This window comes from Lacerta agilis, chromosome 8 (genome assembly GCF_009819535.1).
Source record: "Lacerta agilis isolate rLacAgi1 chromosome 8, rLacAgi1.pri, whole genome shotgun sequence".
Classification (NCBI taxonomy): Eukaryota; Metazoa; Chordata; class Lepidosauria; order Squamata; family Lacertidae; genus Lacerta; species Lacerta agilis.
The window spans coordinates 51722268-51855971 of NC_046319.1; the positions used below are offsets into that span (position 1 = coordinate 51722268).

The 133704-nt window shown below is 46.5% G+C and overlaps 5 protein-coding genes across 5 annotated transcripts; 3 read left to right on the forward strand and 2 right to left on the reverse strand.

Annotated features, from left to right (window-relative positions):
- Positions 1–3893: 3893 nt before the first annotated feature.
- Positions 3894–40738, reverse strand: CCDC102A (coiled-coil domain containing 102A). Its single transcript, XM_033157445.1, has 9 exons — positions 40614–40738; positions 23219–24146; positions 19154–19380; positions 18951–19059; positions 17170–17286; positions 15464–15673; positions 13836–14006; positions 12386–12489; positions 3894–4360 (listed from the first exon to the last, which is right to left on the reverse strand). The coding sequence occupies exons 2-9, from the start codon at positions 23819–23821 to the stop codon at positions 4234–4236; spliced, it is 1668 nt and encodes a 555-aa protein (XP_033013336.1). The 5' UTR covers positions 23822–24146; positions 40614–40738; the 3' UTR covers positions 3894–4233.
- An 11897-nt stretch (positions 40739–52635) lies between these two features.
- Positions 52636–69819, forward strand: ADGRG5 (adhesion G protein-coupled receptor G5). Its single transcript, XM_033157446.1, has 12 exons — positions 52636–52751; positions 53592–53724; positions 54704–54851; positions 58133–58267; positions 59906–60022; positions 61859–61901; positions 62589–62698; positions 62941–63062; positions 64691–64959; positions 66981–67080; positions 68689–68963; positions 69068–69819. The coding sequence occupies exons 1-12, from the start codon at positions 52691–52693 to the stop codon at positions 69160–69162; spliced, it is 1608 nt and encodes a 535-aa protein (XP_033013337.1). The 5' UTR covers positions 52636–52690; the 3' UTR covers positions 69163–69819.
- A 10608-nt stretch (positions 69820–80427) lies between these two features.
- LOC117051948 (muscle M-line assembly protein unc-89-like) lies at positions 80428–92231 on the forward strand (the record flags this gene model as incomplete). The annotated part of the gene is made up of 5 exons (XM_033158676.1): positions 80428–80473; positions 82317–82637; positions 84842–85201; positions 88345–88391; positions 90912–92231. Coding segments are annotated over 5 exons (918 nt in total), but the record flags the coding sequence as incomplete, so codon positions are not given.
- A 2476-nt stretch (positions 92232–94707) lies between these two features.
- Positions 94708–113998, reverse strand: DRC7 (dynein regulatory complex subunit 7). The gene is made up of 17 exons (XM_033157447.1): positions 113820–113998; positions 112512–112686; positions 111448–111573; positions 110248–110442; positions 107316–107474; positions 105262–105480; positions 104585–104713; positions 103508–103580; positions 102632–102760; positions 102050–102178; positions 100215–100441; positions 99605–99820; positions 97064–97174; positions 96458–96568; positions 95714–95908; positions 95252–95391; positions 94708–94910 (listed from the first exon to the last, which is right to left on the reverse strand). The coding sequence occupies exons 1-17, from the start codon at positions 113957–113959 to the stop codon at positions 94817–94819; spliced, it is 2568 nt and encodes an 855-aa protein (XP_033013338.1). The 5' UTR covers positions 113960–113998; the 3' UTR covers positions 94708–94816.
- An 11672-nt stretch (positions 113999–125670) lies between these two features.
- On the forward strand, positions 125671–132706 carry LOC117051949 (uromodulin-like). The gene is given in 8 exon segments (XM_033158677.1): positions 125671–125755; positions 125871–125950; positions 125952–126008; positions 126324–126487; positions 127493–127575; positions 127578–127737; positions 128718–128877; positions 132576–132706. Coding segments are annotated over 8 exon segments (906 nt in total). The 3' UTR covers positions 132693–132706.
- Positions 132707–133704: the final 998 nt, after the last annotated feature.

Consider the following 133704-nt stretch of genomic DNA (forward strand, 5'->3'; position numbering starts at 1 on the left):
AAATAAACAAAATTAAGCAATGGTTCCTTCCCAGCAGTGTCAAAAATTGAAATCGCAGAATGCACAATGCACAACACACACACACACACACACACACACACACATTTCCTACTAAAGAAACACAAAACTTTTGATTGCTGAGCATGCTAAAGCTATCCAATATTGGAAGCGCAGAGGAAAGCAGCAGTATTTTTCAGAAGGGATCCCAAGGGTCATCTAGTCCAACCCCCTGCAATGCAAGATCTGATCAGACAGAATCAACTCCCGCCCTGCCACTATACTATGTGAACCAAACCTTGGATCCTCTTAAGGGGAAAGTAAATATTTCCCTCAGGGCCCATCTGTGCTTTTACAAGGGCCCGATCACCATTAAATCAGGATTTTGGACGGGAGATGCAGGGGCCAGTGTAGATGTCAGCATCCCCTGTTCCACTCCTTTAAAGTGCCCCTTCTTGGCAAGGCACTATGTTGGGACGGAGCACACTCCCATGGAGGAGCAGCCTTTGAAAGCTTCTGCCGTAATAAATTTGTTCGTCTTTTAAGGTGCCGCAAGACTCTGCTATTTTTCCACCCTGTTAGGTTTCCTGCATGATTGGTGGGAGCCTCTGAGCGACTGTGTGTCTCTGTGTGTGGAGGAAGTGAGCTCACGCCAATTACATCACTCGGCAATGATGGAAATATAAACCTCACATTTGCTATAAAACTGTTATCACGGGCCATTATTGCTTAATTTTTAACCATTGTTTTAGGCTCATCTCCAAGAACCATATTAGCCGTAAAGCCAAACGAGCTTCGGTGAGCCTGGTAATTGCAAGCAATGATGTTTTATTCATGGAGCAACTCATGGAAAAGATCCTTTGTGCACACACAGAAAAAGGGGGGGGGAGAAAGGGGATTTGATTTTGTCAGAACATTAATCGAAAGGCTGTCAAATGGAGACCCCTGTTCCTCCCCTGCAAAAAAGCAGATCTCAGAAGGGTGCTGCTAGATGATGGCAGAGGGCACCCAAATGCTCTTTCTTCACCAGAGACCTCTCTGTCCAAAGGGTGCATGAGATGATGTTCGACTGGGAAGAAGGTACTTGCCACATGAAGCAAAACGGGGTGAACTGCTCATTCTACAGCTTCTACTGCCCCAGATGCTTAACTAAATGCCACACCTAGAGAGGGATCATAGAACCATAGAATTGTAGAGCTGGAAGGGACCCCAGGGGTCATCTGGACCAACCCCCTGCAATGCAGGAATCACAGCTAAAGCATCCCTGACAGATGTCCATACAAGCTCTGCTTAAAAACCTCCAGTGAAGGAGAGTCCACCATCTCCCAATGGAGTCTGTTCCACTGTCAAACAGCTCTTATTGTCAGAAAGTTCTTCCTAATGTGTCAAGATGAGAAAGGGCAAGGATTAGGTTGCATGTGCCAATGACCTGAAGTGGTCCCCTCCATTAGGGCAAATTGCTCAGAGTTGCAGAGCAAACTCTGAGGCTGGGGTTTTATGAGGTCTGGTGGTGCCTTGTAATTGGTCCTCAAGGTCGGCTGACTGAACATTGAGTCAGGCAGAGAGGCTTGTTTGGCAGCCTACAGCAGCCAAATGACGCCATTGAGGGACACAGTCCGGCCTTCCTTGTGACAAAAACATGGTCCTGGGGCTCCAGGGAAGTCCTGGGGTCTAGTTGCTGCTTCGAGAGATGACAACACACACACCCTTTTATTCTCCAATATCCAACTCTCCCACTGAACTACACCTCGTGCAGGCATTCAGTATAAACTCTGTTTTATTATTACAAAAGGTTGACTGAACGTTTGCCATACTGCTTGTAAATGATACCTGTCAGAGGCAGCTGTGGCCCCCTGAGCCTCACCCAGCCTCCTCTCATCACATCAGGAGCAGTGGGAGCACCAGCTCAGTTAAATAAAGGGCCACTCACACTCTGCACCAAACAAATCCAAATTCTGCATTAAGGATGTCCGATTTAGAAACCCAAATCCACCAGCCTGAATTCCTAATGCAAACCACGTGCATATCCATGCACTCGATCATTGGATTCCAAGAGTCAGCGTTGCAACCACAAAGTATTTGGAATTCTTGAGCATGGGATGAGGGAACATAGGGAGGGTCCAGAGATTTACAGGCTGGGAAGGAGGGAGCCAAGAAATGGGACCCATACAGGAAAAGCCCAGTCCCACAAGTCCCCCTCTGTCCTTTTCTGCCCGGAGTTTGCCAAATGCAGCCCCAAGAGTTTGTTTAAAGGGTGGGTGGGGGAACAGATGGAGTTGCATGGGAAATTTGACACCAGGTGTCAAATTCCACGAATGCATTACTGGTACTATCCAGCAGGTCTCTGGGTCTAGAAGCTGAGATGGTCCACGCCCTTTTAAGAATTGCAGAGAAGGCAAAATTTCAGCAGATGGGGGTGAGCAGGCTCCCCCATTATTGCAGTCCACAATGCTATGGCAATGGGCCTACAGAACCTGTGAGTTAGCAGGTTGAGCGCATCCCGTCAGCCCATGTATGGCCACCCACCAGGGGCTCCATGTACTCCTGGTTCTGATACACAAACGGGCAGGTTGTCAAGCATCTCACTGACCATCACACATGGCTGATGGACGGTCTTCGGTTTGGTTGTGCTACCTTTTATAAGCAATGATGCAAACTCATAAAAACATAAGAAGTGCCTGCTTTATTGGGTCAAAGAGGGCCCATCTAGTCTTGTTCTCACAGTGGCCAACCAGATGCCTGAGTGGTAAACTCAAAAGCGGGACCTGAGCACAGGAGTCCTCTCCCCTCCTGTGGTTCCCAGAAACTGGCATTCAGAAGTATTGCTGCATCCGGCCGTGGGGGCAGAGTATAGACATGGTGGCTAATAGCCATTGATAGCCCCCTCCTCCACCAATTTGTCTAATCTTTTAAAGCCAACCAAGTTGGTGGCCATCACTGCATCTCCTGTGGGAGCAAGTTGCATAGTTTCACACCACATACCTAGGAGCAGAATGCACATGAACTGGCAGAGGGCATTAGGCAGGAACTACTCAGAAATAGGGTGAGGGGCTGTTACTGCAATACTAATATTAATTAGCCTCATATAGAGCTTTCAAGTCCTAAAAAGCGCTTTACATATATTATCTTGCAATCCTTGCAACCTCAAAAGGCATGCGAGTGTGATCATCTCCATATTGTAGTTGTTGCACAGAATAAGAGAATTGGAAGCCTGCAGGTTTGTGGTAGAGGGTGTTGTAAATTTGGACTGGGGACTTTCTAGCTTCTTGCTGTTTCTTTTTGTGACACCAGGAAGGCAGTGCTGGCTGGGATTCCATGGCTATCTCAAGTTTTATAATACAAATCATATACAAATACATAAACACACACACACACGGCACTCTCAGAGGATCAGATTCATCTTCAAGGGTGTCTCTCCCTATACCATTGGTCTCTTCCATCACTAGATCTTTTATTCAATCATCAGTTCAACTCCTGAGACATGGAAGAACCACTTTGGCGGTTGGACCCCAGGGATTTCAACAATGAGATTCCCCCCTCCAATGTGTTGATCCCCCCCCCCCTCTGAATCACTCATCATCTCCATTTATCTGGGTTGAGGTCAGAGGTATTGTGGTTAACTTCCAGAGGAGTGCTGTGTTTGCGGAAACCGTGTCAGTCAGCTGTGTAGAGGCATTAGCTGGACAGGAATTAAGGTCAGAGCAGTGGAGAGGTTTGAACAAAAATCTAGTCCAATCCTCTGCAGTGAAGGATTCTTTTGCCCAATGTGGGGCTTGAACCAACAACCCTGACATTAAGAGTCTCATGCTCTACTGACGGAGCTATCCCTCAGGTCTAGATGATTCTTGTTGTTCTGGACTATGTGAACTTCTTCCTCTTTTTTTTTTTAAATAAAAAAAAGTATCAGCGATGTTTTATGGACTGGAGCTGTAGAGAAAGGGCGCCTTCCATAAAGTTTAGCAACTCCCTCCATGAAATCTCCCCAGGGCCTCTATTTAGCCCCCACCCTAGTCACCAAACCTTCTTGCTGTGGAGACCAGAACATGGAGTCCTGGCTTGCTCTTTCCCAAAGTCTTCCTCACAGCTTCACATTCGTTCTCCCTGGGGTTGGCAAAAGAAAACGCCAAACACTGTTCTGCAGCTCAAGTCACTTGTCCTAAGCCCACAGGCCTTGCCCAGCTCTGCCAGCATCTGGTGTCCCTGTCGCAGCCTGGAGTGTCTCTCCAGTGGCAGCTGCTAAGGAACTTGGATCTGCAAGTCTTCGTCTTCATCCAGGTCGCTGTTGCCATCGCCAGGGTTGTCAGGGCCAAAGCGTGAACCGCGAATCTTCCCAAAAAGGGGGATGTTCTGCTGACGGCGAAGCCTGTCCCAGGAGAAACGATATTTTTTGCTATTATTATTAAACAAACAACAACAACAATAATAATTACAACAACAACACATTGAAGGCCACTGGGTGATGGGAATGAAGGGCTCAAATGCAACACCACTTATTATTATTATTATTATTATTATTATTATTATTATTATTATTATTAGTGGTGTTGCATTTGTGTCCTTCATTCCCATCACCCAGTGGCCTTCAATGTGTTACAGTCAATAAAACAGAACAGTGACAGCATATTTCAGCTAGCAAATGCCTGGGTAAACAGGAATGTTTGAAGATAGCCCTATATGGGCTATTGGGCCATGCACCCCTTGCACTGGTGCTTTGCTGCAACCATGTTCATGGTATGTGCTCCCAGGGGGAGCCCTCTGTGCATGCTTCTCTGTTCCACAGCATATACACAAGTGCAGGACGACTCCTGCCTAGACACATAATATCATCTTTGTTCTGAATTTAATGTACATTCCCAAAGAGGAATTCTGTGTAACTCAAAAGCTTGATTCGAGGAGGTTTGAACTGCAACTGGTCCAACAAGTAGCTTTTTTTTTTTAAGCTCCCAGGGAATAAACCTTGGTCTGCCCTATACAATGAATGAAGTGGCAGAGCATTTTGAAATATAGTACAACAGATTGCATCGCTTTGAGCTACAAGTAGGGGAATCACATTTTTAACGCTCCCCTGTTAAAAATCCTCTGCAAGTAGCAAAACAGTATAGCTGGCAAAAGGCCGGGATAGAATCATTCCTGTTGTGCTCATTTTTGATTTGCGGGGCATTTTTCAATATAAAAGAACACTGTGCGTAGTATAAAAATATGTGAGCCCTGCCCCCCCCCCCGCAACCTGAAGTGGTAGAGCACGTTTGACTTCTTTTTCCTGCATGTGCAGATCAGCTCCCATGCCGGCAGATAGAAGCCACAGTCCAAAATATCTGGAGGGCACCAGGTTAAGAACACAAGTCGAGCCTGCTGGATCAGGCCAACCTAGCCCAGGATCCTGTTTGCACAGTGGCCAACCAGATGCCCCCGTGGGACACCTGCAAGCAGGACCCAAGCCCGGGAGCAACTCTCTCCTCCTGCGATTCCCAGCAAACTGTGGTCAGAGGCATTCAGAGGTTGGGGAAGGCTGTGGAGGAGACTGAATAATTCATAGATTTCCAACCCCTCCTTTTGTTTTTAGCTTAGATATTCAGCAAGAAACTAACCTTTCCCATTAAGGTCTATGAGATATAAATAAATCTATTCCCCCCACCCCCAGCTACTGCTTCATGTTTAAACTTCATCCAACTAAGTGGGTGTTACATGCTGATAAAGGCAGATCTGGACAGACCATCCCTCAGTGGTTCCAAGCAGCACTTAATAGACTTTTGATTAAAGCAAGCAAAGTTCACTTGAAACCCTTTTCAGATTCAGGGTGCTTAACCAACAGCACATTATTGTCTGGAAGCTTTTATCAAGGAGTGGGAAGGCAGACACAGGGGCCTGCGGGCTGAACTTAGACACCTAACACCCCCCCCCCCCATATTCAGTAGTCCAATAATATGCTAATAATATAAACACCACCAGCAATTAGCTGTCTCACGTAATTAAGGGCTTTATGTGAGAATTGTTTATATTTGTACAATTCTTATTCTTGTGTCTGCGCAGAAGAGAACTGTGACCCTTCCCGTTTTACAGCACGATAGGGAAAGAAAACCTCTGTTAGAACTGTTGCTAATCCTGCCCCCCCCAAAAAAAACACCCTTCTGCTATAAATCATGGCTGTTTAATACTGGTGGTGTGGTTGGTTGTAAACCAAAGAGAGAAGCAATTGCCCAGATGTCCTTTTGTAGACAGATGAGACAGTGGTGGAGGAAAAGACTGGTGTTCACAAGTGGGTATTGAGGACACATTAGGTGGCAGCACCTGTGTATATACAGTGAATCTGGGGAGGTTCACGAAAGGCTTGGTTTTCTGGTGTAGTGCGGTGAGTTATGAATCAGGGGGCCCCTTGTTCGAATCCTGCCGCTGCCACGAACTCACTGGGTAACTCTGGGCAAGTTACCTTCCCTCTGTCTTTGGCCGTAATCCAAAACCTCTTTGTGCTGGTCTGGTGTTGGATTAGGTAGATGTGCCCCTCTAGCCAGTCCTGCCACCCTCTGCCAATGTGGAATTTCCTATTCCAGACATGGAATGTGCAGAATCCTGCCTGGCAGCAGCCTGTGGAAATCCCCAAACCTGGCTGTTGTAGACGAGGGTAGAGGCTTGTGCCTTTGCAGCTGTGGATTCACCTGCCCTACACACGAAATCGGATGAGTGACAGGTGGCCACGGCTGTGGGGCTGGGAAACAGCCTTGTGGGCCATATTAGAAGCTTGGCGAGGCCTAATTTGCCCGCAGGCCAGAGGGTCCCCGTGCCTGCTGTATAACCTAGGTCAAATTGCATGAGAGAAGAGTTTTAAAAGTAGGAATCAAGAGTCTTGAAGGAAACATAGAGGTCTTTAAGATGCATTTAAAACTCATGGATGCCTCTGCCCCTCGAACCACCCAGGGGAGGGCATTCCTAAGGGGCCAGTGGTGGTCCTACCACTGAGAAGGCCCACTTCCGTTGCCACAGAACAACCAGCGGATTTTAAACCTCGGTCTGGTCTGCACTTGGGGAGACACTCCCTGTATTGGGTACCCCGGTCCCAAACTGCTTAGGGCTTTTCATGTCAACAGAAAGGCCTAGAGCCTGGCTTGGGGGCTAAGAGGTAGGCAGACTCACGACACTGCAGAGGGGTCCCAAGGCTCTGTTTTGGTGGAAATGTGGAAAATGTTTGCTGCTATGAGCAACTGCTGGGACTGGTTTTGGAGGAGCCCACAGCTCCCGGAGACTGTAGCCGGTTCCTAGACAGCAGAGCAGCGTCTCAATCCCTCTGCTCCCTTTGCAGGGGGCCTTGTTACCCTTCAGCCTCGCCAGTGAGGCATTCTCAGCACTGTCAGCTCCCTGATCATCCCAGCATTAAATTCCACCCATGGAAATTTATGTGCTGGATTTCCCATCTGAAGCCACGCAGGAGCTCACAAGGAGGACGCCGCTCCGATAATTCTCTAGGTGTGGCAGCCTCTGACTCCAGTTGCTTTTTACTGGAAAAAAGGAATGAATTATTTAAGGAAAGAGGGTGGTGGGCTTGGTGAGGGAGGAGGAGGGAAGGCTCCATTATTCTCGTATGATTTAATGCCAACCTCCCCAATAAAAAGGAGCAGATAAAAATCGCTTTCCTTTAGAGCTCAGCTGCCTCCTCAAAAGCTCTTTGGATCGAGCAGAATCGATTTGTCTGGCAGGCAACCCAGTGTTTTATTGCTAGAGAAACATGCATGCATTTTTATTTTTATTTTTTTAAAAAAAACTTTTTGAAGGCAATAAAATGAAGTATCTCTTAAAGGTGCTTCGCTTAGCATCCCATGGGCCCTCTGACCCTCATCCTTCCATGTTTCTAGATCTCCTTGAGGAAGGGGGTGGCGCCCTTGAGACCCGTTTCTCTCCCTCTTGCTTTTCATCATTCCCACGCAAGGCCCTCCTCTCCCTCTAGTGGAAGAGGAGAGCATGTGCAAGGGGCCTCTGCCACTCACCTTCCTACTCCTGCTGGTCCAGTGTTTCCAGTTCCTTGGCAACATTCCAGTCTTGTAAATGCCTATCAAGTCTCCTTTATTGCCTAACCTCTTGAGGGAAGGAGCTCCAACGCTTCGATCATTTACTGTATCTCCCCTCGCTCTACCTAACCCATTTATTTTTTTTAAAAAAAGAACTTGTTGAGAACCCCACAGATTCCATACCATCCAACTTTTTCTAATGCAAAACCGAGGACGTGGATCTTCCAGGATGTGCTCCTGGGTGAGTCACTTGACCTGGATCTCACTCTCGTCTTTCCCACCCCCAAAGCACTTTTTTTGGGGGGGGGGGCAAGATCTCTCACAGCCCTGGGAAAGGCATTTTTTCGGGGCAAGAGCACAGTGTGAGATCACAGCACCCGAAACAGTTTCCTCCCCCCCCCAGGGCGCTTGTAAGGTATGTTGTTGTTGTTCAGTCGTTCAGTCGTGTCCGACTCTTCGTGACCCCATGGACCAGAGCACGCCAGGCACGCCTATCCTTCACTGCCTCCCGCAGTTTGGCCAAACTCATGTTAGTAGCTTCGAGAATACTGTCCAACCATCTCATCCTCTGTCGTCCCCTTCTCCTTGTGCCCTCAATCTTTCCCAACATCAGGGTCTTTTCTAAGGAGTCTTCTCTTCTCATGAGGTGGCCAAAGTACTGGAGCCTCAACTTCAGGATCTGTCCTTCTAGTGAGCACTCAGGGCCGATTTCCTTGAGAATGGATAGGTTTGATCTTCTTGCAGTCCATGGGACTCTCAAGAGTCTCCTCCAGCACCATAATTCAAAAGCATCAATTCTTCGGCGATCAGCCTTCTTGATGGTCCAGCTCTCACTTCCGTACATTACTACTGGAAAAACCATAGCTTTAACTATACGGACCTTTGTCGGCAAGGTGATGTCTTTGCTTTTTAAGATGCTGTCTAGGTTTGTCATTGCTTTTCTCCCAAGAAGCAGGCGTCTTCTAATTTCGTGACTGCTGTCACCATCTGCAGTGATCATGGAACCCAAGAAAGTGAAATCTCTCACTGCCTCCATTTCTTCCCCTTCTATTTGCCAGGAGGTGATGGGACCAGTGGCCATGATCTTAGTTTTTTTGATGTTGAGCTTCAGACCATATTTTGCGCTTTCCTCTTTCACCCTCATTAAAAGGTTCTTCAATTCCTCCTCACTTTCTGCCATCAAGGTTGTATCATCAGCATATCTGAGGTTGTTGATATTTTTTCCGGCAATCTTAATTCCGGTTTGGGATTCATCCAGCCCAGCCTTTCGCATGATGAATTCTGCATATAAGTTAAATAAGCAGGGGGACAATATACAGCCTTGTCGTACTCCTTTCCCAATTTTGAACCAATCAGTTATTCCACATCCAGTTCTAACTGTAGCTTCTTGTCCCACATACAGATTTCTCAGGAGATGGATGAGGTGATCAGGCACTCCCATTTCTTTAAGAACTTGCCATAGTTTGCTGTGGTCGACACAGTCAAATGCTTTTGCGTAGTCAATGAAGCAGAAGTAGATGTTTTTCTGGAACTCTCTAGCTTTCTCCATAATCCAGCGCATGTTTGCAATTTGGTCTCTGGTTCCTCTGCCCCTTCGAAATCCAGCTTGCACTTCTGGGAGTTCTCGGTCCACGTACTGCTTAAGCCTGCCTTGTAGAATTTTAAGCATAACCTGTAAGGTATGAGATCCCCGCAATTCAGAAGACAGGAGCTCCATGTGGCCTTTGTAAGAAAACCTGCTGGATCAAGCCAAAGGATCTAGCCCAGCTTCCTGTTCTTATAGTGGATCTGAGCACAAGAGTCCTCTCCCCTCCTGTGGTTTCCAACAACGGGTATTCAGAAGTACTGCTGCCTCCAACCATGGAGGCAAAGTATAGCCATCATTGCTAGTAGCTGTTGATAGCCTTCTCCTCCATGAATTTGTCCAATCCTCTCTTAGAATCATAGAATTGTAGAGTTGGAAGGGTCCCCGAGCGCCATCTTGTCCAACTCAGTCTGCTCCCTCCTCTCCCTCTGACCACTCGTCATTGTCCCACCCTGGGCTCTGAACCTTCTTCCCTTGGAGTTTCCTCAGCTGGTTCTTCCCGCTGCATCCAACCAGTCTAGGATTTCTTCTATGCAAAGTAAAATTGATGAGCAATGCTGAGTCTGTGAGCCCTGTACCAGTCTCAGGGGCACAGGAAAATGCCCAAGCCTGCCAGCCTCTGGAGCCAGCCCTAGACTTCCAGGCTGGCACCTGCAAACAAGCCCTGCTCACATTTGTTCCCCCTTTTAAGTGGGACAAAATACGAACACCTAAAAAATCAAGCGGCTTTCCCCTGCCTTTAGTCACGTATGTTTCGTTTCACAACCACTGGCAGGGCCAAGCTGATTGCAGAAGCAGCTGCAGATGTCATTGAGGGTGGTGCTGCCGGGGGAATGTTTTTAAGGGCACCGGGGAATCGGCATACCCTAGTATCCACAGGGAGATTGCAAGGGCCCCCGGGGTTGGAACTGATTCAGTGCATTTGAGTGTGGCTGGTTAGGTGGGCCCAGTTCTGACAAGGCCCTAACTGCATGGGTTAAAGGATTGAGTTCCCCCCACATTTAACCTCCCAACCTGCCTCCAGCGAACATGACAGAGAGAAATGGGGCGAGGGTGACCGAAAGCCAGCCTCCAGGCTCTGTAGCATCCATCACTGTTCTCTGCTGATCAGGCACGACATTCCTTCTTCCCCTCCCACCCTCTCATCCGCAGCCCGCGGCTGACAGGTAAGCTGCTGAGAAACGGATGACTGCAATTTGAAGAGTTCCCCTTGATGCTCTCCTCCAATTTATCAATGAGATCATTCTCCCACCTGGCTCCCCACCCCACCCCCCTTTTCAACCCTTTGATGCAACCTTCCTTTCCTGGAAAGGACTCCCGCTTCTGCAAGGCCTCCAGGGAGACAACAGCTTGTCCAATTAGTCTTCGAACAGCGCTTAAGCGCTAACACCCCAGCACTCGCTCTCGTTTGCAGTCTAAATTAACCCACAGCTGATTTGCATGTTCTCTTGTGATCACAAACTACCAGGAGTTGGTTCAGGAGGATGCTTTTTTTTTTAAAGGCAAAGATTTCAACTTCAGCGTCTGTGGAGAAGGAAAATTAGGAACTGGAGGATGCGTGGAACAAATCCAGGAAGGGAGTTAAAAGGCGAAGGATGCTAGTGTGGTTGTTAAAAGTTTTGGATTAGGATCTGGGTTCAAATCCCCACTCGGCCATGAAATTCACTGGGTTGCCTTGGGCCAGTCATGCGCTCTCAGCCTAACCTACACCTCACAGGGTTGTTGTGAGGTTGAAATGCGGAGGAGGCGAACTGTGAGCTCTTTGGAGGAAAGAAGGTGGGATACAAATGTAAGTAATAATAATGCAGCCGTCTGCAACAGACTGTCCTTCAGATGTTTTGGACTGCAGCTCCCATCAACCCCATCCAGCTGATGTAGTCCAAAACATCTGGAGGGCACCTGGTTAGAGAAAGCTGTGTAAAGCCATCAGAGGCAAGGAAAGAGCAGAGCTGAGACAGCCACGGATCCACTGGATCCTAAACAGGTTCAGTGAGCAAGAGGTTGTATTGGGGTGTGCTCGGTGTGCCTGACTGAGGTTAGGATTGTACTTGCAGCCACCTAAAGCGGTTTGCTAATCCAGGAAGTCTGTGTTTCTGTTGTCCATAAATTCTGCCTTTATGGATCACCATGTTACCAGCCCTGGATTATGCAATCTGGACCGCAGCATGCTACGAACAGAGAGCAAGTGCATCAGAGAGCGGAGAGAAAAGTGCAGGGAGAACAAATAGTCAAAGACCACTTAAGTAAGTGAGCCAAGCTAGATGCTGCAGAAGAAAGCCACCCCTGCCTCCAGGCACACAGGAGGAAGGCGCCACTCGATTTCTCTACCCTGGGCATACCCAAATGAAGAAGATGTGATGCGTGTCCAGCAATAAATTATTTTGAATTGTCTCTGCAGCACCTTCCTAAAGAGGCAAGCCTTTCTAAAAGACTTAACAGTGGCTTGCCTCTTCAAGAGCTGCTGCAGAGAAAACCTCAAAAGAAAAACTGGCTGCATATGCAGCACCTTTACTCATGCACAGATGAATACTTTGGGTTTTGCAACTGGTTGTGCCACCTGATGTCACAGTCATCAAACAACGAATGTGTATGTGTAAAATAAACAGCCCACCGTGCAAAAGCGGAAGACAACTTTGCAGGGATGGATTTTCATTCCCCTGGCCCAAATATTCTGCCTCTAAATACACCAGTCCCCAAGTAGATCCACCGCTTGCTTTATCATGCCCGTCACATCGTTCCAGTCCCTTTTCCTCCACCCCTGAGCTCATCTCTCACCTTCCCTAGCCTGACCTTTGCTTCCCCCTACCTGGACTGCAGGTGCTCCAGCTGAACTTGGAGGTTCTCACTTTGCTCTGTTTGCTCATCGAGCGACCTCTGCAATTTCCGTGCCTGGTTGTGGGCCTCGTCAAGCTGCAGAGCAGACAGAAACACAAGACAAGTGAGGGCAGCCACCCAGCCGGGGAAGGTGGAGTTGAACCCTCACTACCAACATGCTTTTTGCCTCATTGTCAGCCAGACACCAGCAGCCAAGTCTTAAGTGGGATGCTAGAGGCAGCAGCACACAAGCCATAGTGGTAATTTACACACACCTTGTGTGCAGTTTGATCTTGCTCTGGCACAGCTCTCACTCCCAAAGAGGCAATCAGATGTTTGGTTTTGAAATATTGCTTGCCTCTTCAGAAGCGGCAGCTCATGCACAGGTAATTCAAATGAATTTTGGGTACACACAGTGCCCTCTCACATAAGTACATTGTTTTTTGGGGGACTGGGGTCCCGGGAAAGGTCCAATCCATCTCCACTTATCTCCATAGCTTGCAACAAGGACAGCACCAAGCAGAATGCAGAACCCTGCAGCCATGTCTGCCAGCCTGCCAGTTCCTTGACATCCTCCCCTCCCATCATCCTTGCAGTTCCAGGCAGCCAGCAAAAAGCAGAAGGGATTACCAAACTGTGAGGCTGTGTTTGGATTAGCTGTGGGTCACAAAGCTGTGCAAGCCCAGCTTGCGATAAAACAGCCATGCAGACAAATGGGCAATAGGAAAAGCCAAGATTTTTTTTTTTTTACTCTCATATGACTTTTCACAATTGGGCATATACTGACTCCAATCGCTGGTATATTTTTGCTCTGGCTGGTAGCCCTAACCCTGAGTTCTCAGACAGAGGATCCTTCCCCTGGCATAGCTGGAGACGTCAGGGATTGAACCTGGGACCTTTCACATGCAAAAGCATGCACTCCACCACTGAGCCAAGCCCTTCTCCACACAGATAATGCAAAACGTGGCATACAAAGGCACATAACTGCATCACTTCAAGAGCTGTAATCCAGAACGTCTGGAGGGGACACCCAGGCTGGGCAAGGATGATTTCTACCAATCCAGCTACCCAAATTGAGGGTAACCCTAAGCAAATCACTTCCCCGGGCTTGTGAGGTAATAATAGACATTATCTTAAATATGCCAGGCTCCATAGGAATTTAGAGTTTCAAAAGCCATGCCCTGAATGGTAGCCAGATTTGAGCAAGGAGGAACTGATGCTGCTGTGTTAGTGTTGAAATTTGCAGGCCTGTCCAGAGGAAACAGCCTGTGCTGTCATCATATAGGGACAACAACAGGAGGAGGGGGTTGGGTGGGGAGTTGAGTGGAAGCACAGAAGCAGGTCCCAAACCATCTTGGAATGGTGAGCACCTGTTCCCCAGAGTAGAAGAAGCTGCAGGGTCAGGAAAAGGGGACACATGCGTGGAAGCTGCAAAGGGTTACCTCGTCCTCTGCTTGGGCCAGCTCCTTCTTGAGCTCCTCGACTCGCAGGCGCAGCTTCTTCACCTCGCCCTCGTGCTGCTCCACCCGGCGGTTTGCGTGGGCCAGCTCGGCCATCTTCTCCTGGCACTGCTTCTTCAGCTTACCATGGACATGCTTCAGGTCGGCCAGTTCCTGTGGGAGGGAACGGCGGTGAGGGAGTACTCAACCTTCTCCGAGAAAGGAAGCCTGCTGCTTTAGGGTGTGTTTTACAAAAAATAGTGCCACTTTGCTTAGTCCCCCCCCCATATTTTAAAGGGAAAAGTGGTGGTTTCTGCTCTTGCGCCACCTTCAAAGAGGAGGTGCAATTTGTGTGTTTTATACTTAAGGATCCCTGAGCATCACCCCCCCAAACTATCAGTATTTTGCAAGAGAAATTTAATTGCATACTGGAAATATGAGTTTGTTTGTTTTTTTGCAGTTAGGGAAGTGATGAGGAAATACATTAAAAAGCATGGGAAAACCATCGATTGATTGGAAGAGGTGTAACCTTTCTGCAAACAAATTCAACCAAAAGCACCAATATTGTATAAACCTCCGTGCAAGCTTTGTGAAATTTTAAATCTGGACAAATGGTCAATAAACGGGTCTTCTGGAGGAGTCCTGAGTGTCTCTTACTGAGCTCCTATTTTGCACAGAAAAAAACACCAAAGAGTCTGTGGCAACTTAAAAGATGAACAGATTTAATGAGGCAGCTGTTTATGCCACAAGACTCTTGTGTCAGCTTTTCTCCAGAGATGTTTAGGGTTGCAACTCCCATCGGTCTCAACCAGTGCTACGGATGGGAATTTTAGTGCAAAGCATCTCCGGAGGGCAGCAGCCTGGGGAAGGCTGCTCTATATTGTTTTTGCTGCAACAGCGTAAGGCAGCAGCCCAGTGGAAATTACTTTGAACTGGTCTTGTCTCTGTCTCTGCCAATGGAAAGGGTTGGCTGCCCCCTGGTGTTGACTGTCAGAAAGCAACCTTTGATGCACCTCTTAAAATAAACCCATCAGCCTTCATAGAATCACAGAATTGTAGAGTTGGAAGGGACTACAAGGGTCATCTAGTCCAACCCCCTGCAATGCAGGAATCTTTTTGCCCAGTGTGGGACTTGAATCCATGACTCTGAGATTAAGACTCTCATGCTCCACTTGGCTTGGCTCCTCTTTGAGTGTTTCTGCCTGGCTGAAATATGTCTCCAAACTCCGATAATATTCTTCCTTGTCTGGTTGGAGAACAGAAATATGTGTGTGTGTACAGAAGTACAAAAATCTTTAGAAAAAATACCTGGCATGGAGAAGGAAATAAAAACAGCCCAGTGAGCTGTTCAGCAGAATACTGACTTGTGTGTGAAATGGAACTGACTGGAGTATCCTGGAAGAACGCATAGCTGACGGGCTGGAACACAAGAACCGGAGATCTCCATGCTGCAGTGCTTTGCTGTGGGTCCCAGTTATTTATTTAGGAACGTCACAGCTGAGTAAAGCAGCAGTGAGATCAGCTTCTTGCAGCGTCCAAAGGTCAGGTTTGACAAGTGAGGTTCCCTGAGGTCTGAAATACTACCTTCTGCCTGCCCCCAGGGTGATCTCCCTCCCTTAAGCTTATGTCACCTTGTTCTTCTCAAACAGCTCTGCTTGGATGGTCTTGAAATCGGTGTCGAGGGCGCTGACCGTCTGCCTCCTCTTCCGGGCCAGAACCTCCTCCACATCCTCAATCTGCGCCCGCAGCTTCTTGTTCTCTCGCTCTAGGTTAAGCTTCTCTGTCTCCAGGCGCTCGCGCTTGCCCCATTCCGCCGCGTTCTCGGCTTGGAGTCGCTCCATCTTTGGGGAAAGGAGAGTGTAAGAGGATCAGTCTTGCTGCTGGAAAGATGTCTGCGGGAACCAGCTTCCCCATTATTAAATTTGTTAGTCACTCTTTTTCTTTTTTCCCGCCATGGAGACTCAACGAGACGTACAAAACGAACCAAACATATGTAACATTAAAACCAAGGAGAAAAACATATTAGAAAGATCCCACCCATTCTAAGAGGACATAGATAATTAAAAGCCAAAGGCCTGGTTAAAAAGGAATGTTTTCTCATGGTGCCTGGAGATATGTAACAATGGGGCCAAGAGAGACTTCCCAGAGAAAACATTCCACAAGCGGGAAGTCACCACTCAAAAGGCCCGTTCCTCATGTTGCCACCTTCCGGCCTTCTGTGGAGGGGGCACATGAAGAAGGACTTCTTCAGATGACCACTGCAAGGTCCAGGTCAGTTCATTGGACTACCCATGGGGCATTAGCAGCCAGTTCAAAAGAAGCAAGCTGAACAGGCTGCCTGATGTCTCCAGATGCCTGGGAGAACAGGAATGTCTTTGACTGCCACCTAAAAGTGGACCATGCTGGCATTAGGCGGGCCTCCTTGGCAAGAATATTCCACAGCCAAGGGGCCACCAGTGAAAAGGTCTGTACTTTCACTGTCTGAACAGAACACATACCAAGGAGGCTATAATTCTAGGGGAACCAATAAAGCCATGTGTGATGTGCAAATCTGTGATGCTGCAAGGGTCACTGGGATGGACACTCGGCGTATGAACATAGGAAGCTTTCCAAGGGTGGAGACTTTGGTTCTACCTAGGCCAATGCTGGCTACTCTGCTTGGAGAGCTGCTGCCAAGATCTTTTCCAGCTGAGCAATCAGAAATCTTCTGAAGCGGAGGTGCCAGGAAGTTAACCTGAGACCTTCTGTCTACAAAGGATGCTCCTCCAACACCCTTTCTGCAACTTCACCATTTGGGGCAGCCCAATGTCTCAGTGACATCTCTTCCAAGCTGTGTGTGGATTGACAAGGCAATGTAATACTGGCCCCCTGCAACCAAGTCTGAAGTCAAACACTACGGCAAACAAACAATCACCACGTCTGCCTCAGAATTTGAACTCCTATCTCCAAATGTCAAAAGGAACAAGTCTGAAAGCTTTTGTACTAGCAGAGCCACAAAAGAAATGTTTGGAGCTCAGTTTTATTTATTTATTACATTTATATGATGCCTTTCCCTCAAAAGAGTTCAAGGTGGCGTACATGGTCCTCTCCCCTCCCCATTTTCTCTTCACAGCAACCCTGTGAGGTAGGTTAGGCCGAGAGGCACTGACTGGCCCAAGGTCATACCCAGTGAGCTTCATGGCTGAGTAGGGATCTGAACCCTGGTGCTCCCACATTCTAGCCCAACACTCTAAGCACTACACCACACTTTAGTGGGGCAACTAAGTGAGCAATGGGGAAACACAGAGGACACCGCCGTTCTTGCAGGTTTCCAGGTCATCTTTCCCCTAATTCTCACCTCTGACCGCAACTCAGCTAATTTCTTGTCCATACTTGATCGAGCCCCCAGTTCATCTTCCAGATCCTCAGAGATGCGCCCCAACTCGTCTTGGTGGATCTCCTTGAGAATGTTCAGCTGTAGAGAGATTGAAAAGAGAAGCTGGAAATTGCCTCTGGTGTCTGTGGGCAAAATCAACAGCAGCACTTTAAAGGCCAGAGAACAGACTTCTGCCACATTAACAGCAGGGGCATGCAGAGAGCTGCTGTGTTGATAAGAAAATCTCCTGCAGTTCTCCGATGTTTCAGAACCCCCCTGTGCTCATATTTATACATTTCCCCCCACACACACACTTAAAAAACATTTTTTTTAAAAAAAAATTGCTTTAAAATGTAGATTTGCAGGAGTAGCTCATGAGGGCGCTTTCTCAAGAATGCTGACTCAGGAGAGGGTGATAGTAGAAAATCACCACTGACTGACTTGAAAGATGTTTGGGATTGCAATTCCCACCAGCCCAAAGTAGTCCAAAGCGCTTGGAAAGTGAAAGGCTGGGGTGGTGGTAGTGGGGGGTGGCGGCTGTTCTAGCCATTGCAGCAGGAATGGGGAACCTGTGGCTCTCCAGATGTTCAACTCCAACCCCCGCCCAGCACCCCTCACCACTGCCTGGGGTTGGGTGGGACTGACGAGAACCAGAGTCCAACAACACAGTCCAACAAGAGGGGCTTGGGGGAAATCTCTGCAAGCTTGGAGACATATCTGTCTAACACCCCAAACCCAGGGCTCAGATAGGGGCTTGAGACATCTTGCCACCCTCACTGCCCTGCTGAAAAGCTGTGCCCCAAGAATCCCTGGGCTGCAACTTGCTTCATCATCATCAATGAAAGCACCCCACTCCAAGAAGCCAGATGGGATTGTGCAGTCAGAAGTACAGAACACAGAAAGCTACTCTATCTTGAACTACACCCGGAGTGGCAGTCAATTGGGTGGCATCATATTAATTATTATTACTACTACTACTACTACTACTACTACTACTACTGTCATCATCATTCTCCACTCCTGTGCTTTCCAGAAACTAGTATTCAGACACATGGAGGCAGAGCACAGTCATATCAATAGACTTCTTCTCTGTGAATTTGTTTGATCCTCTTTTATAGCCATCCAAGTGGGTGCTTGGTGACCATCACTGCCTCCTGTAGTAGTAGTAGTAGTAGTAGTAATAATAATAATAATAATAATAATAATAATAATAATAATAATAATAATAATAATATTTTAAATACCCTGCTCATCTGGCTGGGCTTCCCCAGCCACTCTGGGCAGCTCCCAACAGAATATTAAAAACACTTCTGAAAGTCAGATAGTTGTTTATTTCCTTGACATCTGATGGGAGGGCATTCTGCAGGATGGGCGCCACGACCAAGAAGGCCTTCTGCCTGGTTCCCTGTAACTTCACTTCTCACATGAAGGGAACCACCAGAAGGCCCTCGGAGCTGGCAGAACGATGGTGGGTGGAGACGCTTCTTCAGAGATACTGGGCCGAGGCTGTTTAGGGCTTTAAAGGTCAGCACCAACACTATGAATTGTGCTTGGAAATGTACTGGGAGTCAATGTAGGTCTTTCAGGACCGGTGTTTTTGTGGCCTCAGCGGTCACTCCCAGTCACCGGTGCAGCTTCAGCTAGCTGCTGTAGCAATGCAATTCTAGTTTAGCTATGAGTTTCCTGCAGGGGACAGTGCCAGCTCTACCTAGAGATGCCACTGAGGTCTGAACCTGGGGCCTTCTGCTACGGATCTTGCCCACCTGCTTCAACACCTCCTGCTTGTTCTTGTTCAGCTCCTCATACTTGACCTTCCACTGGCTCAGCTCCCCTTCCAGCTTCTCGATGTTCTTGCTGAGGGACAGCTTGTCCCTGAAAGAGACAACAACAACACAAAGGGCAAGGCTGAGGGCCGCACTCTGGGCGCACCTCAGCAAGCGAGGGGGGTGGCACGGGCAGCACTCACTCCCGCTCCTTGAGCAGCACTTTCTGGGATTCGTCCAGCCTCAGCTTCAGGGCCGTGATCTTGGTGGCATCCTCCTCGATGACGGAGACGTCCTCCCAGAGCAGCCGGCTCCTCTCCTGCCGGGCGAAAGATGAGCGGACACTGACCGTGCTCCGCTGGTCCCAGCACTCCTGCCCTTCTTGCTTGCTCTTCAGGAGGTTCTCCATCAGCTCAAACTCCTGCAGCGACTGTGGATAAGAAGAGGTCACAAATGCCAAAGTCAGGCCTGTCTACAGACTCATGGTATGTTCAGGTGTGGTCTGTTGTTCTGGCTGAGAAATTGACTTGCCAGGTCAGGGCGGCCAGAGGCGAGGCGAGTCCTTTATCCTTCTATAGCACATGCATCCCCAGGGTGGATAAAAATCAATGGTTTTTTTAAAAACAACAACAACAAAATTGCTTTTTTAAAATTTAAATTGGTTTTTTAAAAATTTACATTGGATTTTAAAAATAAAATGCTTTTGGAGGAAAAATCTTTCTAAATATAGTTGTCTATTTAAGTTACCTTATAGTCCAAAGGCTATTCATCAGTAAATAAGGATTTGTTTTAAGTTTTTCATGTGTGCTAAAACTCATTCTAAGTTGTTTTTTTAAAAATAACGTTTAACCACATCAGTAAACAAACATGGGTACACATATGCTATAATGTTATTGTTTTAGTTAAATAAATTGTTTAAATTGTTATTACGGAAATGATTATATTTCCTTCCAGTAAGGTGTAAAAAAAAAAAAAATGATTTAAATCAAGTCTTACTAACTAGTGATTTAAATAGTGATTTAAATCGATTTGATTTAAATCAAATCCATCCTGTTCATTCCTCATATGAGACGTGATGGTCAATCAAGACAACCTCCTCAGACCTAGAGAGACCTACTGGGTCAGAGACTGTTGACATGTATTATAAACAGGCTCTAAGCTGTTGTTGCGCATTTTTCCCAATAAATGAGAGACTAGCTGCGATTGTTTTTTGCTCACTGTATTTTAAATTATGTTTATTATATGTGAAAAAGCAATAAAATGCTTTTTTGAAATGACCAAGTCACACAGGGCTCGACAGCTGATTACCAGAGAGCAGGTTTCGACTCCCACTCTCGCCTTACCCTGAGGACAACCCTGGATTACGGCTAAGCCTATGGGTGGCTTAGCGGCAACCCTGACCAGGAATTGCACCGCTAACACCAGGGCTGGAACACCAGAGCTCGCTCTCCTCAGGGAAAAGCTGCTTCCACCTCTCTGAGAAGTGTCTATGAGTGAGCGGAACTTGTTTTAGCCCTCCAAATCAATGCGTTCTGGAAAAGCGAGGCTTGCATGGCCTGTGTTCTGCTCTAGAAATGCACGGCAAGGTGAAACACAAAAGTAAAACAGGATATGGGCAGATATTAATGATTGCTTCATGATCTTATAATGGTTTTTACTTAGTTGGCGGTTTATAAACAAAGCAAAACAATGTGCATGGGAGAAAGTGGAGGGGGCTATTATGCTTTTTCTAGTGAATGTTGCCAGTTGGCAGGAAATTCACTAACTAATGTTATGCTAGTGCGGCCTTTGCCAACCTGGTGCCCGCCAGATGTTTTGGACTGCAGTTACCATCAGCCCAAGTCAGCTCTGCCAAAAGAACTATAAGACACCAGGTTGGCAAAGCCTATTCTAGCATGTTCTACATGCTGCAGTGTATTCTTCAGGTATATTTTTATTGTTGCAAAGAGACATACAAACAAACAAACAAACAACAAACTGACAATGCCAATCAGATCAGGGGCCATTAATTATCTATAATTTCTCGTGTCAAAAACACAAAAAGCAGTTGCTTGCAAGCAGCTGCTCCTGTGCTATTGGCTGAACTGCTGTGATGTTACAGAATATTCATGAACATTCTATCTGAAAAGAAGGAAAGTGTTGACATTCTGTAAAGGAATAAAAGTTTGCTAGGAGGGAAAACTTAACACAGAACCAATGTGCTGCATAGGGGACTGAGAGAAGGAGGGGAAAGGGAGAAGCTCTATTCAAGACTCGCAGTCACGTGTCGGGATGGGATGGCAACTCCAAATCGTGGTTTCAAGGACAGGAAATGAGCCACGGTCTCCCTTGCGCCTTTTCCCTCTCTCTCCGCCACACCTTCATTTTCAATTTATCATAAAACATAATTTGCCATGGAGAAATTGGAGAATGTCTGAAGCTCAGTAGCAGAGCATCTGCTTTGCATGCAGAAGGTTCCAGGTTCAATCCTTGGTTATCTACAGGGAAGGCTGGGAGAGACCCCTGCCTTAAACTGTAGAGAGCTCCTGCCAATCTGTGTAGTCAATACTGAGCTAGACAGATCAATCATTTTGACTATATAAGGCAAAATAAGCTTCCTATATAAGCTTCCTATGTTCCTGCATCTGAATCAACCACGGTTTCCAATGTCCTCCAAACTGGAATTGAAATCCCACCTCAAACCATGGTTTGCATTCGGGTTTGCAAGTGCAACTGATAGTTACAGATTTGGACATCGGAACAAAACAATGGCGAGCGAAGCTGTGTGTGTGTGTGTGTGAGAGAGAGAGAGAGAGAGAGAGAGAGAGAGAGAGAACCTAAGGATCATTTCTGATATTTCACACAATGGCTGGAGGATTGCCTGAACCAGGCAATTTAACCTAATCAATGAAACCTGCCAAATCGTCAACTAAGAGTGTTTAGTATAAATATAACGAAATGCGAAGGTGAATGAGTTGCCCATTAGCCCTGATTGCAACTCTCTGCCCAAAGAGTTGTTCTTGGCTTGGATCCGGCTATCCCAAGCCAGTAAAGCCAAGACACCATAGAGCGATTCCATCGTCCGAGAGCACAGGCCACAGGGAGAAGTTTAGCAAATTGTAACTACTCTGAAGACGATGAATTGCTCTACCCTCTATATTCTGCATATGTGAAATTATCTTCCCAGCCATCAGTTCCCACCGGCCTCTGCCTTTGAGTCCAAGCAATTTCCTTTTGATGTGCACCAGCTGGCTCTTTATGGGAGCCAAAATTCCCATCCCTGCACTTTCTCACAGCAAAACGCCTCATTATTTTGCATTTCAGTTGCTTTGTAAAAGCCCCCTCATCCCCCCCCCCAAAATATTCAGTTTTTGGAAGAAGAAAAAAAGGGCCAGAGAAACATCCAAGGCAAGCAATTCAAGGCACGGCACCCAGAGGATTGATAAAAGCAAAAAACCAATGAGGGTCTGCAAAGACCTTTCGCTGGCGTTCTGTGAAGATGCTGGGTTTTTAGAACCCCCCCAAAGAAATTTGTACACACACAAAAATGTCTTCTCTACTTGCTTGTATTTCAGTAAATCAAGATATAAAACACGAAAAGTATTTGGATACCAGAAGTTGGTGTGGCTTGTTGTGCTAAACAAGAGGAAGTAAACTGACAGGTTAAATGATTGCTGACAATTATCCCGGCTGGCCCCACTTTCCATGTGACCTCCTCAAGGCCTCCCTGTCATGCATGGAGAAGCTTGCCACCTTTTAAAGCAGCCCTTGCACCTTAAATATGCAGAAAGGAGTTAACTGAAACTGTTCCTGGCACTGAAATAACTGGTGCGAAAAGCTCCACCTGTTCAAGTTCTGAATTCCAGGCTGCTCTTATTTATTGAGAATTGCACACAAGGAACTTTGGCAAGGCTGTGCAGTTGAAACTTTGCACATTACTGGGGCACAAGATATACACACGGGCCTTTTCCCTAGCCCTACAACGGCCGTTCTCCCCTATAAGTAAATAAGCCATCTCTTTCTTCAGAACCATGAGGTCTGGAACCTTGATTTGTTTTCAGTGGAAGGGCTGAGGTTCAGGAACAGAGCATCTTGCACTATGTGCAAAAGGTCCCAGGTTCAACACCCAGCATTGCTAGTCAGGGCTGGGAGACACTCCCACTTGAAATCCCAGAGTGTGGATAATATTGTACGAGATGGACCAAATGGATCAGTATGAGGCAGCTTCCTCTATCCGTATGAGTCCTCCGTATGAAGCAGGCCACTCAGGCCCCGCTCCCCCTCCTTACCTTGTTTTTTGGCAGCCTCTCAGAGCCCACATCCCGCACAGGCTCATGCTCCGGGGAGGCCTCGCTCTCCTTCTCGGACACGACTCGGTTGTCGAGCTCCTTCTCCTTCTCCCCTTTGCCCTCTCCCTTCATCCGAGCCACCTCTTTGCCCAGCTGCTCGTTCTCATTCAGCACCTCCTGCCTCTCCCTCCTCAGGCCGGTCAGCTCCTTGGTCAGGGTCTCCAGTTTCTGGCGCAGCTGGCGCACTTCCTCTCGGGCCTTGTTGCGCTCGGCACGCACCTTGCTCCACTTCTCCCGCCAGTTGGCGGTGCAGTCTGACCACCAACGCATCGTCTTCTCCATTTGGGCGGCTCTGGCCCGTGCCTCCTCCAGCTCCCGCAAGCGCAGCTCCTCCCGGCTCTCCCAGTCACCGTCCAGGCAGCCGGCGCTCAGCAAGGGGAGCTGTGGTGGGGGGCCGGGCGAAGGGGTGCCACTCTTTGGGGTGGCGGGCAGGGAATCGGGGAGGCTCATCCTTTCGGGCTGAGGGCTGCCCAGGATATTGAGCAGGCTGCTCTTGGAGAGCTGGGGTGAATCGGCCAAGTGGGAACTGGTGTTCTGGCTCATTTCGTGTCCGGGACGTGGTCTCAGGTTAATGGCAGTCACTCGGCCTGTTCAAGAGGCGTATGGCAAGGGAGCAGAAGCCGCCATTTTGCTCCCCAGCAAGAGTTGTTTTCTTCTCTGCCCCAAGGAATTCTTCAACTGTACACACTCAGGCCAGCATGACCGAGGCCTCACCACCTCCCCTCTCCAAAAATTACCTCATAGAAAGCCAAGCATGTTGGAGCCAGACGTCTAAAGAGAATGTTATTGGTGCTTCTGGGCCGAAAGACAACTCTGGCTCCCTCTCAGTGAGTCCAGTGTCGCTGTGGAAACCAGCAGATAGAGAGACCTAAATAAATAAGAAAAAGGAATTGAAACCGAATATACTATTGCGGCCTAAAACACAAGCAATTCTCAGTTGCAGCCTTTCACCATTTGTTATTTCTTCTGCTTTTGGAAAAGATGTTACAAATCTGCAGGAACGTACGAAAATGCCTTATACTGAGTCAGACCATTGGGTCTGTGGAACTTGCGCATGGAGGCATGTGACATCCTTAGCTCTGGTTTTCATTACTGTCTTCCATCAAAATGGATGAGGGAATGAGGTGCGTGCACGGGAAAGAATAGAAACTTATGATTTGCATAACGCTTTTCAGGTGCTCAAAGCCCTTTGTGTGCGTGGTCTGGTTCAAATCCCTGCTCAGCCATGACGCTCACTGGGTGACCTTGGGTGCCAGTCACTGCCTCTCAGCCTAACCAACCTCACAGGGTTGTTGTGAGGTTAAAATGGGAAGGAAGAGGGAAGCATGTCCACTACCTTGAGCTCATTGGAATAACGGCCTTTCATGTTGCCAGCTTGGGATGTAACAGGCAAATTCCTTTACATGATGATGCTTGCTCTTCACTGAGCACAATTTAGCCCCCTTGTTCCTGGCAGCCCCCAACGACAAAGGAAATAAACCTAATTGTGCTGATTGCCTAATGCCTGGTTAAGAGCACATATTATCTTTTGTAAACAGCTTTGAGATTTCTATTTATTTATTTTACCATCGAGTGGTGTAGAAATTTTATGAAATAAATGAAAACTATCTCAAGATCTGCACAGAGAAATGGGTGGAGATTTTAATCACAGTATGCATCTCAGGTTTTTAAAAATAGCAATCATATGGAGGTCTTAAGCAAGAGAGCTTTATAACCCTCAGTATTACCCCCACCCCCAAAATGGCAACTGATATTGCCCCTCCACACCCAAAAGCACAAGCCTCTATTCTGTCTTTTGTGAAATGTAAATTACAAGATTAGGTTGGTAATATTTGCAGTCATAAGTTATTGTAAAATTTCTGGGATTTTGCTTTTTAAAATAAAAATGTGTGTACACATTGATATAGAAACGGGCAGAATGGGGGGGGGAGTAGTGGAACGGGAGAGGAGTGACTAAGGAGAGAGACAGAAAGCACATCCAAGATACATTCCCCTCAAGTTCCTCCCGCTGACGTAGATGACAAGCAGCAGAATAGCAATTGAAGTCCATGGCCAAAAAAACGGGCATGTGTGCATGATAATGTCCCAAATGCACAAACAGAAAAATAAGATCCAACGGAACTGTGTGCAATAGTCCCTGTCTGGAAGCCAGAACTACAAAATCTCACTTGATCAAATCAACATCCCATTGCCTCCCCACACATGCTAAAATGGTTTGAAAGGGTGGTCTCCAAGAGCAGCTTGAAAATGTATATCCCAAACTGCAAAAGCACACGAGCATTCCTTGTTTAAATTAACGCAAAGGGGTTCAGTTTGTGCTTTGGCAACAGAGCCTGGAAAGGGATCTACCCCTTCCTCAGAGGAACGTAATGCCGGCGGCAGCAGCAGCAGCAGGGCACAAGGTGACGTCATGCCATTTTCAACTCCCTTCTGGAACCTGGCCTGGAAACTGTAGGAAGGAGACGGACAAAATTGGAAGAAGCGGGCGGGCGGGGGGGGGGGTGCGCGCGCGGAGGAACAAATTTTTAGCCTGGAAGAAAGGGAACAAACAAAAGCAAGGAGGATAATTGCATTCAGACTGATACAAACACACAGAGAGAAACATACATGCAACGGAAATTGGAAACCACAAAGGCACAGACTGAGGCCAGCAGGCCTGCCAAGAGGCTGTCATTAAGCAATACCCACACAGTTTCTCCACTGGCCAAAGATAAAATGGATCACTTGCCCTTGGCCTGTGCTTAAAAATGAGGCAGGAGGCATTAGGCAGAGAAGTGAACCGGCTCTTGAGAGAACCATTTTTCCTACCTGGGATGCAAAAATGTTCACTCCCGGTCACATACAGTATGGCAAAACAGGAGTCTAGTAAAGGGTCACATTTTACATAGGCTAAAAAAATCTTTCTGCATATGAGGCACCAACCCAGCCATTGACTTGAGTTCCTGTGGTGCTATGGGATGTTCATGGACATTCCAGCTGCTGAGGGGAAATGTGTCAACAATGCTGATGAACAGAGCAGCTTGTGAGAAGGAAGTGAATATTCAGCTTGCCTAGGTGCATTTGGGGGGTGAAGGATACTGTTCCTGGCAACCCTGAGATTACTGGATGGAAGAATGCTTTTAACTAACTGTTTTGGACTGTTTTTGATCGCAATTGTTTTTTAAAACACTATAAACCAGGACATGTCCAAAATCCGGCCTGGGGGCCACTTGCGGTCCCCGGGCTGGTTTCAAATGCCCCCCCGGCAATTTTGAAAAGCAATATTTTGCGGCCCCCAAGCGCCTGCCCACCAAAGCTATTTCCTTTTTGTGGGTTTGCCATGAGCTCTCCCCTCTGCACGGGGCCCCCCACACCATTAGGGAGTCCCGGGCTGCGTGACTCCTTGGGTCAACCAATCTGGTTGGCCGGGGGTGGGGCATGGCTAAATAAATAAATAAATACTACAGTACACATTCAGGACATTGATGCTGCAGCGATGGTGGTGGCAGAGGGGCGGCCGCTGCCTTGACCCAATGCTGGATTTATGTATAGGCTAAGTAGGCTGAAGCCTAGGCCCTCTAAATCTAGGGGGCCTCGCCAGCCTGCCTGCTCCCCAGTGCCGCAGTCTCCCCTCTCCCAAAATTGTAAACTCAATACTTCATTGAAGGGCAGGGCAACTCAGGCCCAGCAACTATGAGACTCAGGGCTAGCCAGTGGGGCCCAATTTGAAGCAGTGGGGTACAACTTGGTTTTTTTTTTTTGTAGGGCCCCAGTTCACAGCCAAAGTCTGCAAAATCTTATAGATATAAATAAAATCCATCTAGATTGCCCTGGTGTGTGGGGGGGGGGGGGCTTAGGAGCGGCACGCGGGACCCAATTTGGACAAATTGCTCCAATTGCCTTAAGGTCAGCCCTGATGAGACTGTGCAGGGGTTGGACTGACAAGCCCTGCACCTTCTAGGTCCCCGGTGTCACTATTCAGAGTACAGAATCAAGGACTTGTTATGGAAATAAAGGGGGGCACTTATTGGAAATCAGTTTTGTCACCTCTCCCCCCCAAACCCCGAGACAATGAGCCCAGCCACCTTTTATTCACAGCCGCATAAGCACTACACTACAGCATGGCCGTAAACCTGTATGTTCAACCGCTGAAATATACACCAAATATGTAGCAATGGAGATTTATGTTACTGCTTTATGAATGAACACTGTGTTTTATGAATGGACTCTGTATTTTGTGAATTACCTAAGAGCCACCAATAGGGAGCTCTAGAATCTGACAGCTAACCAATTGGGTACTACCAAACAGCGACCCCTATTGCTGAAAGCAGGTAACCAGCAGGGAATGCTTCAGCTCAGCCTTTGCACTGTTGACTGAACACCCCCTGCTGTGCAGATAATGGAGAAAGCTTGTAAATTGTATCCCTTCTGGCATCCTGGCCTTCTCTATTACGCTGGTGTAAACCCTGGTGCACCAGAAGCCCAGAATAGCAGCAAATAAAATCCACTCATACGTCAGTGACTGATAAGACTTGTCAACCAGTTCTTCCAAAGGCTTTCTAAATTATAAAGCTCCAAAATACAGGCCAAAAGAGAGGTCTGGGAAAAGTGAGGCATACAATGGGCACCACCAGTGAAAAGGCCCTGCTCCGTGTAGCTCCTGCCCTGTCATTTGATAGGGTGCCCACTTGCCCTCCTTCTTGACATGGAATGCTCTCTATTGGAGTCTTCAGGTCCAGTACAAAGATCATAAGAAGGGAGAGCAGGGACCTTGAAGTTCCCAACAGTTGTTAATCAAGCAAGCAAGCAAGCACACAGGTCACCTTTGTCGCAGTCAGGACGCCTATGTCCTGGTCAGGCCTGCACCAAATCTTGTTTTTGTACAATTCTTGTTTGTCCTCAGTAACCAAAATTATATTATTAATATATACAAGCAGAAAAGTTGTTTTCCTTCATTTGCAAGGAATCGTACAAAACAAAGTGGCACTAATAAAGAAAAGTTCCAGGATGGCAACAGAAAGCAAACTAAAAATGCTTTTGCAGTTCATCAAAACTATCCAGCAATATCAAGTTACAGGTAGGCAGCCGTGTTGGTCTGCCGTAGTTGAAACAAAATAAAAAGTTAAAAAATTCCTTCCAGTAGCACCTTAGAGACCAACTAAGCTTGTTATTGGTATGAGCTTAGTTGGTCTCTAAGGTGCTACTGGAAGGAATTTTTTATTTTTTATTTTGTTTCAACAATATAAAGTTATGGGAAAACTGGTGCTATTAACAGTAATCCTTCTAGTTGGTTAATTGGTTCGGCAACTTCCATGCACATGACGTGTGTTGCTAATTATTTCCCCCAAGAGTTAAATGATAACTAATCAGAGGCAGCTACAGTTGCAAATGGCAACAAAATATCTGGGAAAGGAAGAGGAGCAGGTTTGCTCAAGTGTATTGCAGGTAGAAATACTGTTTGTAATGAACAAATAATAAAGTTTAGAGAATTTAAATTCTAGATTAAAATTGATTACTCGAGAAGGGGATTGTAATAAAAACACTGGGGTCTAATTTGAATAGTAGAGTGCCTGGTATCTGGCGAGCAGACCAAAGCACTCGTCAGGTGAGCTATGAGATTCAGGTGAGAGTCAGATGCCTTGTCAATCCCAGCAAGTATATAACAGGAAGACCTGGCTGTGGCCTGGCCAGCTTTCTGGATTTATTTTTCATCTGGCCTTCAGATATAAAAGGCAGTGACGAAATGAAAAGTATGCCATTTGCAATGTCAGGCAAAATGGTTGGGCCTCGCACATGTTCACTTCATCAAATTATGCCTCAGCTCTCATGCTATCTTTTGCTGCTGCTGCATGCTGTAATCTCCATCATCTGGGGCAACAGGTTGACAAAGGCTGCTGCAGAGTCTCAGGAGTTGAAGCAGCCCAGGAAAGGAGATGCCAATAATAATTGGGAGCTTGTTTCTTTGAAGTTTGACCACAGTCACTGATCTCTTCTGTCTCCTCAACACCTAAGTGTAAATGTAAGTTAGACCCAACAATTTCTGTGGGGAGCAATCCTTAAAAAAAGCTCAACTTTGGTCGGCCCTCACACATGTCCACTTCATCTTTGAAAAAAGTTTGGACACCATTGCGATAAACTTTTTTGAAGGTGTTTGCTTTTGTTTTTGAGTTGTGTGTTTGCTTGCTACTCTGGGGTCCTTGGGGAGGAAGGGTGGGTATGAATTCAATACAAAAGAAATTGGTCCCTGGGATGATGGAAACAAGTGATGTCTTCCTGCCAGCATTAACCAGGGGTGATGCCTTGGGGTGGGGCAATTTAGGCAGGGAGTGTTGTGTGATATTGCTGTCACTTTTAAAGGTTTTAAAGGTTTTTTGTTGGAAATCTATTATTACGTTACACAAATCTCCCAGTTAGGCAGCACTGTGTGTTTAAATCATTCATACATGCATGCAGTAGTGAAGCTTGTCTCAGAGATGGCGGCATCTTGCCCTGCTCCCACCCTCAGCATTCACCACATTTGCCCCAAACCTATCCCAGCTCTACCACATTCTCACTGCTTCGACTGCTCCACTCTCTTGGCTGCCTAAAGATGATCCAGAGAAATCCCGGGCCCCTTTCCTCCCTCCCACAGGAAGTCTGGCTTGCGTTTACATCCACCCACAAGAAACCAAAAAACAAAACAAGGAAAGATGCAGCCTCTTCCAGACACATCTTTCCAACCCAAATTCCTTGGCTGCCTTTCTCCTTCCCCCAGCCCCAGTCCAGAAGTCTGCTGCTCTCTAGTTACTTAACAGACAAGCAGCTGGAGGCAGAAGCCCCCTAAATGATGACAGGCAACCCTTCCCAGTCTCAAGAGGCTGGCAAACAGGCAGATCTGTGAGATCTTCCAAACCCATGCCCTGTTCCTCCTGCTTTGCCCCCCACCGCCCCAGATGGTTTCCAGCAATTCACAGCATTTTCTGGGCCCAGCTCTAAAACCATGTGAGAAAAGGCCAATTTGGAGGTTCCACGGGTACTTGGACTGAGATCTGCGAGCTTTTCAATCCTGGCTCACGAGGTGCTCATGGTGGAATGGATGTAAGGGCAGCCACAGGGAAACAGCAAGCCTTGCATTTGCCAGCAAAGGTGCATCAAACTGCGAACCCAGCTGATTTCCTGCATATATGTTCCAAGACTGTGCGGAAAAAGCAATTGGCTTTTACACAAGCCGTGGTCCTCCACATCAACAAGCAGATGTGGCCCTCCAGATGTTTCTTGACTACACCTCCAGTTGTTCCTGGCAATGTTAGGCAGGGCTGATGGGATTCCCACAGCATTTGGAAGGCCACAGATTTCTCTACCCCAATTTGTACTTGATATACATTAAAAGTGAATGTCCGAAATAGAACAGCTGTCGGTGTTGGTATGAAACGGCTGGTAATCTAATGTTGTGAACGTCTAAAAAGTCGGAGACTGACCTGTGAGCATCAGCTACATGCGATTGCTAGCATTATTAGTTGTGTTATGAGAATTTTAAGGTCTAAGATATAAAATAAATGTACCAAGCAAACACATACATAAATATGTAAACCGCATGTCTGAAACAGTACAGGAAAAAGTCCTGAAACCATTTTGTCCCTCCCAAATTGACCTCATATGTTTCTCTGCAATGAGGGAAGAAATGAGAAAAACCTCCCCATTGTCTGCTTGCTCACAAATCCTGCCTTAAGGGCACATTTAAGATATGAATAGGGTGAGCCTGTGACCTGGACTCAGGAATTAAGTATTTATCATCACAAAAAAATAACCAGGCTGTCCAGGTAAATCCATTAACAGCCAGGTAAACCCACCAACAGGCTTCATACCAGACAGGATTCTGTTGTAGACGGCCCCTTCTCTGATGGATGTATGATGTATGGGGTGTGTGTGGTCTTGGGCTCCAGGGTGGACAATTTCAAAAATCTATATAAGGGCTTGCACGCCACTGTTCAGGGTCCCTCCTGCATCCAGCGTATGGTTGTGAGCACCCTGTTGCAACAGCTTTAATAAAGCAGCTTACTAGCTGCTTTGCTTCTCAATATTCTCTGGTTGGCCTCTGTTATTTTCTCCTACCAATAGAGAACCTACAAAAGGACTCTATATGGGCTCTTGGGTACCCCATAAGGGAAAAGGAGCATATATATTTTTTCTTATAACAGTTGCATAAGGAGAAGGGGGGAAATATAGGGAAAAATGTTGGGGTGTTCACAAAATTCATCCAGGATGTTCAGCATCCCCCACCCGTTGCTACCTAGTATGCTCCTCCCTATTCTCTCACTTCTTTATACTGTACCCTTAAAAAAATAGGAAAGGGCTGCTAAGAAAGAGGATGCCTGTTAAAAGGACAGAGAGGTGTGTAAATCACTGGAGGAGACACGGCCAAGAAGGGGGAGCAGTCGGGGGAATGGAAGCCATTCAGGACATGGCAGATGGCCACAGAGAGACACACTGGCAGACCAGGAAGGCTTGAAGATGTTGCCAAGAGGGTCTGCTTCAAGGCTGGTTTGACCCAAGACCATTGGCTCATCGGTGCAATGGGGGAGTTTTGCCCAAGTGAAACACTTGCCAGGGTGCAAAGGATTCTGGGATGTACATCATCGTCAATAAGCCACCCCCTCCCCCCTGTGACCATGTTCAGAAACAGGATAGAGTGACTCTCCGATGAGGAAAGGTTGCAGCGTTTTCAGTTTACTGAAAAGGCAAGGAAGAGGCGACATGATAGAAGCTTTTAAAATTATGCATGACCTGGGGAATGTGGGTAGAGAAAAGTTTTCAGCACTTTCTCATAATGCTAGAACTTGTAGAAATCCAATAAAGCTGAATGTTTGGTGTTTCAGGGCAGAGGAAAAGAAAGTACTTCTTCACGCAGTTAACCTGTGGAACTCAACTTAGATGGCTTTAAAATTGTTGTTGTTGTTGTTTAGTCGTTTAGTCGTGTCTGTCTCTTCATGACCCCATGGACCAGAGCATGCCAGGCACTCTAGTCTTCCACTGCCTCCCGCAGTTTGGTCAGACTCATGTTGGTAGCTTCGAGAACACTGTCCAACCATCTCATCCTCTGTTGTCCCCTTCTCCTTGTGCTCTCCATCTTTCCCAACATCAGGGTCTTTTCCAGGGAGTCTTCTCTTCTCATGAGGTGGCCAAAATATTGGAGCCTCAGCTTCAGGATCTGTCCTTCCAGTGAGCACTCAGTGCTGATTTCCTTCAGAATGGATAGGTTTGACCTTCTTGCAGTCCATGGGACTCTCAAGGGTCTCCTCCAGCACCATACAATATTTAAAATAGAATTAGTCAAATAATTCATGGAGGAGAGGGCTATCAATGGTGCCTATGTTCTGCCTCCACAGTAATGCTCCTGAATACCAGTTGCTGGAAACCACAGAAGCAGAGGGCTCTCGTGCATAGAAGACAACAGTACTTCTGCACAGTCCCCATGTGTTTCAATGGGGCCTACACAGGACCCTTGCCAGATTTATCATATTTGGTAGGTTATGAACAATGGAATTGGGGGCTCGTCTGTGCAAAATTACAGAACGTGGGCTCCTGGGGCATATACTATGACTGCCAACAGAGTGATCTTTTCCCAGTCCCAGCAGTTCTGATAAATGACTACAGTAATCTGTTCCTTCTAATCTTCAAACACCCGAAATCTTCCTTCTCCATGTTGGAGAACAGCTGCCGGGGCTCCCTGCCTTTGTCCCCTGAGCAAGCCTAGATAAACATGCCTGACCTTTGCCCTCCCACCGAGGGCTCCTGCAGCTAAGAGGGGCCACCACAGCCCAAAGATCTTGCAAACATCTCCCTCCCTGCCCAAACACACAAGCTCTGCATTTCACATTAAGCATGCCACTGTTAGCCATTCCTGAAGCGTTTTTCAGTACGCAAAGTGCTCTGGAACTCTCATATTATTTACGTCAGGTAGGTAAGGCTGAGAAGAGTACGGCGTTCCCAAGGCTGTCAAGGTTTCCCATGCACAAAGCAAACACACTCCATGAGGCTGAGCTGTGGTGGAGCTGCCACATGTGCAGATGTGTGCCAGAAGTGAGAGTGGGGGAGATGAGAGCCTGCCATTGCTTGTTTGCATCTGTTAATCAAAGCAAAGAGATGCAGTTTTTAAGTGCTGAAAGGGAGCCACAAGTAGGCATCTCCCCAAACATCTCAAGATCCTGCAGGAATTTCCTGAGTAAACTTAATGCCAGCTGGATGGCAAAATCACCCTACCAAGCATGGTATTTTCTTTACAGACCGTGATCTCCTTTCCACAGAAATACAGGACCTTTCCATTTAATAAATGCACAAGTGTCACTCATTTTTGGAATAGGACCAAGTCCTTTTCTCCCAAGGTAGCATTTTTGTAGCACTTAAAACTGCTGTTATTTTCCCCTCCCCCCACAAACACAGAAGGCAATGTAAATGTTAGCATGGGCGCAACCAGGAATTTTGCGGGAGGAGGCAGAACCCAATAGAGAGAACTTGAAGGCTTCTACTGGGGGGGGGGCAGAACCTTGAGTTAAATGCTTTTCAATAATATTTCTGGACCTAGGGATCGTGGTTCCAAGAGCTATGTGCCAATGGTGGGCAGGGAAGTGGGCAGAGCTATAAATGTAACCCCCCACCACCACCAAACAGTTGTCTAGTTTTTACACACACACACACACACACACACACACACACACCTCACTACCCTCCATCCAGTCAAGCAAGAGGGATTATGAGAGTTCACAGACACATTTTAGCCAGGATAGAACCCCCTTATCCCAAGGGTTCAGAGAGCAGGCATTCCTTCCCCCTTCTGCCCTTTTAAAGAGAGGGGAAGCTCAGGGCACGGAGAGGTGAGCTGAGGATGTCTCAAGAGGGGCTTTGCAAATCCAGGCACACCCATCTTGTGCCGGTTGCCTTCCTTGTTAAGCACCAACTCACCGCCTGCCTAAAGGCATGGTAGTTTAAGCTGCTTAAATAAATCAAACAGGGCGGGAGATGCTGACATATTGGTAAGTCTGCTCTGGAAATGCATCACCTGGGAAGGGCTGAGCAGCTTAATCCTTTTAGGACTTTCTAGGAGGAGAAGGAAGCAGCAGAAGGGAGGAAGTATTTGGTTCTGAGTGGCAGGGATGGCAGTTGCTCTTGTTTACATAAAAGGAACAAGACGTTGAAGAAACTGAGCCAGGATCAGGGGGGTAATGTTTACCATGGAAATGTTAGTGCAATATACCCAGAGGCTGCATCCCCACTGCCTAGGATGGTCAGATGCAGAAGAAGGCAAGGCTCCTGTGCTGTTATTTGCTGTCTGGAAGCTGGAATTCCAGCAGGTGTGCCTTGCATTTCAGTTATTTTTAACTCCACAATATTTGGGACTTTTTAATTTAGAAAAAAGGTGAAGTTCAAAAGAGAAGGCAAAGCTGTTTCGTGCCCCAGTTGCATTGATGGAGTGGCCCTGCATCCCTTCTCTCACCAGTAGCCCAGCCCACTCTGATAATAATAATAATAATAATAATTTATTTACACCCTGCCCATCTGGCTGGGTTTGCCCAGCCACTCTGGGCGGCTTACAACAAAATATTAAAATACAGTGGTCTGTTAAACATTAAAAGCTTCCCTAAACAGGGCTGCTTACAGATGTCTTCTAAAAGTCGGGTAGTTGTTTTTCTCTTTGATTTCTGGTGGGAGGGCGTTCCACAGGGCAGGTGCCACTACCGAGAAGGCCCTCTGCCTGATTCCCTGTAACTTGGCTTCTCGCAGCGAGAGAACCACCAGAAGGCCCCCGTCGCAGGACCACTGGCTTCGATGATGCCCACTGGCATGTGACCCCAGACTGCCCACCTATCACCGCACGTGGCCCTGATGGGCAAAACGTCCCCCTGTCCTGCACCACTCAGTTTCTGCCTAACGTAAGTGGGTTGTAACAGCATCTTTGCTGTACAATCATAGAACTGCAGAGTTGGAAGGGACCCAAAGGAGCATCTACTCCAACCCCTTGCAAGGCAGGAATTACTATCAGAAAAAACAAACGGCAAAAAGATATATATTAAGATGTAGATACTGAAAGGCATGTTTGGGAAACAGGTGGATCATGGGTCTGAAAAGGATAAGGACTACTATTAACCTAGCGATATCCTCTGCATTCTAGGGGATACAATCCAGAGCCTCTTGATCGTTACCAGGAAGGAAGAGGTAGAAAAATCAGATCCTTGACCACTCTTGATCACTCAGCATGCCACAAGGAAAGGTTTTTATATGTTCTGTAAGCTGCCCAGAGTGGCTGGGGAAACTCAGCCAGATTGGCAGGGAATAATAATAATAATAATGATGATGATGATGATGATGATGATGATGTTAAGGGGGGTATTTTGCCTGAGGCAGCAAAAAATATGTCCTAAATCTCCGCACCTCTACACATTAGTGTTTCTGCTCCATTTGGGGGAGGGTGTGTGTGTGTGTCTTTTTGCCTTTTGGAAAGGATCCACCAGAGCCACAGAAATTGCGCCGCCCACAGCTCGTCCTAATTGTTTGCAGGCATGCCCATCTGCAAAGAGCTTTGCCCACATGAAAGGACCCCAGTGCTAGCAGCCAGACACCAAGCAGACATTGCAGGAGGGAGGAGGAGGACGGCAGGGGTCTACTCATTTTCAGGGGCGGGGTGTCTGCTCGTTTTCCACTGAGCCCTTCAGAGGCCCCCAGACTGCCTCCACCAAACTCCACAATGCCAGCTGCTCCCGTCCAAAGAGGGAAGAGGTTTTGGGTTTCTATGTATTTCTGCAGCGCTGCAAGATTCCAGACATGCAAGGCCCACTGTTGTGTTCCTAGCTGATGTGTTGGGCCATCGCTCAGTAGCAGAGCATCTGCTTGGGCTGCAGAAGTTGTAGGTTCAATTCCAGGCATCTTCAGGTAGGGCTGGGAAAGATCCATTGGTGCTGCCAGTCAGTGTATACAATACAGAGTGGGATGGACCAGTAGTCTGGCTTGGTATAAGGCAACTTCCATGGCTCCTATTTAAATCAGCCTATTGTTTAGAACCATAAGGACGGTGCTGATAACACCAAGGTTGCAGGTTCAATCCCCCTATGGGACAGCATTGCAGGAGGTTGTACTAGATTATCCTCGGGAACCCAAGTTCCAAATCCACAATTTTACAATTCTATGACTGGAATCTTACTTTATTTTTAAGGCAAGGACTGTAGCTTAGTGGTGGAGCATCTGCCTTGCATGCAGAAACTCCCAATTTCAATTTCTGCCATAATGAAGGAGAGTTGAGAAAGGCTCCCTGAAGAGCTGCTGCTGGTCAGTGTAGACAATACTGAACTAGATGGTCAAATGATCTGACCCAGTATAAGGCAGCTTTATATGTCACTCTCCGGTTGCTGTGCACACAGCCAAAGATGTGGGTCTGCTATTGAATGAGCAATACTGATAGATAACAGCACTCGGTTCTGCATTCTAATGCACACGTGGTTTTCGGATAGATGGGACTTTGCACATCTACCGGTAGCTGCTGATTATTTTCCCGCCCAGCAAAAAGTAAATGGGCCGAAAGGAAGGCTCAGTATCACTGCCGACAATAGCGGAAGAACAAGATCCATACCGGAAATAAAACCTAGCAGATGACCTCAATGCCACTACCTTTCCCCAGGAGATACCGGGGGGGGGGGGGAGGAGATGCTTCTCTGCCATGGGATCAAGAGACAAATGCAAGAAGGAAAGAAGGGAGGACCATGTAGCAGATGACTGCAGCGCAAGAGAGACCCTGGTTTGGCTGGTGCCCAAGCAACAGTGCCTTCGGCATAATGGCTAAACCAGCTGTGCGAACAAAGCATCTTTTCCTACTAGGAAGGAGTCCTTTTCCACAGCTACCCCCCTCCCCCTCAACCACCCCAGGCTCGGCAGCCCCTTTTGCTTATTCCTTTCTCCAAGATGCAAGCAAGATAGTGGGGTAGAGACGGTGGAAACTCCTGAAGATTCTCTAGCCTTTGCAATATCGCAACAGGCAGACAAGAGACTAACACACAAAGGCTGAAACTGGTGTGTTTAACACACAAGGATTGGGGTGGCGGCGGCGTTAGAATTGGCTACTAACCATGATGGCTATGCTCTGGCTTCACGATCAGAGGCAGTTACGCTTCTGAATGTCAGTTGCTGGAAACTGCAGGAGGGGAGACTGCTTTAGCATTTAGGTCTGCTTGCAGGTTTCCCACTGGGGCACCTGGTTGGCCCAGATGGGATTCCTCTGGCTGCTTGGCTTTTCCTAGGCATTGACCACAAATTTTCAGGCAGCCGTAAGGACTAGAAGCTTTCCTTGAAAACAAAACAGAATCTGCTTAGGAAAATGAATTCTATAGTTAATGTCTTTTTTAAATACAGTAGCTATTCTGTGCTTCACCAACCTTCCCTACAGACCCTCTTGGGTGTTAAGATCAACAGAGAGACACTCTTGGTATTTCTGCTGCCTCTGACTTTTGGCAGATGAAGACCAGGAAAGGGTATTATCTGGCTGCCTCTAAGCTGTGAAATTCCATCCCCACAGAGGTATGGCTGGTACCTTATGGTTTCCGTCACATGCTGAAGAAGTACCTCTTTACTCTGACCTTTGGCATCTGAAATATATATAAATATTAGGACCCAACCTATTATTCTTATTGTACATTGTTTAAATTAACTGATTTTAATATTGTTGTAACCTATCCTGGGACTATATGGAGAAAGAGAAGTAAGATATCAACTAAAATGCTTTTGCAGAGCTCTTTCTCATCCCCTGACTAGCAACAATGCAGGTGGGAGAAATCAGAAAACAAATCTGCATAATTTACAAAGGTCACAAAATGCAGCTTTTTGTGGCACAGAACACTAGTTACTAGCTGAGAAACTGAGGCAGGATTTGTGGGTCTCCCTGTTCCCACTGCCAGTAGAAGAACCCAAGCCATGCTCAGCAGCCATAACCAGCTAAGGCTTGAACAAAAAAAAGTGCATCTGTGGCAGAATGTGACTGACCCCTGATGGGTTCTTCAAATACTTCTGCAGGGGCTTCTGTACATTTCATGGGCTCTCTCCTCTGCAGAGTGCCCCTTGCTTCCAAGAGCTGAAATTAACTCAAGCTCCTGAAGGATTTGCAACCAGAGTAGAGCAGCCAACAGCTCTGCCAAGCTGGAAAAGTCCTCCAGGAAACCTTAATGGGAGGGTGCTGGAGAGTCTTAATTGGATAAGTACAAGGCATGGAGGATGGTCAGCCCACCACTGTCAAGGCAGCCTAATTGCCTAAACCCAATGTATGTACCACAACGAACAGAAATAAAGGAGGCAGGAACCTGCTGCTGGACATGGCTGCCGTGATGATGCTCTTGAGTCCTGCTATATCAGAGGTCTGCGAGGGATGCTAGATGCTGCTGTTTTTCTCAGGTCCTGGTTGTGGGTGTCCCCCTGGGGCACCTGATTGGCCACTGTGAGAACAGGATGCTGGACTAGATGGGCCACTGGCAACAGGCTGGTGCAATAGGCTCTTTTTATGTTCTTGCTGTTTTTTATATTTTATTGTGTTTTTTATGGACCAACTGTTATTGCAGCATTTTATGTAGACCATTTTGGGAGCCCTTGGGCCACAGAACTGCATACACGTATTCCCAAATAAATACAGCACAATGTTCCAGAAGGAATTCTGAGAGGCACAGCTTGTAGCACAGAGGAACAAAGACCAGCACCTCCTGAAATTTCTTCTCTGGCACAGCTATAAATAGCATTTACAGGAGTCCTCATCCAGAGGCTGATCTAGTGGCAGGTGCCCCAAAGGATTCTTTTTTAAATGTATGCCTTATCTATTGTATAGGTCAGGTTTTTTTGTCCTTATATATAATTTATGCTCATGTGTTTTTGTTTTGCTACAGCCTGCATTTGAATTGCCTTATTAATAAATTTGAATGTGATTGTCTGAGGTGCTGGGCTTAGGAAGTGCCTGTCACGACCTACCTGCACACAAATGGGCAGCCGCGCTGCGCTGGTAAGAGCAGGCGGCGGGGGTTGTTGGGGGCTGGATAATTGGCTCGCGGGGGCCGTATCCGGCCCATGGGCCTTAGTTTGGGGACCCCTGGCTTAAACCCTTATATCCCAGCTTGACCACTGCGATCACCTGCAGGAGCATTTCTGGTCCTTCTCAGAGTTGGTGAGGCAACAACAAGAAACCAAACCCTGTTCTGTGGAACTCTCTGCCAAGGGAGATTCAGCAAGCATCTTCTGTGCCAACTTTTAAATGCTTGCTGAAAACTTTTCTATTCTGCCAGGTCTATGTAGGCAATTAAGAGTACAGTACATCCCGCACAATGGCCTGCTGATCTTTGCTTCTAGCTTTGTTGTTTTCAACTTTTCATGCTTTTATTATATGGTTTTATCTTACTTTTACTGTTGTAAACCACTTTGATACATTTTGGTGATATAGCGGTATATATAAATATAAGCAAGCAAGCAAGCAAACAAACAAACAAACTGGCAGCAGCTCCCAACACTGAAGTCTCTCGCAGTGAACCTTCAGGCATACAAAACATCAGCTCCCAAGTCTGTCTAAACACTCTCAAGCATTTGGAACCATAGTTGCAAAAATACCGGGACTTCAGCATCTGCTTCAGCCTCCCCACCAAAGCCACACATGAGTCACCCCTTTCCCTCCGAATTGAACTTTCCAAAAAGAAAAGTCCTTCTCAAGGGCTGTGGGCCGATTACACAACAAACCCCACGAGCCCCTATCTTCGGCTCAGCTGCAGGGACAATGCTGCAAGCGCCGCTGCCACTCACCCATTCACGCTCCCCCGGCCTTGCCCGTCTGTTCTCCCATTGGCCGAGAGCGGCTTCTTTGGCTACATTCGTTCCTAGGCGCCGACCTCTCATTGGCCGGTGCAGTCCTCCCGCCCGACCATTGGCCGAGGAGAGCGACCACCTAGGGCGCTTCTCCCCATTGAGAAGCGCCGCCAGCCCTCCCGGCATTCCAAACGCCCCCCTCCCCGCATAGTTGGGCCGGCCCGAACAAGCGACGCCGCTTCCTCGCCCTCCCCAAGCGCTACGCCTTGGAAACCTCTCCAAGCGCGCGGGCGGCTCTTCCCGGACTCCCTCCCCCACCGCCCCGCTGCAGGCACCGGGCAGGGAAAGTCCGGGGGCTACTTTTTCTGGAGGGGACGGAGAGAAGCGATCCCTCTGCAAGAGCCCATCCGCGAGCGCAGCGTCGAGACTTGTCGGGGATGCATATGGAGGATGACCGCGCCTTCCCTCCCCACCTCCCTTCCCGCCAGGACGAGGAAAGTGGGGGTGCCTGTCCTCCCCGCCCCGCTTTCAGGCGCCCCATTCCGATCCCCGACTTGTCCCTCACCTCGGCGGGGCCCCCGATGGTGCCTCGTCTCGGGCGCGCGCTTTCCGTCCGCCTTGCTGCCGTGGCTCGGATTGCCGCTGCCGTCGCGGCTCGAGGAGAGAGAGAACTTTTTAGTCTCCTCCCCTTCGGAGTTGAAGGAAACACGGGGGGAGACGGAGGGGGGGCTTGGCGTTGTCTGGGAAGGCTGAGCCAGGAGCAGGTAGAAGGCGAGGGAAGGGGCGTCTTCACACATGACGCTGCGGCAGGGTCGAGTCATAGCTGTCAAGTTTCGGATTTGAAAATAAGGGATCAGCACCCTCACCTGTCCCGGGGACAGTCTACGGTTCTCAGGGACAGTCCACACAGTGGTAATCCCCCCAGGCTACAAATTAATTTACACCAGGAAGGAAGGAAGTTGACTATGGAAGTTAACCAAACAATTGTGGACCTGTTATATGTTAAACTGGTTTTTTTTTAAAAAAAAAGTTTGGTGGGAAATTAAATAAACTTCAAAGTATATTTGCATAGCGTTTGTTTCATTCTGTTTCTTCCTTTACACATCTTCTTGTCCAAATGCTGTCCAAATTAAAGACTTCTTACATGTATGACCATGGGCGTGGGGGGGGGCAGCTGCCTCCCCAATCAAGTAAAACAATATAAGTACTTAACTAACTGACCAATCACATCGGTTCTGCCCCCTCCTGCAACAAAAATCTTTACTATGCCCATAGTGATAATCTCACTATGTGAGGAGGACCAAAGATACTTAGATAACAAAATCACTTCAGAGGAGGTAAAAAGAGTGATCTGAAGCTTGTGCACCTTGGAATGCTATTCCCAAGCACTTGTGAATGGAATCTGGTTGCATGGCTCCTACTTCTGCCACCATCACTTATGAGGAAGCCCTGATGGTGTGGAAGGAGAGTCACTTCTGTGTAACCTGCTGTGTGTGGGACCAAGCTGCAGGGACTTCTGGCACACCAGACGTTTAAGTCAAACTGAAAGCAATCCCAGGCATGCCTACTCAGGAGTAAGCACCATTGACTTCAAATGGGGATGACTTCTGGTAAATGTATATCATTGCAACAACAGCTGTGTGCGCCTCATACAGTTAAAGCACATGGCTTCCCCCCAAATAATCCTGGGAACTTTGCTAAGGGTGCTGTCTCTTGTGATAGCACTATCTCTGTGAGGGTAAACTACAGGTCCCAGGATATAAATGTAAAAACAAATATTTATTTGGGTAATGTCCAGCCACTACTGATACTGGTGGGACATGGTTTAACCATCTGCACAGCTATGTTTTCAGATTCTGCTTCAGGTTTTGGAGGGTCTTTGGGCAAGACGGGTCGCAATGGGGGCAGAGAACGTAAGAGAAACCTGGTAGGTCAGGCCAGTGGCTCCTCTAGTTCGTTCAGCATCCAACCAGCATCACAGTGAGCGACCAGGTGCCTGTGGGGAACCTGCAAGCAGGAGCCAAGCACAAGAGGATTCTCACCTCCTGGGCTTTGCAGCAACTGGGATTCAGAAGCATTGTTGCCTCCAAATGTGAAGGCAGATCAAAGGCATCATGGTTACAAGAAGGGGCAAGTCCAGGGGGCTCTTGTCCATGGGAGCCCAGGTGTGGTTTGCACCCTCACAGCTAGGCTGCCCCAGTTTTGCTGGATCATGCTAATAATACACAATGTAGCGCTCTCTATTTCTCGTTCATATAATATACGTGTGTGTGTGTGTGTGTGTGTGTGTGTGTGTGTAACACACACACAAATGTCTAGCAGCTGCTTGGCCAGGCAACATCATTCCAAGAGAGCGATGCTTTTGTCATTAACGAGAAGATTTATGAACTGTATTTGGCAGCATTCTAGGGATTGTGTATGCAGTTATAGCATTTTTCTGGAATGCTATTATGGAAACAAAACTGCTATATGGAACGGTTGAAAGAGCCGAGTATGTTTAGCCTGGAGGAGAGGGGATTAAGAGGGAGACATGGTAGCAGCCTTTAAATATCTGGAGGGCTTTTCTCACGCAAACAATGGAGCGGGCTGGTTCTCTGGAGAGCTGGGCTAGAACCAATGGGTGAAAATGGCCAGGGAAGCAGGTTGTAGTTAAACTTGAGGAGAGACGTCCCAACAGTGAGGGTTGGTTGAAAGTGGAACAGTCCTATGCCTGTGCATTTTGGGAAGTGATGGGCTGTCCTTCAAAGTTCAATGGAAGCATTTAAGCAGAAGTTGGATGGCCACTTGCCCTGGTGCTGTAATTGTAAGGTTCCTGCGCTGAGCGGTGGGTTGGACTAAGAGAAAACCCATATGACTTTCCAGAGAAAAACTACCTGCCCAGCTGTCTACTTCTAAGCAGTGATGGCTGGCGCCCATTAGGACCAGTGGGGTGGAAAGCAGGGAGACCAATATATGAGGGAGCCAGGGTCAGTGACAGGCAGAGCCAACTAATTTTGCTTTGTCCCCATCCTTTCTCCCTGCTGAGTTTTACAAGGGCAACACTGAGACTAAGGAGGAAGCTGAAAGCCAAGGCCTGAAAACCCCTGGACTGGTTGTTAAGTACAAAGGCAGGCAGGTGAGGGCTGGCTGCCCCCCCATTTCCAGCTGCCCCCCCCATTTTAATAGTGTCACCCATAGTTTGCAAGACGACAGTGCTCTGTTTTGCTGTAGTAAAAGGTAAAGGGACCCCTGACCATTAGGTCCAGTCGCAGACGACTTTGGGGTTGCGGCGCTCATCTCGCTTTACTGGTCGGAGTTGGCATACATTCTGGGTCATATGGCCAGCATGACTAAGCCACTTCTGGCGAACCAGAGCAGTGCACGGAAACGGCATTTACCTTCCCGCTGGAGCGGTACCTATTTATCTATTTGCACTGTGTGCTTACAAACTGCTAGGTTGGCAGGAGCTGGGACCGAGCAACGGGAGCTCACCCGGTCACAGGGATTTGAACCGCTGACCTTCTGATTGGCAAGCGCTAGGCTCAGTGGTTTAACCCACAGCGCCACCCGCATCCCGCTACTACTACCTGCTGTAGTAGTTGTGAGCAAAAGAAGGAAAGCCTCAATTTTGGGGTTGAGCACATGAACATTGAATATGAAGTCCCAAACTTTGAAATTCAGTTCATAGGAAGCATCGCTGATTCTCTTGGCAAGTTTCAGTAATGTTGGTCCAGTATGCAGAACGGAGAGGCAATTGTATCAACAGATAACTATTTTGGGTGTCTCGCCCAGTCCCTGCTGACTGTTCCTCTGGCTGCTCTCACTGCTTCACAATCTGCAAGAGAATACTCAAATTAGTTGTGTCATTTCTGCATTTCTACTATAGGGACCTAGGAAACCAAGTCAGAACTACCGGTCTACCTAGTTCACATTGTCCACTCTAGCCTTTCCCAATTCCATTTGTTTTGGACTGCAATGCCAATCAGCCCTGGCCAGCACAGGGGTTGTAGTTCAAACCACCTGGAGGACACCAAGTTGTGGAAGGCTGGTCTACACTTATGGGCCTTTTGTCCCATCCCCTGACTAGCAAAATCAGACTTGCGCAGAATAGAAGTAAACAAACTTGTTCAGTTGCACTATTTTATATTCCAGTGGCAGATGCTTCCCCCCCTTACTATAAAATTTATTCCAGTGGGACATAGTTTTGTATTTTCTGATTGTACCTTATATATACACGTATTTCATTACTAATCTGTTATTCGTTGGTTTGTGGCTTATTTTGCATGTTTTATTGAGGGATCTCCTTTGGTTTCAGAGTTGGCAAACATGAGCTCAACTGAGCATAAGAGACGAGCAGCTGCATGTACTTGCTAAACTTTGGACCACTTTACACATGTGGCTTTGTGGAGGTTGCATTTCATTCCTCCTTCATAGACAAGTGTGACTTCACCCTATCAATAATTCACTGCAGGCCAGTAGGCAAGTTTTCTTTTTCTTATAAAGGCTGGCTCCTCTTTTCCTGTGATACACAGACCTCAACAGAACTGTGCAAAAACTGCTGGCAAAACTACTCCATGTCTTGCTCTTTTTTGAGGGGTGATATTCATCTCTTAGGTTTCTCCTACTTTTGGCAGCGGCATTCGGTCACTTATTGAACATTTGTCCTAGTTGCATAAGGCTTGTGGCCAGTTAGACAACAACAGCTACTTCGGGAGCACAGATTCTGATTGGTTTGCGGGGAGGCTCGGCGTTGGTGGGGATGTATTTACCTTATATAAAGCTTTCAAACCTTGGCTAGAGATCAGTTAGGAACTGCTTAAAGACTCCAGTGTGTGTATTGATCTGTAGTATTTTATAACAAAGTACAGCTACAAATGCATCTTGAATACCATTATGTGAACGCAGATTGCAAAATAGCACTGGAAATGCAGTGTGTGCATAGGAACGGGTGTTTGAATACCACTTTAGTTAGCTCTGTCAGGCATTGGTTCTAGTTCCACCCAGGGACTCAGCTATACAGTTGCAAATAAAATGTTTTCAGTGTGCTTTAAGTGCAATATACAATGTGACACTAGATGGTGATGGTGAGCCTTATGGAAAATTCAATGCATTTTAAAAATGCTTTTTTAAAAAAAGCATTTTCAGCATGGCTTTTATATGTATGTAGATTCCACCTTAGTGTTAGTCTCCCTGCCTTCCACGCAATGGGCCTCCACTAGTTGTAAACCAGGATAACTCTCCAGCAACTTAGCAGGTAGGGCTGCTGAACAGTATGAAGCCAGCACAGGAGCAGCCTTCCTCAGCCTGGTTGTCCACTGCAAAACCCACAGAGCTCAGGTCCCAGAGCAGCATTCCAGAGAGCCCAATGATCTGGAACAACCCCAGAGCAGCTTTGGCCTCTGCACCAAGTGCCAGGCATGTGTGTGCAGGAATGCCTCCTTTCCTCACTTTTTCTTCTTCCACAGGAACGGTGTTTTGTGGTGGCAAGGTATGGCAGGCTTGGCTGATCAGGGGTTGATGTGTGCAGAAGAAGGTGACTAGTATTCTTCATTAATCCAATCTTGTCTTCTGTGATCTGCAGCAGCAACCCTCCAGGGTAAGGTCTTTTCCATCACCTGCCTGCCAACTTCTCCTCCTTATGGGAGATGCTTCCAGTGACTAAATTTGAGACCATCTTGTTCTGCCTCAAAGCCCTGCTCTCTCCCATGGCCTGGCAGGGCAGCAGGAGCTGAGGTCAGTGTTACAACTCAAAATTCAGAAGTGAACAATACCTCCTGGTTGCCTTGTGTGATATTCCTGCTATTCTCTTCAAGGGAAGGCTCAGAGAGGTAAAGATATGTCTGTGGGCCGAGTTGGGAGGAGCTCTCCAGCTGCTGGCAGATGTTCCTTTATGCCTCTGCCTCCAAGTCGTGTTTATTGGACGTGCAGTAACTCTTTGCACAATGGAGGAGGCATCCTTTGCTTCCCTGGATGCAGGCAATATTTCACAACGTGTGACTTGGGTTTCTCAGATGATAGTGGTTTTCAAAAGAACCAAAAAAGAGCCACAATAGGCCATTTTCGCTTTCCTCGCCCCCCCACTCTTCTGTGTCATCTCCGTTCCCAGGCAGGTTCTCTGATTTATCATTTATGAAAACTAAGGAAATAAATAAATAAGCCAACCCTTCATTGTTTTAATCCTGCAGTGGGTTACAATAACACAATGTGGATCTGAGCTACCTAAAATACATTTAAAACACTTTAAAACATTCACAACAATTCTAAAAAACAACTTATGGTCATCTCATCCCCTCCTCACAGGCCAAGTGTGACGTATGGGCAGAATTAATGATCTGTCAACAATCACGTGGCATCATAATAACCATGGAGGCGTTTTTTGGCTTTAGGGGCCTTCAAAAGCCCTGTTCAAAGCACTATTTTGACTGGCACTTTGAACAGCGTTTTTGAAGATCCGACAATCAGCTGATGTTGGGGGGGGGGCATGGCATGGCCAAAACGACCCTATGGACCAAATAGGGAGTTCTGGGTCCAGAGGCTCCCCACCCCTGATTTATACTCCTCCATCTCCATCTCCTCAGTCATTCAATTTGGATTGCTCATGTGTCACACTTGGATCTGTAATACTGAATGCCGGATCTCTATGGAGTGCTTTGCTGGCTCATAATCTTGCTTTCCTGGAAATGGGAGAGGGATCCATCCTGCACATGTAGGAAGAAGTGTGCTCTCCACGCATTCAGTAACATTGTCTGATTGGGCTCTATTGACTTCATAAAAAGGTAAAGGTAAGGGACCCCTGAGCATTAGGTCCAGTCACTGACGACTCTGGGGTTGCGGCGCTCACCTCACTCTTTGGCTGAGGTAGCCAGCGTTTGTTCGCAGACAGCTTCCGGGTCATGTGGGCAGCATGACTAAGCCACTTCTGGCAAACCAGAGCAGTGCACAGAAAGACCATTTACCCTCCCGCTGGAGTGGTACCTATTTATCTACTTGCACTTTGATGTGCTTTCAAAATGCTAGGTTGGCAGGAGCAGGGACTGAGCAACGGGAGCTCACCCCGTCGCGGGGATTTGAACTGCCAACCTTCTGATCGGCAAGCCCTAGGCTCTGTGGTTTAACCCACAGCACCACCTGCATCCCTATTGACTTCATACCTCTATGCAAAGCTTTTTTTTCATTTATATATATATTTGAAATAATTTTTATTCATTTTGTAAGATAACAAACATACAACATAATAAAATGAAGATTTAGAAAAAAAGAACATTATAACCTTCTTACAATCACATAACTTATTATTGACATCAGTAGGTGACTTCCCTCAGTCCCCCCATCTGAATTTCATTTCCCTAATCTACTTTGACAGTTTCTACAATTTTTTCCCTTACATTTATATCCAAGTTCTGTTACTTCATGGAACCTAGCATCCCATCCAGGCACTGAGCAGAGCTAGACACGCTTAAGTTCAGCAAGGCCTCTGGGACCTAGTAGCACCATCTCTTCCAATAGCAAACTTGGGTAGTGAATACTGACAGGGATTGTAGCCAAAATGGGGCCACTGAGAAACATGGAGCTGTCAACATACTTTGGGAGATCCTAGGTTTGGCAGAAGTACAAAAAATTAAAAACCTAGGAAGCAACACTTTCCCCACACCTCCAGAAAGCTGCCCAGAGAAGCCCAAACATGTTCAGTAGCCATGGAATGCTGGTTGCCGGCTGGCAAAGTAAAATGGGGAGATCATTCTTGCCAGACCTCAGAAATGAGATTTTAAGAGGGGATCCAATATATGACTATTGTTGTTGCACATCACCCCAATCTCTGAGTTGTGTGAAATTCCAGGGTTCCCAGGTGCTTACCCAGGGTTTCGTTTCCTCAGAATTAGGAACAGTGAAACCTGTGGTGTCTTTATGATATATGGTTTATTTAGAATTGCCTCTTAATATATATATTACATATTTTATTGATTGTTTAAAAAGAAAAATGCAAACATAACAAAAAGAAAGAAAACAAAGAACCAGAAACTGCAAACCATAGAGTGTCGTAGTCTGCAAGAACGAAAGCACAGTGGCTTTTTCAAAAGCGGCAAAAATAGCTTAGCCAGCCCCCTGGAGCTACCACCAGTGCTTTTTTACCTTTCCCCATGTTTCCTCCTCAGACAATTCTTGCTGAGAGTGACAGAACATAATCAGCTCCTGTCATTCCCAAGGGGACTTGCTCCATTGTACAGTAATTCCAAGTGTAATTCCTAGCTGCTTTAGGCTGTGGGCACCTCACAGAGGTGGGCTCTGGATCCAATTCAGAGTCATGTTTTGCCCAGACTGAATCAGGCAAATCTGAGTTTGGCAGATTCTCCCCGCCCTCATCTCTAGTTGCAACAATGTACACATGCAATATTAAAACCAGTTAATCTGTTCCCTAATATCAGAAACATCCCATTACATTCCTCTTGAGAGATGATATAGCCTTTACAGGTCAGGGAGAGAGAAAAAGCCTATTTAGTTTCTGTTTGACAAAGATCTCCCTGTGCAGGTGCTGCTTACAGATGTGTTCTTGACTCTGCCTGTTTGCTGCATTTCCTCAACTTCCTCAACTGAACTTCTTAACTCTGCAGCCCTTTCACTGACATCTCAGTCATCTCCACCCTCTTTCTTCCCCCTTTGCTTGTCTGTGGTTTGCATTCTGGGAACGGACCTCAGCTCACATCTCTCTGCAAGGTGCCGGAGCTGGTGAAGTTATGGCCCGAGGGGAGCAGCTTGTCCAAAATTTGCTGCTGCTAAATCGCATCCGAGGCTTCCCGCCTTCCCTTGCTTACAAGCTAGCAGAGGAAACAAGCCACGTGCATTTTCCAGTGGTCTGAACATCTGAAAGCAACAGCACACTCCACAGAGTGAGGGTGAGTTGTCAACATTTGCCCTCCACACCCATTTCCAGCTCTGATAGATTTGAGTCTTTTTGCAGTGTGATGTGTCTTTTGATCAAGCATTTGATGTAGAATTTCCTTTTCCTGCTTCAGGAAGCCATCTGTATAGGCCAGGAAATGGTTTTTTTTTTTTTTAAATATTACATGCTAATGAACTTTACAATGAGGCTGACATGGGAGAAGGACGCCACACAAAAGAAACAAATTAAAATGATCGTGGTGGGACCCAACTCTCCTTGAGATGACTCCTTGAGATGACTCTGTTGGACGTAAGTAATCAGGCCATCATATTCTCCGGGTGTCTTTCTACACCCAGGCACTGCGCTTTCTTTCTTTTTTAAGCAAGTCTCTGGCCCCCTTAGAAAGTTATGAAACAAAATGTGCAGGTACCCTTTTAAATCATTTCTGTGAAATGAACAGGCCTGCCTACTTCCACCTACCACCTCAAACAAGTGAAGTCAGAGCTGTGATTGATAAATTACGGTAGTTGTTTGGTTCTGCTGTTTCGCCATCCCCTTTTAATGCACTTTTCCTGCTTTTGTCTTATTTTCTAGGCAGAATTATTGTGTGAAAATACAATCATGGGGAAAGCTTCACCATGACTGTATTCTCTCTGATTTTGCATTAAGCCATCCTCCCATGGCAGTCATTTTGTGACTGGCGTGCCACCCCCGAACTCTCTCAAAATTTAAGAAGTGCCCCCTTTTCCAAAATAGTTGGCAATCCCTACTGTACTGATACTGGTCTCTAGTAAATCCATTTTCCTATTTTTGCTTTAGGGGAATATGTTCAGGTGCACTTTTAGAAGTTGTGTTTGAGTGTCCTGGCATATACCAGAATATTTCAGGTTTCAGCCTTGTTTCCAGTCTGGAGTTAACCCCCTGAGGTTGAGTGTGTGTGCATGCATCTTTGATTCACAGAGTTGAAAGGGATTCCAAATGGCTATCCAGCTTTAAAAATCCATAACATTTGGAAGCAGTATTTCCCACTCTTGAACATCTTATACCATCAGGAAATTCTTCCTAATGTTTAGCCTAAATACTCTTTCTTGTAATTTGTTCCATAGAATCATAGAATTGTAGAGTTGGGATGGATCCTCAGGGTCATCTAGTCTAACCCCTGCAATGCAGTAATCCATTTTAAGCATCCCTGACAGACGGCCATCCAACCTCTACTTAGAAACCTCCAATGAAGCAGTGGCGGAGCTTCATTCTCCGGCACCGGAGGGTGGGGAGCAGGTGGGGCAGGGCTGGCACGCATCCCGGGGGTGTGGCACGCCACCCAAAGGGGTGGGGCATGCATACTGGGGGCGTGGCATGTGTTCTGGGGGCATGGTGCGCCGCCTGCAGGGGCATGGTGTGCGTTCTGGGGGCAGAGCGCGCCGCCCATGGGGGCGGGACATGTGTTCTGGGGGTGGGGCGCCCGGTGTGGGCGGAGGGCAGCCGCAATGGAACCCCACCGGGATCGCGCCAATAGGGGCGGTGCACTCCCATTGCTCCCCTTCCTCCGCCCCTGCACCTTCTGAGGTAATCCATTCCACTATTGAATGGCTCTTACTATCAGAAAACTCTTCCTGATGTTTAGTTAGAATCTCCTTTCTTGTCATTTGAATCCATTGGTTCAGGCCCTCCCCTCTGGAGCAGGAGAAAAGAAGTTTGCTCTACATCTTCCATGTCACATCCCTTCAGATACAGGTGGGTAGCCGTGTTGGTCTGCCATAGTCAAAACAAAATCGAAAATTCTTTCTAGTAGCACCTTAGAGACCAACTGAGTTTGTTCCTGGTATGAGCTTTCGTGTGCATGCACACTTCTTCAGATAGTTGAAGATGGCAATCATATCACCTCTCAATCTCCTCTTTTCTAGTTGGTTCTGGTCTTATTATTCTTTGGAGCAACAAATTTGCTTCATCATGTTGGCAAGAACCCTTCAGATGTGTGAATATGGCTCTCATTTTGCCTGTTAATTGCCTCTTCACCAGGCTAAGCATAACCAACTCCTCCAACCTTCCCACATAGGCCTCCACAATTCTACTTTCTTTGCACCCCAGGTTTTTGGAGGTCTGGACCACTTCTGGCTTTTGAGGCCCCTAGCCATAATAAATGCAGCCACAGAAAATTGAAGGCACATTAAGGTGGAATAAGGCACACACAAAAAAAGAAATAAAGGAAAAAGTGAGTTATAATTATTTTCTTTTTTTAACAATCGGATTTCAAGTCTTTTTTCTGTGAAATGCAATAATTAATGAGGTAAGATCACTTTTTTACAGCGTCACAGTTGAGGTTAAGCATATGGCAAAATCTGTATCAGTTAACCAAAAAAATATGTTGGTTTTTTTTTTAACGAGATTGCATCTCTTATTTGCTTAGATTTGCAGTTCTGAGCTGAGGATGTGTGTCACAATTTGATCTACTGTGGATAAAAGCAAGTTCTGGAACTTATCAAATGCCACAATGTCCCTTTTGAGCCCGAGTCCCTGCACCACGCTACTGTTGCCTTCCTTGTGTCATGTTTGTGGGCACCTTGATGCTAGAACATAGGCACGCCACTGCCCACACAGGGACACAAAAATGCCATTGTGTAGATGGCTTCCCTCCCACCCGCTTAGCATAACTGCATGCCCAGGCACAATATGTGCTTGATTGTTTATGTATTAGGCTTATAGGCTGCTCTGTCCCAAGGCCCCAATTTGGTTTTCACACATTTATAAGCTTTCTTCTTTCATTTTCTTTATCCTGCCCAAACTGGCATCAAACGCCTTTTTTCAGGTCCCTTGCAATTTGGGTTTCCTCTGAATGGTTTAATTTGATGGACAGTGACTCTTCCAAGATCCTTTTCACCCAGGGTCTACAGTTTCTGGCTGGCTTTGTTGGCCAAGCCAAAAAACAAAGTCACCAACATCCAGGTTGCCAAGTCACCCAGCTTTTCCTGAGAGGCTAGCAGTGAGCGATGTTGGGCACAATTTCCCTAAGGTGCACAGGATGCTCTCAGACAGGAAGTATCCAGCACTCTGAAGCAGGCAAGACCAGTAGAGAGGAGGGTTGCCACTAGTTTAGCCATGCGTGGCTAGGGCTTTCCATATTTGCCATGCAGCTGCCAAACAGCCTCCATCCTTCCTTCCAGCTTCAGAGCTGGAGGCAGGGAAGGGATTTGCCAAACAGCTGCTTGAATGATCTTGCTCTCCTCTGTGGCTTCAGGGTCAGGAGGAAGGTTGGCCACTTCCCCCTCTCACTAGGTGATGGCACCATCCTCGCCATGGCAAGCGTATTTGTTGAAGGCCGCTTTTTAACTACAGCAGCAGCCTTTAAACTTTTCAGATGTGGGACCCACTGGTAGCCCAAGCATGCATTTGCAGACCCAGTTTTTAATTTTTCACCGTATATTTGTAGGGTGGTATTTCTGCTCCCCCATGAGGTTCCTTGGATCAGTTGTGGGAGCAAAGAACGCTACTGGTTCATGGCTGAGAGCAAATTCAGACATATCAGGTAGCTCCAGCAGCAGTAGTCAAAGCTGTTTTTAGCTGGGTGCATCCACAAAATGTTATTTGTCATATTTTATCCTGTTACAAATGCAGCCCAGATGAGTCTGGAAAGAGGGTTTCTTCTTCTTTTTGTCTTGCAGCTTCCAAATACACAAATGTGCCTGTAACTTTACTCTACCCCATTTCAGTTTGTTCTTCATATTGTAAACAGATCCCAGCCATTTGTGGTGTTTGGGGACCTGCACTACATTTCCGGCAATACAGAGATGGGCACGGGATTTTGCCTTTTTCTCTTTGCATGTGCAGCTTTTACAGACCAGATACCAGGTAGGAAAGATGTCTTATTAGGGGCTAGGAGGTGGGCAATCCTGATTTCCTAAGAGGGACTTGTGCGTCAGGGAGACCCAGGGGTGCCACACTTCATTTTTTCCATATAACATAGCCATCAAATTAACATCCTTCTGTATTTTCCTCATGGTTCTCCCATGAGGAAAGATTATATATAGCTTTGGGGACTTTTAAGTTCAGAGAAAGGGTGAGTAAGTGTATAAGATGATGCATAGAGAGAGGGGAGAGTAGGAAGTTTTTCCTCCCTCTCATCACGCTTCAACCTGTGGATATCCAATGAAGCTGATTGTTGAAAGAGTCAAGACACGGAAAAGGAAGTCCTTCGCATAGTGCACAGTTAAACTCACTCCCAGAGGAGGCAGTGATGGCCACAAATTTGGCTGGCTTTAAAAGAGGATGAGACAAATTAATGGAGAAGCCTATCAATGGCTACTAGCCATGATGGCTATGCTCTGCCTCCATGGTTGGAGGCAGTAATGCCTCTGAATAGCAGTTGCTGGAAACCACAGGAGGAGAGAGGGCTCTTGTGCTCAAATCCTGCTTACAGGTTTTCCACAGGCATCTGGTTGGCCACTGTGAGGACAGGATGCTGGACTGAGTGGGGCATTGGCCTGATCCAGCAGGTTCTTCCTTTGTCCTTTTGGAATCCTAATTTTCCAAGGTCCACATTTATGTGTCCCTTCTCTCTGTGCATGTTGTGGGACTCATTGGTCTGTGTTGTTGCTGGAGGTGATGTGGGCACTCTTTGGTTCATTCATGGTGAGAGTATGTGCCGTTTCCTCTACACTGATGGCCTGTCTTCCCCTCGCTGTTGCTAAGGGGCAGCACCCAGTGGGGAAGCAACCAGGCTACCTTTGGATCTTGGTGTGCAGAGTGATGTGGAGAAAGCCATGAGAATATTTGAGAGGCACCTGAAAGAAGGATGTGTCTCTGAAAGGAAGGAGCTGATGAGGTAAGTTCTGATCTCAGATACAGATGTTTCTTTCCCTCAGCAAATGTTGTACCTGAACATTAGATTCCTCAGTGGGAAAGTCCTAACTCCACCCAGACACAACTAAGGCCCCATCTGCATGATACATTAGAAGCAGTATTGTACCACAGTCATGACTTCCCCCAGAGAATCATGGGTATTGTAGTTTGTTAAGAATGCTGAGAATGTTAGGCCATCTCTATTCCTCTCAGACAGCTACAATTTCCAAAGTGCCCTGAGAAGCAGGGCCGTCTCATCATAGGGGCTGGGTGGCGCAGCGCACCAGGGCGCCAGGCCCCCCAGGGGCGCCCCTGCCAGCCCGCCGGCATACCGGGCACCCCCTCCCCAACCTGCGCCCGCCCGGCGGATGAGCTGCAAGCCGGCCGCCCTCTAGAGCCCCAGCTGGAGCGCTGGGAAAGGCGCGCAAAGCCCCGCGCTGCTCCAGCGCCATGCCCCTCACCCCCCGCTTGCCCACCTCCCTCCCGCGCTGGCCGCCCCTCGGGGGATGAGGGGCGTGGTGCTGGAGCGGTGCGAGGCTTTGCGCGCCCTTCCCAGCACTCCAGCTGCGGCTCTGGAGGGCGGCCGGCTTGCAGCGCCACACCCCTCATCCCCCGCTCTCCCACCCCCCCTCCCGAGGTGTGGCCAGCGCGGGAGGGAGGTGGGCGGAGAGGCGGCCCACCGGGGGCGCCGAGGGATCGTCGTGCCATGGCGGCCGATCCCTTTAAGACGGCCCTGCTGAGAAGAAATGGCATTGGGGGTTAAACCACTCTGGGGAGGAGGGAAAACATGACCAGCACCTTAAGCTCTTTTGAGGAAAGGTGTGGAGGAATGTAATGAGATAAGTATGTAAATAATCCTCACAATCTGTGCCAGCATCCATTGAGGCCCTTGGCAGCTCTTTGTTTCCAAGTGCAACTCTTAAGCATTTACATGCTTTCTCTCAACAATTCTCCACTTTCAGAGCCAAAGAAAATTTGGAGAAGACCCTGCTGCAAACCAGTCTCCAGACAGAGAATCTCACTGTTCTGCATGACAATATTCAAACATTAATATTCAGGATAAAACTTAGTGATTTCAGAGGACTGAATATCAGCAGCGACAGCTTAATGGTTAGTGTTTCCCCCCATCTTCACACCCTGCTGCCGACACTTGCTATCTAGAATGAATGCCCAGCAGAGACACACAGAGTGGTGAACATGCTTTGAAAATGCACCAAGTTTTGACTGGGGCTGTGTACACACTAACCCACCTGTAGCGTAAAGATGCAGTTTTTCCTCAATCCAGACTCAAGCATGCTCACCCTCAGTGTGCAATCCTGCTGCCCACAGTGCTAGGTGTGGTTATGTCATACATGCTTGAAAATGCTCCCCTTGGTTAGGTTGCCCCTGTCTTTCCCTCCCTGCAAATCTCCCAGGAGGAGAAGGAAGAAGGAAGTGGTGATTGCGATCTTGGTATATGTCTACAATGTCTCTGGGCAGGTGTGGATGGACTCCCATTGCTGGAACCACCTATATTTGTGTTCAAATGACTGATTTTAAGGAAAGGGGTGGTGTCAGGACTAGCCCAGGACATTTTGCTGCTAGAGGCAAAAGTCCCTGCAAAGTCCCCCCACCTCCTGCTCCTTGCTACCACCTGGCACCCAACACTTGCCACTGCTGGGCGCTCAACACTTCCTGCTCCCTGCGTAACACTTCCTGCTCCCTGACTCTGGCAGCACACTCATGGACGGCAGTGGCCTCCTCCTCTACTCACTCCCAGTGGCGTAGCGTGGGTTGCCAGCACCCAAGGTCGTGCGGAGGTGGGGACAGTAGGTGGGAGAAAAACATGGGGTGTAAATGCATTATTATTATTTTAAAAAAAATGCATTGGAAGGTGGTGTACTCATGTGCATTCAACTGCCTAATGGTGTCTGCATGACCCAAGAGATCACAGCCACATAGATAAGAAGAGACATTCTGTTGTCTGGAAAGGTCACTTCCTGGTTTGCATGGAGAAGTTGTTTTCAACAGAGCCTAGTGATGGAAGCGCACAGCTGTATTGAGGCAGTTCATGGGGGCTGAATTTTTGCACCCCTTAATAATTTTGTGCCTGGAGCAACCACTCCTGTGCCCCCTTTGCTACACCACTGCTCCTTCCTTCCTTCCTTCCTTCCTTCCAACTCTACATTTCTACGATTCTGCTATGATTAATATTCTACATTATTTTCCATTGTCCTGCCTGGCTTCCTTTCTGCATCGCCCTTGGTATGCCAGGAATGCAAATATGTTCACAAAACCATGCAGAGAAGACCTTCAGTGAAAGGTCAAAGGTGGCCCCGTTTGCTTTCAGTTGGATGCCATTCCCAACTGCAGAGAACATTGTCTGGCTTTGACAGCCTCCAAACAGATTGCTTTTAGGAATATTTGAGCAAGTGATTTGCTCTGGTCTTTTCTTTAAATGCTCCTTTTGGAAGTGAAATGAGACTCCGGTGATGTGTTGCTATTATTTCACAGCTTCCCTTCATGTATGTTCCTTGCTCATTGGATGATGACCCTCCAGTATGACTTCTCCTGTCACTTTTTCATTAACCTGGCCCCCAGAATGCAGTCCTGGGTATTTGTGTCCTGCAGATCAGGTTCAAGAATGTGGACAAGTAGCCTCAGTTTGCAATTAATTAATTAATGGAAAGGACTGGCTGCACTATCATCAGGTATATGAAACATTTAAGATGGACAAAAAAGTTGGTTTTCAAGTAGAAAAATCAAAACTGGAAACAGAACTGATAGAATCGAACTTTAAGAACCTTTCCAAAATGTATAATCTTTTGCTAGAGTGGCATACGAAAGATGAACTGGTTAAATCGTCAATGATAGATTGGGCGAAAGATGTAGGACATAATATTATGATGGATGACTGGGAGAGATTGTGGCAGAAAGGTATCAAATTTACTGCTTGTCATAGTCTAAGAGAAAACATAATGAAAATGGTTTACAGATGGTATTTGACACCAGTTAAGATAGCTAAGATGAATACCAAAATGTCAGATGTATGTTGGAAATGTAAACATGCGAAAGGTACCTTTTATCATATGTGGTGGCTGTGCCCAGCGGTAAATGCTTTCTGGGATAAGATTTATAATGAGCTCAAGAAGGTAATGAAAGTTACCTTTTGTAAGAAACCAGAGGCATTTCTTCTGAGCATGACCAATGAAGAGATACCCAGTCAGGACAGAGTGTTTTTTATGTATGCCACAACAGCAGCTAGAATATTATTGGCAAGAACATGGAAAGGAGAAGAGATACCAACGGTGGAAGAATGGCAGATGAAGATGATGGAATACATGGAACTCGCAGAACTGACCGGCAGAATCCGGGACCAGAGGGAGGAGACGGTGTCACGAGAGTGGAAAAATTTTAAAGACTATTTAGTTAAATCAGCAAAATTGAATATTTGAGCAGAGATAAATTAGAGGCTTTAATAGGGTTATATTAGATAAAACTGGCAAAAGAAAATTTTTGTATGAATGATTTATTTGTTAAATAGGAGTTAAGATTTGACATTAAGATAAGATTTATAGTTGATTAAGTTTTTGACTGTGTAAAGTTAAACATATTGAAAATTTGAGCAAATGTTAAATGAACAAGATATAAAGCTACCTTTAAGATGTTTTTGACTTTGAAGACAGTGGAGGGAATGGGGGAAGTCCCCAAATTGAGAAGTTAGTAACAAGGAAAGTATAAAGATAGGTAATGGTTAAGGTATGTATATGTTCTTTTTTCTCTTTATGTTTATTGTTATTGTTATTGTTATTGTTTTTATTGTTGTTTTTATGCCTTGTGTTGTTGTTGTTGTATTTTGTTTTTAGGTGTTTTATTGGAAAATAATAAAATCTTTTTTTAAAAAAATAATAATTAATTAATGGAAAGGGGCCTCATTACATGATCCTCACAGCAACATGCAACAAGAAAAACAGTTGGCTGCTTTTAAAATTTTATTTTATCCATAGATATACCTTGGGAGGCAGTGGACTCTCCTTCATTGGAAGTTTTTAAACAGAGGTTGGATGGCCACATATCAGGAATTCTTTAGCTGTGATTCCTGCATTGCAGGGGTTAGATGATCCTAGATGACCCTCAGGGCCCATTCCAACTCTGCAATTTTATGATTCTATCAGTTGTGATGGGTTTCTACCAGTTATTGAGCACTTATTTGCCCAGGCATTCCTTGGTCTTCTGTGCTAGTTCTAACAAGCCCCAGTTCCTGTAGTTACAAATTTCTGTTTTTATTGTTCTTACTGTTTATTGCAAACTGTTTTGACATTATTATTTTTTTAACGGAGGGTGGCATATAAATGCTTTTGAATGAAAAATAACACCGTCTAATGTGCATATGTCTGTTTTGCTCTGAGCAGCGCAATACTTCGGCGAAGAACCCAACCCGACATGCCATGCATTTCCCTGCTGAGCTAGCGAAGAGAGCCCAGGGCACAGCTGCGAAGGAGATGCGGCTCACCTGCATTTACCTGAAAACCTCTTGCTTCTTCCAGGTAGGCACTCCCTGGAACTTGAGGTTTGGTTAATGGCGTGACGGAGTTGGAGACTGGGCACAAACAGTGCCCATGGACACACCAAAAAGAGTCATGAGAAAGCCAGCCTAAGTTGGGCTACACTATAGACTTATCCACACTTATCTTTTGCCCTGCTCTTTCCAGGCACAAGTTTGTGCTTAAAAACTCTGTGTGTGAGCGGGGTTTTCTTGTTTCGCCCCGAGCTTTCCCCTTAAAAACCCGCTCTTTAAAGCTCAAATCAGAGCTGATTGAGCTTTAAAGAGTGGATTTTCATGGGGAAAATTCCAGGGCAAAAAAACTCTACCGAGACATGGAACTTTTCAGCTCAGATGGTGCCTACAAAGAGTGGAGGAAAGGTAAGCCAATTCACGTGACTCTTTCTGACTCAGTTTAATGACTCATTTATCTTACCTATCCTTGCCTTTGACCTCTCCTTGTCTACCCTCAGCATCTGAAGGTCTCCTGCTCTGTCTCTGTGTTCTCTGGCGCCCTACAAATCCCATCAGCCCTCGTCAACACAGCTGCAGTCCCGAGTGTGTTGGGGAGGGCTTCCCTGTTGACTCCACCCATTCTCCCTTGCTGGTTCTTACACAATGTCAGCTCTCTCTCTTTTTAAATCCTTTACTTCTCAAAAGTCCCCTTCCCACAGAGACTTGGGTGCAACTACTGTCACCATGCCTTGCCCATACATTGTACCTTCACAGCATATTCAGAGCACATTCTTTTCCCTCAGAGAATTCTGGGCACTGTAATTAACACTTTGCAGTTACAATTCCCAGCAGCTCTGTCAAACTGCAGTGCCCAGAATTCTTCTGAGGGAAAAGAATGTGCTTTAAAGGTTTACAGACAGTGACTATTTTGTGCACCTTCAAATGACACCCAACCACCAACATGTGGGTAGGACCAGAGGAAGGGGGTTGCGGTGGGTTGACAAAAGGGTGTGTGTGTGACAAAATGCCGGATGGCACTCACTGTGGGGCCTGCAGCGCACCACAGCCACACGTCTCTCCCGGGAGAGATGCGGTGGCTTGGGCGCACGTAGGCTCCCCACTGCCTAAATGGTCCACCAGCTGCCTCCCACCCCCCAGCTGTAGGGCAGCTGAATGGGAGGAGGCAGGCAGACTCCAGAGGCCCTGCGGTGAGCTCCGCCCCTATAGGCGGCTCACCCCCCCCCCCGCGCGCGCCACCCCAGGTGCCTGAGCGGCTTCCTCTGCCGCTGCATGTGGGTCCTTTTGGACCCAGAACAGGACAGAATGGGTGTCCTCACGGCCGTATGTACAAAGCCTAGGTTTCATTGAATATCATGGCAGCCATCACAAATGAGTCCCCTTGTTCACCACTGCATCGGTTTCCTCACACTTCCTTTGTTGTCTCCCTGCCACAGATCCCCAGCGGCTTCTCTCCCTTTTCGCCTTTTCCATTTGTAAAGGGTGGGGAAAGCTGGGTCTGTTGGCAGCAACCACCTTGAGGGGCCCTGGAGTGCCTTAAAGCAGCTGTTCCCAATGGAGTGGACTGCTTTGCTCTACTGGCTGAACAGGGGAGGAATTGTGAGGAGAGGTGTTTAAAGACTCCCTCCAGCGATCCCATGCCACATCTTTTTTGCTTTTTATCTTATAGGACAGAAAGAACCACTCCCTGCTGAATGATGACATCTTAGGGGCCACCCTTGGGAATATCAGCATTACTCAACTCAGTGAACCGGTGGAGATCAGGTTTTGGCACAACCGCACACTGGTGAGTTGTGCTGCAGCCACAGTTGTCACCCAGTAAGCATTTGTCCTGTGCCGGACTAACCAGTGTGGTGCCCTCCAGGTTTTGGAATCACATTCTAGCTAGTGCTATGCTGTGTCTATTGTATGTGTATGTTTTTAATAGAACACATATGGTGTTTTTAATTCTATTAATGTTTAATTGTTTTTAAATGATAAGAAGGGGTTTTTTTTTTTTTTTGCTATTCTTATTTATCTGTGAGCTGCCTTGAATCCCTGTCAGGGGAAAAGGTGGATTATAAATAAATTAACAACAACTCCCTGCAATGCAGGAATCACGTTTGTCAGACTCCGCCTCCCATCTGTTCCAATAGCCAATCAGCAGGTATGATGAGAACTGCAGGCCAACAGTGCATGGGAGACACCCCCATTAGCTACCCCTGCTTTCCTCTTACCAGTTCCTGAGAGAATGAAGCAAAGCTTTTCTGCAAAAAGCAGCTGAGGGCAGTGAGGCTGCAGCTCAAACACTGCAGCAAAGCAGAGGGGAACCTTCAGCCAGGCTTCCCCACTTGGCCTGTGAGGTTGTTTTGACCCTGCCATGCCTACTTGCCTTGTAAGGTAAATGTAAAGGGACCCCTGACCATTAGGTCCAGTTGTGTCCGACTCTGGGGTTGCAGCGCTCATCTCACGTTACTGGCCGAGGGAGCCGCCATACAGCTTCCGGGTCATGTGGCCAGCATGACAAAGCCACTTCTTGTGAACCAGAGCAGCGCACAGAAACGCTGTTTACCTTCCCGCCGGAGCAGTACCTATTTATCTACTTGCACTTTGATGTGCTTTCGAACTGCTAGGTGGTCAGGAGCTGGGGCCAAGCAACGGGAGCTCACCCCGTCGCGGGGATTCGAACCTACAAGGTTCTGATCAGCAAGCCCTAGGCTCTGTGGTTTAACCCACAGCGCTACCCGTGTCTCACTTGCCTTGTACCTGACATCAAATGTGGGGCAGCTAAAGATGTGGCTGGGCCAAAAGGGGGCCAACAACTGGGGTTGCCCGCAAAGCCCTGTGCACAGCATAACATGCCTGACCCCCAAAGCTAATTTGTTCCACCGTACAAGACAGGCTAATTCAGGAAGATGCTATATTCTGCACCCACAGTTGGAGGCAGCAATGCTTCTGGATTCCAGAGGCTGGAAACTGCTCTTATGCTTACGTCCTGCTTGTGGATTTCTTATAGGCACCTAGTTCATCACTATAAGAACAGGATGCTGGACATAGCTGTCAACTTTCCCCTCTTCTTGCGAGGAATCCTATTCGGAATAAGGGAATTTCCCTTAAAAAGGGGGAAAGTTGACAGCTATGGTGCTGGATTAGATGGGCTACTGGCCTGATCCAGCAGGCTCCTTATGTTCCAGTGTTCATTTACCTGGATGATCAAGTCATGATCTCCAGTTGTGCTTTGCCAATAGTGTCGTATTTCTGTAAATCCTCTAGTCCTTAATAATTTTTGAGGAGGGGCAGTTTTGCAGAGGAAGCCCTTCTGCAGAGGGAGACACATGCTTCTGGTTTCCCCCTTTTTACATTCCAATGCAGGACATGAGGAACACAGGAGGAAGCTTAAGGGAATGTTGCTGTGCAAAGCACAGGCCATGGTTGAGCATCCCTATATTTTAGCTGTAAGGAGGGGGCAAAGAATATTATTATTATTATCATCATTATTATTAGCACTGTCTGAATGAGGAGGGCAGGAATTGTGTTGCTGGGCATCACAGTCTGACTGACAAGCACTCTTCAGTTGCACTGAAGGAATTCTGCCCTACAGGTAGGAAAGCATTTTCATCAACCTGTCTCTGTTCCGTTCTAGGCCAATGCCAGTGTGGCCTGTGTTTTTTGGCTGGAAGGAACAGGTAAGGCCAGAATTTGCCTCTTATCCATCCTCTTCCCTTCCTATTTCCACGCCAGTGGTTTACAAACTAACAAAAGCAGCATATAAGCAAGGGAAAGGAACAAATGCAAGTATATATATATATATATATATTTAATACAGCTGTTATATTGTTGCTGTGATAATCCTGAATGTAACAGTTCACAGGATTGGAGGCATCAGCCTTAATTAGGACCAAATGAGATGAGACTCCGTTCACACAATTAGCCAATGTGTGAATGGTTTATTTTTTTAAAACAACAACAACAACAACAACAACAACAACATGGGGAGATGAAGGTGGGGGGGGCACTTTAATCCTTTGCCCCTTGTACTGACCCTGATCTGGATTAAACCCCCCCCCCCCCGGTTCTTTTGGAAGGAAACCTATCATTTATTCCAATGGAAACACCCTCTTTCCCCAATGCAAATAGCAGGCATAGGGTGCCTGACCTCTGAATTAGGACCACAGTAGGGGACAAAGCCCTCCTCTCCTTTCTGCTAGGGTCCTTCTATGAATCCTACACACATGTGCCCCTCCTTCACTGCCTGCTACCTGCTTTTTAAAAAAGTATGCATGCAATTGCTTGTTGCGTCAGTGGCCCCTTGTCTAGTTTGGCCCTTGTTCCTGCTGCTTTCTGAGTGTGGTTGGGTTTCTCCCCTTTGGCAGAAGAGGGCAGCATGGGGAGCTGGAGCCAGGAAGGCTGCACAACTAACATCAGCTGGGACGGCATGGTTCTGTGCCAGTGCAACCACCTCACCTACTTTGCTGTCCTTGTGGTAAGTGCAGGGCTCTCTTGTGGGCCAGGTCCTCTCTCTGGGTCCATGTCTTCTCTCTGGGCTGCAACACTTCAGGCAGCTGATGGGGGAGCAGGGGCAGGATCCTAGGACTGAACTTTCCTCCATGAAAAAATGTCTCTTGCACCTAGAAAACTAGCCTGTTGGGGGAAGAATGCATGTCCGTTTCATCTGAATTCCTTCTGTTTTTTTCTTTGCATGCTCTTCCTTCTCTGCTCATTCAGCAAATCTCCCCAAACAATCTGGATGAATCTCTGCTGGCTCCTCTGACCTATATCACCAACGTAGGCTGCAGTATCTCTGCTTTTGCATGCCTGCTCACTATCTTTTTCTACATTCTGTCCCGGTAAGTACAGTGCTCCTTCAGTCAATACCTAAGAAAGTTGCTTCCTGGATGAAAGACAGGCAATTTTTTATTTTTTATTTTTTTAAATAAGATCTGATAGTGGTTTAGGAGTGCATTTTGGTTTCTGTGGTATAAACACTCCTGTCAAATATGTAGTGCAGGTTTTTGAAACATTGCAAATACCTGCAGCCCCTGTCTGATCTGACGCAAGAGGGGATGACTGTGCGGACCATGAGAAATAGTCGCTCCTTCAAGCCTCTTAAAAACTATTGCCTGCTTCCAGCCCCAGACTATGAAGAACAAAATTATAGTTGTTTGGGGTTCTTCCATACCAGTTTTGGTAGTGTGGGATTTCATAGCTGTTTTGAAAACTTCAGCATCTCTTCATAAAATGATTCTGTAAACCAGGCATGTCCAACAGGTGGATAGTGATCTACCGGTAGATCACTGGACGTCTGCGGTAGATCACTGGTAGATCATTGCCTCCCCCCAAAGAAGGTTAACAATTGTGGCTCCCCTAAAAAAAAACCTCAACATTTTACCTCCTCCCTGGAAAAACTCAACAACTTTGACCCGAACCCCCCAAAAGGGGGTAGATTACTGCCAGTTTTTAAGTCTGTGAGTAGATCGCAGTCTCTTGGGAGTTGGCCACCCCTGCGTAAACAAATTTATGGATGCGTTATTGATAAAAACATTCCTCTTTGAAAATATTCCCCCAGCCTTTGCATGCCACTAGGGGTAGCTGTTGCTCCATTGAAAGCATTTGCATAACATTGTACTGTACACATAGTCAAAACAAAATAAAATAAAAAAATTCCTTCCAGTAGCACCTTAGAGACCAACTAAGTTTGTTCTTGGTATGAGCTTCTGTGTGCATGCACACTTCCTCAGATACACATAATCTCTTGTTGGCATCCGTCTGTCTCCAGAATCAGTGGAGTGAGCCCCTGGAGGTGAAGTCAAACTGCTGAGTTAGCAGCACTGAAGTGACGTCCCTGGGGCACAAGCCTAGGCAATGTGTATGGAGGTCCTGGGCTGCCCAGATGACAAGACCCGCCTGTTGGCCTCGCTGATGCAGTCCAAAGGAAAGCAGAGCAATATATTTGGCACCAGCTTGGTTGCAGGAGTTGCTGGAAGGAGACATACAAGGCGCCATCCAACTGTCTTAGGGACTCCACTCTGGATTTTTGTAGATGGTTCCCCTCATATACATGCAAACTCTTAAAAAAAAAAATGTTTATTACATTTGTACCCCACCCTTCCTCCCAAAGGAATGAGACCTTGATCAAGACCTGGTCTGCAGATTCCGCCTTCTGTATTTAACTCACCCCATGAGATCTAGTAACTTGACCTTTTTTAAAAATTCGAAATCCTTATGATTTTAAGACTGCAACCATATGCACACGTACCCGAGAGTAGGTCTTGTTGAACTCAATGGGATTTGCTTCTCAGGAGGTACACATTGCATTCTGCTGTAAAGGATGCAAAGATCTCATGCCTAAAGCCACTTCCACAGCCTTGAGATCCCATTAAGTACTAGAAAGGGTATACCAGCACAGTGTCTGCCCTGTCTTTTACTGAGTCAGCAAAACTCTCCAGTTTATATTCCATTTTAATACCCTTTGCAGGAAAATCCAGCATGATTCCACAACCAAGATCCACATGAACCTTCTGGGAGCCCTCTTCCTTCTCAACGTGTCCTTCCTGGGCAGCAGCTTACCAGCATCAGCCAGCCTTTCGTGGCCGTGCACAGCCACAGCCGCTTTCCTCCATTACTCTCTGCTCTGCTGCCTCACCTGGATGGCCATCGAAGGCTTCCACCTCTACCTGCTCGTGATCCGAGTCTACAACTCATACATTATGCGTTACCTCCTTAAACTGTGTTCAGTTGGCTGGGGTGAGGATCAATATGATTTTTCCCCCCTGTTATATCTTTTAAATAACCATCTCTGGTCTGCTTACAATAGCAAACAAAACATTAAAACAGCAATGTGTGCAGACTTCCCCCGTAATATACACCAGGCTTCCTCAACCTCGGCCCTCCAGATGTTTTGAGACTACAATTCCCATCATCCCTGACCACTGGTCCTGCTAGCTAGGGATCATGGGAGTGGTAGGCCAAAAACATCTGCAGGGCTGCGGTTGAGGAAGCCTGATATACACAATTGTACAGTATTGCCTATTTCGGTTGGAGAACTGGATCACAAAATTCAAAGAAGTGCAGATTTTGAAGTGTTGCTGTGTTCCAGCTTGTGCATTGTGAATTAGATAGGTTTGCAGAAAAATGAGAACCTATGAATTTCTACCCTGTGCTTCCCTGAAGGTAAAATCTGGGCATGACCTTCTGCTTTGCATTTGACTGAAGCATCTAGGCCTGCACTAGGCGGCCCCTTTCTTGTTTAAGGTGGCAGCTTGAGGACGGAAATCTATGCCACACCTACAAGGAAGATTCAGCATTTTAACCTAGAATACACTTTTTGAATGCCTTTTGTCCTAAAACAAACTTAAAAAGCGAGGGAAAAACAATATCTTCACCTCAAGTATGCATTTTGGTGTATTGTTTGAGCCAAGAACTGCCTCATAAAATTCAGAGAAGTGTGAAAACTGAGGGATTACTGATCCATGTATTAGTCTGGAAAGTGTGGATCAGGTTGGCTGAGTTAACTCCTTCATCCTTGGTTTACCCAGAGATACTCTGGCATATACAGTAACTCCTCCATCCTGATTTAGCTGGCACCCAGCTGGCTGAGCTGAGCCTAGCAGATCTTAAACTGGCACAATTACCAACCCTGCTACAAAATACAATGTTGCCAGATTCTGCACAGCAGTGTTCAGAATTCGTCGGATGATGACCTGAGCCACAAACTAGATTTAGTGAGCACTCACATCAGAGTGCTCTCTAAATTGATAGCTGTAGTCTTTTATATACTAACCTTTCATGTTCTTCCACATCTGTTTAGTGCTTCTTTTAGATTCTAACCCTTCTTTTAGATTCTTATAGTCTTTTAAATATGCCTCCTGTTTTAATACATTTGACAGGTTCTAAATGACTGTACCCCACCCTACTTATGCTGGTCTATGACTGATTTGATTGACTGAGCCGGCACAAGCCTTCTTTGGGTGTAGCAGGGGCGTGACCAGAGGGGTGGGAGACTTAGGCTGGATCCTAAGCCCATTCATCTCGGCCACATGACCTGGCAACCACATGTAAGTTAAACCAGCAGAAAGGGTAAGGTAAAGGGTAAAGGGACCCCCAACCATTAGATCCAGTCGTGTCCGACTCTGGGGTTGCGGTGTTCATCTCGCATTGCTGGCCGAGGGAGCCGGCGTACAGCTTCCGGGTCATGTGGCCAGCATGACAAGGCCGCTTCTGGCAAACCAGAGCAGCGCACGGAAACGCCGTTTACCTTCCCGCCAGAGCGGTACCTATTTATCTACTTGCACTTTGACGTGCTTTCGAACTGCTAGGTGGGCAGGAGCTGGGACCGAGCAACGGGAGCTTACCCCGTCGCGGGGATTCGAACCGCTGACCTTCTGATCAGCAAGCCCTAGGCTCTGTGGTTTAACCCACAGCGCCACCTGCATCCCTAGCAGAAAGGGTGGTGTAACCCAAACACTATTTTCAAGGCTTGTTTCCCCCATCCAGCATTAGCCCTGCTGCTGAACAGAGTTTGGATCTGGTGTAACTTTGGGCTGGTTTAACTTACATTGGCCTTGAGCATCTCTTGTGGCTTCAGACACTGAAATGACATTATTTATTCGGGGCATAGGCTGTGTGGCAGGCAATCTGGATAGGCTTGAGCTCTGTAGAACATGCAACGAGCTGCCTTTTATCTTGTATGTGTGGTTGTGCTTAGGATGGCAATGCTCATGAATTTTCTTTGTGCCTTTACTACTGTGCATTCTTGGATCCAACAGGGTTCCCTGGCTTAGCAGTGGTGATCATCTTCCTGAGCAACAGCCAAATTTATGGCCGTTATGGTATCAAAACCAGCTCTGCTCACCGCAACAGTACCATGTGAGTTTTTTGGGGGGCTGGTGACCAGTGGTCTTGGTAGCAAATTATTTCATCATGTGGGTATTGTTGTTGATTTATGTAGTGCCATCAGTTAGTGGGATGCTTTATTTCAGGGGTCAGCAAACTTTTTCAGCAGGGGGCCGGTTCACTGTCCCTCAGACCTTGTGGGGGGCCAGATTATATTTTGGAAAAAAAATGAACAAATTCCTATGCCCCACAAATAACCCAGAGATGCATTTTAAATAAAAGCACACATTCTACTCATGTAAAAACACCAGGCACGCTCTACAAATAACCCAGAGATGCATTTTAAAGAAAAGGGCACATTCTACTCATGTAAAAACACACTGATTCCTGGACCATCTGCGGGCCGGATTTAGAATGGCCGCATCCAGCCCCTGGGCCTTAGTTTGCCTACCCATGCTTTATTTAGTAACATCAGATTTCTGCCCCACAAAGCTTACAATCTAAGAGGAAGTGATGGGGAGAGGGAAGGGAGAAGCAAAAGTGATGGAAATAATGTGAGTAAATATAGCAGTCTTATCCTACTTGGGGGTTTCCAGATGTTTAGGCAACTATCAGTCCCAGCCACATAACTAGCGGGGAAATGCAGTTATCGGCACTTAGGCTTAGTTTCACTTGCAGTGCCTCTGTGGTGACCCTATTCTGCTGCTCCGCCCCCCCCCCAAAGCAATAAGTTCAGGAGGAGGGCTGGAGCTCATCTGCACTTTAGAGCCTCTCTCAGCACCTACCTCAGTTGTGCAGTTGTTTGCAGTATGTGTCTGAACCCACTTGGGTGCCCAAGCACTCCTGTGTAATCATACACACCCCTACAAGAGCTTTGGGATCTTTTGCTGGAGTTATGATGTGCATCCGTTTACGAATATGTGTCTGCCCTTGACCCTATGCCCACAAGAAGTTCTTACACACAAAGGAATAAAGAAAGAACGAATGAAAGTGACAGAATATATAAATGCTGCTTGTGATGGCAAAATTGCAATTTAAGCAGGCAGCAAATCCTACAAAAACAAGCACATACCTTGATCTAAAGAGTGGAAGAATCCCTAACCATTTTCAATGTGGGCCTGGCAATTTTGCCAGAGAACCCATACTAATAGTAAGTTAAGAAATAGTGTTTTGTTTTGTTGTGTGTGTGTGTGTGTGGGGGGGGGAGAGAGAGAGAGAGAGAGAGAGAGAGAGAGAGAGAGAGAGAGAGAGAAGATGATACCTGTCCTTAAGCATGTGTGTTTTTGTTCCTTGTGTGCACTGAATAAAGATCCATGATAGCCAGCTAACTACTAAAATCTGGAGGTCCCCCCCCCCAATCTTCCATTCTACATCATAGTTGTGACATCCCCTATGACACCCCCCCCCCCCCGAGCCTCTGTGCCCAGTGTGACTGAACCGGTTGTGCTGCCCTAAATCTGCTTCTTCTCAGCCCTACCTGGAGACACTGGGGTTTGAACATAGGACCTTCTGCACTGTGGCCTCCTCCTGTGAGGGTTGCGGGAAGTGTTGGGGCTAATCCCCTCTTGTATTTCCCCCCCCCCAATATGAGAAGAAGAAAGAGAATCTAGAAGTGTCTCATTGAGTTCTCTCCTCCTGCAGGTGCTGGATCACTTCTCCCACAGTGCATTACTTCAACCTGATTTACTGCAGTGGCACCATAGTCTTCAATATGGCTGTCTTGACCTTGGTGGTTTGGAGGCTCAGGCAGCTCCGAGCCAGTCCTCGGCAGCGGAAAGAGCATTCCTGTAAGGACATGGTGACAGTTCTTGGGCTGACTTGCCTCCTGGGTGCCACCTGGGCGTCGGTTTTCATCTCCTTTGGGGTGCTCTCGGTCCTGCAGATCTTCCTGTTCACTGTCCTCAACTCACTTCAAGGTTTGTGAGCTCAGCATGTTGTTGGGAGCCAAGGCTTCTCTCCCTTAACCCTTTCCAATTTGCAGCACCTCCAAGCCAACTGAAGCCGCTCTCTTTGCTCACAGGGCTTTTCATCTGCCTCTGGTACTGCACCTTGAGGTCCCATTCGCAGGACAACATCTCAACAGGGCTCTCTCGTTCATCTCGTTCATCTCAGTGACTGCAGCATCGCATGACTGGCGAAGCCTCAGGACAAAAGGATGCCCAGATTCTGGAAATTTATTTGGTGTTGCCTTCCAAAAGGGAATCTTCATAGGAGGAGGAAGGAAGGCAAATATATGCATGTGGTCTAAATCAGGGATTGGGAATCTGTGGCCCTCTAGATGTTGTTGGACTCCAACTCCCATCAGCCTCAGCCAGCATGGCCAATGGTCAAGGATGATGGAACTTGTAGTCCAGAAACAGAGCGCCAGAGTGGTGTAGTGGTCAGTGTGCTGGACAAGGATGTGGGAGAACCAGGGTTCAAATCTCCACTCAGTCATGAAGCTCACTGGGTGACCTTGGGCTGATCACTGCCCCTCAGCCTAACCTACCTCACAGGGTTGTTGTGAGGAGAAAATGGGGAGGAGAAGTAAGTGCACAACCTTGAACTCTTTGCAGGAAAGGTGAGATAAATACACAATCAATTGATAATACCTGGAGGGTCACAGTTTCTCAATCCCTGATCTAAATCCTACATAGCTGCAGGGGACACTTGTCTTGGCCCTCACTGCCAGCTGAAGAATTCAGACTCACAGCTCGGTTTCCACCAAAGAAACTTAAACCAGAGTGGTACAAAATCAAGGCAACAGTTGAAAGGCACAGTAGGTGTGTGCAAAAGGATTAGAACTATGGCTAAGCACATGCTTAAGATATTGATCCAGCAAGTGACATGGCCCCTGCACCAAGTTTTTGAAGGACGGGGTGGGCACAGTCCTTAGCATGGCAAACAGGTGGAGTCTCAAGACCAGGCAAACAAACAGGCATTCCTCCCGGTGGCTTGAGCCCATGGGGCAGAAATGACAGATCTCCGGTTTAGTGGATGTAGCAGCGGAGGGTCAGGTACAAATCCATCCCCATCCACACTGTGAGAGTAAAAGGATGGTCATTGCATACAGCTGTTATAAGACACCCATCTGGAGGCTTCATGACCTTTTTCCTCTTCACCCCGCTCTGAACTGCAATGGACCTATACACAAATGTCATCTTTTCCAGCAACACACACTTATTTGTAGAGTGTTGGGGTTGTCTCTTGAGTTTGTGCCATTGCTCAGGCAAGATGCATCAGAGTCACTGAAGCGGTTCGTATCCTCAGAGCTCCTTCCTGTAAATTTCTTACCCAATGAAGTTAGTGTTGACATTGTTGAATACTGTACATGCTCCAGTGAGCTAGCAGGAAATGTCAAATGGCAGAAAGACAAGATTCTGAAGGCTGATACTCTGCAACCTGGTATGGGGTGCTACTGAAAAATGGTCAACACAGAAAAAACAATGTGTTTGTTTGCTGAATCCCATATTGTACTCACCACATCAGACTTCCACCCTCCAACTTGTAGCATGCTTCTCTCTCTTTGTCCTACCTGTATGTAGAATTTGCAGACAGGCAGCATCCTTATATAGGACTGGAGAGGGTGGCAAGCCTGAGGCCACCTTGGGAGTTCACAGCAAAGGTGAGATTTGAATGAAGGACATCCTCATTTGCAGCCTGGAGAGCCTGGTCTGACTCTGTATAAGGCAGATTCCTATGTTCCTATAGGAAAGATTTGCCATGATTGCCAAAAAGTAAACCATCTAGCTGAAGGCTGCACAGCAGAGAATGTGTAGACTTCAACTCCTGTGTCTACTTTGTGCTTTGTTTTCTTATCTCTGCTTACTTTTATATCTGACTTTACTTCCTTTCGTTCCTTGTCTGCTCTATTAGTGATATCAGCAAAAATGTTCTCACTTCAAACTTCCAGTAAAGCAAAACAATTGCTATTTAAGCTCATTTTAAAGGACCAACCTATTTTAGTAACTTCTTGGAATCTTCTTACAACTTTTGTAATATTCCAGTATATTTGAGGAAGTAACTCTCATGCTATTGTGTGTCAACTACTGTAGCTATAAATGTTTTGCGCATTGTACAATGTTCAGAGCACCAATAGCACAGATGTTCAAGATGACTCTCCTGATAATGCATATCAGAAGAATAAAGTGATGCCGCTGGCATATGTTTTAAATGCTTATCTTGTGTTCTGATTTCCACAATATTACCAAAGCTTGTTGTTGTTGTTCAGTCGTTCAGTCGTGTCCGACTCTTCGTGACCCCATGGACCAGAGCACGCCAGGCACGCCTATCCTTCACTGCCTCCCGCAGTTTGGCCAAACTCATGTTAGTAGCTTCGAGAACACTGTCCAACCATCTCATCCTCTGTCGTCCCCTTCTCCTTGTGCCCTCCATCTTTCCCAACATCAGGGTCTTTTCTAGGGAGTCTTCTCTTCTCATGAGGTGGCCAAAGTACTGGAGCCTCAACTTCAGGATCTGTCCTTCTAGTGAGCACTCAGGGCTGATTTCTTTGAGAATGGATAGGTTTGATCTTCTTGCAGTCCATGGGACTCTCAAGAGTCTCCTCCAGCACCATAATTCAAAAGCATCAATTCTTCGGCGATCATTCCAACTTCTTGGAATCTTCTTACAACTTTTGTAATATTCCAGTATATTTGAGGAAGTAACTCTCATGCTATTGTGTGTCAACTACTGTAGCTATAAATGTTTTGCGCATTGTACAATGTTCAGAGCACCAATGGCACAGATGTTCAAGATGACTCTCCTGATAATGCATATCAGAAGAATAAAGTGATGCCGCTGGCATATGTTTTAAATGCTTATCTTGTGTTCTGATTTCCACAATATTACCAAAGCTTAACACATAGCAAAAGGTAACAGGGAACAAATTCCAGTTTGCAAGATGGATGGAATGGAGAAAGAGAGAAAGAAAGAAAGAGAGAAAGGAAGGAAGGAAGGAAGAATAAAAAGAGGATCTACAGTATGTTCAGAGGATAGGAGTGGTCAGGTAGAAAGAGGGGGAAAGACCTGGTTATTCAGTGATCCACCACTCTCTCTTTCCCCCACAGGGTGGGTGGGTTGGGCAACTCACTTCTGACTGAGAGGAAACCACCCCCTGCCAACTACTACACATAATGGATTCCTGGAATTATGGAGTTAGCAGTTGGGGCTCCTGCCAGAAAGAAGAAGAGAAGTTTCCAGCAGGGCAAAATATGGCTGTTGTGCTTGGACTACACATCCATTCCACTCCCTGGAACTCTCATCCCCTGGAGACCCACTGAGCACTTCCACACAGGCTGCTATTTGCAGTGGGCAGAGAGAAGCTGGGTGTGATGTCACTGTGCCAGGCATTCACTATCGCAGCTTTCTGCAGCTTGGTGCCCGCCAGATGTTTTGGACTTTTAAATCCCCCCAGCCCCCAGCCAGCACAGCTGTGCTCCCATCAGCTCCCCCAAACCAGTGTGGCAGAATAAGGATTCTTCCTCTGAAAAAGAAGTCCCAGAAGGTCACTCTCTCTGTGTTGTTGTTATCATTATTATCATTCACATTTATTCATCATTTTCCACAAGAAGATGTCTCAAAGCAGCTAATAAAGCCATAAAATACAAAGCAACTTAAAGATCAGTTATCAAAACAATTTGATGACCCACTACCCACTGGTCTTAAATCCATGCTAATTTTCCTGAAAATGGAAGTCTGGCCTGAGCAAAAGTCTGGGTTCTCAGCCATACCTTCAAATGAAGCCCTGCCCGGTAGCAGAATCTTACTTGCCTGCCTCATTCCACAGACCACTAAGTGGGTAAATAGAATTCCTCTTTGGTTTTGTCTTGTATTTCCTTTCACTTCTCAACGTGACAAGCAGCCACAAACTGACAGTGGATGTCATGGAGCCAGATCAGGAATCCTTGTCCTCTTGTTGCTGCTCAGTCAGTTTCTTAGTGTGGATAAGAAGATCTCCAAAGGTAAAGCTCTCTCTCCCTTGACAAAACTTTGGACAGAACTTTGGAGAGTTCACGTGGTAGGTAAATGGATTAGCTCACTCAATATGGATTGGCAAACACTTCTCTGGGCATGCCAGGTGAGAGGGCATTGCGAACAGAGATGGGGGAGAATTGCAATTCAGTTCCTGTCTAAGGAGAACTTCCTGTTGGGGTAGGAATAAAAAAAGATACAAAAAGGAAAATACCTGGATGCCAAGCTCCAGGTTTGGGGCAAGTACTCTTTGGTGAGAGAACCCCAGAAGAGTAATAATAATAATAATAATAATAATAATAATAATAATAATATACCCCGCCCATCCAGCTAGGTTTCCCCAGGAACTCATGGAACTACCACCATTTATGGCAGATTCGAATCTGAGAATCCTGTGGGGTCTCCTGCACAACCCACACTCTACCCATCTCCTCAGTATGCAGGGGAAATTTATTTACAGGAGTCCTATACTAAGATATAAGGGAACTTGGTTTAGAAATGAACTTTTCTCTACAGATTTGCTTTGCAGAGTGGTGGGTGTATCTGTGCTGCTCTCTAAAGGCCATATGTGTAAAACTTAATATCATAGTTGAAACAATTTTGGAGACTGAGAGAAAAACCTCCCCTGGACATGAAGGGAGACAATGAACCACTCCCTGCTCTTTCCAGATCCTCCTTTCCATTTTCCCTGCTTTTTATGTTTTTTTCAACCACTCACAGAAACATTTAAACAGTGCTTGAAACAATATACTGGTAACTGTAGCCACTTATGCTTTGTCACAAATGCAACATCAAAAAAGAGGATATAGAGAGGACTTCAACTCCTGTGTCTAATTTGAGCTGAATCCCCCCCCCCTTTATCTCTGCTTACTTGTGTATCCGACTTGACTTCCTTTAGGGCTCATCCACTAGGGTGTGTCATTTTAGAGGATGAAACTTAATTGTTGCAAATTTCTTCAGTGAGGGGTCTTAAGAATATGTTTTTGGGAGTGAGGAATTCAAATCTGCTATTATTTTTTGTGATTGGAAAACATTTACCTTGGTAAGTCTTTTTTTTAAATCAAGAAACAAATAAATTACTCTCAGAAAACCGAAGAATTTTAATTTTGCCTTCTAAAAGTGTCAGGTAAAGTATCTAAAGTATTAGATAGATAGATAGATAGATAGATAGATAGATGATATATAGCTTTTTTCTGGGGGGACGCAGGGGTACGTATACCACTAAACATTTTGGGAATCTAAGTTTGGCCTCATTGAGGGGCAATATTTCAATATGAGTAGGAAAATGAGAGTACCCCTAAACATTTTTTAACAGAAAAAGGTGTGTGTGTGTGTGTGTGTGTGTGTGTGTGTGTGAAGAATGTTAATATATAATATAACTGCAAGTACTTGGCAATCATTTTTAATTATTTCTATGCAATTTTACACACATTTTATTTACCAAGCAATAATAGATTATATTGATTTAATAAAAATATATTTTAAATTCCCAAGTGATGTTACAACTTTTTAGCTCAGACATAGAGCTTTAAAATATAGACCTGTGCCTAGGAACGTGTGTTATCTGGATGAACCCTTGATTTTTTTGTCTGCTTTATTAGTGCTGTCAGGAACAGTCAACTATTATTGCCTCTTGCTTTTGGAGAGTCATCTCACTCCCTCAATCCCCTAATTGACTTTCCTCATACTTGTAAGAACACAAGACCATCTCTGCTGGATCAGGCCAAAAGGGGCAAATCAACTCCAGTATCCTGTTCTCACTGTGGCCAACCAAAGATCTATTGGAGGCCTGCAAGTACTGTAGATTGTTGTGTGTCAATCAAACCTGAGGCAACGGTGCACATCTGGTTTGATTTTCAAAAGCATCAGCAAAAATCTTCATGAAACTACAAAATATGGAAGATAATGCCCCCATCTCCTCCACCATGAGGTTATTGCAATATACTCTATGGGAGTGTCCCTGAAAAATATCAACCCAGTAACAACAACAACATATTATTATTTATACCCTGCCCATCTGGCGGGGTTTCCATAGCCACTCTGGGCAGCTCCCAACAGAATATTAAAAACACGATAAAACATCAAACATTAAAAACTTCCCTAACCATGCCCCCTCTGTGTAGTCATCTTGTTCCTGAAGCTGAACAAATGGCAAACGTAAAAGGGAACAGATACCAGCTTGCAAAATGGATGTAATGGAGACAGAGAAAGTGAAAGAGAGAGAGAATAAAGAGGAACTATGTTCAGAGGGTGGGAGTGGTGCAGTAGAAAGGGGGGGGGAGACCTGGTTATTCAGCAATCCAGCAGTCTCTCTTTCCCTATAGGGTGGGTCTGACTGAGAGGAAATCACCACCGGCCAACTACACATGGTGGATTCCTGGCATTGTGGAGCTCTGGTCGGAAAGATATACTGCAAGAAGAGGAGTCTCCAGGAGGGCAAAATGTGGCTGCCATGCGTGCTGTTTTTGCTTTTCCTGCATGTGGGTGAGTTTCCTTTCCAAGAGATGTCTTCTCCTGCTTTCAGAAAACCCGGGTCCTCTAACAGCCTATTGGCACATTCTGCAGAATTAGATACAGTAGATCAAGCTTGTAGAATTCTCGGCTGTGGTTCTTCATATCAGTGTTTTTCAAACTTTTTTGGGCAAAGGCACACTTGTTTCATGAAAAAAATCACGAGGCACACCACCATTAGAAAATGTTAAAAAATTTAACTCTGTGCCTATATAGACTATATATAAAGTAATTCTCTTGAATTTTTCAATTTTTCCCACGGCACACCAGGCAACATCTCGCGGCACACTAGTGTGCCACGGAACAGTGGTTGAAAAACACTGCTTCATATCATAAGTGGGGGGGGGACCATAGTGGTGGATGCTTTTTGTTGTTGTTGTTGTTCAGTCGTTCAGTCGTGTCCGACTCTTCGTGACCCCAAGGACCAGAGCACGCCAGGCATGTCTATCCTTCACTGCCTCTCGCAGTTTGGCCAAACTCATGTTAGTAGCTTCGAGAACACTGTCCAACCATCTCATCCTCTGTCGTCCCCTTCTCCTTGTGCCCTCCATATATATTCATATAAATCCCTGTCTGTAGCAAGCTAGCAGCAGAGAACGATGCTGAATATTCCCTCTCAGACCTGCTTACTTTTTCAGAGGCAGAAATATGATTTCTGTCCCTACAATCTGAAAGGGGACAGGCTGGGTTCAGACCACCTCCCCATTCTCTGCCAACTGGCTTGCAGAGTGGACATTCACATTGCCTTGGTGACTCATGAAAAAATGGTGCTATAGTGACTTCTGTGTTGTTGGCAATGCCAGGTACAAGACTTCTTAGATAGCTAGCTTGATAGATTAGAGTCAGGGTGGTGTAGTGATTAAAATGTTGGGCTAGAACAGGGGTCTGCAACCTTTAAGACCAAAAGAGCCACTTGGACCCGTTTCCGAAGGGGAAAAAAAAACTGGGAGCCGCAAAACCATTGCGACATGTAAAACAAATATAACACTGCATTTTATTTTTAAAAATCCCATTTAAATTTTAAAAAATCCGATTTAAATAAAAAAAATCCGATTTAAATAAAAAAAAATCATTCATTTTTATCCACCCTGGGGACCACTACCAGGTCACAGCCTGATCCAAGGTGGGTTGCAACAGCATACAAATATTTGATTTGTTGTTGTTTTTTTAAAAAAATGAGTCCTCAATTGCACACTTGTGTTAAATGTTTGTCCCATGTCTAATTGAAGACTGCTGGCTTTTACAATAATCTTAGTGTCTTTTACCCTTAATATTCCAGACCAGAGGCTATGTTCACCTCTTCCAACCTCCTCTCTTGCTAAATAAAGCACAGAATTGCACCAGAGAAGCCTGTGATGTTTGTGCTGACTTGCATACAGGTGGCTGTAGTAGTTTGTAGTGTTCAAACCTTTTTAGGGGAGTTCCCTGCCCCCTTAATGACAATGGCGATAGATTTTGCACATGAACACAGATCCAAGTTAGGACTCCTCTCTTCCACGCCAACAGGTGCTTTGTCAAGGCTCCCCTAACACACACTCAGGACAGAGGAAAAACTGCAAAACGTCCCGGGCGGAGAGAGACGCGTGCCTGCGAGAGTGCGGTCTGAGGCTGCGAGCGGAACCAGGAGCGAAGGAGGCAGCGGCAGGGAAACAGGCGCTGCTTCCTCGACCATTTTTAAAAAGAGGGCTTCCCCCCTTGCCCGCCACCCGCCGCCCCTGGCCCAGCCCGCAGCTGCCTACCTCGTCGTCACCTCGACGCAGCAGCCAGCAGCCTTCTGAGAGGAACTGCGGCCAGCCCTCCCCCGCGGTCCCACGACCCAGCCGAGGAGTCCTGGCCTCCAGTGCCCGTGCGGGGATGCGTCTGAAGGCCCCCTTCCTGCCCCCATCCCGTCCCGCCTCCCAGCTGCCTCTGGATGCCGCAGGGTCCCACATACCCGTCGACCCCGGAGCTCCCCTGTCCGCCCCAAGGCCGCCTCCCATGCTAGGAAGACTCCCGGAGCTGGGCAGGGTTGGTCCCGCCAGGCAGGCTCGGGGGGCAGCCTCTCCCATGGGCGCCTGCTTTGGAGGCGGAGGCAGGGTCTTCAAAGTTCCCCCTCCCGCTCGCCCAGCTCCATCTCTTCCCGAAGGAGCGTGCGCGCCTCAGGCGCGCTCCCCGCCAGAGCCCTCGGCTGAGCTGCGCCACCTCTACTGCGTCCCCACCGCCTCCGAGCCCCGCTGCCCCGCTGTTCAAGGCCAGGTGATCCTGGGTACGCCCCTGAGCAGCGCCCTCAGCTTCCGGAGGGCGGGCCACCGGCCAGCTGGAGGGCGGTCGCTGCCAGCTGGAGAAGTGGGCGGGCGTATCTGCCCCGGAGCCCCGGAGCCGCGGCAGCCGTGTAAAAGAGCCGCATGCGGCTCCGGAGCCGCAGGTTGCTGACCCCCGGGCTAGAACCTGGGCGACAAGAGTTTTAATCACCACTTGGCCATGAAGCTCACCAGGACTCACTTAAGCCTGTTGCTGCCTGTCAGCCTAACATGTTTGTGAGGATAAAATGAGGGAGAACTGGCTATGCTACCTTGAGCTCCTTGGAGGAAATGGAATAAAATAGATAGACAGGTAGGTAGACAGACAAGGTGTAGGCCACGAGAGTCTCTAGCTCAGCCTTTCCCAACCTTGGGTTCCCAGAAGTTGTTGGACTACTACTCTCATCATCCCTGACTGCTTCTCCTGCTAGCTATGGATGATGGGAGTTGTAGTCCAACAACCCTTGGGGACCCAAGGTTGGGAAAGGCTGCTCTAGCAGGTCAAAAACTTACTGCCATTTGTGATATTAGTTGTAGAAACAGCAGTAATGTGCAAAAGTACATAAGAGAGCTTTTATTGCGTACGGGCAAGTTTCTTTTTCCGAGAGACATTTTCCTCACAGAATGTGTGGGCAACATTTTGGAATTTTGGAATGATTCAAGAGGAGTCCATAAGCAATTGGAAAGAGTGCCTTCTTGGCATAGCAGAAACCAGCACACGAAGGGGGGAATTGGCCTGTGCAGCCTTTTCCAGAGCTCCAGCTGCCCAGGACAGTGTGGCCTGGGCTGTTAAGCAAGCCCACAAAATGAAGGAGAAGGAGAATCTTCGGCGCAAGTTGGTACCTCTGACACTTTTGTTCATTGACCTGGAGTTTTTAGTGAAGGGAGAGGGGTTAATAAATATTTTAATAAATAGATAATGGAATAAGAAAATAGAAAAAAACAGTCATATGCATAGTAATGACAGATTTTTTTTAATAAAAAAAGATGGTTCCACACACTGTGTTCATCCATAGAGCTGAATGCTCAGTAAATGACTGGATGGGGAATCATTTCCATTGTACTGCAAACCAGACAGTGATTGGCCAAGGACATTCTGCCCACCCCATTCTTCTTAATTAGGTACAACTGCCCTTTGTCCATTCTTCTTCACCTCTGTCATATGTGCCTGTAACAAGCTCTTTATCACAAGCCAGATCCAATAAACCAAACTCTCCCTTCTGTGGTATCTCCCCAGTGGAGAAAAAAAACCACACAAAAAAATGTTGTACCTAACCTTGAGTGGTGTCCAGGATCCTGTGAAAGTTGTAAGTCCTTTTGACCTTTCAGGGCCAGTGGCCACAGTTCTCTTCATGTTAACCAATTCTGCATGTGGCACTGGTTCCTCAGGAAGTTCAGCAAGGTCATGTTTGTTTCACAAGAGCAAATGCTGAAAAATCTCAACAAATTTCAAGGAAGTCATTAGAAGGGAGTTGAGAGGGAGTTGGAAAAGTCAGATCTCTTCAGGGTGGTTGGAGGTTATTTAAAACTAGAATTATAGAAGTTGAGCTTAAATGTACCGGTATATGCCATAGTGTCCAAAAGCATGCCAGTGTGGCTAATGAGCCTAGCCAAGAAAACTTCCCTTTAAAATACAAATCTTGCTCAAATGAGGAGGGAAGGAATAACCACAGATTCCATTAGTGACACCTAATGTGAAAAGTAGGGAACTCTCATTTCTCTCCAACCTTATTTTGCTGCTTTCCATTACTTTAAGCCAGGGGTGGCAGTCTAAGGCCCAGGGGCCCAATCACCTTCTCAATCCGGCCCGCAGACGGTCTGGGAATCAGTTTTTACATGAATAGAATGTATCCTTTTATTTAAAATGCATCTCTGGGTTATTTGTGGGGCATAGGAATTCGTTCACCCCCCCCCCCCAAATATAGACCGGCCCACCACATGGTCTGAGGGGCAGTAGACCGGCCCACAGCTGAAAAAGGTTGCTGACCCCTGCTTTAAACACTTTCCCCTCAGCAGCCCATTTCTAGTATTCATAGGCTCACAGAGTTGGAAGCTGTATTTCAGGAACCATCCTATTCCTGTGATGGTATTTTGTTTTAACTGTTTGCAATTTTGAATTTTGAATTTAGCCCAACCATGTGCTGTTGCAAGAACATCAAAGCAGAGGGGAACATGTCTCAGGAGAGAGACAGACTTGTGTTCCTTGCAAATATGCAGAATCCATACATACACTTTGCAGTTGCATGCATGCAATTTTCAGGATGCAATTGCATTGGGAAGTTTGTGGCTCAATGACAGATATTGTGCTTTTAGGTTAATCTTTCATATTGTTACACTGTTTTTCTCCTTGTCATTTTTAGGGTCTATTATGCATGCTCCTCCACATTGTTCAGTGACTCAAACACCTGCCACTGTGACTGTGAAGGAAGGATCAACACTGAATATGCAGTGCAGGTTCAATGGAGACAACAAAAAATGGGCTATTAACTGGTATAAAGTTAAAGGCGATGAACAGGAGGCATTGCATAACTCAAGCACAATTCACATATTTACACATCAAGAAAACAAATCAAGTCATTTCTCTTTGAAATATGTGGATTTGAAGGATTCTGGAACTTATCTGTGTAAAGTTCTCAACGCAGATTCTGGATTTTGCAATAATGGGACACAAGTGGCCGTCGTTGGTAAATACTCGAATTTCTTTCCAAAATATGTTTTAACAGGGTATCATCAGTTCTCTAACACTTGTATAGTTTGTGGACTGGAGAAGGTTTGTGGGGATTTGAAGCTGCTCAACACTTTTCAGAAAACCCACATTGGCTTTCCAAAGTAAGACAACAGTTTAGATAAAAATCAGTGCCTCTCTAGTCTAATGGGAGCATTGTGGATGTTCCAGTAACTGATCAATGGGGTCCATTTTTCTTCTGAAATGTGCAAAATGAAATCACCCATCACCCATTACATGTGAGGGGGCACCATGTGAGTAAAAAGTCTTCAGGGCTTTCCTTCTGGTGTATCTCCACCCACACCGCACTGACACAAAGTGTGGGGTAAGCTCAGAGTCACAGCCTTGCCACACTTTCACTCATCTGATACCCATTCTCATCAATTCATTTTATTTTTCTTAGAGCTCGTATGTCTGTGTTTTATCCTGTTTTTGCAGTGCTCACTGCTTTGATCATTTTGTGCTGCACTGTGGTCCATAAACTTGCTTATTGTGATTATTTAAAATGAGAAAAGCAGTCAAAAGTTGCCAGTTTTCAGCAGAGCTGATGCAGAGGCCCCTTTTCTCCGATTGCCTCTCTTACGTTGCAGAGCACACTAACACATAGACACCTAAATCTATATTGTATTTATACTATTTATACTACAGTGGTACCTCAGGTTACATACGCTTCAGGTTACATACTCCGCTAACCCAGAAATGCTTCAGGTTAAGAACTTTGCTTCAGGATAAGAACAGAAATTGTGCTCTGGCGGCACAGCGGCAGCGGGAGGTCCCATTAGCTAAAGTGGTGCTTCAGGTTAAGAACAGTTTCAGGTTAAGAACGGACTTCCAGAACGAATTAAGTTCTTAACCAGAGGTACCACTGTATTGTATTTTAATATTTTGTTGGAAGCTCCATTAAAACTGTACATGGTTGGTACTTAACACCTAGTTGACTAGCCTTTTATAAACCTGAACAGTTCTCCCATTTGCTGGAAAGGCATGTCCAAAAATTGAAAAGTTCTGGGGAAATGTTTTTACAGAGATATCCTTGATCACAAGTCAGACAGTACCCATGACCCCAGAACTGACTCTGCTTAACCTGTCAGGTTACGCCACGAATTTGTAACAAAGAACTCATAACTCATCTGTTAGCCACAGCAAGAATGGGCATTGTTAGGGCATGGAAATCACTGCAATTATTGATCATGGACCAGCAGTATAGTGCAATCTGGCAGGTAGCATTATTGGAAAAACTGACATGGAAACTGAACATCGCAAGAGGTTAGAGGAACTATGATAACTTTTATGCAGTCTGGGGCAACTTTATGGATTATACAAACAATGATACATACAGCAGAACGGAGCCTATGGTCTACAGCGAAGTTTGGCATTCTTGAAGCACATATTTTATTTTTATTTTCCCCTCCTGCCTTTTTATATAAACTCTGCAGACCAGCACTGCTGCTGATACAATATATCTTTTTAATTGTGGGCAATAGTCCAAGCAATGAAGGTTATTATGTATAATGTTGTGTTTGTTAAGATTGTGATGATTTTAGCATTTTTAGATGATTTTAGCAAAGCTCTTTGGAGTATTCAGAGATGATTCTCTGACTGTATGTGGTTGTTTTACCTTTTTAAATTTTTTAAACACACACACACACACACACACCCATCTCTTCCTCAAAGCAGTCCAGTCCTAGGACTGTCCGAGGTGCTTTTTTGAATCTGTCAATCCTTCTTCTTCCACTCTAGCCACCTTTTCAGTGTCCAATGCTTTCAGTAGGGGTGCAGATTACGACATCTCTTTCCCGCAGAAATTACCGACCTTGAGGTGAACCAGACTTCTGGACCCATCCATGAAGTGGAAGGGGCGAATGTCACCATCGAGTGTCGCTTCAGGACAGTCGGCAGGAACAGCAGCATGTATGTCAGTTGGGACAAAGATGGGCTTGCGATTGAGCAGGCTAACAAGACAGGCTCGTACAGGATCACTCAGAACCTGAGAGCAGGATTTGCTTCTCTCACCCTCACGAATGCTACTGTGAGCGATTCAGGGTTCTACAAGTGTAATGTTGGGAGAGAACCAAGAAATCAATCAAATTCAGCAGGAATTGCATCTCAAGTTGTCATCACGAGTAAGTGCTGGGAATTGTCTATCTGGTTATTAAGCGACGAGCAGAGAAGGTTATAGGAATGCACCCCAGAAGATAGTAACTCTCCATTTGAAGCTTCTCAGAGGTCCTTGGAGAATACTCCAAGACCCAAGTCTGTATATCTGCTCCATAGTAAGGTAAAAAGCTAAAGGACCCCTGGACAGTTAAGTCCAGTCAAAGGCGATTATGGGGTTGCAGCACTCATCTCACTTTCAGGCCGAGGGAGCCCGCCTTTTGTCCACAGACAGTTTTTTGGGTCATGTGGCCAGCATGACTAAACCGCTTCTGGCGTATGGAGGACAGTGACAAGTGCCAGAGCGCACGGAAATGCTGTTTACCTTCCCTCCACAGTGGTACCTATTTATCTACTTGCACTGGCATGCTTTCAAATTGCTAGGTTGGCAGGAGCTGCGACAGAGCAATGGGAGTTCACCCCGTCATGGGGATTCGAACCTCCAACCTTCCGATCAGCAAGCCCAAGATGCTCAGTGGTTTAGACCACAGCACCACCCATATCCCATTTGCTCCATAACACAGGGGTAGGAAACCTTTTACAGCCTGAGGTGTCAGAAGCTGACACAATTTTTCAGTCATTCAATCCCTTTCACATGGTCTCCTGGGAAAGATTTAAAATCCCAGGGTAAATGTCCAGATTTAAGGGGGAATCATATAGGTCACAGCCACACTATGCATTTAAACCACATGACTTTCCCCAAAGAATAATGGAAATTGTAGTTTACCCCTTAAAGGTAAAGGGGCCCTTGACCATCAGGTCCAGTCGTGTCCGATTCTGGGGTTGCGGCGCTCATCTCGCTCTATAGGCTGAGGGAGCCGGCGTTTGTCCGCAGACAGCTTCCGGGTCATGTGGCCAGCATGACAAAGCCGCTTCTGGCGAACCAGAGCCGCGCATGTAAACGCTGTTTACCTTCCCGCTGGAGCGGCACCTATTTATCTACTTGCACTTTGACGTGCTTTTGAACTGCTAGGTGGGCAGGAGCTGGGACCGAGCAATGGGAGCTCATCCCGTGGCAGGGATTCGAACCGCCGACCTTCTGATCAGCAAGCCCTAGACTCTGTGGTTTAACCCACAGCGCAACCTGGGTCCCTAAGCACAACTACAATTCCCAGCACCCTTAACAAACTCCACTTCCCAGGATTCTGGGACGACGACGATGACCCATGTGCTCTAAATGCAGCATGTGGATGTGACCATAGAGTGTTTGCTTTTAGCTCTGTCTTATGTTTGGCAGGCAGACACTTCTCAGTCATCAGGCACAGGTTGGATCTTCCTTGGCCCACCACAGGCCATCAAATCCTCTGTACTGTGCTAAACGCAGAAGGATCTGTCAATTTCAGTTTCTTTCGGTGTCTCATTTTTTCAGTCTTAAGTTCAGTTCACCACATCTCCACATCAGTTTACTTTTTTTTTTAAGTCCTCACAAAAATTGTCAGCATTTTAGTGCCAATTTATCCTAATGAATTTTTGTATGCTATTTTCACACATATGTGCGTCTTGTACACACTTCCCCCATAATGTTCACATTTTTGTAGACACTATGTGGCTAGAGTACTGCTTTGCCAAATTTGGGGATGTGTGAATTTCAACATGTAGCTGCATTTTGGTTTGTATATGTTTGGGGGAAGTCCAAATGTGGTTTGCATTCAATTGTGATGAAACAGATCTGAATCTCCCTCTTTCTGTCTCATGTAGCTTCAGACTTCAGCAATAGCACTCCAACAGGTTCATTCTCCATTTGTCTACCTGCTGACCTCCATTATGTTTTGGACTACAACTCTCGGGAACCCCAGCCTGCGCAACTGTACTCCCATCAGCTCCAACGCTATGCAGCCATGCTAGTTGGGGATGATGGAAATTGTAGTCCTAATCGACTGGAGGGCTGTTCTCTGGCCCACACTGAAGGCTGCATTCACAGTCACTCCTAAAGCCATTTGGCACCCTCAGTGCTCAGCCTAACAAAGATCCAGAGAAAAGCCAAGAACGCAGACTTCAAAGAAGTCAATAGTTCCGTGCACAAGTTCCATGGCTGCGTATTTAACTCAAAGCCACAAAATCTGGCTTTGTCCACTGTCATTGCCCAGTCTCACAGATGCAGACTTTATCCCCTTCCGGCAATTTGAAGGTTGCACACTGAAGTTGACAAATGCTTTTTCTGCTCTTTCTACAGTGGCTAATCTGTCAGTTATCCAGTCACCTGCTTTCATCCAAGGAATGGAAGGGCAAAAACTCATTATAAACTGTAGCATTGCAGTTGCCAAGAATGTGCGACTCCTCCCGTACAGTGTCACCTGGTATAAAAATGGCACTGATGGACATGAGGAGGAGGTGACAGGTACAGACAGGTCTCTGAACATGACCACAGGCCTGGCTTCTCTCGTTCTGCCCAATGTCCAAAGGAACGACTCTGGAACGTACCGATGTGCTGTCGGTAGTAATGGCCGAGGAAATGGGACCATGGTGACAATCTCTGGTAAACAGAATCATCCCCCCCCCCCGATTTCTTTTCTACAGGGAATGAGATGCAAAGGTGTTTGGCACTGATAGGTGGGAAATGTACAGAGGTATAAAAGAAAATGAAAATAAAATTTTCCAGTTGTAGAAAGATAGAAATTCTGGGTCACTTTTGACCCAAACGAGATGTTAAGAGCTTCCAGCTGCTCCATCCTCTGCCCTCCCCTTTCTTGCCCAAAGTCCCCACTGTTGTGGGGTGGGGTGGGGAGAACATTTATCTGCAAGTAGCAAGTTCTGTTTTCAGTTTGATACATAACAAATAAATAGCTGTAGTTACAGGTAGGTAGCCGTGTTGGTCTGCTGTAGTCGAAACAAAATAAAAATTAAAAAATTCCTTCCTGTAGCACCTTAGAGACCAACTAAGTCTGTAGCACCTTAGAGACCAACTAAGTTTGCTTTCGTGTGCATGCACACTTCTTCAGATACCAATAAATAGCTGTTCCTGGGGACACAGCTCTGTTCTTGCTGATGAGTTGATGGTGTTTGAAATACTGAAGCACAGTGAATGTGTCTCCACTGCTCTCACTTCCACTTCCTAGGCATAAAACCTCCATCATTTCCCGCAAGATGATGTCTCAGAGTGGCTAGCAAAGCCATAAAATACAGAACAACTTAATGATCAGTTATCAAAACAACTTAATGATTCACTACCCACTGGTCCTATATCCATGCTAATTTTCCTGAAATTGGAACTTGGGCATGAGCAAAAGTTTGGGATGTCCAGCAGCAGAATCTTGCCTGCCTGCTTCATTCCACACACCACCAAGGGGGTCTTTCTTTTCCTATTCCTTCTCAACCAGAACATGACAAGCGGCTAGAAACTGACAGTGGAAGTCCTGGAGCTGGAATTGGACTTGGAATTGGACCTGGAATTGGAGCTGGAGCCGGAGCTGCAGCAGGAATCCTCCTCCTCTTGTTGCTGTTCGGTGTCTTAGCATGGAGATACAAGATGAGGGCTAAAGGTAAGGCTCTCTCCCCTGACAGATCTAAGCCAAGCACCTTGGAGAGGTCATATGGGAGGTAAAGGGATTAGCTCACACAATGTGCATTTGCAAATGCTTCCCTGGGCATGCCAGGGAGAAGGTGTTGCAAACTGTGATGGGGAACAACTGCAATTCAGTTCATTTGATTTGATGCAAACTTTCCGAATTCACATTTTTGGAAACAATCTCTGATTTGAAATACAACCATCCTTTCAAATCCGTGCTTCTCTGAAATGTGCAATGTTGTCACCCAGGCAAGTAACATGCCCCCAAATGCATCTGCTAGGGTACATAGAAATTCATATATTAGAGAAAATAATATTTAAAATTATTTATATGAGGTAAAATTTATTTATATGAGTCTCCCACTTTTAAAGATTTGAAGTATGTGTATTTTGTTATTGATTTATTTTTTTAAAGTATTTTTATTAAAGGGTTTCTTGATTTACAAAGGTAGTGCAATGTCTCTCTCGTATTTTTTCCATGTAACATTTTTACAGATCAATTTCATTTGTTGAGACATTAGGAAGAAAAGGGGGAAAGAGGTGGGCAGGATGGGGCAATGGGTGGGGTGACGATGTTTCTATTTTACTTAATATATGTAGGGTTTGGTGTCAGCGTGGTTTGTGCAGGTTCTCTGTTGTTCACTTGTGCTCCTTTGGTGGTGAGAGAGGTCAGGGTTGGCATAGGGTGTGGTTGTTCATTTGTGGTTGGCTGTGGTGGTCTTTGGTTTCCTGTATGAGTGGGGTGGGTGAATGTTTTTGGTCAGGTTAGCCATATTGATTTGTATGCTGTTGGTAGATTTTTGTCATTGTCTTGTTGGGCTGTGTGTTTGATGAAGGGGAGCCATACCAGGGTGAAGGCATCTTCTTCTGTTTGTCCCCGTGTAAATTTCAGCTGACTGGTTAGTTTTTCTAGTAGGGCTGTTTCCCATACTACTTGGTACCATTGGTCCATGCTTACTCCTGGCAGGTCACTCCAGTGTCTGGTTATGATGTTTCTGGCTGCTGAGAGTAGGTGGGTTATGAGTTCTTTGTGGTGTAAGTGGGCATTGTTGTCTTGGAAGATGTTTAGTAAGACCAATTCTGGGGTGATTTCTAGCACTTGCTTGGTCATCTTATATATTTCTTGTATGGTTGTTGTCCAGAATAGTTGGATTTTGGAGCACTCCCACCACATGTGGAGGTATGTGCCTATGGAAGTGCACCCTCTCCAGCATTTTGGTGAGGTTCCTGGGCGTATTAGCGCTAATTTTCTTGGTGTTAGGTACCATCTGTAGGTTAGTTTCAGGGTGTGTTCTTTTCTTATCATTGGTATGGATTTAAAGGGGGGTTTAGACCACATTCTCGTCCATTGAGTGGGGTTAATCTCATAGCCTATGTCATCCTCCCATTGTTTTTTGATTGTCTCTATGGAGTTCATGGGATTTTTGAGTAGTATTTTGTATATTGCGGATACCATCCTTTTGCCATGTCCCTTTATCGTTAGGATGAGGTTTTTGAAGGTTATCAGGGGTCTAGTTGCTGCTGATTTTACTGCTGGATTGTTTAAGAGGGCATGCAATTGGTGTGCTAACCAGGGCATTTGGGTGTTTTCTAGTTTGTCCTGTATTTCTTGTGTTGACAGAGGTTTGTCATTTTTTATAAAAATCTATTAGGCGATATAGGCCTTTGGTTTGCCAGGTTTTATATACCTAGAACATTTCCAACCTGCTCTTCAGCCAAAACTAGGCTCCCAGACCAGCTTACAAAGTTCAGAAATGAGACTGTCCCTGCCTTTAGACCTACATTCTAAAAGACACAACACAAAAAAGGGATAGCTTGGGAGGAGGAGAAAATAAATGACCATAAGTTACAATGTTCCACAGATAGAATCCTTCATCAAGAGAACTGCCCTGAGATCTTATGATGAAGGACAGTAGCCAAACTTAGATTCACAAAATGTTTAGGGGTATGCATACCCCTGCATACCCCCCCCCCCCCCAGAAAAAAGCACTGACTACAGCCATCCCTCAGAAGTCTCAGAAATGCATATTAGTGCTCATCTCCACCCAGGATAGTTAACAAGGAATTTCTGTGGAATGTGTCATGTGTTCTCGACTCATTCACTCTTGGGATTCTTTAATGCTTATTTAAGAATAACCACTTTTGAATTTCTCTTCATCATTCCATTCCAGAAAGCACAATAGAGACAGAAGCTGCTTCAACCAAAGAAGCAGGAACGGTAAGAGGGATTATTGTTATATAATAAACACACATATCCTGCTCCTATAAATTCCTAGGCTGTGCTAGGCTTTGCCTGGGCCACTCTAGGCTTCTCCCCGCATCTGCTCTGAGGTATCTGGTGCATTGGGATGTCCACTCTGGTCCACCCTGAGTCTTGTCTGCCCAAATGGCCTTCTGTTCACAGTGGGGAGCACTAGGTGTCACTTTCTTGTGCAGGGCAGCCTAACATCCCTAAAAGGGATCATAGGATCTCTTCCACATGTTGCTATCCACTGTAGAGTTTGGTTGGAATAGAATTGGTTCATCCCACTCCCAGACAAGTCTGTTTCACCCCTGCTCATCTTTATTTACTCCTGCATTTCCCTACAATCCTATCACTTGCCAACTGGGAGATAGCTAAACTCTGGAACTCTGGATGGTTTAAATAGGTAGGAGAAGACATAGTAATTGCAATTTATCCCTGTCACATGGTGCTCACATGGGTGGGTTGGACATACAAAGAGATCAGCTTACTGCTTTGTTTAAAATGCAGCCCCATCTGTAAAAGAAAAATGAAGCATAGGAATTAGGCTGTGAAGCCTTCTTTTATTTCAATTCAGCTGCAAAATAAGCTGGCACCCCTTTCTTACCCCACTTAGCAAAGAATCAGAAAACAGACTGAGAAGTAAGTTTAAATTATGATTTACTCACTCATAGTCATGCATTTGTTCTCAGCAGCAACAGCAGTAAATAAATGCAGGCAAAATACTGAATTTACAGTATAAGCAGCCCCATTCGTGTGCCATCTACTTCCATTGCTGATCAAAGACAAAAGGAGGGAGAGAAAGGAACAGGAAATACTCTATGCTTCTTCCTACTCAAGAGAGGCAGGGAATGACATCACACTGACCCCTCTCTACCAATTACATTTTTATGGCCTGGGTCTGCCTATCAGCAATACAGCTCTGTGGTCTTAACCCCTTCACATGCTAACTAGCAAGAATATGCATTGTTAGATTTGGCTACTAATTTCCCACAAAGATGGCTATCAATGACTACTAGCCATGATAACTGGAGTGCCAACTTGGCCCCGCAACCGTGGGTGCCCGGGGCCATGGGTGACATGCAGCATGACTGGCCCTGGCACTGAAATCTGTGGGTGCCCGGCCCCTTCAGGGGGAATTTTGTGGGTGCTCAGGCACCCAGGGCCCCAGGGAGTTGGCACCTATGCTGCCTACAGAGCTGGAGGTAATAACGTCTGAATACTAGTTGCTGGAAGGTGCAGTAGGGGAAACTGCTCAAATCCTGCTTTCAGATTTCCCACAGGCACCTGCCTGGTCTCCTTCTTCCAGCAGAGAGCTCATCAGCCCATTCATGCTGTCCTCAACCTCACCATTCTATTCCCCCTCCTTGCATTTCTCTCTCTCAATTAAGATTCAGTGTTCTGTAGCTACTGAATATTTTTAGTCAGTGGTGTTTTTTTTTTTTTTGGTGACATTACTCACTGCTATGGAGTACCGTCACTTTTTTTTTCCTGCCCAGGGCAGCCATTTTAAGTTGTCACCCACGACACTTTAATCAAGATATGAGTACTGGCAACTCATTTTTTTAAAACCAAAAAACCTACTGTGGTTAGTGATCACTGGACTGCGATTTGTGTTAAGTCTTTTAAATATGTAGGGATGCGGGTGACGCTGTGGGTTAAACCACAGAGCCTAGGGCTTGCTGATCAGAAGGTCTGCGGTTCGAATCCCCATGACGGGGCGAGCTCCCGTTGCTTGGTCCCAGCTCCTGCCCACCTAGTAGTTTGAAAGCATGTCAAAGTGCAAGTAAATAAATAGGTACTGCTCCGGCAGGAAGGTAACGGCATTTCCATGCACTGCTCTGGTTCGCCAGAAGCAGCTTAGTCATGCTGGACACATGACCCAGAAGCTGTACGCTGGCTCCCTTGGCCAGTAACGCGAGATGAGCGCCACAACTCCAGAGTCGTCTGAGACTGGACCTAATGGTCAGGGGTCCCTTTACCTTTACCTTTTAAATATATATATTTTGCTCTCTTAGGGTGTTGATCCATTACCCCGAAATGTATTTCTGCAAACCTTGGGTTTCCCCCAAACATACCTTCCCCCTCCCCTATTGTTTCTTAGTGGGCTGGTTTTGATTCTAGTTCTGTTTGAACTTATCACACAAGTTCACTATCAGAGGGGGAGTTAAATGGTGACACACCTGTTGTGGTGCTGCCTCCCTAGGATGGTGTAATTGTCTCTTTCTCTTTCTTTGAGGAAGGGTTGGGTCGTGTCTCTTGCAGCCTTTACCAACGTGGTACCTTCCAGATGTTGCAGTCCAACAACATCCAGAGGGCACCAGGTTGTCAAAAGTTTGCTTACTGTATCCATTTCCCCTCTCGCCTGCTCCAAAACTCCCGATGTATATATTTCTGCAGCTTCTTTTGCCACCTGCAAATAATATGCTTTCAAGCCCACCACAGAGAGAACGAAACAAACTTTCTGTTCCCTGCCCCCTCTCTTTCTCTTGACAGCATCTTCCTTTAACCAGCCGGCAGAAAGAGGTGACCTATGCTAGCCTTCGCTTCAACAAAAAGGAAGTGGAACCAGATGCTGCGGTGATCTATGCGGAAGTGCGAACAAAACCGAAACAGCGAGCTGGCAACAGCCAGATGTAGCCTCCAAACCAGCCACTTGCACTAGAGGAAATGACGCAGGATGGGAGCGAGGCATGAGCCGCCTTTCAAAAGCCCTTGGTCACCCCCATTCCCTATGACACTATTCCTGGTCCCTTCAGAAACAATGGAGCTGTTGCCTTGAAAACCCACATTCTGGAAGATTTGCTGACGCCCTCATCCCCCTTTCTTCCTCATCTTTTACTGGGCAGCCTGAATCTATGGTCATGATGTCTGGCTCTTGGGATGCTGCTGAAGCCATCATTGGCCCTCACCATCACTGACCCTTGCCATCTCAGCCACCTCCCTCCTTCCAAAGGAGCAGGTGTAGGAAGCGTGTGGTGGCTGCTGCAGCTGCAAAGAGGGTGACTGACTAGGGTGAGGTCCCTTGGCTGGGTGTCCTCCAGAGCCAACATTTGGAATGCATGAACTTGCTCCCAAGAGCTGCTGGCTTTCCTTCATTCCCACCTGCAGCTGTGGAGAAGCCACTTCCCCACATGGCTGCGGTGTGGATTTGTGAATACATTTACCATGTGGGAGGGGGCCAATTGTGTGGGTCATACTCCTGCAACTGCCACAAGCAAATGTAACAACTGGGTGGGTGTGTGAGAGAGAGACCATGCATCTGATCTGGTTGCAGAGAAGTGGCTGCAATGCTGTTATGAATGTGTGCGACAGGAGCCTTTGTCAAGCAACTGGAGATCTTGGCTGAAATTCTCCACATATAATCCTGCCAATCTTTCCCCTCTTGCTCTCAAGAGCTTAAATCCCCAAGGACAGGGAGCAATCAGCTAGAAGAGGCTTGGATTTGTGGGTCATGTCAAATGAGGAGCAATGATTGCTTGCATTGCCCAGGGTTGGACTCAATGGCTCTTGGGGTGCCTTCTAATTCAACTCTTGTATGATTCTACCAGCTCTCTGCTTCTCATTTGCCAGAGCCATGCACTGAAGTACACATTCAGACAATGGACAACTGTGTGGTACAGCCGGTGGCAGCTGGCGCTTATTGGATCTAATAGGGCTACAAAGGCATGGGGTGTTGCCTCCTAGAGGTCATGGGCACGGCCATGTTATGGTGTGCTCCCCATCTCCCTCCCTTGCAAAGATATTGTGGACACACTTGCTGTTTTACATATTGTTAGCACCTAACTAAACTGAAAAATGTTTTCCTTTGGTTCAGAAGGGGCACAGTTGCTTCTCTGTTGGGTTACAAGTTGTGTGGCCTCCACTTGTTCCGGATCTCTCCCTGTCCTCTTCATTTGCAAAGGAAGTGTTTTAATGCTGCAGTTTTATTTATGGCAAGCACCTACCGTAAGTGTCTTACCTTGGTTCAGAAGAAGCCCATCTGCTGTCATAATATATTGTGCAGATTCATGCCCCAGTAACTGTACGTTACCCAGAATTCATAGGACTGTAAACACTGAAGACTGCAGCTGGGGAAAACCACGTTTCATTGCTTCCTCATGTTAGAAAACCAACAGCGACCCTTCCTCACACATAGTGCATCAAGGCCAGGGTATGCTTCAGCTTCATTCTACTTAACATGCAGCCTTTTAATGTACATACAGTATTTTCCAGAGGGGAGTATTCAAATATTTGACAACACCCTGCCCGCCCCCCCCCCAGACCGTGGTGCCTTCAGGGCAGAGTTTTGAGGCAGACATCTAGGGCCTACAGAGCAGAATGAGAAGCAGGGTCTTCAAATGTAGCAAGACTGGCTCAACACATTTGAAGTAGCACCCTATTAAGATCCCCACCCCCCAAAAAGAAAAGAAAAAACACCACAAAGTTCACAGTCCTAAATTACACCCAATTGCACCACCCAGTCCAGGAGATCCTTTTAGCTTCCTTTTGGAATCCCCCCCATATAGATTATCTGCACCCCGTGACCCCCACCTATCTAAATTCATTTGGAGTAGCTGAGATTATGTGCACAGATGCTTCACCCATCAATTTTTTGGTAGGAAACGAGGGAGGGGGGTGAGACAGGGAAAATGGAGGCACTGGCGGAGGAAGAGGAGTGGGGGGGGGGAGCGCACCACCCACGGCAGCGCAATCCTGGTGGGGTGCCATTGTGGCTGCCCCCCGCCAGCGCTGGACACCACACTCCCGCAGGCGGCATGACACGCCCCCAGGACATACGCCCTGCCCCACCCCTGCCTGCTCTCCACCCCCCCTCCTGAGTGGAGGAAGCCCTCTTGCACAGCTGAGTGCTCTCTTTCAAGGTCTGTGAACCTGGTGCAGCCCTGGCTGTACGAACAAGAGGAGAGAAGCATCTGTATGTGCCTATCTCATAGCTTGATCAAACCACAGAGCCACACATCCTTTGCACTGCTTGGCTGCTCAGGTCCGACTGATTTTATTCTGTCTGGTTTCAGCAACCTGCCTGCACTCTTCATCTACTGCAATGCCCCCATAATGCCACCAACCCAAGGACCTTTAAATTTGGTTAGATGGTATGGACAAGTGGAAGGACATGATGATTTGCCGTCAAGAGGCAGACTGAGGGTTTAAGTTGCTGTGATGTGTTAATTGCTTGATTGTAATTACTATGCATGCTTGTTGTTAGCTATAGAGCAGCTATGGAGAGTGAGGTGGGAAAATTTAACTCCCTGCCAGTAAAAATTGCCTCTCACAGACTGCTATTTGCATTTGGAGGGAAGCCTCTCCAGTGGTGGTAACTGAGGCTTCTCTTGAAATGCAAATAGGAGCTTCTGAGAGGTTATTTTTACTGGCAGGGGGACAAAGAAATTCCCCCACCCCACTCTCCACTCTTCTCCTCCCCGCCCTGGTCCCAAGGCTGCTCAAGCTTCCTACAACTGCCGTAGACACAACACAAATACTGTATGCCCATGTACTGTATGCCTTCTTGCCATTAACTTTGCATCTAGCTTGGCCCTGACCACTTTCTCACTTATCGCTTCTGTGCGCGTTGGAGGCATGTGGAGGGCAGAGAGGAGATTCCTGTTGCTCTGTGGTTTCTGCTCACCAGTATGAGGGTCTTCTGGACTGCAATAGATGGGTCCTGAGGGTTACAAAGTGGAGCTGAGACTGGAACCCTGAGCCCTCAGCTAGGGGTTCAGCGAAGAGTTATGAAAAAACTCAGTGAAACCGTCAAACAATGGTACCGTATGGTCTTTTAGATTCCTGCACTGCAGGAGGCTGGACTAGATGGCCCTCAGCATCCCCTTCCAACTCTACAATTCTATGATACAGGACAAAAGATGCCAGAGGAAAACATTTACTGGGAGCATGTTTGGCAAATGAAACAGGCGTGAAGGGGGCCCAAAGACACTTCACATGAATACAGATGTAAGAAGAGCCAGGCTGCAGCTAGTGGGCTTTTGCGACAGACATGGGCCTGTAAGCTGTGGCCAGCGGTGATTGGCGTGGAGGGGCAGCTGTGCTCACCTGACCTGTCACTGGTTGGTTGATTGGTCAGGTGAGTGCTGCTGCCCACTCCAAACTGAGAATTGCTAGCTGTAGTTCCACCCAAAGAAAAAAAAAACATTCACTGGGTGTTTGCATGGCTGGAAGCTTCCAGTGTTTTCTGGGGAGGGAGGGAGGGAGGGGGAGAGAGGGAGAAGGCGGGGGGGAGAGAGAAGGAGGAAGAGGAGGAGGAGGAAGAAGAGGAAGGCCAATGGTAAACAATATCGAACAAAAGTCTTCTTTGGTCATTATACTTTGCACTGGCAGATCAAGGAAGCCATCAAGAGGTATCAAGGGGTCATTCCCAGCTATGGTTGTGCAAATTTGGAGCAAAGTCACATATAAAATCTGAGATGCTCAGACAAGCGAGGGTCTTTGCATAGTTTCTCTTCCAATGCTATGTATTTTAGCGGAGCTCTCTCTTTGTGCCTGAGAAGGGAAGAAGAAGAAGAAGAAGAAGAAGAAGAAGAAGAAGAAGAAGAAGAAGAAGAAGAAGAAGAAGAGGAAAATAGAGGCATATCCTCTACATTGCAGACATTTATGCTCTTTGGGATGCTGTGCCTGATTTAAAGCCTGCAGCATCAGAGCCATGCACCCATCTTCAGGAAGGGAGTTCTACAGGCCTGGGAGCCACCGCAGAAAAGCTCCCGACCCTTGTGCCTGCCAGCAGCATAGAGCTGGCAGCCAGGAACACCTGCAGGGACTCTGAGGCAGACCTTAACCATTGGGCAGGTTCATACAACTGGTCTATAAAGATCTGCTTGCTGTACCTGCTGAGGCGGAGCTCCAGGATGCGTATGCGGAACATGGCATCTGAGCAGTAGGTCAGGTAGGCATCCTCATCCTCTAGGGTCATGTTGAGCTGGTTCTGCTGGTACCATTGCTGCTTCTTCTGGAGCTCCTGGGTTTCCTGCGCAGGGAGAGAGAGGCAGGGAATGAATTGTGGAGAGAGGAAAAGGAGGGGCATTGTGCCAGGGCCTAGCAAGGGTCAGGCACTGGGCAGCTTAGGTCTGGAGGAGAAGGAGCTGGCTGTCAATCCATTTGGACCAAAAGCTGAGGTGTGTTCCATAACAAGCTGTGTTGGTTCGGTTGTTTTGGAAGTTGTGGACTATGTACCTTCGCCTTTAAAAGTGAACCGAGTTGAATTTCTCTGCCCCAAAGAGGCCGAAAACGCCCATCATGCTTTGGCCCTTCCCACTAGAATGCCAAAGGGTGGAGGAAAGAGGAGGCACCTTCTCGAAACGCGCTTGGATGAGGTTGGCCTTGTCAACGAGACGGTGCTTGAAATCGTTGAGGCAGTCCTCCTTCAGGCGCAAAGCCATCCACTTGGTCATCTTCTCGATGCCACCAATCTGGATCAGGAAAGGCGCCAGGTAGTCCAGATCCTGCTCCACTTGCCGCTGGCGCTCCTCTTGCTGCTGGCGCTCCTGGAGGAGGGGGGGGAGAAGAGAGAGAGAGCCCGTGGCTACTACACTTGCTGCCACGATGGCTGTGCTATGTCTCCGCAGTTGGAGGCAGTTGCTGGAAACCGCAGGATGGGGAGAGGGCTCCTGTGCTTGGGTTCTGCTTGCTGGTTTCCCACCCGGGTTGGAGACATCTGGGTGGCAGGTTTGTGTGTGCAGAAACCTTTTACTTTTGCATGGCCGGAATGAGCCTAGCACAATGGCCTCCATTGCTCCACCCACCACTAGCAGAGGGAGAGTTCCCTGGGAACAGGGAATGCAGTGGTTAAGAATGCCAGGCCAGGACCTGGGAGACCAAAGTTCAAATCCTCTCTTGGCCATGAAGCTCACTGGGTGACCTTGAGCCAGTCACTGCCTCTCAGCCTAACCTACCTCACAGGGTTGTTGTGAGAATAAAATGGGGAGAACTTTGAACACCACCTTGAGCTCCTTGTAGAGAAGGTAGGATATAAATGTGAAGAATGAATGAATGAATGAATGTTCCTGAGTTTAAAGATGACCCTCATCACCTACCATTGCCTCTCGCTGTTCCTTGCTCTTCTCGTTCCTCTCGGTATCATAAATAGAAACGGTCAACTTGCTGGCTGCTTCTTCTTCCTCTCGAATCCTCAGAATATCCAGGACCTTTGATGGGATAGAAATGTTAGCAGTAACCTTGTTGCCAACACACCCCTTCAGCCAGTGCGTATAGCGCACTCTGTGCATGAGAGATTGCTGGAGCTTAGAAAGACTCAGAAAACTTAAAAAACAAAAAAACCCTAAAGATTCACCACATCCGAAAAAGGAGAGTAGGTGGTTTTGTGTTTAGCGAATGTGATAGTTAATGGCACACACTATATGGTATTTTGGAATAGAGGCGGGGAGAGTCTTTTTCATCCAGAGGACCACATTTCCTTCTAGGCAATCTTTTTGAGGGCCATATGCCAGTGGTAAGCAGAGCAATGAAAGCAATGAAAGCAATGCATTAAAAACTCATTTCTGCCTCCTCAAACTAGCAGCAGCTCTGCAGGGCCTCAGGCAGGGGTCTTTCCCAAATCTGCTCTGCAAGCTATTCTGCTTGTAGACAAAGCCTCTGGCCACTATTAAGCTATGACCCGCCTTCCACTGCTTTCCCATTACCTCCATTTCTGACTCCCACACTAGGTGCCGGGATTTCTTCTCGTCCTCTATCAGGTGCATCATCATTTCATACAGGTGGAACAGCTTATTTTCCTTCTCCGTGGACCCTGCCTAAAGACAAAGGAGCCCGTGAGGAAGGGGGAGGGGGAGGAGGAGGAATGGCCAGCCCTTCCAAAACACACAAGACATCTTGGGTTTAAGGGAAGGTCACTCTCAGAGGTGTAGATGGCACACAGAATCACAAAACCATAGTGCAACATCTGGGCCCCCTGCCCCCACAATGCGGGAATCGCAGCTAATTTCACAGTTATTTATTTCTTAAAACATATAGACCACTTGATTGTAAACCTGCCCCACCCCGCCTCCAAACAGCGTAGGGTCACTCTTAGAGGCACTGAAGGCACATGATTCCGGCATTGCACATCAACTTGTACATATGTCCAGGGTCCTCAAAAAGGCAGCTTCACTGGTTTTGAAAAAGGATTAGACAATTTCGTGGTGACTAGTCATGATGGCTATGTTCCCCCCTCCACTGTCGGAGGCACTATGCCTCAGAATACCAGTTGTGAGACTCACAAGTGAAGAGGGTGCTGTTGCACTCAGGCGCTCTTTGCGGGCTTCCCTTTGGGGCATCTGGGTCGCCACTGTAAGAACAGGATGCTAACTAGCTTAAAGTTAACCTAAAAGTTAGTCATCAATAACCATACAAAAAAGGTCAGCAAGTGGCAGCATTAAAATATACAGTGGTACCTCAGGTTAAGAACTTAATTCATTCTGGAGGTCCGTTCTTAACCTGAAACCTGAGGTACCACTTTAGCTAATGGGGCCTCCCGCTGCCGCCATGCCGCCATCGCACAATTTCTGTTCTCATCCTGAAGCAAAGTTCTTAACCTGAGGTACGATTTCTGGGTTAGCAGAGTCTGTAACCTGAAGCGTCTGTAACCCGAGGTTACCACTGTACTCCTGTTACTACTTAGTTTTCTACAGTGCCCTTCCTTCAAGAAGCTGCAGTAGCTGTGGTGGACGGAGGGTCACCTTCATTTTCTCCCCACAACAACCCTGTAAGGCAGGATGGGCTGAGAAATGGTGGCTGGCCCAAGCTCACTTGTAGGGCTTCATTAACCCACCTGGGATTTCATAGCCCAGCCAGCAGCCATTCAACATACAATCTGCCACAGCACACGAGTTCAGCTGAGAATCACCACCACTGAGAGACACCACCAAACCACAGCTGGGGACTAAGAGCATAAACTTGCCAGGAGCCTCAAGCTCACACCTCCCCTCACACACTGATTTCTTCTCTCTTCCTCTGCTTCCTGTTTTGAGAGAAACCTGAGATTGCCCCACACACGTCCCAAGCTGACAAACTATCAGTTGCAAACCACGACCCAACCATGATTTCCAATCCTGGTGCTCAGGGAGACCTATTTTCAGGATTCACTCTATTCCTGTGACTGTCACTTGTTTTGAACTGTTGTTAATATTGCATTTTAAATGGCTGAAACCTGCCTTGGGGTCTTCTGGTGAACAAGGGGTAAGAAATCAAAGTAATCGTTTTTGCCATTCTTTGAAGTGCCCTACCCCACTGATCACTAGAATTGTTTGGAATAAAAATAACATTTTTGATAGCACATTCATCTTAATAAAAAGATAATTCTTCCCCAAGATAGTTTCATCCTTCCCCACACTTCTAGATCTCTCTTAACCCCTTTCCAGACAGGTGTGTAATTATCTTTGAACAAATTTATATTGTTTGCAGTTAACCATGCACCCAAATATTTTTTTCTTTTTAACTACCATTATTCCCGTATTTTGTTGCGGTTCCTCTGTCAAATGTACATTTAGATTTTTAACTAAGGTTTTCATTTTTGTTTTCTTAAGTCTAAAACTGGCTACTTGTCCAAATTCCTCAATCCTGTCCAGTGCTTTAGGTACACTGGATAGGGGTGCTTCCAGCGTTATTACTAAATTGTCAGCAAATGCTTTCAATTTATATTATTTGGATCCAACCCCAATTCCTTTTATATTTTCAGTCACTTTTATATTTCTCGTCAGGACTTCAAGGACTGTTATAAAGAATAGTGGTGACAACCGACACCCCTGTCTTGTTTCCTTTTGTAATTTCAAAGTTATCTGTTAGTTAATACATTATTCACTATTAGTCTAGCTTTCTGTTCCAAATCATGGATTGCCTCGTATGAGGAAAGAGGGAGGGAATCACAGTGCATTAAGGGAAGGGGAGGAAGAAGTATGTGAGGACCAAGGCCAGCCCTGCTGTTAGGTATGGTGAGTGGTAGTCCACGTGGCTCTTACACAGCTAATTAGCTGCCATATTATTTTTTAAAAAAACAAAATATGTTAAAATGCATGTCCCCTAATGCACACACTGAAGTTAAATCTATGACAAAAACAAGGCCAGGCCTTGAGGTTTGTTGCCAGTGGCTTCCTTGCCAGCCATGACTCATTACGTTCTCTGCCCCATCTCAGCTGCTCCTCCTGTTGCTCTCTGCAACATTCAGATCTCCCCATCTATTTTTTTACCTGGTAGCTGATGCACATGTCAGGGGTCATGATGATCTTATTCCCCATGCTGTCCACGTCCGCCCGCTTGTTGAAGTCCCTCTTCGAGGCGGTGATGTAGTTCTCCTTGCAGTGGTAGGTCAAGAAGATCTTCTCCTCCACTATCGAAAAGATGCGCTCTGCCACATCTTCGTCAGCTGGTTTTTGTGGGTTCCTGTGGAACCACTCAGTGATTTTCTGGGAAGTGTGTGTGGAGAGAAAAAAGGGGGTGTTAGCCGGGATCAAACTCCTAGCCAGCAACTTAACAGGAGGGAGTGGGTGGGAGAGCGAGGGAGAGAAGGAGATTCAAATTTTTGGCACAGCAGCAGCTAGGCGATGTTATGCCACACACTGAGCTGGCCCTAGCATTATACAGAGGGAGTCAGTGGATGCTGGGAGCAATGGCAAAGAGCTGGGAAGGCCAACCTGTGTGTAGTGGTGGCTGGTGCCCACTGGGAGTGTTAGGGCAGAAAGCAAGGAGGCCAACAGTAGGTGGCACCAGAGCCAATCAAGGGTTTCCTGATCTGCAGCTCTGTTTCTCGGGGGCACTGTGCTACCCCAGCTGTACTCAGAGCCTCTGTGCTCCACTTACCAGTATAGGTCGGGCATTGCTTTCCGTGATGGCCGCAGCGTTGCCTGGTTTCTTTATTCTTTTGCCAAACTCAGCGTGCCGGTAATACAGGAAATCCGACCGTCCTTCAAAATACTCCTCCATGTCATTGGGAGTTTCAATCCGTTTCTGAAGGCCATCCACCCGCGTCTCGCTATAAAACTCCATGGTGCGATCTGTCTCGGGGTCCATAGTCAAGTAGTTGTGCGCTAGGAACCCAAAACAGAAGCCCAATAGGGTGAATTGCCAGGTAAAGAAGGTGTGTTATTTTTATTTATTTGATGTGTTATATTTATATCCTGTAAAATGCAAGATAGCAAGGTGAGAGGTGATATGATGGCCACATCCATAGGACAGTCGGATGGAAGATGGAGCAAGCTTGTCTTCTCCTGCTCCAACTCTAGAGGAGAGGTCCCAAACCAATGAACTTAAGTTAAAAGAAAGGAGATCCCGATTAAAAACTAGGAATAATTTTCTGATAATATAAGCCATTCCACAGTGGAACAGGCTCCCTTGGAAGGTTGTGGACTCTTCCTTCATTGGAGAATTCTAAACAGAGGTTGGATGGCCATCTGTCAGGCATCCTTGAGCTGTGATTCCTGCATTGTTGGCAGTTGGACGAGATGGTCTTTGGGTTCCTTACCAATTCTACAATTCTATGATTCTATGCATAATAAAACCTGCAATTAAAAGCCCAATTGAGAAGCAACAGATGATCTGATTAAAGGATGGGATGATTTTCTCCTACAGCCTAAAGGATAGCAGAGAGAAGGCACCAGCAAAACACATCTGGGGATGGAGGGCCTTCTCGGTAGTGGCACCCGCCCACCAGATGTCAACTACCAGACTTTTAGAAGACCTCTGAAGGCAGCCCTGTTTAGGGAAGCGTTTAATATCTGAAGGACTATTGTATTTTTATCTTTTGCTGGAAGCCGCCCAGAGTGGCTGGGGAAACCCAGCCAGATGGGTGGGGTATAAATTTATTATTATTATTATTATTATTATTATTATTATTATTATTATTATTATTCCACTGCAAATGCCCCATCTCAGTAACTCCCCAGGGCTACTGATGGGTAACCAGATCAGAGCCTCTGGGGCCTATCTTAACCGGCAAACACATTCATGATTATTGCAATTGGTGGGCTGAAGCATACATACCTTAACGGAAAGCCTGCTGAGAGAGTTTTGGATGGGGCAAAAGGGCCCCTCCACTGGCACAGCAGCACAACTACTCTGGAGGCATAGATCTGTTGCCAGTAAGAACATCAACAGATCCCACTAGATCAGGCCAACCTAGTCCTGCATCCTGTTCTCACAGTGGCCAAACCAGCTGCCCCAATGGGAAGCCCACAAGCACTATTCTATTACAAGAGCCCTCTGCACTCTTGTGATTTTCAGCAACTGGTATTCAGCAGCATTGCTGCCTCCAGCTGTGGAGCAGAGCATAGAAATTGTTGCCAGTAGCAATTGATAGCCCTCTCCTCCATGAATTGGAGAAGCTGCGACCCTAGGCAGACGCTTCGGATCTACTGGTGAAGAGCCTTGCTAGCCATGTGTGAGTCTACTCAGAGGATGGAGAAGGTTGTGAAAGTGCCTGCCTGGATGAGGGCCTGGCAGAGAACCAAGGAAGCCAGGACCTAGGAATGAGATGCTGCTGGAGAAACAGCCCCAAACTTCAGTGCCTGAACCAGGACATTGAGACAAGGCTTGGCTACCATTGTTATTGTCATCATTCAAATTTGTATGGCGCCCTATACCCATAGATCTCAGGGCAGTTCACAACATAAAATTACAATATAAAAACACACACACACCTTTGAGGCCTTGCACATGCCCAGGCATGAAGGTCTCCTTTGTCACTTCCGTTTGCTTATTCAGCTCTCTTGTCTCCAACACGTCTTCCCGGTTCTTGTACCATTCCTTCACTTCCAGCACTTTGGTGCCTTAGGAGGAGAAGAGAACAATCCATGGCAATGGCGGCTTACAGACAAGCTAGACAAGCTAGACACACGGGGGTGGCCTTGGGTGTTTTGCTGCAATAGGGGTATAAGTGCAATAATAAACGAACCCCTCCACTCATTTGTGGACTTCGCTAGAAGGGTGTTGGGAGCAATCAGACCTTGACTACAGTAAATGAGAACCCAATGAAAGATCAGTGTAAATGATTATGTTGTGTAAACCAGCTTTCCCCAGCATGATGCCCTCCAGGTGGTGTTGGGCTGCAATTCCTATCAGCCCCATGAACTCAGGCAACGTTCGGCAATGCCAAGATGGTGGCTCAGTGGGTAGAGCATCTGCTTTGCATGCAGATGTCCCCCAGCAGGTGCAATCACTGACAGCGTCTCCAGGTGGGCTTGGGAGAGACCCCTGTCCAGAACCCCAGAGAGCTGGCTCACGGTCTGGATCTTCAAAGAGGGTGAGGCGGGTGACCAGTCCGTTGCCATTCAGATACGGCGCCCATTTCTCCAGCTTGGCGTTCTTGTACTGAATCACCTTCTTGCCTTGGGGACAACGTGTCTCAAACTCTAGGAGCAAGAAGACGAACAAAGATGACCATTGGCCATGGAGCATGCATTTTAATAGTACAAAATGCTCTGCAAACCAGTCATTATAAGAACCAGTATTTAAGAACTGGTACCTGAGCTTGTCCCCCCCCCCTCACTTTCTCCTTGGATGTCATTTAGTTTGTAAGCCTGAGTGTAAGCAGCTGTCTTTGAGGGGGGAGGGATGTCAGGCCATGGATATACCCAGCTCCATCCTCCAATGTTTTGCTGCTCCTCCTCAGCCCTTTCATATGCTGTCTGAAGTGCCTGCTGTACTCTGCCTGGTCTTAGCCTTCTATAGTCCTTTCATCCTTCATTGCTTCCTGGTCCCCAACTGATCCTCCTGCTCCTTTCCTTCCCCAACCCATGAGCTCCCAACTGGTCACTGAGGCCAGCACGACCTACAGAATCATAGAGTTGGAAGGAACCCCAAGATCCTCTAGTCTAACTCCTTGCAATGAAGGAATCACAACTAAAGAATCCCTGATGGGGGGCCATCCAACCTCTGTTTAAAAATATCCAAGGAAGGTCTTTATTGACATTGACCTTTGTCTTTTCCCAAGCTCTCTCAGCCCCAGGAAGAATAGGGAGGAGGAAGAGGGCAAGATAGTCTCCATTTTTAATGGCCTCACTCTTAAATTCTCCAGAAGCACCGAGGAGCTGCATCAGTGATTTACACTTTGGCCACTCACAACACAGACAAGGCAGTGACAGTGGGTAGAAGAATACCTCTTGGAGATATCTGGATCTGCTCCACCCAAGATGCAGGCATGTCAAAGCCCTTTACTTCGTCTTCCTTCATCTATCAAGAAGACCCAGGAGAAGGAGCCGTTAGGAGGCTGAATCCTGCTCTGCCCAAAACACCTGCCCCCATATTCATCTGGGCAAACCGCATCTACTTTCCATATCTGATACAGCAAGGAATCACTGTCTTGACTTGCCATTGAGTCAGCCAGCCTCTTCCTGATCTCCTGCATGGCTCTATTTGATCCTCTGCTGCTGAATGCCAAACCCTCTTTCAGGTTCTCTCCTTGCCCACTGCCACCCACCTGCTGTCTGGTCCAACAAGGAAGGCAAGAACATTTCCTGGGATTAACCACAGCTATGTAACATCACTTCAGGTCCCACCTGCCACCCCGTTTACTTCTGGTCAGGCCAGGAGTGTCAGGTCTTGGAAACTGGGACAATGAAAGTTCAGGGATAAGCCGAGTCCATGTCATGGGGACAACAAACTCACCAAGCCAGCTCTGAGGTAGGAGAAAGGATTGAGGGTTTGAAGGCATTCTTAGGATCTTTTGCTGCTCAAGTGACTTCTGAGCCTATGTAAATAGCTGGTGTCATGTCAATAGACTATAGCTCCCATTAGCCCCAGTAGTAGTAGAAGAAGAGTTTGGATTTGATATCCCGCTTTTCACTACCCGAAGGAGTCTCAAAGCGGCTAACATTCTCCTTTCCCTTCCTCCCCCACAACAAACACTCTGTGAGGTGAGTGGGGCTGAGAGACTTCAAAGAAGTGTGACTAGCCCAAGGTCACCCAGCAGCTGCATGTGGAGGAGCGGAGACACGAACCCGGTTCCCCAGATTACGAGTCTACCACTCTTAACCACTACACCACACTGGCTCTCAGTGTGCTAACTGGAGTCCTGCTAACTGGAGTTGATGGTCTTTGTAGTCCAAAACATATGGAGGGCACCAGGCTGGGGAAGGCTGCTGGAAGGCATGAGCCCATCCTCAGGAAGAGCTAGTGCACAGCACAGAATCCTCTGGCACTGAGGGGCAAGCAAAGAAGATGGTGGGGTGGCTCACCATGTCATCCACCTCGTCCTCCACAAGGTCCTCTTCCTCCTCCATTTCTGGCAGTGACAGGAGGGGCTTGTCGGTGCTGAGCAACATGAATTCCCACCGCACGGGGTCCCCGAGGTCAAACTGGAGATCCTAGAAAAACAACCAGTTGCCAAAGGAATCAGATCCCAGGAACTTTGCAAGGGATGCTCTGAGTCCAGATCGTTTGGAGACCCTGCCGCTGTGCCCCCACCCCGTCCTCCATTTGCTCTTTTCCACCTCTTTCCTTTTCCTTCCCTGGAGGCTCCTTCACACATTGCACCAAAGACAGGTATAACAAGCTGTCTCTATGCATGGACGCATTCTGATTTGGGCAGCTCTGCTACCATGCTCATAGTTACGCAGTCCGAACACTTGTTGAATTAATCACTGCAGGGGGGTGCAGCTCAATGGATTGTACAATCATTATCAGTGGCGCCAAGCTTACATAGCCAACCACTACAAATCCATATGCTATTGGACTACAACTCCCATCATCCTTGGCCATCACTCATCAGGCTGAGCCTGATGGGATTTGTAGTCCGACAACAACTAGAGGGTATCACTCAGGCTAGATCTGGTGAAGAGAAACATTTCCCCTCTAGCCAGAAGGCAATTAATTGTTCCACACTCAGACCCAGCCAGTCATTTCGTTGGCTTACCCTACAGGCATTCCAACAGTCCTGCATATTGACCCAGTAATTCCGGTGGTTCCAGACACTCTCAATACCAAGGAAGTAATCATCTGTGGTACTGTAGCTTTTCCCTGTAAAAGGGTCAATAAAGAAACTCTCCGGCACTTCACGCTTGCCTGAAAGAACCAGAACCCAGGCATGGACCCGGAGACCATACAGATTGTCTGGCGGGGGCTTCTCAGCTTCCTGCCACACAGAAACAAAGAAGAGCAATGACTATAATACAACTAAAAGCAATTGTTCTTCCCTTTGTGCACATCACTGAGCCATGGTTTACTTTAATCATGGTTTGTTCAAGAGATGAAAAAACAAGCCATTGTTTGTTTCTCCAAAACCTGGTTTGTTTTGTAGCTGTTCTTGCTTTGTGCCACTGCAGTCTGATGAATGTTTGTTATACAGTGGTTCCGCTCCTTCCTCCTGGGCCGTGTTCAGAAAGTGGTGGTGGGGGATGAGTGTTCAGACCCCTGGGCTCTCACTTGTGGGGTGCCTCAGGGTTCTGTCCTCTCCCCCATGCTTTTTAATATCTATATGAAGCCGCTGGGAGAGATCATCAGGGGGTTTGGGCTGGGTGTTCATCAGTATGCGGATGATACCCAGCTCTACCTCTCTTTCAAATCAGAACCAGTGAAGGCCGTGAAGGTCCTGTGTGAGTGCCTGGAGGCGGTTGGAGGATGGATGGCGGCTAACAGATTGAGGTTGAATCCTGACAAGACAGAAGTACTGTTCTTGGGGGACAGGAGGAGGGCAGGTGTGGAGGATTCCCTGGTCCTGAATGGGGTAACTGTGCCCCTGAAGGACCAGGTGCGCAGCCTGGGAGTCATTTTGGACTCACAGCTGTCCATGGAAGCGCAGGTTAATTCTGTATCCAGGGCAGCTGTCTACCAGCTCCACCTGGTACGCAGGCTGAGACCCTACCTGCCCGCGGACTGTCTCACCAAAGTGGTGCATGCTCTGGTTATCTCCCGCTTGGACTACTGCAATGCGCTCTATGTGGGGCTGCCTTTGAAGGTGACCCGGAAACTGCAATTAATCCAAAATGCGGCAGCTAGACTGGTGACTGGGAGTGGCCGCCGAGACCACATAACACCGGTCCTGAGAGATCTGCATTGGCTCCCAGTACGTTTCCGAGCACAATTCAAAGTGTTGGTGCTGACCTTTAAAGCCCTAAACGGCCTCGGTCCTGTATACCTGAAGGAGCGTCTCCACCCCCATCATTCAGCCCGGACACTGAGATCCAGCGCCGAGGGCCTTCTGTCTGTTCCCTCACTGCGAGAAGCAAAACTACAGGGAACCAGGCAGAGGGCCTTCTCGGTAGTGGCGCCCGCCCTGTGGAACGCCCTCCCATCACAGGTCAGGGAAATAAACAACTACCTGACATTCAGAAAAAACCTGAAGGCAGCCCTTTTTAGGGAAGTTTTTAATGTTTGATATTGTTGTATTTGGTTTCTGTTGGAAGCCGCCCAGAGTGGCTGGGGAAATCCAGCCAGATGGGCGGGGTACAAATAATAAATATTATTATTATTATTATTATTATTATTATTATTATTATTATTATTATTATTATTATTATTATTTGTGGTGGCCAAACAAATCATCACAGCTGAACAAGGCTGTTGGGCTGTTGGGTAAACTTAGCCATGGTTTGTAAGTTGGCAAAAAAACACCCATGGTTTCACATCATGGTTTGTTGTCAGAAAACTAACCATGGTTAGTTGGCTGGGCTGAGGTCAGATGCTCAGACAAACCATGCTGTCACTAAATGAGGATTATGTGACTGAAGGCAATTTTGAGTAAGATCAAGTGAAGGGCAATCCTAATGAATGCACAAGTGTGTGTGTGTGTGTGTGTGTGTGTGTGTGTGTGTGTGTGTTTGTGCAAACAGTGGTTTTTGCACAAATGAAAACGTTTTGGGGGAACTATGTTTCAGCTCCCAGGATTCTTCCCAGGGTGTGGGTGGGTGTCCTTCTCTGCATCCAGGCTGTGTGCCTGCAGCAAGACAGAATTCTGCAGGCCTTGCTCACCAGTCTCTTTTCCTCTTCCTCCTTCCGCTTCTTCTCCAGAGCAGCTTGCACAATTGCTTCCTGCTTGGCTTCCTGGCGCAGCTCAAATTTACTGCTTAAATCCCGGGGGGGCTTGATGGCGTACTTCTTGGGCTTCTGTTTTTCAGCCTCTACTGCGACCTGTAGTCATAAATCAAAAAGGAAGCTGTTCCAGTGGAGGCAAGTCCTTTCAGTTAAGTAGGGTGGTCTCCCTCCGTGCTCACTGTCCTCCTGGCCAGCCCCACACTCCTTTCCTTCTTATTGCATTGAGTTCTGATGAAAGCACTTCCTCCTCCTCAATCTGTGTTGCCCTTATAGAACTCAGTAGGGAGGAGGATGGGTACAAGACCAGAATGAGTTGTCTCTGTCTATCATTGGCTATAGTGCTACCTATTGTTGGACTCCCGCCTTCCCTCCTACCCATCCCAATGGACAGTAGCCTCCACTGAGCTGTTACATCATTCATTCATTCATTCATTCACTATACTGCCTTTCATCTGCCAGAATATTACAATCACATTCTGTCTACCTTCAAATTAAATGAACTGCCATTAAGGAGCGGGTGCCTGTATGCAGTTGGGCAAGGTTGTGTGTGTTTATTTGACAGACTCTGGCAGTGTGGAGTGTGGGCTTATTACAGTTCATGACTGAGCCAGAGGTGGAGGTGGATAGGAATGGGACTTGCCATACTATGAACAAAGATCTTGCTGTATAAGCCAGTCTGGTGTACTGGAAAGGGAATGTTCTACTTAGTTTGGAGAGAGATCCAGGTTCAAATCTTTGCTCACCTGGACAACCCTGCCAGAACTGTTCAGCCTCACCTACCTTGCAGGGCTGCTGGGAGGCCAATGGGAAGGATTGAAGGACCATGTATGCTGCCATGAGTTTTTGGGAGGAAAGGCAGAGGTATGTTTAAAAGGGAAGCAGAAGAAGCAAGCAAGTAGATGCTTAGAATCCCAAGATGAAAATTGCTTCTCATCAGCTGATGTAGGAACCTATGGGACTAAAACGTTGGGGGGAGGGGTGGCCAACCCACCCCTGGAGAAATGAAACGCCTTCCACTCCACAAGGAGAAAGGTCCTTGCCCACAGAAGCTCCCAGAATTGCTCCAGTCATTGGACCGATTGTAGGGGCAATCTTTTCCGGAAGATATTTGTATTTCGAGGAATTTAGTGATCTCACATGGTCATTTCTTCCTGCTCCTGTTTACTTCCCCTCTCTTATCTCTTGGTTCTGCTCTTTGATGGCTGAGAACAGCCTTTAATTTGTTGGAAGGAAGTGATAGTGCAGGGTACATTCTGACCTTCTTTGATGTTAGACATTGTTGGAGGAATGTGTGGTATTGGAAGAGGGGGATAGCAAATTAATAATCTGCACTAGCTAGTCGGGCAAGGCATGTAGGCTGACAAGTTAGCTATCTATATATCGGATGGTTTTGGGGCATAGATCTGAGAAACTCATGCATGGACTGATCGATCGCAGGTCCGTGCAACCTGAGGCTATCTGGGGGTTGCCTCACCACTTCTTGAGGGCTTTCCAGTGACAGACCAAAGTGCTCGCTTGGTGATGTATATATTGCTTGCTGTTTAGAATAAAATATTTAATCTTCTCACTCGTGTTTGTATTGCTTCTGAATCTCATTAAGGGAACCACCTTGCATTTGGCAAGACACCAATATAAAAAATGAGTCTAAACTTTGTGGGATTGGGGTAGACTTTGTTATTATAAGATGAGTATGATTTTGTGTGCTCTTACGTGAACATTGATACACTATTCATTTGTTTATTTATTGATCTTTCTTAATCATGCCACAGTTAATACATAACATGCAGACATGTAGTCTTTACATCTCATTATATAATACACAATATTCAGCATTTATACCTTTTCAAATAGGATCTTAGGCATTTCATAGAATATATAGCAAACGTACCAATGAAATGTGCAAGTAGCACGTGGTATTTATGCACAGTATATATTAAAAACCATGTGCAAACTACATGTTTCTATATAAACATATAGAGAAGGGGACGACAGAGGGTGAGATGGTTGGACAGTGTTCTCGAAGCGACTAGCATGAGTTTGGCCAAACTGCGGGAGGCAGATAGGTGTGCCTGGGGTCACGAAGAGTCAGACACGACTGAACGACCGAACAATATACCATATATACTTGAGTATAAGCCTAGTTTTTCAGCACATTTTTTGTGCTGAAAAAGCTGCCCTCGGCTTATACTCAAGTGAGGCAGGCGGTCCCAGCCTCCTCTGTATAACACAAGGGAACATTGCGCTGTGGGTTAAACCACAGAGTCCTAGGGCTTGCTGATCAGAAGAATGGCGGTTCGAAACCCTGCGACGGGGTGAGCTCCACAGCAGCAAAGGAGGAAGAGGAAGGAGCAGCCTAAAGGGCTGCTTTCGGGCTGCTCGTTCCTCCTCCTCTACCACAGCGGCAAAGGTGAACCGGCTTATACTTGAGTCAATAAGCTTTCCCAGGTTTTTGTAGGGAAATTAGGTGCCTCGGCTTATATTTGGGTCGACTTATACTCGGGTATATACGGTAAGCATATAAATGAAGTATGATACCTTAGATATGTCTAAGAATATGCAGTTGAAATACAGGGGTGTATATGGATGATTAAATAAAATTTATATATTTGAAAAAGGAAATATAGAGAAGTAATCAACATATACAAGAGAGAGAGGATATTTCTGATGCGCATTAAAATTATGCCTCTGCTGCCTCCTAGCGGCTCCTGTTGCCATCTGCTGGGAGAGTATCAGCGGAACAGAGTTAGCAAAGCTTTCTTGAGGAACGGCCAAGGAGTCAACTGATGTTTTGCCCTTCAAATCCCACCCCCTGATCCTAATTAAAGCCCCTCACACACTGCTTGGCTCTGAAAACGCCCACAGCTCTCACCTCTTCTGGTTTTTTCAAGAGTGGGCACACCTCCCTGGACTCATCCATCATGCATATTTCCCGGGTGGCATAGCCATTGACGCAGTAGGCATCATAACCTGCGCCAATAAGCAGAGAGCACAGCAGGATGCTGAAGTCAAAGCAGTTCCCCCGCTGGTAGCGCAGGATTGTAGTCGGGGAGTACAGGTAACCGGGCTGTGTAGACAAAAGACCATGTTTTCAATGGAATAGCTGCCTGCATTATTCTTGCAGCCCAAAATAGTCATGGAAAGGGTTAGGGACTTAGGATGCATTGTGTGTTCGTTTATATTCTGCTGGAAGCTGCCCAGAGTAGCAGGGGCATCCCAGTCAGATGGGCAGGTTACAAGCAACACATTGTTGTTGTTGTTGTTGTTGTTGTTGTTGTTGTTGTTGTTGTAAGCTGCCTTATACTGAACAGGAATGGGGGCATGTCTTTTGGTTCACATTTGAAGCTGAATTTGTCAAATTCACACGTTCTGAAACAAAGTGAGAACCGAAACACTGATGTCATTTGAAACTCTCTTCTTCAAATTTTTGAATGCAGCTTGCCAATCCTACAATGACTACCAAAAAAAAATGCATATATGAGGGGGAAAGTACGTATAACAATGCATTGATTCATGAAAATATCATACAGAAACCATATTCTATCAGGAGATGATGCTTTGCAAAAGTGAGCATGTGAGGCAAAACTGTATATGAAATGTGTTCCCTGGGATAAATTCACGCTAAAATGCTGGTGAATTTTCATGAGAATATTTTCATTGCTGGAGAAATGTGGAGAACTGAATTTAAGACTGGAAGAAATGAGAAACAGAGAGAAACTGACAGATTCCTCCATTCCTCCTGCTACCCGGGGCTAATATAAGCTGGCAGGGGATTGTAGCATTGGAGGAAAGGATTAAACGTTCCTTCTTTTTGCAGTCTTTGTGGAAATCACCCACCCACACCATACCTGCTATTAATTTTCCAGAAGAAGCAGGTGTGGTTGTTAACGACATGCTTAGCATCCTGTCTCACTTGATCCCAAGTCAAAACCAGCACCTGGAATTGTTCTTTGCATTGCTCTCACCTTGAGAAATGCCCCAGCGGAACACCCCCCCCCCCCAGTGCTGTTGGCTAACATGGCCTAAAAGAATCTGAGCAAAGAAAATAATGCAAAAAGGCCCTGTTTCTTACCGGCGCGATAGGAGACGGAAGGGGCTCCATGGTGAGATAGTCTGCCACAAAGCGGGCACAGCCATCCCAGTTGTACAACTCTGAGTAAGGAAGCAGAGTTGGGCGCACAGTGGTGCTCACAAATTTCTGCAAGAAAATAGCACCGGTTTGTGGATGTATCAGGGAAGGAGAAAAGTTGATCACAAGGAAGGAGTCTGGGCTTCAGCAGAGAGGAATACAACCCCGCTACTTATGGCCCTGGGAGCACAGCTGTGTGGCTGCTTTTGCACTGGTGAAAATCACAGCTTTCATTTTTAATTCCCCCCCTGTATATTCTATTCCTAAGCATGTTGATTTCAGTAAAATAAATTCTCTTCATTTGTGGTTGGTATGACAAACACCACAATCCACAGGATTATTCAAAATGATTTGCATGCTACATTTTCTTTTGTAGTTCAGAAAGACAATCAAAGATTGTTCTTTTACTTATTCTTGTAATTTAAAATAAATTTAGCAGTTTCAAGTTGTGTCCTTTTCATTTTTATACAAGACATACGTTCTGAAAATTGAAGTCAGCAGTCTTTGAGTCTGTGTGCAAGTAGTTAGCCTTGCCTAGGGTGCAAATTTGCCTGGCACCAGCACTAGGTATAGCACAAATATGTGCATATCTCCATTACAGTATTAAATTGGCTTATGAGTCGTTCTTCCTGGAGTACTGTAATTGGTGAAGGCGGGTGCTTGGGAAACTCACTATACTGCAGTTCCCAGGACTCCTTGTGAGAACTCAAAATGTCTAAACAGAATTTTATTTTCTACACGGGGAGGATGTAGGCAGAAACAATGAAAGTAACCTTGTCCTAGGTCTGGAAAGCTACCCAGTGAAGTATGCGGTAAGTGAAGAACACTGCACATGCTCAGAGGGGCTCCTTTATTTTCTTTCCATATATTGTAGAGTCTGAGCCTGGTTCTGAAAAGAGCTTGCTAGCTAAGACATGGTGAGCATTACCTCATGCAAAACTCTGTCCATGTAATTGTAACTGTAAGCTGAGTAAAGCTCTTGGACCAATCCCAGCCCTTCCACTTACTTCCACACGGCATTCGTTTATAGGGTGGAGGAAGAGAGGCTCACGGTCTGGGCAGAGATGCGCATACTGTCGGTGAAAATTGTCAGCCACCTGCAACAGCATTTGCTCCTTGGGAGAGTTTGTCTTGTAGGACTCGGGTAGGTTGCTGGTGTCAACGGAACTCCAGTCAAATTCACTGTATGCAGAAGAACAAGTGGATAAATGGACCATTTGTAGAGCAATGGGTTAGCAGCACCCTTGCAGCATTCAATACAAGCAAGCTCCTTCTTTTAGGACAGAGGTAGGGAACATTTTTCAGTTCATGGGCCACGTTCCCTCCTGGGCAACTTTGGGGGGTGGGCACAGGCCAATGGCAAGTGGGGTCAGAAGAGTGCACAATTTTCCTTTCTGCAGTAGTCTAGTTTCACACACACTGGTACACCCCTCTCCATCCTTTCATCAGGCAAGCAAGAGGCATCATCGGAGTTCATAGAACTGCAGAGTTGGAAGGAACCCCAAGGGTCAGCTAGTCCAACCCCCGATATGCAAGAACCACAGCTAGAAAATCCATGACAGTTGGCCATCCGACCTCCAGTGAAGGAGAGTCTGTTACCTTCCAAGAGAGTCCATTCTGCTTTTGAACTTTTACCCTCAGAAAATTCTTCCTAACGTTTTGTTGGAATCTCCTTTCTCGCCATTTGATTCCATGAGCTCAGGGCCCCTGCCTCTGGAGCAGGAGAAGACAAGCTTGCTCCGTCTTCCATGTGACAGCCCTTCAGATCTTTAAAGGTGGCTGTCATGTCACCTCTTCGTCTCCTCTCCTCCAGGCTAAACATAGCCAGTTCCCTCAACTGTTCCCAAGTCCCTTAGTCGTTCACCCACAAGGAGACACCCCAGCCAGGCAAAATCACTCAAGGAGGATGTGAAAGAAGGCTGGTGAGAGGAGTGGGCAGAGAGGGTGTGTGGCCTGTGATGAGTCCTAAGGGCCAGATAGTGAGAGGTTCCCCTCTCCTGCTTTAAGAACATAAGAAGCTGAATTACACTGTGCCAGACCATTGAACCATCCAGCTCAGTTACTGTCTAAATATACCGTCTACATACCCAACCTGGTGCCCTCCAGATGTTGCTGGACTACAACTCCCATCAGCCCCAGCCAAATGCATGGGTATGATGGAAGCTGGAGCCCATCAGCATCTGGAGGACCACAGGCTCCCCATCTGCTTTTGATCTGGGCTGGGGTTTCTGTAGCAAAGACTAAGCCAGGAAGGTGTGGATGAAGCTGGTGTTTCCATGTTCACACACAGAGGTGGACTTTAAGACCCGCCTTACAATACAACTTCAGGAATATGGACATGGATGTGGGACAGCTGCTTCTCTAGATCTTGCAGTTCATCGCTGAGCTGGAAGGAGGAGAGCTCTTCCTCCTCCTCCTCTCCTGATGAGAGGAAGCTCTCCTCACTGCTCTCCATCCTGCTCCTAGAGGCTGCACACGTCGGCGTTTAGAAGACCTAGGGGAGTAATGAAGGAAAGTGTTTAAAAATAATTTACCTCTGGAATTATCAATACTATTTACATTTATCTGCCACTTACGGTAATACAAAATGTCTCTGCAGGCCAACACGCTGGATCGAGAGGTTGTTAGCGTTGCTTTAGAGTGCAAGCCTAACCTTGAAAGCTCACAAACTCTCACAATCCTATTCAATTGAGGATCAATGGGGTTAGCACTGGAGTGAAATCCACAGGGCTTAATTTAGCCTTAGACAAGTCTTGCTGATTTCAAATAGACAAGACCAACTTCATTTGGATTAGACTTATCCTGTGTAAGACCCACTGAAAGACACCAGAGCTTCAGGCTGGCATGGTCTGATGCAGGCACCCCCAAACTCGGCCTTCCAGATGTTTTAGGACTACAACTCCCATCATCCCTAGCTAACAGGACCAGTGGTCAGGGATGATGGGAATTGTAGTCCCAAAACATCTGGAGAGCTGAGTTTGGGGATGCCTGGCCTGATGGATGCTGTCCTTACCCAGGGCCATGTTATGGGTTCATCTAGCTCAGCATGTTCTGCACCAGAGGTCATCAACATGGCAGCTGTGGCAGTGGCGGAGCTTCAAGCTCTGGCGGGGGGGGGGGGGCGACAGCAGGCAGGGGCGTGGCTGATGTGCATCCTGGGGGTGTGGAATGCTGCCCGCAGGGGCGTGAAAAGCATTCTAGAGGCATGGCATGGCACCCAGTGCGGGGGGCAGCCACGATGGCACCCTACCGATATTGTGCCACCGGGGGCGGTGTGCTCCCCCTGCACCCCTGTTCCTCCGCCAGTGAGCTGTGGCACACATACTCCCACAGAGGCCTTCTTTGGGTCCTCTGGCACACACTCCTGGTGAAACTGGGCTGGAAAGAAGCATTCTGATGTAGCCAATAGAGGAGATTACAGGGTGTGCTTGTGTGTGTGAGGTCCACAACAGTTTCTCTGGTCCACAAATGTGCTTCAAAAGGTTGGTGACATCTGCTGGAATCCTATACCTGCTTACCTAGAAATGAACCCAATTGAAATTAATGGGACTTGCTTCTGAGCTCATGGGCCACGTTCCCTCCTGATTGCACTGTGAACTGTGTGAGCACACAGAGAGAGCGCATTCGTTTATGAACATCTGCTGTGGTTGCTTTCCTACATCCTTACAGTGCAACATGAGAAGGTTGTCAGCAGAGGTCAATGGAGTTTCTGCTGTACCTTGGTCCATTTAATTGTTTCAAACCATCATGAATTGCAGTGATGAGCTGGCCAGGATCAGAGGGGCTCCATCATGCATGGCCTACAATCGGGGAGAAGGGGATGTTCCCCATATCCTTCCCCAAACATCCCTGGATAGATTGTGAAATGGAAATTCCCCAGCCCTAAATTAGAAACTGAGTTGAAAAGACACTTTTTCAGCCCTGGAACTATGTGAATGCTGATCCCCCTGCCCCTGTCACCATTCTCCAAAAATTATTATTCTTATTAGAGAGGCAATTCCAATAATGTAAACAAAATGGGTAATGAGCAGAAGAGAAAGAAGGGCTGGCAAGGCAAACTGCTCTCTGATTTTGTTTTTGTGCTCGGCAGAGATAACCAAATGACAATAAGACCTTGAACATCCCCTTTATTTCCACTTGTTTTGGGGGAAAGAATGAGAATTATGCATACAGATAAATGCAAGGACATGTCAGTGTTCGTTCCTTCAACCAAGCCCTACCAAGACAGAAGGCCATCTGGATTGCCCCCTGAAATGCTTTGTGTGGGTGGGTGGGGACATCTAGTATTGCTCAGAACTGAGCCAAAGAACTGGCAATGTTTTTTTTTAATGGCTGCAGAATTTAATTACTTGATTAACATGGTCTTGACAAAACAGAAGTTAACCAACAGCAAGACATTTGCTTGCTGAACACTGATTATATAAAAGTTTGACAATTGAATAGAAATTAGTGTGAATTTAAACAAACAAAAAAAGTTTAAATACTGCCAGAAAATATAAAAAGTATGTAACAGGCAAAAGAAAATGCTTTATGCACACACAACCATCACCTGACCAAGAACTGGTACAGTAATGTAGTGCTCGCTCACTCTCTGAGAGAGAGAGAGAAAGATTGAGAGAGAGAGAGAGAGATGAAGCAGTTCATCCGCAATGTCTCATAATGGTTTCTGATGTCATGTCTCCTCTCCATCATACAAAACTAGATCCCAACTGAGCACTCAGTATTTTGAAAACTGCCCCATTTAACTTTATTTCACCTCCTTTTTATTTCAGATGATTTACCTTTCCGGGGTAAACCCAGGGGCTCTGGGCAGCTGAGTTAGAAACAATGGCACAATCTTGGCCCAACGAAATACGGCTGGCCAGGTGGTTAAGATTGGAAGTGGTTTCATTTCAATTCAGTTATCTGTTCTGTCCACTGAACAGCCATTAAACGATCTGCTCCACTGCTTTAGTGCTTGCCCTGGCCGGCAAATGTAAATGACACTGGAAAAAGCAGTTGAAGGGGAGCCCAGGAGAGGAGGTTTAGAGTGCGCATTACGCACTGAATTTAAGCTAACATTCCCCCCTACACACACACACACACACACACCGGCCTCTTTGGGGAGCTAAGTCAGGGACAGAATATCTACCAAGATGTCCTGTTGTGTAGATGAGCTTTTGTGAGCACACTTTCTCTTCTCTTTCTGAAACTGCACACACAGCAGCCGCACAGACCGGTCGCCCTTCCCACTTACTCACCTCGCCAGGTTCTCCTGGGTCTGTTGATTTCTGTCTCCATGACAACCACCTCCTGGGAAGCTGAGGCTTCTGGGAGTTGTAGTCCTCTGTGTCCATTTCCTCGTCCAGAAACGAGCTCTCAGCTGCCTTCTTTCTGTCCCCAAGTTTACAAAAGAAAGAGCACATTTGCGACAATTGCAACAATTTAGCTTCCGGTGGGAACCATGTTTTTCAATTCTGGAAGGATGCAAAATCTAACAGGCAGAAACCCAGCTGGTGCAGCTGTCCCAGTTCGTAATTTATTGGGGGGGGGGGGCTGATGGTTTTTCTGATGGTTCCCTTACCTGCGTTTGTATTTTTAAGATTAAGCTACACCTGGGAAAAGTCACAATTCCAGCACTAGGAACTCCCTGCCAATTAAAATCAGGCAGGCATCTTCACTTTATCCCTTTCAGTACCTACTTAAAACATTTTTGTTTAGGCCAGCCTATCCAGACATGCAGAATATAACATGTTTTTAATCTCTTTTTAGCTACTGTTGTTTTTCATCAACTTTTCCATATTTTAAATACCTGTTTGTATTGATAATGTACGTGACATGGATACTACTGGCCCAGAGATGGAAAGAAGACAAAGTTCTGACCAGACACAAATGGCTGATGAAGATGATAGACTATGCCAAAATGGCGAAATTGACTGGGAAAATCAGAAATCAGGAAGAGAAGAATTTTAAAAAGGAATGGGAAGAATTTATAATGTATTTAAGAGAACACCGCAAACAACTAAAAACTTTGGCAGGATTTGAGTAATGCTTGTAATGTACGAAAAACTATGGTAAAAATGGATTATTTTTCTTTTTAAAATAGAGGAAATAAGGCAAGCAGTTTTTTTTGGGGGGGGGGAGATTGATAATGGTAACCATGGAAGGGTAGGGGAGGGGGTCAAAGGATTCAGGGAATCCTAAACGATGAGGTGGATGTTTTGTTTGAATTTAAATATGTTAAGTAAATCTCTCTCTCTCTCTCTCTCTCTCTCTCCATATATATATATGTTTGTTTGTTTGTTTGTTTCATATTTCTGTAAACAGCTTTGAGGTTTTTTTTTTCCCCATCAAGCAAACTTTGTTAAATAAATGAATAAATACGGCATGCCCAAAACAGAAAAAAGCACCTGTGGGGGAAAGTGATATTGGTTGATTTTCATTTTTTCTGGTTAATAACTTTTATTGCTTCCTGAAGAAAAGTTACAAGTTCATTTCACAGATACATACATGATCAATGCAAACCAGCCACTCTAAACATTCCTTGCTCCTACAAAACTGTAACACTCTTGATCCTGATACCTTATAAATTGAATTTCTGCCTGTCACATAATCTGTACCAGGGTGCTTTTCAGGGTAAGGCTGCAGCCATTATTTCAAGTGGTGTTAATTATCATTAAGAGTCAAGCAGGAGTAGGACCAGCTCAAGATATTTCGCTGCCTGAGGTGCAAGACAAGATGGCACCTTCTCCCAAGGCACATGCAGAAGCCAGTTGCAATATTGTTGCAAGCTGGACTGTGCACACATTACCACTTATTCTAGCTCCCTTGTGAAACTTCTTCAGCATTTTAGTGCAAATTTCTCCTAATAAACATATTTGTTTGGCAAGCAATTCCTCCTAATAATGTGCATTTTGTGTTTTCATTAATATATTCATTTATGTATATCTTATGCTTTTTTGTAATTACCGGTACTATTTGGTTCGAGAACAACATCACAAAATTTAGATAAGTGTGAATTTTGCTGTGTTTCGGTTTCTCATAATTTTGGAAAGTGTGAATTTGATAATTTGGCTTTAAATGTGAGCTGAACTTCTTCCCCATCCCTAGCTCCCACCTCTGGTGTTTGAATCAGAGTACCAGTGACGTCCTCCTGCCAACCTAGCAGTTCGAAAGGACGTCAAAGTGCAAGTAGATAAATAGGTACCGCTCCGGCGGGAAGGTAAACAGTGTTTCCGCACGCTGCTCTGGTTCGCCAGAAGCGGCTTAGTCATGCTGGCCACATGATCCGGAAGCTGCCTGCGGACAAACGCCGGTTCCCTTGGCCTATAGAGTGAGATGAGCGCGCAACCCCAGAGTCGTTCACAATGGTCAGGGGTACCTTTACCTTTACCAGTGACGTTAGCCACAGTCCACTGGTATCCTCCAGCTTCTTGAGAAACACTCCTGTTTTATTTGCTTCCCCTCCAACCAGTTTCCATCCAATTAGAAAACGGAAGCCACGATGAAGCTGAAGAGTGTGGATGGTATTCAAATAAGTCCTACTCAAAGTAGACCCCCTGAAATTAACGAACCCAAGTTTGTCATGTCCATTGATCTCAATGGAACTACTCTGAGTAGTAGGACTAGCGCTGAATACCAGGATACCAGGCAGGAGATGTTCCCATGTCTATCTGGAGGTGCCAGGGAATCAGGGATTGAACCTGGTCTTGCTACATGCAAAACATGGAATGGTTGTCATCCATCTGTCTTGGAAGACAATGGAGGAGTGTGCCTTTGTGGGTGAGGTCAAGCAGTTGGACAGTTGCAGCACCTGCTGTGACTGTAGAGACCAATGCAGGAGAGAGATGTTTTGCTGCAGCTGGGGCAGATGAAGGCATCTGGTTGTGCTGCTACAGATACACCCAGGGGTGTAGCTTGCTGTTCCAGCACCCAGAGCAGTGGGGACGGGGCGATCTGCACATGGGGGCATTGCAGTGATCCATGCACAAGGGCACCGCAATGATCCATCCAGGGGGCTGATCGGCGTGGCGGCGATCCACTGGGGGGTGGGGCGATTGGCACAGCAGTGATCCACCTAGGGAGGATTTTGTCACCCCCCCTCTGGGATGACACCTGGGGTGAACTGCCCCCACTGCCCCCCTTCCTACACCCCTGGATACACCATGGCAGTGGAGCCAGTGTGGTGTAGTGGTTAAGAGCAGTAGACTCGTAATGTGGAGAACCAGGTTCGCGTCTCCGCTCCTCCACATGCAGCTGCTGGGTGACCTTGGGCTAGTCACACTTCTCTGAAGTCTCTCAGCCCCACTCACCTCACAGAGTGTTTGTTGTGGGGGAGGAAAGGAAAGGAGAATGTTAGCTGCTTTGAGACTCCCTTGGGTAGTGATAAAGTGGGATATCAAATCCAAACTCCTCCTCCTCCTGAACCACAGCCCTATGGAACTTCCACCAGCCTCATGTGCTACTGAATACCATTTACTGGGAACCACAGGTGGGCAGAATGAAAGGTAACTAACTGTTTTGAGATTTCCAGTTGGTCTTAATAAAGATAATGGGCAACTGCTGCTCTTGGAGTCAGTTTCATGAGGAACCTTTCTCTTGCCTCTTCCCCCAGTTCAGTACAAGCATGAGATTTCTATACTGCTTTGGGGAGAAAAACTCACGCACAAATCTTATCTGTGTCTGCTTCTGCCCTTTAGATATAAAAGCAGAGATGTAGTTAAGCATCTGCAATGTTTCCATTCAATGATCGTTATGAGGAACATCTGGAACACCCCCCCCCCAAAGAAAGCACTTTTTTTCCAAAGCACAGTTGAGGAGAGGGAGGATACCAATAATTCTCTAAATGAGTAGCAGCAAATAATAAAATAACATACAAAACAAAACCAGACAGTTGTTTTGGACCTTGGGTGACGGTTGATGGAGACCTGAAATTAAAAGCAGGAAGATGAAACTTTCTCTTGACAGCTGCAATGAGAAGACCTCGAAATGGCACAAAAACAATCACTAGGGAAGCCTTGGTGGGATAGGAAGAGGGTCAGCTGCTGAGAGATAATATAAGGAGCTGAGTGGGTGAAAGGGAGGTCTGTGTGGGCAGCTGAGGAGGAGCTGCGAGGTTGCAAGAAGCTGGCTAAAGCGAGCAAGAGACTGAGCAGCGAAGTTGTGGATGCCGCCTGGTCCCCTTATCCATCTCTAGTCAAAGGGGCCTACTTCCAAGTAAGTGTGCAATCATGCCTTGTACCCTTAAAAGCTTTGGAAAGGGATGTGTTGTATTATCATTGTTTTGTCATTTTAGGCTGAATGCACAGAGCTCTAACTAGTTTTGGCAGTATCCTATCTCTGTGTTCAAGTGCTCCCTTCGGGGGGGGGGGAGTCCCAATTCTCTCTTCTTTTCTCTCAAGCCGCAATGTTAGAAGGCAATGTTATATAAATGTAGAGTTGCCATATTTCAAAATGTGAGTTTGTTGAGGTTTTGGGGTTTTTTTTGGGGGGGGGACACAAAGTTGTTGACTTCTGACATGGGTCCAGATTTTCCCAGGCATTTCCACCTGGACACTGCTTCCGACTGCCGTATTCTGGCTATGTCTGAGAAATTCTGGACATATGACAATCCTAATTATGTATGCCCAAGCAATGAGCAGTCAAAAGGCTTGGTAAATGTCTTTGAGATGCTGGTGTTTAAATGGTGATACTGATAGCTAATTTGTTTTGCTTTTCTCCCAAAGTATGCTGGGGTGATACAATTTTGGAGACTGACATTCTAAATGTAGAATATAATTGTTCCCATGTCTGCTTGCAAAAAAAAAATTCTGTCAGGGATCCTATGCCTTAACAGGTTCCTGAAACACATTTTAGTTGAGAAAGTCAGATCCAACCCAACATCTGCCTGTGAGATGCTGCTCTTAAAGGCATAGGTCTTTTACTTGCAAAAAAAAAAAAAAAAAAGTTGGCCATCCTAAGCTAGAATCTCAAGTTCTCTGAAAATGCTAATTTTGCAAACAATTGGGTAAAGGTTCCATTCACTTGCTAGGCAAAACAGTCTCTCTCTCTCTCTCTCTCTCTCTCTCTCCACTTTATAATATGAAGGAGACTATAAAAGTTTAACTGTTTGGTTAATAATTTATTTTTAAAAATAATAATAATTGTAGAACCAGTTCTGTGAATTATTGTATTATTTACCTGTGCTACAATTCTTTCGTGCTACCATTAAAACAGCCTCCCATCCATCCTTCAATGCCATTTTGGTTTTCTGATGTAAAAAAGAAATATTCTGGCACCTGTGTGGCACTTTCTCCCACTCTACAGCCCCTTGGTATTGAAGAGCTCCTCCGCTGCTTCTCATTCCCCACCATTTAATATCTCCCAGGGGTTCCCAAACTGACTTCCCTTAGCTTCGTTCAGGTGATCTGCATGGTGTCTGTGGATTTGTGGTTGAAGATGGGAGACGGCACATCCATCGCATATTCATTTTTTAATAGTATTTTAATGTGTCTCCTTTATTCCTTATATATTGTGTTATAAATTCTACTGAACGCAATAAAATGCAAGGTACGAGAAACAGAAGCATCAATAAAGTGCCATTGAAATCAACAGCACCTAGCACTGCACATCACAATTTCTACAACGGGCTGCTGCAGTTTGCTGGTGGGTAGATTCTGGGAGCGGGGGGGGCATGTACACATTGCAAAAAAAAGGAGAGGTGTCATCAGAAACGAGCACAAAAAGGGACATAGAATTCCATAATGTTTTCGAATTTAGAAATATTTACTGTATTTTAAATAGAAATGCATATATCTAACCATAGAGGGGAAGACTCTGACCTGTGTACCTGCTTAGGTCCTGATGCTCACAGCTGGTTGGCTACTTCAAGACACACACACCCTCCATCCATACTTTCCTCTTAGGATTCCTTATTTTTAAACCAGACTTTCTACCACACTGAACAGCCCTTCCATCTTCAACCTCAGCTCCACAGACCTTGTTGGACTGCAATCATTATCCCTGGTCATTGGCTAATCCATTTTCAAAATCCTTCTGCTCACAACTGTTCAGCAATGATAACCAACTTTAAAAAATGCAACAAGCCCCATCAAAGTGTAACATTCCATGGTTTAACTCTGCACTGCATGAACAAGTCCTTTCTTTTATCTGTCCTGAATCTTCCAACATTCAGCTTTGTTGGTTCCAGTGCTACAAGAGAGGGAGATAAATATTTCTCTGTCCTCTTTCTCAATGCTATGCATAATTTTATACCCTTCTATCATGTTGCCTCTTCCTCACCTTTATTCTAAACTAAAAAGTCCCATATGTTGCAGCCTTTCTTCACAGAGGAGTTGCTCCAATTGGTTTGCCCTTTTCTGAATAATAATAATAATAATAATAATAATAATAATATAATAATAATAATTTTATTATTTATACCCTGACCATCTGGCTGGGTTTCCCCAGTCACTCTGGGTGGCTCCCAACAGAACAATAAAAACAGAATACAGTGGAACCCTGGGTTACGCACACGATCCATTCTGGGTCGCCATGTGTAATGTGGGTGTGCGTAGCCCGAACGCATGAAAAACCCAAAAAAACCGGAAGTAGCATGATTTGAGTGCTTCTGCGCATGCGTGAAGTGCGCAGAAGCGTTCTGCGCATCCGGGGGTCGCGCACAGCTCCGGAAACGCTTCCGGGTTGCGGGCATTCTTAACTCGAACGTCCGCAACCCGGGGTGTGCGTAACCCTGGGTTCCACTGTAAAACTTAAAACATTAAAAAAATTCCCTAAAAAAGGGCTGCCTTCTGAACCTTTCACAACTCCACAATAGCCATTTGGAGGTGAGACGTCCAGAACCGCACAAAATATTCCAAATGCAGTCGCATCATACATTTGCATAATGGCAGTATGATACTGCCAGATTTATTTTCAGTTCATTTTTCTAATGATTTCTAGCATGGGGTTTGCTTTTTTTTTCATGGTCACTGCACACTGGGTTGACATATTCGCAATATTGCCTATGACTCCAAGGTCTCCTCTCTCTCTCTTTGCTCCCCAGGAAGTGGCCATGAAGTGCTTATTGCTCCTAGTTCTGGTACTCCTGCCTGCTACTGAGACAACTTATCACAGTAAGTTCCTGATGGCCTTCCTGGAAAACAAAGAGGCTGCTGGAAACGTCATCAGGGCAATAGATAAGATGGCCACAGATGTGTCATTGAAAACTGAGTTTACATACAGTTTTTTCCCCCCCATTTACATGTATAGATGCAAAATTAGGAATCATTACTATACGTAATTTAGATTAAAATACAATACTGTACTCTCTCCATAGTGGTAAAGTCTGTGACCAGGTGGCTTGTGCACCAGTCTGCCAACCAGGTTTTAACTCATTTGATCAATATAGCTATTGATCTATATTTAAAACCATATAATTCAGTGACATATCAAAAATGGGGGGGGGAAGCAAAAATAATAAACAACTCGAGGACTGCCTTTCTCCATATGAATGGCCTGAGCCCTTCAATTGTCATCTGAAGCCCTTTTTGTGTGCCCCCTCCACGAGAGGTCTGGCCTTCTCAGTGGTGGCTCCTGTTTGTGGAAGTCTCGACTGGCCCCCATCATTATATATCTTCAGGCGACAGAAGAAACATAGCCCATCCAATTGAGGACTGTCCTCTGTAAAGTAGGGTACCTGACCTCCCACCCTTCCACTGGCCAACAGAGTGACGGCTTTCCTCTGCTGTAGGTCATCTGACGGAGCTTCCCAGTGCAAGAGGAGAAGCTGCCCCACGTCCTCGGAGGAATCTGGGAGAGCCTTGCTTCCCAAACCCATGTTGGAACCAGGGAGGCTGCACTGTAGTTGGAAACAATGCCAGATGCGCTTGTAAGCCGGGTTCACTGGCTTGCGCTGTAAAGGTAACACAGGTCTGCTGTGCTGTGGTGAAGTGTATGTCTTTCTCTCCCCGTCCCCCTTGCATCCCTGGGTGTGGTTGGTCCCAATTATAGAATGGTAGAGTTGGAAGGGGCCCAAGGGCAATCTAGTCCAACCCTCTGCAATGCAGGAATCGCAACTAAAAGCTTCCAGTGAAGGAGAGTCCAATCACTGCCTTTGAGGTGGGCTTTCAAAGTTCCTTCCTTTCACAGCACTTTGCCCAAAACAAAACAAAACCCTAAAGGATCTGCCAAATCCTATTTTACATTACAAAGGATTCTGGGGTATTTCTAAAGCAGGGTGGGGAACCTTTTTCAGCCTGAGGGCCACAGTCACTTAAGACCAGCCTTCTGTGGGGCTGCATGCCAGCAGTGGGTGGGGCCAGAGCTGTCCACACCCTTTCACGCACCCAAACATTTTCAGCCCACAGACAGGGCCGGCAAGTCCATTAAGGCGAACTAGGCAATTGCCTAGGGTGCCAAAATGGAGGGGGCGCTGGCCAGGCTTGGGTGGGGGGCAGGCAGGGCGGGCTAGCAGCAGCTTCTCCGCTGTAGCAGAGAGGTGATGCTTGCCCCCTACACCACCCCCGGCTCCCGCTAAAGCAGGCTTTGGTGGGGGGCGGGGGGTGGGATGGGCGAGCAGCAGCTTCTCCGCTACAGCGGAGAAACTGCTGCTTGCCTCTCCATCCCCCCACCTCCCGCTAAAGCAGGCTTTGGTGGGGGGTGGGCGGTGGGCGGCGCCAGAAGGTGGTCTGCCTAGGGTGCAAGAAACCCTAGCACCGGTCCTGCCCACAGATGTGCACATACAGAGCCCTGCTACTCTAGATAGTTCCCTCCAGCAACAGGACAGCAATTTGGGCTGCACTGTAATTGTCTGTGAGGGAGTGGAGTGCTTAACCTCCCACCCTAGCAATCCTGATAAAACGGAATGTGTGTGTGTGTGTTTTAGGCCCCATCTGCACTATAAAATCAAAGCACACCATGGTTTCATCTCACTTTGAACCACTGTGGCGTCCCCCAAAGAATTCTGGGAATTGTTGTTTGTTCAGGGTGCTGAGAGTTGTTAGGAAACGTCATATTCCCCTCAGAGAGGTACAATTCCCAAAGTTCCCTGCAAAGAGGGATTTACCGTTAAACCACTCTGAGAATTTTAGCTCTGCAAGGGGAAGAGAGATCTCCGAACAGCTACAGTTCCCATGATTCTCTGGGGGAAGCCATTAGGATTGAAGTGGTATGATACTGGTTTAAATGTATAGTGTGGATGGGGTCGTAATGGCCCCTCCTATCGCCAGCACTGGCCACGCCCACAGGCATGCACCCACAAGCACCCATCCACCACTGCATGCACTGCTCAGAGGTAAGGAGGTTTCCCCACTTGCTCTTATTGATGGATTTCTCCCCCAGAAATGGTGTGAAACTGGAATGCAGGGAAGAGTTCATGAGGATGCTGGTGAGGAAGGAGAGCATTTGAAATGCTGAAGATCCCCTGGCCTCTCTCCACCTGAGTAGCCGTACCTGCCTGGTCTCCGAGCAATGGCAAGACGGAGTGCAGTTACTTTGGTGCAAAGCTGACTGGGGAGAACCACACCACCTGTGGCTCCACCATTAATGTAAGTGCTCTGGAGCAGCTCGTAAAGAAGATCCACACAAGCATGCAACTACAGTACTTATTTTTATTTCATATACAGATTGGAGCAATTTCACAAAAATATATATAGACATGCTCACACTGCCATTCATAGCTTTCCTCCTCCTTCTCTTCTTCTTCGTGTTCTTTTTCCTCTTCCTCCTCCCATCCATTACATTACAGAAATTCAATCTTGAAGTAGCCAATGCATGAAGTACTGTGGCCAGGTTTTATATTGTTGCCTCTTTATCCACATGTGGTTTTGAACCCCCTAATCCAGTGTCTGGTCCATTTTCAGATCAATGAGACTCACATGTCCTACACCAATGTGATTGAGTCTGGAAGTGACAATGACCAGAGTGTCATCACCAGGAACGTCCAGACCCGCTTGCACTTCTCCTGCATTTATGCCTCTAAGCAGCTGATTGGCCTGAACTATGGGCTCAGGCCTGGGACAAGTAGGTTGTTGTTGTTGTTGTTGTTGTTGTTGTTGTTGTTGGGACTCTGGCCAGGGGCTTCCCTCTGATGGCCACAGACTTTGGCCTGCTCCCCCATCCTTGCTCCATTGTGGCATGTGCTGCGGACTGGCCAAGAGGGATGGGGGAGAACTTGGTTCAGTTTAAAGGCAAACCCATCTAATTTACACTTCCTGAAACAAGATGCAAACCAAAACACAGCCATCCCCCCAAATTCACACTTCTCCGAATTTTGCAATGCAGTAATGTGTACAAAAACGCATATACTAGGGAAAAGTGCACGTAGAAATGGAAAGTGAAATATGAAACAAAAAATGGCATTATGAGAAAATGTTTTGAGAACAATGTGTATATGAGACACAATTCCATATGTGTATATTAGAAAACCGTACTAAAATGCTGTGCATTTTCATGAGGATATTTTAAATCCTGCTGGAAGTGAATTGGATATTCATGCCTGAGGGGTCTGTAGGGAAGGAGGGGGTCTTTCAGGTATTTGGAACCTGAGTTGTTAAGGGCTTTAAACACCAATGTTGAATTGGGCCTGGAAACCAGTGTACAAGGTTATAGGAGATCTAAATGGAACCCCAGTTGTAATCTGGCCACTGCATTTTGGACTAGTTGCAGTTTCCAAGCAGTCTTCAAGGGCAGCCCCACATGGAGATTATTGTGACAATCCAGTCTGGAAGTGGGTCAGTTAGATGGACCAATAGCCTGATTTGGTACTTCTGGAAATGGGTTCTCCCTAGGCATGCTGGAACCTCCCTCTTCTCATTTTGTCTTCACTTCTTCTGGCATTCATCACCTGAGTTTGCTATTAGAGATACTTATTTAACTTCTTTGTATCCTTGTCCTGGGACTCCGGAACTGGGTGGGGGAAAGGTGGTGGTTGTGGGAGAACGGATAAGCATGGGCAGGTGAGTTAGGTTTGTCCATGTGAAGCCCTGACTGACTCTGGCGGGGTTTGTGTGTGGCATGCCTCTTTTCCTAGGATTGTCCAGTTTGCGGTCAAGGAAGGGGACTTCAAAGTCAGCATGAATCTGTATGAAAACGCCAGCTATGTGCGTGCCTATCCGAGTCAACACTGACGCTCCTCATAACAGACATGCTCTACGTCCTCCTGCAAATAGAAGGGCAGGATCAGGCCAAGTACTTCTTCCTCGGCATAGAGGACTGCTGGGGCACTCCGACAGCTGACCCACTAGACAGCACAAAGCACTTCCTGATCATGAAGGGGTGAGAGTCTGGCATGGGATCTGTTGAGGGGTTTGCTCCTGTATATCCGCTTTCCCCAACCTGTGGGTTGCGAAACCTCTGCAAGTGATTTGCAGGCTTTACAAGTAAACTCCACCCCCCATTATTTATTTATAAAAAATATATTTTCATACCACTATACATGTATATCATAACGCGGGTGGTGCTGTGGGTTAAACCACAGAGCCTAGGCTTGCTGATCAGAAGGTCGGCAGTTCGAATCCCCGTGACGGGTGAGCTCCCGTTGCTCGGATCCCTGCTCCTGCCCACCTAGCAGTTTGAAAGCACGTTAAAGTGCAAGTAGATAAATAGGTACCACTCCAGCGGGAAGGTAAGCAGTGTTTCCGTGCTCTGCTCTGGTTCGCCAGAAGCGGCTTTGTCATGCTGGCCACATGACCCGGAAGCTGTACGCCGGCTCCTCGGCCAGTAACATGAGATGAGAGCTACAACCCTAGAGTTGGACACGACTGGACCTAATGGTCAGGGGTCCCTTTACTATATATCATAAACAAGAATATCAAATGGTTTACAGCATGAAAACATGAAACCATACAATAAAAAAAATTAAAGCAGGCATCAGTTAACCATTGGGGAAAGATGTATTCTTAATTGCCTGCATAAGCCTCGTGAGGGGAAAATGTTTCCGGCAGCCATTAAAAGCTGCCACAGAAAGCACCTACTGAATCTCCATTGGCAGAGAGTTCCACTAGACTTGAGTCGATGTCACTGGAGGCTCGGTTTCTCATGGTTGTCAAATGAGCAGGGAATGACCAACGATGCCCTAAAGCTGCCTGTGGTTACTAGTGGGGTGAAAGGCACTTTGCATATTACTGAATGCACTCATAATAATAATAATAATAATAATAATAATATAATAATAATAATGCATTCCAGGCTGAATGCTTACAGCCTGGGTTAAGTTGGGGGCCTGAACATTTAGGCTTGTGCTTGGTCTCTTCCAGGTGTCCGCATGACAAGACGCTGACTTTCCTCAATGCCGTTGGTAACAGCACTGCGGCAAAGTTTAGCATTCAGATGTTCCAGTTCAGAAACTTCCAGGAGGTGTACCTGCATTGTCAAGTGCGCCTTTGTGTACCGGAGAACAAAGAGCCCTGTGCCAAGGTAACCTCTCTGTGTGTGTCTCTAAGGTATTAGGCACTCTTTCGCATCTCTGTAGGGGTGCAAGCCACCATTGTGGTGCTCCTGGACTCACATGTACCCTCAGAGGCCTTTCCTGATGCCCGCAGAGTCCCATTGACCTTCCCCTCCCTTGTGTTGAAGAATATCTTCCTTAGTCAATGGAAGGCTCTCCCCACCCCCCACCCCCGCCACCGGTGAAATCGTTTTATAATGAGTGCCTCTGTTTTATAATGATGTGTATGTTTGTTTGTGAGTGTACAGTCACACAAAAGAAATGTAGAAGAGCAAAACAAAGGACTGTAAACTGGAATAAGGGTGTTTGCTACGTTTCTGAGCACAATTCAAGTGTTGGTGCTGACCTTAAAGCCCTAAATGGCCTCGGTCCCTGTATACCTGAAGGAGCATCCTACCCCATCGGTCAGCCCGGACACTGAGGTCCAGCGCCGAGGGCCTTCTGGCTGCTCCCTCGCTGCGAGAAGTGAAGTTACAGGGAACCAGGCAGAGGGCCTTCTCGGTAATGGCACCGCCCTGTGGAACGCCCTCCCAGCAGATGTCAAGGCAATAATCAACTATTTTACTTTTAAAAGACAACTGAAGGTGGCCCTGTTTAGGGAAGTTTTTAATGTCTGATGCTGTATTGTTTTAATATTCGGTTGGAAGTTGCCCAGAGTGGCTTGGGAAACCCAGCCAGATGGGTGGGGTATAAATAATAATTATCTTATTTATTTATTTATTACATTGCTACTGTACTAAACTGGAGACACTGTAATTTAAAAATAGAACATGTGTAATCTGCTAGGCTGCTGTTATGCCCGGTATATAAAAGTATAGCAGCGACTAATAATCCTGCATTGCAGGGGTTGTGGTCTGACTCCACAATTTTGATAATAAATGAATAATTGCTGGTGGCGTACTAAATTTGAGAGATCTAGTTGTTGGTGAATTAAAAACAAACATTTGTCCACTAGGTGCAGCTGATGCCCAGAAGTATAGCAAAAAAAATACATGCATATAAGGGTTCAACTCTTACAGATGAGGTATTGTAAAAAATATAACTGTACCCACTAGTTGGTGGTTGCTGCAGCAGCAGCAGCTGTATATAGAAGTATAGCAAACCATTGCCAGGGTGGGGTTGCTGGTGCAAAGGTGAGATAGAGTGGTTGGAAATTCTGAAATCCACTTAGCCAAGAGGGTGCTGCTTGCTAGTGGGTAGAAGCAGAGAAAAACGCGCTGGCAGGGTGAGGCTGCTAGAGGTGAGATATTTGCTTTCCAGTAAAAATAAATCTGTAAGCCATGAAGCTGCTGTTGATGCCTAGTACAGTAGTGAGCAAACAGCTAAAAGGATGTGCCACTGATGCGGCAGAGGTGTATGCTAAAGTAGATACAATTTTTTAAAATATAATTTAGCTAAATATTATGAAAGGATGGAGAGGTGACGGTATAAAACTCAGCCGCTGCTTCAGAGAAAAGAAGACAGCTAATGCCCTTGATGGGTGGGGATAAGGGTATTGTACTTACCGTAACTAATAGGGGACTGAGTGCCGCAGAATTGATGCTTTTGAATTATGGTGCTGGAGGGCTCTTGAGAGTCCCATGGACTGCAAAAAAAATCAAACTTATCCATCCTTAAAGAAAATCAGCCCTGAGTGCTCACTGGAAGGGCAGATCCTAGTTGAGGCTCCAGTACTTTGGCCACCTCATGAGAAGAGAAGACTCCCTAGAAAAGACCCTGATGTTTGGGAAGATGGAGGGCACAAGGAGAAGGGGACGACAGAGGACGAGATGGTTGGACAGTGGTTCTCGAATCAACTAGCATGAGTTTGGCCAAACTGCAGGAGGCAGTGGAGGATAGGGGTGCCTGGCGGCTCTGGTCCATGGGGTCACGAAGAGTCGGACACGACTGAACAACTGAACAACAACAATAGGGACACGGGTGGCGCTGTGAGCTAAGCCGCTGAGCCCCTTGGGCTTGCCCGATCAGAAGGTTTGCGGTTCAAATCCGCATGACTGAGTGACTCCCATGCTCTGTCCCAGCTCCTGCCAACCTAGCAGTTCGAAAGCACAACCAGTGCAAGTAGATAAATAGGTACCGCTGCGGCAGGAAGGAAAACGGAGTCATGGTGTTCCATTGCGCCAGAAGCGGTTTAGGACCTGCTGGCCACATGAGCCGGAAAGCTGTCTGTGAGCAAACGCCGGCTCCCTTGGCCTGAAAGCGAGATGATCGCCACAACCCCATAGTCACCTTTGACTGGACCGAAACCGCCTAGAAGTCCTTTACTTTTTACTTAACTATTAAAGAACAACAAACATTTTGTAGGAGGATAGGAAGGATGAGAAAAGAAAGGGCTGGGAATTTAAACTCCTGGATTGAGAAGGACTGGATTTAGGAGCATGCGTGCACATGCAAAGCTAAATACTAAGGTCAAGATTGCAGGGCGGGGTGGGGGGTGGAGTGGGATGATGCCATCCAGTGAAGCGGAATGTTGGAAGATTCCGGACAGATAAAATAACAACCTCTTCACACACTGCAAAGTATATGGAACTCTCTGTGCATGAGGCCAGTAATAGCTGCCAACTTGGATGGTTTGTAAAAGAGGCCTAGGCAAATTCATAGAGGAGAAGGCTATCAGTGGCTGTTAAGTACAATGGTCAGAGGCAGTAATGTTTCTGAATCCCAGTTGCTGGAAACTGCAAGGGTGGGGAGTGATGTTGTGCTCAGCTTCTGCTTGTGGGTGTCGGCTACTGTGAAAAGGGAACGTCTTGGGCCATTAGCTTGATCCAGCAGACTCTTCCTATGTTATGTTTTATGCACTAGTTAAGTAATAAATAATCAATTTTTAAGATATTATAGCACAACAAACAACTGTTTCTAGTGGGGGGGAGGAAAATAAATTTAAAACAATCATTTCTGATATATTTTAGCGCTTGTAAACCGCTTGTGAGACTAAAGATCTGAAAAAATGGCAATTAAACAAACAAACAAAAACATTTAAAAGTACTTTGGCTGCAGGTATGCCATACATTTAAAGCACCCACCTCTCCCAAGATTCCTGGAAACTGTAATTTACCCCCTCATAGAGCTACAATTCTTAGCATCCTTGGCAAACTACAGCTCCCAGGATTCTTGCAGCAGGGAAGTCTCGTGCTTTAAATGTGTGGTGTGTACACACTCTTTCTTTCAACCTTATTTTTTAACTAACTAACTAACTAAATAACTAAATAAATAAATAAATCTGCGCAGTGATTTGTAATACAGATTAATGCATAAACAGGGCAGAACAGACTAATGATTGGACATGTGAAAGTGACACAGAGCAGAGCTTGGCTGACCTTTCTACTGTTGGAAACCGAAATGTTGGGCTACAGTAACCCATTGCGCTGATCCAGCACAACTTTTTTTTAAATTCTTCCCTTTCACCAAGACTTATTGCAAAAGATCAAATGAGAGATGCTTGTGTACTGTATCCTTCCTTGTGGCTCTGGGAGGGAAGAGGGAGATCTGTTTTAATTTATTTAAATACCGGTAGTCTTTTAAACAAAGGTTGATGGGCTTGCAGAGATGCTCATTATGTGGCTATACTGTAATGATTGTTTTACCGGTATATAAGATGATGCATCTTTGAACACATTCATCAATGGAGTAAGACTCATGCCCGTTTTCTTCTTTACCTTGGCTGCAGCAATGTCCCAGCAAGCAAAGAAGCAAGAGGGAGCTGGTTGATGACTACCAGAAGATCATCTCCTATGGTCCCATCCGTTTCTTGGCCGTCATCACACTTGGAAGTGCAGGAGGCTGAAGACCAACAGCTCATCTGGAGTATGTACCTATTTTCCCTGGATCGGGTCATGAATGACCCAGGCCAGCCTTTCCCAACCTGGTGCCCTCCAGATACTTTGGACCACAGTCCCACTCAGTCCTAGCTGGCACGGTCAGGGGTGATGGGAATTGTAGTCCAAAACATCTGGAATGCACCACCACTTTTTGGGGAAGGTTGGATCTGGCCACTGGTTTTCAGCCTTGGGCCCCTGCTGGACTCCATCCCCCATCATCCCCAGCCAGTCTTGGTCATTCTCTCTTGCCACAGCCGCCATCCTCAGTTACACTAACCTGCCTGACTCTCTCTTCCCTCCCCTCAGGAATGCAGTTGTGGATCCCTGTGCAGTGGTTTCAGCAAGTATTGCTGTCATCATCATTTTGATTGCTTGTTGCAAAAGCCATGAAGAAATGAGCAAGTTGTAAAAACTAACAGCAGCAGCAGAATTCCAAATAAATGCAATTGCAGACAGATGTGGTGTCTCACTCGCCAGCTTGCTTTACCTCTGGAGTCAATTAGAGGTGAGAGATACGATATAGATGGAACTGTTTTGTTCTCAGCTCTGCAGTCCCCATTTCACACACAAAGTAAGCAGTGAAGGAACTTCTTTCGGGTTGTGGTACTACTGTGGGACTATCTCCTTGGTGGCAGGAGGCTGCAGGGCCAAGAAGGGAGCTTCAGGGACCCAGATGCCTTCTAGCCAATATAGCAGAGAGGTTGGTCCAACAGGGTTGCGGTGAAAGGTAATGAGACATTCCTAGCTTAAGGTTAAATGGGACAGCCCTAGTTTAAATCAATCAGCATCATCTTTTGGCCAGTTCACTATGTAGATAAGCCACTACCAGGTATTTTGTTATTTTACCATCATATTTACTTGATTCATGTATATGCTACCCTCCATCCAATTAGTATCAACCTCGGTCCCCATATGTTGTTGGGACCACGACTCCCAGCCTTCCCGACCATCGGTGATGCTGGCTGGGGCTGATGGGTG

What these genes read in the sequence shown, in the direction of transcription:
- DRC7 (XM_033157447.1), bottom strand. Translation starts at nt 113,959, where the DNA reads ATGGAGAGCAGTGAGGAGAGCTTCCTCTCATCAGGAGAGGAGGAGGAG. An exon ending in TGTGGGAGTCAGAAATGGAG is followed by an intron (nt 96,569 to 97,063) that starts GTAATGGGAAAG and finishes ATCCCATCAAAG; the next exon opens with GTCCTGGATATTCTGAGGAT. An exon ending in CTGGAGCTCCGCCTCAGCAG is followed by an intron (nt 94,911 to 95,251) that starts GTACAGCAAGCA and finishes TTCCCTTCTCAG; the next exon opens with GCACAAAGAGAGAGCTCCGC.
- ADGRG5 (XM_033157446.1), top strand. Translation starts at nt 52,691, where the DNA reads ATGGGCACGGGATTTTGCCTTTTTCTCTTTGCATGTGCAGCTTTTACA. An exon ending in TTTTACAGACCAGATACCAG is followed by an intron (nt 52,752 to 53,591) that starts GTAGGAAAGATG and finishes GCTGTTGCTAAG; the next exon opens with GGGCAGCACCCAGTGGGGAA. An exon ending in GCTCACCGCAACAGTACCAT is followed by an intron (nt 67,081 to 68,688) that starts GTGAGTTTTTTG and finishes CTCCTCCTGCAG; the next exon opens with GTGCTGGATCACTTCTCCCA.
- CCDC102A (XM_033157445.1), bottom strand. Translation starts at nt 23,821, where the DNA reads ATGAGCCAGAACACCAGTTCCCACTTGGCCGATTCACCCCAGCTCTCC. An exon ending in AGAGGCTGCCAAAAAACAAG is followed by an intron (nt 19,381 to 23,218) that starts GTAAGGAGGGGG and finishes TCTTATCCACAG; the next exon opens with TCGCTGCAGGAGTTTGAGCT. An exon ending in TAGCTGAGTTGCGGTCAGAG is followed by an intron (nt 15,674 to 17,169) that starts GTGAGAATTAGG and finishes CTTTCCCCAAAG; the next exon opens with ATGGAGCGACTCCAAGCCGA.